Source organism: Euprymna scolopes, chromosome 40, assembly GCF_053919585.1.
Source record: "Euprymna scolopes isolate OS-2025 chromosome 40, ASM5391958v1, whole genome shotgun sequence".
In the NCBI taxonomy this organism is placed as follows: Eukaryota; Metazoa; Mollusca; class Cephalopoda; order Sepiida; family Sepiolidae; genus Euprymna; species Euprymna scolopes.
This window is the reverse complement of record NC_136521.1, coordinates 17,151,388-17,285,177: the sequence shown is the minus strand read 5'-3', so window position 1 is coordinate 17,285,177 and position 133,790 is coordinate 17,151,388. Positions and strand designations below refer to the sequence as shown.

The 133,790-nt window shown below is 34.0% G+C and overlaps 5 protein-coding genes across 5 annotated transcripts; all 5 read left to right on the top strand.

The window, feature by feature from the left end:
- The first annotated feature begins 26,371 nt into the window (after positions 1 to 26,371).
- On the top strand, positions 26,372 to 45,882 carry LOC145265330 (S-crystallin SL20-1-like). Its single transcript, XM_080121099.1, has 5 exons — positions 26,372 to 26,504; positions 35,114 to 35,209; positions 35,407 to 35,522; positions 44,314 to 44,367; positions 45,718 to 45,882. The coding sequence occupies exons 1-5, from the start codon at positions 26,372 to 26,374 to the stop codon at positions 45,880 to 45,882; spliced, it is 564 nt and encodes a 187-aa protein (XP_079977225.1).
- A 21,421-nt stretch (positions 45,883 to 67,303) lies between these two features.
- LOC145265329 (S-crystallin SL20-1-like) lies at positions 67,304 to 73,972 on the top strand. The gene is made up of 4 exons (XM_080121098.1): positions 67,304 to 67,436; positions 72,264 to 72,359; positions 72,571 to 72,686; positions 73,961 to 73,972. Exons 1-4 carry the CDS (start codon positions 67,304 to 67,306, stop codon positions 73,970 to 73,972), a joined length of 357 nt encoding a protein of 118 aa, XP_079977224.1.
- Positions 73,973 to 74,723: 751 nt separating this feature from the next.
- On the top strand, positions 74,724 to 81,094 carry LOC145265757 (S-crystallin 1-like). The gene is made up of 3 exons (XM_080121809.1): positions 74,724 to 74,772; positions 74,891 to 74,998; positions 80,811 to 81,094. Exons 1-3 carry the CDS (start codon positions 74,725 to 74,727, stop codon positions 80,973 to 80,975), a joined length of 321 nt encoding a protein of 106 aa, XP_079977935.1. The 5' UTR covers position 74,724; the 3' UTR covers positions 80,976 to 81,094.
- Positions 81,095 to 95,049: 13,955 nt separating this feature from the next.
- On the top strand, positions 95,050 to 101,831 carry LOC145265328 (S-crystallin SL20-1-like). Its single transcript, XM_080121097.1, has 6 exons — positions 95,050 to 95,182; positions 96,634 to 96,729; positions 96,933 to 97,048; positions 99,957 to 100,010; positions 100,137 to 100,244; positions 101,667 to 101,831. Exons 1-6 carry the CDS (start codon positions 95,050 to 95,052, stop codon positions 101,829 to 101,831), a joined length of 672 nt encoding a protein of 223 aa, XP_079977223.1.
- A 14,485-nt stretch (positions 101,832 to 116,316) lies between these two features.
- On the top strand, positions 116,317 to 130,901 carry LOC145265756 (S-crystallin SL20-1-like). Its single transcript, XM_080121808.1, has 6 exons — positions 116,317 to 116,935; positions 125,092 to 125,187; positions 125,422 to 125,537; positions 126,861 to 126,914; positions 127,024 to 127,131; positions 130,604 to 130,901. The coding sequence occupies exons 1-6, from the start codon at positions 116,806 to 116,808 to the stop codon at positions 130,766 to 130,768; spliced, it is 669 nt and encodes a 222-aa protein (XP_079977934.1). The 5' UTR covers positions 116,317 to 116,805; the 3' UTR covers positions 130,769 to 130,901.
- The last annotated feature ends 2,889 nt before the right edge of the window (positions 130,902 to 133,790 follow it).

Below are 133,790 nucleotides of genomic sequence, written 5' to 3'. Positions count from 1 at the left end.
GTGTGTGTATATATATATATATATATATATATATATATATATATATATATATATATATATATATATATATATATATTAAAAAGTTTGGCTCATGTTTAGGTAATTTACATCTAAAATATCAAATGTTTAGACCCAAAATTGGCAGAGGAGTTTGGTACAGTCTGGAAAGGTCAGCTCTTTCAAATTTATCCTCTTTGCAGCCAAAAATTCGCCCAAAAACTGATTAAAAAGCTTGCTGTATGTCTGAATAATCATTTATGTAAAATTTCAAATGTTTAAATCCAAAATTGGCTGAATAGTTTGCTAGATACCGCAAAGGTCAAATCTTTTGAACTTTGACCTCTTGGCAGCAAAAGCTTCGGTTAAAAACCGATTTAAACCTTGCCCTATCTCTGAATACACTTTGTGTAAAATTTCAAATGTTTAGACCAAAATTTAGCGGAGTAATTTTGTAGAGACCGCAGAGGTCAACCTTTTAAACTTTAACCCCAATTTTGACCCTTAACATTTATTGTTTTGTGCTCAAATTAAATGAAAAAGTTTGATCCATGCTCAAATAACCTACATCTAAAATTTCAAGTGTTTAGTTCCCAAATTGGCGGAGGAGTTTAGTAGAGTTTTCAAAGGTCAAATCGTGGAACTTTGACCTCTTGACAACCAAATTTCTGTCCGAGAACCGATTAGAAAGATATTCCACAATCTCAATATTGCTTATGTCAAACCTCGAGTCGTTTAATAGGGAAATCTACTCACACAGACACACACAGACATACCATTTCACTTTTATATATATATATATATATATATATATATATATATATATGATGAAAATAATGGAAATAGTATTCCGACAAAATAGAGAAAATAAAAAGGAACAAACCGTATTATGTGTTCATCAACGTTTCGTCTTTATTTCGAGACTTCATCTGGATGAATGAGATTAAGAAACCAAAAAATATACCAGTACAAAATATTTGAAAATGTTTTACGTGCACAGTGTGACGCAGTTCTATTTCAGAGAAACGGAAAAATGATGTTGAAAATTCAAAAAGGAGTGGGGGGGGGGGCTGGCGCTGTTAAAGAGAAGGAAATTTTAGTGACGTCATATAGTCGTTAATTTAATTTAAAACTATGAACGCAAGTTTATATTCTATTGGGAAAAAAGATATATCTGTTGAAATTCAAATATAAGTTTGTAACAGAAATGAAATGAGTGTTTTTTATGTAATTTATTGATTGAGATTATGTGTTAATTATTACAGGGGGTGTTTGAATGGTGTGAGAAAGTTAACCTGTGTCCACAGTTAAATAATGTTCTTTTAATAACAGTTTACTTATTAATGGCGCTATGTTATAGAAACCTCCACGTTGTTTAATAGTGCTTGAAATTGCGATAAGCGCAGATTCAAGAAGTCTCCGGCGCGGTTTATTTGAAATAAATTTAACTACTTTTGCTTGTTTAAAGTCAAAAGTGTGGTTAAACAAGCAAAAGTAGTTAAATTTATTTCAAATAAACCGCGCCGGAGACTTCTTGAATCTGCGCTTACCGCAAATAAACAACGTGGAGGTTTCTATAACATAGCGCCATTAATAAGTAAACTGTTATTAAAAGAACATTATTTAACTGTGGACACAGGTTAACTTTCTCACACCATTCAAACACCCCCTGTAATAATTAACACATAATCTCAATCAATAAATTACATAAAAAACACTCATTTCATTTCTGTTACAAACTTATATTTGAATTTCAACAGATATATCTTTTTCCCAATAAGAATATAAACTTGCGTTCATAGTTTTAAATTAAATTAACGACTATATGACGTCACTAAAATTTCCTTTTCTTTAACAGCGCCAGCCCCCCTCCTTTTTGAATTTCCAACATCATTTTTCCGTTTCTCTGAAATAGAACTGCGTCACACTGTGCACGTGAAACATTTTCAAATATTTTGTACTGGTATATTTTTTGGTTTCTTAATCTCATTCATCCAGAGGAAGTCTCGAAATAAAGACGAAACGTTGATGAACACATAATACGGTTTGTTCCTTTTTATTTTCTCTCTCTCTCTCTCTCTATATATATATATATACATATATATATATATTTTTATATATATTTATATATATATAAATATCAAATAACATCATTAAAGGAAAATTGACGATTGATGTTATAGAGAAAATGCATTCATGTAATCAAAATTAATAAAAGTAAGAATAAAGAGAGTGATAAAAGAGAAAGAGATAGAGGAGAAGAGAGGGGGATAGGAAGAGGGAGGAGGTGAAATAAGAAAGAGAGAAAGAAGCTCTATTATGACATCACAATGTCCTCTGACTTCATTTATTAAATCTCTTAAAATATTTGTTATTTTGCTTGCTTGCTTGTCAAAGCGTACCCTTCACTCGCGCGTGCGGGGTTTGCACTGAAAGATAAATTACGCAAATAAAAGACGAATGAAAAGAAGAGGAGTGGAATGATGTAAATTATTTTTTAAAAAGTTATAGAGATAAGATAGAAGGAAAAGAGTGTAAAATGTGAAAAAGCGACACAAATGAGGAATATAGATTATAGAGAAACAAATGGTTGATTATAACATCACAATGTATTCTGACTTTACGAAATCCTTGTATAAACAAGTAAAAACCAATGCAATAATTACATATTATGTTTCGCAGATTGCACACTGATATGAGGCTTCTCATGACAGTTTCCTGAGACATTATTTTTTATACTGGCTTATGACAAATTGCGAGCGGGTGTTTTGTTTGTCACAAAATTATTAGAAGATTTCCGTACAGTGCCTCATACAGCTTTGTTTTTTTTTCAAACAGAGTATCTCTTCCTTCATGTGTAAGGTCTTTTAACTGTGTCGTTACAGTTTAACGAACCCATCACGTTGTAGACTCAGTCGTAAGGAAATAGAGGAAACGAAGAAACTCGACCCACTTTCTCTTTTTAACAAAAACCGTCATTATATATTATTTTTTATTGGAATCCTTTTTGAGAAAAATGCTTTGTTGAAAATAAAGTTTTCTTTTCTTTATTTTTGCGGCCTGCTATCTTCATGATTATAGTTGTTTCACATAGGATGCAGTTAAGAGACTCAGCATTTCTATCCCGTCATGGTTAATAACCTGAAGTAAGCCAGAGGAATAGTTGGCCGAAACTATAAGATGAAGATAAAGAGTCCGTAAATTTTTGTGGACTTTTTTTAATTTTTAATTTTTTTTACTTGGTAGTCACCGCTTATCAAGTCCCGGAAGCCACTCGGGGATAAGGATTATTGCGTGTACAGTAATCAATCGGATAATATCGTAGTAATCGTTAGTAATGGAGATTTGTTAAAGTGTCTTACCTAAAGGGGTGGTTTATCAGGAATTTGTTTATGTTGGACTTGAAGACATCCAAGTTGTATTCAGGTGGGAAACAGACAAACGGAACAGAGTTCCAAAGGCGTGCTCTTCTAAGAAAGAAGCTTTTATCCTCATCTTTATAGTAGTTGTTTTTTTACCATGTTTCTGCCAACTATTCCTCTGGCCTTCTACAGGTGGTTAAATTATTTTTTTTCAGGTAATTGAATAAAAAGTCTTTATATCTGGTATATCCAACAACGCATTTTTTATAAACATTTTAACAATTCATTTCTTCTATTCCGGCTGCATGTGATTCTTTTTTTATCTCTGCTGTGACGTCACCCACACATCTCAAACACGTGCCTTTCTCGTCACCTCTCGAACATCTCTCCTCCGAAAACCAGTCAGGTGTGTCCTTTTATCTCCACTCGTACGTCATTTCGTGTAGTCGGCTTCGTTATGTGCATGTCTTCATGCGACTTCTGCGTCAACAACTCTATTACAGATGTATTACTTAGGTCATGGATGATAAACTCCATCTACTGCCTAACCTTCCAGAATATTAGAGGAAGACTAAAGGTGTTACATCTTAGCCAAGTGTGATTTGGAAATGTGCAATAATTTAATATTTAATAATATTTATCACAATAACAAACCGTATCACGTGTTGTTTTGTCAAAAATTAAAACACAGACATGTGTGATACAAGTAAAACCTCAGACATATTCCAAGAAACATATGATGTTTGAGAGGGGACAGATCTGAGAGACGAGACAGGAAGTATACACTTGCCAATTTATTTCAAATTGTGGTTTATAACTGGAACAATACAAAAAACAAAGTACATTGTATTTTCATCATTTGGAGGAAATTAAACGCAACGGACGGTTTCCGGTTGTCCAATTGAAATAGGATTTGTAGATTTTAGAAAATCATTATGTAACAGAGCGCGTGTGAAAATATCAGCAGAAGCTGTAGGATAGCTGGCTTGCGAAAATATTAGCAGCAGTAGCCGTTAAAGCACATATGCAAATTGAGAAGTAAGCGCGGGCTTGCCCCAGAATAAAAAAAAATAGAACAACATTGTCGAGGAGAAGCAAAGTGCGCGCTGCGAAAGATGGACGTGTAAAGTTGAAGGCAAGAAATGGCTGGCTATGGCCAGTGTAAGGTTGAGAGAAAGAAAAACGCTCACGGGGAGATTGACGTTCGGCCCTATAGTGGCGACAAGAGACTTTTGTCTTAAGGAGAATTGCTTCCCATCACCCTGGAAAATCTCATCAGTATGCCCTGTATTTAAGAATTCAGGTGATCGTTCATCCCCCTCTCAGTACAGGCCAATAAGTCTCCTATGTGTCATGAGTAAGTTGCTGGAATCTGTGTTAAATAGAGAAGTAATCAACCATCTCAGCAAAAATAACCTTCTTAGTGACACACAATATGGTTTCCGTTCTGCAAGATCTACAGCAGATGTACTTACAGTTATATCTCATAGGATTAGCGAATCTCTCGACAGAGGCAACCTTTCTAGGGCAATTGCTCTTGACATATCAAAGACCTTTGATAGGGTATGGCATAAAGGTTTACTTCATAAGATCTCCAGCTATGGTATAGTTGGAAATGTCTTCTCAATTATTAAATCATTTCTCTCTGATAGGTTCATAAGAGTAGTAGTTGATGGGCAAAAATCAGAGGCTCACAGTATTAATGCTGGAGTCCCTCAGGGGTCCATCCTGGGCCCAACTCTTTTCGTCATCTACATTGATGATCTTCCAAATCACATCCTTACATCATTCGTAGACATTTTTGCTGACGACACTACCATCTATGGTAGCACATCTAAGACAGTAAACGACCAAGTTCTCTCCGATTCTCTCTCATCTGATCTTGATCACGTTGTACAATGGGGAAAGGAGTGGCTGGTTACTTTTAATGCATCGAAAACCAAACTTCTATCTTTACATCATCAACGTTCTGATCCCCATCTGGCATCAATTAAAATGAATGGCTCTCGTCTTGGGGAGCTCTCAAGTTTTGACAGGCTTCTGGATTTGACCGTTACTCCTGATCTTAAATGGAATACATACATCAAATATGTTGCCAAGGCCGCTGGAAAAATGGTCGGATCCTATTATCAATCCAGTAGATATCTCACTGCTGATGCAATTCTCTATCTATATAAGAGCCAGGTACGTCCAATGATAGAATACTGTTGCCACATCTGGGAAGGAGCTGCTAGAAAGGACTTGTCCTGCCTTGATAGGGTTAAAAATAGACTTCGTCGCCTGATGGGAGATGTCCTTTTCTCTTCCCTGCAACATCTATCTCACAGAAGAGATGCTGCGAGTTTGTCTGTGCTTTATCGTTATTTTCATGGAAAGTGTTCGACCGAGCTTCAATCTATAGTTCCCCCTCGCCAAACTTTCACAAGAAACACTCGTCTAGCTGAAAACACTATCAATAATTCCCCCACGCTTTATCTGTGCTTAAACCTAAACGTAGATTCCATGACCAAAGCTTCTTTCTTAGAACTACACGCCTGTGGAATTGTCTTCCGTTTTCCTGCTTTCCAGCTGTCTATAATATGGTTGTCTTCAAGTCCAACGTGAACAAGTTTCTGATGAGCCGTTCCACTTAAGTTAACAAATTTACCGAACTTCCATTACTATCGATTACTATATTGTCCTTTTGACTACTGTACACTCTTTAACCCTTATCCTTGAGTGGCCTCTCGGCCTTGTTAAGTGGTGACGACTATGTAAAAAAAAAGCTGATGTTGAGACGGCGAAGTTTTGCTAATCTCATGGAAGACAAAATGAACAGTAAAAAAACAAGAAAAAAAAAACAAACAAGAACCAAACATTTTTTTTTGAAATTAACGGTTTGCTAAAACAGAAACAAGCCGTCAGAATTATTTATTTTTGAGTGTTTGTTCCTTTACGCCGGTAAAGAGGTTGGAACTGTAATAAATACGGTTCAAGCGTAGCGACTACAATTATAGATTATACACCTGGCAATGTGTTTTTAACTAGAAAAAAAATACAGATAAGTCCATCACTTGAATTATTTGGATTATTCTAACTACTTTTCTCATCTCGAGTGTTATTCTCACGACCTGCGGCGTAACGGACATAGTAATAAATGAAATTCAGTTGTAAGTTACGCTCTTTAATCATCAATGCGAGCGATACTACGAATACAATTGCGAATGTGATAGCATACAGAATTTTGTACGAATTCGATGAGTTCAACAGAGACATTCCTGAGTTCGGCAAGTTACACCTGACAAAGGTCGGAGGTTTAATCGGCCGAGAATAACACTTAAGATGAGAAGAATAGTTCGATTTACCCAAATAATAAAATTACCATTGTCGTATACAAATTCAGATAAAATAAATACATGGTTATTTTGAGTAAATATAAAGATAACCGATGACCCCGTGGAAAATAATAAGATGTGCTAAGGCATAAAGATTTAAGATGATCAGTGTATATTATACGTGATTGAGAAAATAGTTAAAATTTTTGAAAAGTAAATCATTATATTTGAAAAATTGTACTCATGGAATGTAATATGATTTATGGTAAAACCTTTATGCTTATTTAAAAATCCAATTTAAGATGAATATTTTATGTCAATGAAAAAAAAGGTTCAGAGAAGAACAATTGGCAATACAGAAACAAAACGAAGAGAAACAGTTAAGTTTAATAAAATATTTCGACGAAAAACGAGGAAGAGAAAAGAAAGAAATGAGCGAACAAATATTGAAAACAGATTTAATGAAATTCTTCGAGGAAAAACAGGAAAGAGAAAAGAAAGGAATGAATAAACAAATATTGGAATTGAAAAAAATACATTTGGAGCAACAAAACCAGTCAGATAAAAAAATGGATTTGATAACGCAAGTTTTAGTGAATAAGGACAGCAGAGAAGAAACCAGCATGGCTTTTCCCAAAATGCAATCTAGTCAGCTATTAATACATTTGATTATGCTCCTGAGGAAGACCTAACGTTTGAGGCATATTTCAGAAGATGTAAAGACCTATTTAAGATTGATTGCAGTGCATGGACTTATCAAAAGAAGGTTCGTTTATTGCTACGGAAGTTTGGTACATCCGAACATAGCAAATTCGTGGAATATATTTTACCAAGAAAAACCAACGAGTTGTCGTTTGACAAGGCAGTCAAACTATTAATGAAGTTATACTGTCCAAAAAGAAGCCTTCTTCATAAAAGATGAAAATGCATGAATCTTACACGTAAGGAGAGTCAGGACTATACGACATTTGCGTCTATAGTTAATAAGCACTGTGACGATTTCAAATTGCCGTCATTAACGGCGGACAATTTCAAATGCTTAATAGGCACACAAGGTTTGATAGCCACAAAAGACGCCAATATAAGACGTCGAGCTCGAAATAAATTGGAATTAGAACCTGAGCTGACGCTTCCGAAACTGGCTGAAGATTGTCAGCGGTTCGTGGCAATGAAGCAAGATTATCGAAACATAGAGGAAGCAGGTATCGCTCGCATTAAATAAATACGTTTCAAAAATAAAGGACACCCACCCGCCAGCAATTACCAACGAAAGGCAAAAAGAACCCCTCAAAAAATTATCAGGATAGACAAAATCCTTGGACCCCCTTGTAGCAAATGTGCAGAACCTCATGGGTACAATGCATGTCAGTACCAAAGGAAAATAACATGTGACATAAGCAAGCGAGCAGGGCACAAGGCCTCATACTCCAGAGCAAAAGTAGCAAAAAAGAGCTACGTAAAAACTGCAAAAATGGACCCTTCACCAACAGAGAACATAAGGAAGTATGTTACGGTGAGAATCAGAAATAAAGAAGCAAAACTGCAGCTCGATTCAGGGTCAGATTTATCAATTATAAATTTTCACACATGGAAGAGAATAGGAAAGCCCACAATGATAAAGACGAATAAAGTCGCAAGATCGGTACCTGGTGAAAAAAATAAATTAAGGGTGAGCTAGTTAATAATGTGTCACTAAAAAGAATGACAAAAAAGCTAAAAGTGTTCGTTCTAAGGAACGCAACGAACTTATTCGGGACCGATTGGATTCAGGAATTTGAATTATGGGACTCGCCAATGAGTGATTTTTATTACAAAGTCGAAAACCTAACAAAAGGATCTTAAAAAGGGTTTCCAAGTGTTTTCTCCGAAAAGCTTGGATGCTGCACAAAAATAACGACGAGATTCGAATTGCTGGACGAAGCAAAACCAATATTAAAAAAGCCACGGAGCGTACCGTTCGCTTCGAGGGGAAAAAATTGAAAAAGAATTGGAAAGACTAGTTAACACTGGTATTTTAATCCCTATTAACGTTTACGTGAAAAAAAATCTCAAGAGATTAGGGTATGCGTGGACTTTTCGACCGGATTGAATGCGGCGCTCAAGGACCATCACTACCCGCTACCAAACCCAGACGAAATATTCGCTAAGTTAAATGGCAGAAAATATTTTTCCAAAATAGACTTAAGCGAGGCGTACCTACAAATACCAGTAGAGGAAGATAGCTCGAAACTTTTGTGTATCTCAACGCACAAAGGACTTTATAAATTTAATAGATTAGCATTTGGTATAAAAGTAGCACCTGCAATTTTCCAACAAGTAATTGATACTTTGCTAAGCGGTTTGGATTTCGCAATAGGCTATCTGGATGATATTCTTATGCGTAGTCAAAATGTTGAACAACATAGAGATCATGTATTTCAAGTGTTTGACAGAATAAAATAATACGGCTTCACATTGAAGGAAGCGAAATGCGAATTTCTTTTGAACGAATTAAATACCTGGATCCAGACAGGTCCACAGCTATAAAAAACGTGCCATAACCTCATACTGTAATTACATTGCAGAGGTTTTTAGGCTCGCGAACTATTATGAAACGTTCATTAACAACATGCATGAATTGCGTGCGCCATTGAATGTACTATTAAAAAAGGACAAAAAAAAATGGGACTGGACGCCTGAGTGCATGGCAGCGTTTAAGAAATTAAAAGATGTATTAACATCAGATTTATTCCTGACTCATTTCAATCCGAAACAAGAGATTATTGTCGCAACTGGTCTTATGGGATCGGAGCATGCATTCTACAGAAGATGCCTGATGGGTCCACTAAGCCGATCGCCCATGCGTCAAGAACTTTACTTCCTGCCGAGAAGTATTACTCCCAAATCGAAAAGGAACCACTGGGGATCATATTCGGTGTTAGAAAATTCAACCGATTTTTATACAGTCGTAAGTTTAAATTGCAAACTGACCATAAGCCACTTATAACCATCTTTAGTTCTAAAAATATCTGACAACTTACACACCCAACAGACTGCAAAGATGGGGAACCATTCTACTGAATTACGATTTCAGTATGGAATTTCTTACATCTGCGAAGTTAAGCCTCGCAGACGGATTGTCGCGATTAAACCCGAAATCAAGGGAACTGCTAGAAGACACAGTAATAGCGTCACTACAAATACTATGTAATATAATCAAGGAACTACCAGTCACTTTGGAAGATATAATAAGGGAGGCTGAAGAAGATAGTTTCATCAAACAGATGAAACAAAAAATTAAATCGGATGAATTGGCGGCGAAAACTTATTCTATGTGTAATGAGGTGCTGTTGTACCGAGAAAGAGTAGTAATCACAGCTACACTACAAAAGAAAATCTAAAGGATTTCCATACGGGTCACCCAGGGGCTATGCCAATGAAGAGCCTAATGATGTCTTACGTTTACTGGAAGAATATGGACACTGATATAGAAGGTACTGTAAAGTCGTGTAAGGGATGCGTAATGACTGCAAAAGCGCCCCAATACTATTTAGCCCGTGGCCTAAAGCGGACCACCTATGGCAAAAATACACATAGATTACGCAGGCCCACTGAATGGAAACTATTATTTAATATTGGTAGACAGTTTTTTCAAAATGGCCTGACGTATTTCGATGTAAAAGTCCAACAAGATAAATAAGTCCAACAAAATAAAAATAAATTTAAAATGAATTAAAATAAAAATAAATTAAAAATGAAATATAAATAAAATAAAAACAAGCACAAAATAAAAGTATGAATGAAATTTACTCCAAGAAGAAAAAGTCAAAACAGAAAACACGCTCGATTAAAAAAAGTGAAAGAAATGTATTTCGGTTTTCGAATTGAAATAGCAAACTTGAAGATTAGTGTAGATTATATCTGAACATCGAATTGACAGAAAAATGTAAATTGTATTTAATACATAGTATATACTTTGCTTTAGGATAAACATATCATTATAAATAGTATGCGTAGAGCCAATGTCAACAGGATCATATAAAGTCATGCGTCTGGCTAATAAAATTATGAATTAAAAGGCAAAAATTGTATGAAAAGTAGACTTATATTTAGTTGTCTTTAAGAAGTAGTTTTTAGAAGCACATTTGAGACAGAAAACTTACAATGTTTATTTCATTCAGGTTATGTTTTAACAACATAAAGAATACCAAGAACACAGTCGAAAAGTAAATACCGAGGTTAACCAGTTCGTTTACTGTTATATCAACTATATTTTAAATATAAAAATAGAAAAATATGGTGAATCCCCTGTAAAAATATCTAATGAACAAGAAGAGAAAAGTTATACGGAAGACAATGAAAGACAATTTGCTTAATGTGAATCTATAGAAGTCAAACGTCTGAGTAAATAAATTGTAACTTTAAAACTAGAAAAGTCATGGAAAATATATTGAAATTTAGTGAACGTTAGTAAATTATTTATAACAAGCAGGGCCCGTGTACCGGCGTTGCGCGGTGGAAGTATGCACCGCCACCCCATCTGTAAAAAAACCTATTAAACTAAGGTTGTTAATGGGATCCACTGCCGCCCCAGAAAATTAGCGGGCACTAGCGCCCGTGGCCAAAATAAATGTACCGTGCAAGAGGTAACAAAACTGTTATCTATAAAACCATTCTTAACATGGAGATTTGATTATCTTTTTTTTTTTCACACAGAGATCACCACTTATCAAGGCCCGGAAGCCACTCAGGGATAAGGGTTATTGCAAGTACATTACGTTAGTGTGGCGATTTGATGAAGTGTTTACTTAAGGGGGCGGTTCATTAGGAATTTGTTAACATTGGACTTGAACACATCCAAGTTGTAGTCCGGTGGGAAGCAGGCAGACGGAACAGAGTTCCACAGGCGTGCAGTTCTAAGAAAGAAGCTTTGTTCATGGAATCCGCGTTTTGATTTAGGCAGAGATAAAGAGTGGGGGAAAATTTTCACAGTGGATTCGGCTAGACGGGTGTTTTTCGTGAAAGATTGGCGAGGGGGGACCAGAGATTGGAGTTCAGACGAGCACCTGCCATGGAAATAACGATAAAACAAGGATAGGCTCGCAACGTCTCTTCTGTGGGAGACGGGTTGCAGGGTAGAGAAAAGGGTATCCCCCACTAAGCCACGAAGTCTATTTTGTACTCTGTCAAGGCAAGATAGGCTGTTTTTAGCAGCTCCTGCCCAGATATGGCAACAGTATTCCATCCTTGGACGTACTTGGCTTTTATATAGAAAGAGAATTGCATCAGGAGTGAGATATCTTCTGGAGCGGTAGAAGGATCCTACCATCTTTCCAGCGACCTTGGCAACAGACTTGATGTACGTGTTCTATTTCAGATCAGGAGTAAAGGTCAAACCCAGAAGCTTGTCAAAACACGGGGCCTCACCCAGACGAGAGCCATCCATCACAATTGATGCCAGATGGGGATCAGAGCGTTGATGATGTAAGGATAGGAGTTTGGTTTTGGATGCATTAAAGGTAACCAGCCACATCTTCCCCCACTGAACCACGCGCTCGAGATCAGAGGAGAGAGAATCAGAGAGAACTTTGTCATTTACAGCCTTTGATGTGTTGCCGTAGATGGTCGTGTCATCAGCATAGATGTCAACGAATGATTTAAGTATGTGTTTAGGGAGGTCGTTGATGTAGATCAGGAAGAGAGTTGGGCCTAGGATTGATCCCTGAGGGACTCCAGCATTTATATTGTAGGCCTCCGATTTTTTCCATCTACCACTACTCTTATGAGCCTATCGGAGAGAAATGATTTAATGATTGAGAAAACATTTCCAGTTATACCGTAGCTGGAAATCTTGTGAAGTAGACCCTTATGCCATACCTTGTCGAAGGCCTTTGATATGTCAAGAGCAATTGCCCTAGAAAGGAAGCCTTTGTCAAGAGATTCACTAATCCTGTGGGATATAACCGTCAGCACATCTGCGGTAGATCTTGCAGAGCGGAAACCATATTGTGTGTTACTAAGAAGGTTATTCCTGCTGAGGTGGTTTACTATTTCTCTATTTAATATGGATTCCAGCAACTTACTCATAACACACAGGAGACTTATTGGTCTGTACTGAGAGGGAGATTACTTATCACCTGAATTCTTAAATACAGGGCAAACTGATGAGGTCTTCCAGGGAGTCGGAAAGCACTTCTCATTAAGGCAGCGCTTAAACAGTTTCGTAAGTATGGGAGCAAGTTCTGGTTGAAGCTTTTTTAACACTATAATTGGGATGCCATCAGGGCCAGTTGCTTTACTGGAATCTAGGTTCTTGATTAGCTTGGCGACCTCATGCACGGATATTTGTATGTAACCTAGCTTGTTCTGTGTTATAGGAGGAAATATTGAGAGTTGATGGCCTTCGTCGCATTGGGTAGAATTAGCTGTCTGACGTTGACGAGATGACCTCTGGTCCATTGATAATGGTGTGGATAGAACGCACACTTCTGTTCAGGATCATATTTGTTATTTGCCAAAAACTGGTGGGAACCAAGCCGCTGATCAGCTACCTTGGATTTAACAGACTGGGCATGTAGCTCTCTTGCATTTTTTATTACTCTTTTACAGTGGTTGCTGGCAGTCCTGAAAGCAGCTTTAGTCTCAGTGCATCTATTACGTTGGTAGCTATGGAAAAAGTGATTTCTGTGCGCGATAGCAGCAGCACATTCTGGGGAGAACCATGGCTGGCTGTTAGGTTTTTGTTGGAATTTTTTAGATGGTATGAATTTGTCTATGCCTACAATTAACCATTCGGTCAGATCTGATACTATAGAGGACACTTCCTTTTTAAATATGGAGTGCAGAGGTACATCAGATATGAATGTACGGAAGCTATCCCAGTCAGCCATAGAGTATCGGTATACAGTACGGTGGAGGGATACGTCTGGGGACTTCTTACATTTCGTTTTTATCTTAACTGATACGACGGAGTGGTCGGAGGATCCGAGAGGAGAATGAACGGAACATGAACATAGCTCAGGGGAAGTTGAGAGAAAAAGGTCTAGGAGGCTTGCATATTGACCGGGTGTATCGGGCACACGGGTGGGTTCACCTGATGTTATTATTCTGTGCTTTCATTTAACGTGTCAACATTTTGTCATGAGGAATAAAACAACAACCAAAAACACTCTGGCGGACCTGAACAATGATTCCCGTAGCCTTCAAAATTTTCCCTTAAACTTTGTCGTAATTTTTTTCAGCGATTATGATCCAGTACAGACTTAATTTTCAGATTAAAAAAGAAATTTAAGGTAGTATTTTAATGGGTGTATAGTCGGGGATCAATTTGTCATGATAACGTTATAATAAATGGAACACACTTTTTTTGACACGTCAGTTGTTAATGCTGTCCCTAGCCGTTAAATATTTCCCTTTTATGTTGATAAGGTATATACAATTTTTTCAAGTATTTTGGTAATGTGAAAGCTATGCGTGTAATCTATGATAAACGCCGCAAAAATTAGCGAAAAATTGAAAAAGGAAAATTCTAAATGCTAGTGGCAGCATTAACAAGGAGAGTGGCCAAAAAGTGGGTGTCCACTATAGTATAACATTTTACTTCCAAATTAAAGCCCGTAAGCGCTGATAATCGCCTAAATAATTTACGAATAATGAAAAATTCAAAGTAAATAGTAGGGCAGCATTGTTCAGGTTCACCAATTCTTATGCTTTTTTAAAAAATTATTTTGCAATATAAAAGTTATGTGTGTTTTAAAGATTATAAAAAGGTAAACATAGCAAAAAAACTGACCCTAATTGGATTGCCACACTAAATTTTTGAAGCCAAATTTTTCAGAAAAAAAATTTTGAAGCCAAATTTTTCAGAAAAAAAATTTTTGAAGCCAAATTTTTCAGAAAAAAAGGCTAAAAAACAAGAAAGACAAATTCTAAAAACAAAGAACGTGTACATAAATATATTAACATTTATGTCACGTCATTATTATTATTTTTATGTGCTTGTGTAGATTAGTGATGCTTTAAACCGACGCATTTCATACATATTTATATATTGAAGAGTTTAACTTCCAATTAATCGCGTCTTTTCTATTACGATTTGTTCCGAAAAAAATGTTCAGAATTTTTATTAAAAGGAATATGTTACGGAAATAAAATTGTTGGCAACAAATAAGTTTGTTTTATTTCATTCAATAAACTTCTGTCTTTTTTTCGGCATAATAAAAAACCCGCAAATATTTAGGAGCTAACCTTTTCAATTTAGTCCAGAGTTAACATCTTCAAAATAGCCATATTCTCTCTGAAGTATTAATACTGATAATGTTCAAGTTAAAAAAAATTGATTGTTTATCACCGCCTTTCACATTTATCTTAATTTGTCGATCGACATTTATAGGTTTTCGGATAATCTATAACATGTACACATGTAACATTTTCACTGAAAAATAATCTTGCTATAAGCAAAACAACGTGTGCACGTACGTTGTTTGGCTAGCCGTCGGAAAACATAACAATATTACATAAGAACTATTTTCCGGCGACAATTTTACACGCGATATCCATAATCATATTACGGGAAAACTGATAAATATTGTCCAATTGCATGGAAAATATCAAATAATTAACAAAAAAAATTTCCGATTATTTTAATTTATTTTTTATTTTTTTAGGAGAACTCCTTATATAAAAGACGCAAATATCTTGGAGCTAAACTTTTCAACATGTAAATATATACGAAATGCGCCGGTTCGATATACATGCCATAATAGTAGTATACACCTGGCAATATTTATCAACTAGATAAGGAGATTCTTATAGTTGACAGCATGTTTTAAACTTTGTAAAATAAAGAAACTAAACGGGTTATTTAACGTTCGTTTAATGATTTTCTCTTTCTTATATTTTTCGATCTTACATGACGGATATGACCTATGCATAAAATGAAGTTGACGCCAGGCGAGGTAATATGTCTCTTAGTGACACCATATTTTAATATAAGTAAGCGTTCATTTATAAAAACAACTAGATTCCGAAATATGAACTTTTCAGAAATCAGCCAATCAGAATAAACGGACTTTGCTGAGGGAGCCTTTATTATTTATGAACCAGAAATTAGAAAGATTATGTTATTTCCCTGTATGTCTGAGGCAGTTACGGCTGATGTAATCACAGTATCTTGAAAACGTGTAGAATTCGCCCCGTTTATAACCGGTAGTAGTGGAAGGACTAAATATCTAGAGAGAAGAATAGGGATTCCTTCTTCTAAAGATGTGAAAGTGATGATGTTGCTCGTAAGATGCAATGTAGTATTTTATTATCATCTATTGCATTTGTATGTCTCATCGGTTGTTGCATACCTACAATGCTTTGGTCCAGAGGGTAATTTCTACAGTAATTGTATTATATATGGAGATAATGGTCAAATAAAACAAGTAACTGAAACTATGCATCAAGTGGTAGAGAGGGTAGTGAAATGTGTAAATATTTTAAATTTAATAAGCAAAAACGCATTTAAAAATACTTCAGACAATGCGTGAAGCCACTTGATGAAGGAGCTGACAAGAACAAAAGATCGGAAATGCCTATTGATATTAATCCTGAAAAGACTACGGGAGAACACCCAGAAAGAGGAAAAGCTAGTGGAATAGGAAGCTGTATTATGATGAGGTATCAAAACAGCGAATGGCGAAGACCACTAGATCAACAAGTAAAACGAGCCGGAACAAAAGAAGCAAGGAATAAACCAGACATTTATGCGAAATAAATGCCATAATAGTATTTATAGAAAGGATTGACTACCAATATTACGTGTGTGTGTGTGTGGGTGTGTGTGTGTGAGTGAGAGAGAGACAGAAAGAGAGAAAGAGAGAAATAGAGAGATAGATAGATAGATAGAGAGAGAGAGAGAGAGAGAGAGAGAGAGAGAGGGGGGGGATTATACAAATGAACCTAAAAATATTAAAAACGCTGTAAGTAAGCTTAAATATTTTCGAAACTAATGTTTCTGCGTATTTCTTATCCATTGTTTATATTTGCCTCAACGTTATGTTTTCGGTATAGTTTCTTTGTTGGTTTGTCACGTTTTGTTTGTTTATATCCGAGCGTTCAATCGTATTTAATTAGTATAGCTTCGTAAATCCCTAATACCATATAAGGAAGTAAGTTCTAGATAAGATTCCGGCTTATCATTACGTTCTAAATAAAATCTGGGTCATTTAGATAATCTTTTATCTGTTAGTCTGAGACATTAGTGTTGAATAGTCTTATGAGACTCCCCTCTCGTACTCTGCCACTCTTCATTGGGACAGAGTAAGTTTATTACTTTCTGAAAGTTTATTACTTTGCCTGAAATTCATGACCAAGAAATACTGACAGCGATGCCATGTCAATTTTCAACAGCTCGTCCTATAAAGATGCTATCTTGAATTTCCACACATTTCGATCTTATGTCACACCTTCTTTTAGTATGAAGGAAGTAAGCGACACTTGGTGGCAGTTATAGCCCCAGAATTCTGAAGCACTAAGGAGACCCGACATTGCTTAGGATTGAATGATGATCAACTTATATTTCACGATCCTATATTTTTATGGTCATTGAAATCCATGAAATCGCCCAGGAGGAAGCTTCACATGTCTCCATGCAGTAACTTAGTCCAAAATATATGTTATTCTACATTGCATACGCTGCGAATTTTGAAGAAAATCTGTTCAGTCGTTTCGGAGTTTATAAAAAACGAATTCACACACACAGAAACAAAGTTGCATTTATATAATTGTTGAGATACTCCTTTTACATACTTTTGTTAATACACTTTTGTTAACTATACCAGTGTGTACGTCTTGATTTTTACCAGCGTGCAAGACCACAACACTGGCGACGAGTAATTCGAGACTTACATTGTCACAATACTGGCGATAAAGCATTACATATTATAACATTGATTTTGAGAATTTTTATATATATAGTTATATATATAAATATATATATATATATATAGTTATATATAAATATATATTATATATATAGTTATATATATATAAGTATATATTATATATAGTTATATATATAAATATATATTATATATATTGTTATATATATATATAAATATATATTATATATATAGTTATATATATAAATATATATATAAATATATATTATATATAAATATATATATATAAATATATATTATATATGAATATATATATAAATATATATTATATATAAATATATATATATATATAAATATCTATATATATATAAAAATGTAAATGTTGGTTCGTTCGGAGTTAATTGTCTAAAAAACCACTGGACAGATGGCTTCCACGTTTTGGTATAATATGTTTACTATATCCATGTGTGTTTTTATATATTTCTTTTTAATTATAACATTATACTTAATTTTTCCATGATAAATAGCTGGATTTCTTTGTACCGAGAGGCCATTTTTTTATTTAGGGACAATTATTTATTACCGCTTCCTGTCACGTGACCAGTGTTACAGTTTAGCGGTTTTCCTGCTAGATCCGGAGATTTCGTTTACAATCTAGCGGGAAATTCTAGAAAATCTGGAGGTATTTGGCACCCAGACACCCGCATTAGATTGCTTGAAAATACTTTAAAACATAAAATAAACTCATTCATGTAAGTAAAAAAAAGTAGCATTTATTGCCTTTGGTAACAATTATTTATTGATTATTTGTTTTGTTTTTCACCTTTTTTTCGACTAACCATTCTTAAATCTCACTATAAAATCGATTTTTCCAAGTACATTTTAGGTGGAGGGGGCATTCCAATCTCCCCAAAGGGGTTTGTATTACTGTACACGGGTTTGTATTACTGTACACATAGATTCGAAAAAGTTGTCAAAAAACAAATATATAACAAATAAATGAAAGGCAAGATAAGTTACTTTTCTGCCAAACTGGCTAGCGATTTTCTGGACATTTCTTTCTCCTGATCTCGCGGGTTTTTTTTTAAATCTCAGTTGACAACATTGCATCACTAAAAAAACACCACAGGCTTAATGTAAACAGAATGTGTTTACAATATCGGTAAATTTTCAATGGGTTTATTTATAATGTAACCATGTGATTGAACTTTAATTTAAATTAACCACACGTGGTCGAAAAATGAATGCCGACGCTCAAAGTGTATACACATTTTGATTCCTCCCTTTACTTAAAAATTCACCAAAAATCAGGAAATTAATGAATTTTAATGAAAATTGCAGTATTTTTTAAATAATGATCGTAGAATATAATGAACTAATTATTTTTACTTAAATCTTGGTGAAAATATTTTATTTTGTTTAAACAAAAAATACCTTTACTAAAGTTATGGTTTTCAGTAGTAAATAAAAAACGCAAGAATTTATTTTTGCTTTTTTTAAAGCATCGTAATTTGTAACAATAAAAAATAATTTTTACAGTAACATTACGAAAAAAGCCCCTAAAGTCCGTATTAATGTATTCGATATAGCTCGAAGAAAAATGAATTATCGGATACTATTCAGGAAATTAAAGATTCAATTAGATTCCTATTTCAGTCACCTAAATTATTTAGTGTGAAATGAGTTTAGGAATTTATAGCCAAACCTAAATATTTTTTTTGGTAAATATCCAGATACGCTACTACAGAACACCGACCACTCTAATTTGTTTTGGGGGGATGTGATGTTGGGGCGCGCGCGCGCCAACATCACATCCCCCCCCCCGATCGCGCCCCAATGTACAAAGTAAAATCTTCGGAAAATGTTAAATGGTGTTCTAATTGGTAAATGTCGGTGCGTTACTTACAGAAAATTTGAAAATTCGATGTTCCAGGTAAAAAAAAAACCCCCAGATAAATTACCGCCCCCTACTCCAACTTGGTATGCTTTCCTTTTCCTATTTTATTTCTTTTTCAGCTAATTTTAAATTTTCCACCCAAAAAGCGCTATAATGTATTTTTGAAAATTAGAAAATTCTATGTCCTGGAAAAAATAATCCCCTCACCCCAACATAGTTTGCTTGGTGAAGCCGTCGTTTATGCTACAGCGTGCATGCGCGTAGCATAAACGGATTCTGCAAAATGGTGGAAAGAAGTTCGTGGGTTCAGGGGTAAATACCATGCAAACGGTAAATTTGCCCCAAGTTTGACTATCAGATTCGTTGTCAGCGACCTCAATTACCTATAAAAAAACAAATTAGAGTGGTCGGTGTTCTGTAGTAGCGTATCTGGATATTTAACTTTTTTTTTCTTGCTTAGAAAAAATAGCACTAATACAGTAAATTAGGTAAACTGACTTTTTCGTTTAAAAATGGAATTATTTCCCTTTCGGTATTAACTTAAAAAAAAAAAAATTTTTTTTTTAATAAATATTTTGTGGGGTTTGTATTACTGTACACATAGATTCGAAAAAGTTGTCCAAAAAGAAATATATAACAAATAAATGTTATCAAAGGCAAGATAAGTTACTTTTCTACCAAACTGGATATATTTTTCGTGTTTTTATTCAATGTAACATATTTATTCAGCTCGAAAACCATACAGTGTTTACCGATGTATTGGAAAATTCAAGATGGCGTCTGATTCTCTATTTAACACGGTAAGTGTGGAAAAAGATGTTATAAATAAAAAACCGGATAAAATACTGTTAAAAACTCGCTCAATATATTTTACCGTGACATAGGTTAACATATATTCGGTGGATTTTTAATAGTATTTTGTATAGTTTTTTATTTATAACACCCTTTTCCATACTTACGGTGTTAAAGAGGGTGTGAGACGCCATCTTGAATTTTCGAATACATCGGTAAATACTGCATGTTTTTCGAGCTGAATAAATATGTTACATTGAATAAAAACACAAAAAATATATCCAGTTTGGCAGAAACGTAACTTATCTTGCCTTTGATAATATTTAAAATCCACCGAATATATGTTAACCTATGTCACGGTATATATTTGTTTTTTGACAACTTTTTCGAATCTCTGTGTACAGTAATACAAACACCCATTTTGTGTTTTATATACAAAAAGTACAATTGTTGAATGTTACTGTTTTGATTATATTCGTTTGGGGGTGGCACAATTAAAAAATTAAGAAAGATTAAAACGAAGCGAAATTTAAGTTTCCGTTCTATTTTTACAACAACCGTAAAACAGTGCATACTCAGCAAGTTTTATCGTAATTTATAAGCATATTGAAACACTAAATCAACATTTTATTAATTTTTTTGCATAATTAATGATGGAAGTATTTTTCTGTTTATTTTCTTAACATCTGTTAAAAAAATAATTTGTACATTCTCTTGAAAAAAAGAATAAAACTTTTCTCTACTTTCACATGTGTTCCATTTTAACAAACTGAGCCACAGCAACGCGTGGCCGGGTACAGCTAGTATATATATAAATATATATATATAAATATATATTATATATAAATATATATATATATATAAATATATATATATATATATATATATATATATATATATATATATATATATATATATAAATATAAGTATCGGCAACTCTCGGAGGACCAACGGAGTGCCCTCGAGGAAATCAAGCGTTCCCTTGTAAATGCTTACGGGACAGATTCGTTTACGGCGTTTGAACAGTTTACCGCCCGCTGCCTTCGGCCAGGGGAGACCGTGTATGAGTTTTTGATGGATTTGCAGCGGCTTGCATGTCTGCTAGGTGAAATGCCACCAGAGTGTTGGATAAAGGGAGCCTTCATGAATGGATTGCCATGCCATGCAAAGGGACTTTTGCAAGCCTCAACCCAAATGGAGAGCTGTCATTGAAAGAGCTGCTTTAGAAGGCTCGTGCCGTGCTGATGGATATCAGAGATGAGCAGGTCGTCGCTGCGGTGCAACCTCGAGAAGCCGCATGTGCACCTACACCACTGCTTACAGCTAGCGAGAACACCAGAAGTGTTAACTGCTTCAGATGCGGGGGGCCTAAACCAGTGGGCCCGTGAATAGCCTTTCGTCACGATCAACGACTCAGAAGCCTAGCGGACCGCGGTGTCACAAATGCAAAGACTGGGGACACCTGGCTCGCGCCTGTTCGAGAAACGCGCTAGGGAAGGAACTTATAGCGCCAGTCTTCACCCCAGATCGTCATTAAACAAGGCGTTACCTGCGGTGAACGTACGCGTTAAAGGGCGTGAGTGCCACGCGCTTGTTGACACGGGTTGCGTCTAGACACTTGTGCGCAAAGAACGTTGCGACACTTGGAAAACGACAAGAACTCCAGTGCTGACTGTAGATGGGAGTTCGTTGTCCTCTTGCGGAGAAGATGTCATCCAAATAAGCCCCGATAACCTGAAGTAGCCGTGCAAGCTCTGATTATGGACAGGGAGCTACTTGGGTACGATTTACTCTTAGGAATGCACGCAATTGTGCAGCTAGGCGGAGTCGTAGTAGATGGAGCCGGGAACGTGACGTTCTCCCAACGCGAAGAATGCGTTTGCACGGCACTCACCCTAGATAAGCTTGATTTTCGTGCGGAGTTCGACCAGTGCACAAAGTCCTAGACTGTGGCTTGAAAGTGGTCGGGCGAGCAATCGCCAGAGAATTTGTTGAATAGAGTGCCATAGTACAAGATTTCTCCCGGAGCTCGCATAGAGTATGATAGGTAACTACAGACCTGGATCGACAATGGATGGCTAGTTCCTTATCCTGAGAAGGCATTGGGGCCTCCAAAGTATTTAATCCCACTAGTGGCGGTCGTCCAGCAAAACAAACAAAAAGTGAATCCGGTGTTCGATTATAGGGAGTTAAACAAACACGTGGACCCCTTTACGGCCCGCGCAGACGTGTGCGCTGATAAATTATCGGAATAGTGATAAGCAGGGTCTAATGTGTACATGCTTGATCTTCGGAAGGCGTAACTTCAAGTGCGTGTACACAAGTCACTATGGCCTTATCAGCCAGTTCTGGTTAAAGGGAAAAGATACTGCTTAACCCGTATGGGATTCGAACTAAATGTGGCGCCGGGATGAGCGCATAAGGCAGACAACATCTGCATATATTGAAGGCGTGTACATGAATGAAGGGGTTGTATCAGCGACGCGTGTAGAGGAGCATCTCCGCAACATCGGACTTCTTAGTAAGGAGCCGGAGAGACTACAGGATGGCGCACAGGTGCTCGGTTTTAAGGTCCGGGGAGAAGACGACGTCCTGCATTGGAAACTGTACTCGACAAGACACGCAGAGGCGTGAATTTTTTTGCGGCAAGTAATTTTCACATGCATTACAATTTTCTCTACAAAAATATGGAGCAACACAAAGCGCACCGTATAAAGTTTTTCGAAGAATTCAAAATTACAGTTTAAAATGTGTGTTCTGCATGCAACAAATTAAATGTATGGGACGAATAATATACAAAAATGGTAAAAGACCCAACCCAGAGAAAGCAGGCGCAATAAAGAATATGCCAGACAATATATGGTTTTTGCAGAGTTTTCTTGGGTTAGCGAACGTGTTTATCCCACATATGTACAATCCATGAGTTGATTTAAACTAATTATTGAAGAATGATAAAAACTGGGTTTAGACCAGTCTTGCAATACTCTAAACAATTTAGAGGAACTCTTCTTCATCACTATCATGTAACGTGGTTAATACGTGTAAACACGAACCTCACTTTGTGTACGAAAGTCTCGCACAGAAACAGAGAAAAGAAATTCGACTAGAGGTTTTTCAGTTGAAAGAAAAGTCCATTTATTATCGATCGTTTCCATACTAAACCGCCTGACACGTATTTCGCAAGCAAGGAACAATATGGTCGCATTGATGTTCTGCTCGTTTAGTCAATTAACAATTTCTTTTAGCTATAACCAGATGTTATACTTATAATTCATTTAAAAGTTCATGGCCGCCTGATCTGGCAAGAGTTCAAAGGACTAGCGTGTCTTGCATCTTGTTTAAAAGTTCTTGGCGTGTCGCCACATGTTAAAGAATTTCTGCCGTGTAAAAGTCTCTCTTACGGCCACGTGCTTTTTTCCTCTACTCTTTTTACCTTTCTTGTTCTCCGCTGTGACGTCACCTCGCGCCACGGCTTGGTCATTGGCATACGTATAGATGCCGTTGCTGTTTCATACGTGTCAGTGGTTTCGTTATAATCGCAACAAACACTGAGTAATCTGAACTCCAATGTTCTATTTCAGCTGTACAATAATTGTTTTCTATTTTAGTCTTTCCATTTACTGTACTGCATATATGTTTATTAATTGCCGCTACAAAAGTTAACACTGCGAAGTGACATCCCATCCGACTCTGGCGGGTGGCCAATCCCAACATAAAATGCATCGCATTCTCTTCTTAGCCGAGGGGTGTTTGTCTTCAGTGTCAAGAGACATTTGAGGAAATAAAGAAAATTCTCATGCCAGAAGTATTTTAAACTTATTATCCAGAAGCTTATGATGCGAGTAAATACAGCATAGGAGCATGTATTTTCCACAGAACGGACGGCGATTTGCTCAATCTGACAGCACGTTATTTTCGTACTCGCCTCGAAGAGCTACTTGTAAATAAAAAAAGAAGCGCTGCGCATCATTTTTACGGCAGAATTTTTTCGCTGTTTCGTATAAAACCTCTTTAGTCTGCCCCGTGTTTAAAAAATTAGGCGATCAGTCATCACCCTCTCAGTACAGACCAATCAGTCTCCTATGCGTCATGAGTAAGTTACAGGAATCTGTGTAAAACAGAGAAAGTAATCAACCACCTCAACAAAAACATATGATATGAATTCGGCACTGCTAGATCTACAACTTATGTACTAATAGTAATATCTCACAGGGCACGGGCTTCGTTTCTAGGACAATTGCTAGACACATCAAAGGCTTTCAAAAGGGTGTGGCATAAAGGAATGCTACAAATATCTCCAGCTAGGAACAGCTGGAAATGTCTTCTTATTCCTCTCTTATACGTTTAAAAATCAGAAGCTCACAGTATTAATGCCGGCGCCCCTCAGGGTTCCATCCTGGGCGCAACTCTTCTTAATGTTCATCAATGATCCCCCAAGTCACATTCTTAGGGTATTCGTAGACATTTATGCAGACGATATTACCATCTATAACAACACTTCAAAGACCAGAAACGGCCAATATCTCTCTGATTCTCTCTTCTCTTATCCTATTGATATTAACAGCTCTCGCCTTGATGACGCACCATGTTTAAACAAGCTTCTTGATCTGACCTTCACTCCTGATCTGAAATGGAGCACATACGTCACATTCGTTGCCAAGGTCGCTGGAAAAATAGTTGGATTTTTCTAGCGCTCCAGTAGACATCTCACTGCTGATGCAATTGTCTACCGTATAACAGCAAAGTACGCCCTAGGATGGAGTACTGTTGACACATCTGGACAGGAGCTGCTCGGGGCACCTATCTTGCCGTAATCTATTCTCTGCAACCCCTTTTCAACGAAAGAGACATTGCGAGCTTGTCTCTGCTTTATCGCTATTTTCATTGGCAGATTTTCGAATGAGCTCCGATCCATGGCTCCCCTTCGCCAATTTTTCACAAAAAACACTCGTCTAGCCAAAATCACTACCAATGAATTCCTCCCCTCTCTATCGGTGCCTAAACCTAAACGTGGATTCCATGAACAAAGCTTCTTTCCTAGAACTACCCGCCTGTGGAACCCTGTTTCGCTGATCTGCTTTCCATCTTACAACAATATCGTTGTCTTCAATTCAAACGTAAAAAAGTTCTTATTGAACCTTCCTCGTAAATTATACATCACATTTCAACTACAAACGATCATTACGCAACTGTCTCAATGACTATAATGCACACATTAACTCCTGGCCTAGATATGTGTTTACTTCCTTTTGAAAAAAAAGCAAACTTTTATTAACAATTCATGCGGAGTGCTTTTCTAGATTGATGCCGAAATCTGATTGCATCGTAACAACTAATCTAAGAACAGAAATTGAGGTGAAAAGTATCGTAAGAGAAATTCCAATAACACTGTCATAGATAAAAAGCAAGACGATAAATGATAATTTTATATAAAAAAGTATTCTTTACGAGGTTATAAGATAAAAGAACTAAAGAATTTCGCATATTCCATTTGTGACGATGTAATAATGTTGAAATAATCATTTCTACTACATTGCAGAAACGTATCTTTGGAATGGTTCCATGTTGGTCATCCAGGCATATCACGGATGAAAAATCTTATGTTAAGTTATATCCGCTGGATGAAAACGGATCGAGATATCGAGAATTCTATTAAATCACGTAAAACAGTCGTGTAAGCAGCAAAACGTCTTCCATAAAATTCAAAACCCGCGTAAAACTAATTGAAAATCGTCTAGAATCTATATCGATTTGCTGGACTATTTGGCGAGCTCTATAATCTAATTCCATTTGAACTTCAAAACGTTTCTCTGAAGCTCCCTCTCATACGATCGGTCACCGAATAACTAACTAGCAGTAAAGTGCATTGAAATAAATAAAAGGTAAACTATAATTAGTCGAAAGAATTTGTACTCTTAGAGTTCTTAAAGTCGGAACAAAATTACATTCTGTCAGGTGAGGAATATTGAATAGGCGTCCTTGCACAAGTAAGCGCCTACTTGTTCATTATCGCTAACAACTTGATTAACTTGAGAGTATAAATACGAGTCTAGTTTGTCCACTCGTCCTCAGAGAAGACTTGCAGTCACATGAACTACATCAGCTCGTTCTCATTGTAGACACCAAGTTGCAAACCACTTCACCATGCCTAACTACACCCTCCATTACTTCAATGGCCGCGGCCGTGCCGAGTGCATGCGAATGATGTTCCATATGGCTGGCGTCAAATACATAGACAAGAGATACGAATTTTGCGACTGGGATCGTTGCAGGAATGGTAAGGAATTGTTTACTAATTTCGTGTTCATCTTTTTCACTACTTTATAAAATACATCAATTTAAAACATAGGTTTTTGTCAAACAATTATTTTATACTAGCAAAGATACCCGTGCTTCGCACGGAGCTTTGTTGCGCACTCGGGTACCAAAATCTGTGGGCACCTTTCCAGTAAGTTGATGTTGTAAGAGCAACGATTGCATAAGGTGATTAACATTTTAACTACCTCTTGTAGTGACTGAAATTCAATCAGGAACTTCACAAAACATTTTCATCAAAAAGGAAGGTTACTTGATGTTACATAGTAAATTTTTCATTGAAGTCATTTTCAACTCTTGCTTAAATTTTATCTTGCACATTCAATACTAAAAACTTACCACAATCAGATCATGTCAGTTTTTCCTCATATCCATTTCTCGAACTTTTCACTAAAGAGCCTCAGGGTAAACTACATTTCTGCTGCTTTGATTTGGAGCCAGAATGTAGAGTTTTTCTGAACTTCCTGTCCGGCTGATGGAGACGTAGAACATACCGTGACTGAAGCAGTCTGATGTCAAGTCTACGCCAATGGTGTTAAATGTCTGACCTTGACTTTTGTTTATGCTCATTGCAAAACACACCTTCACAGGAAATTGGAGTCTCCGGAATTTAAATGGAAGTACTGAGTCCGATGGAACTAAGGGGATCCTTGGCAGTAGAACGGTTTCGCCTTTGTAGGGACCACAGGAAATGGTGGCCTCAAGTACATTGGTGTGCAATCTGGTGATAACACATCTGGTTCCGTTTGTTATTTTTGGCGGTTCCAAGGATCGAAGAATCATGATTGGCGATCCAATTTTGAGATTTAAAATGTGTGGAGGCATTCCAGATATCTCCAAAGAGTTTAAAAACTCCACAGGGTAGTGAACAGCTTCATATTCATTAGTAGCTGAATCAACTGACTTGTATTGCTTTGTGTCTCCTGGAAATTCATCCATTATTGAATTGTTCAAATGATTCACATTGCTGTTTAATGGCGAAATAATAGCCCTCTCAGCAAGCCAATCCGGTGATTTTCCATTGTTTTGCAGGTCTGGGTACACTTTGTCTTTCAGTTGCTTCTGATTACCGACACATTTACCAAGCGCAGTTGGAATCTTAATTGTGTCAGGTGAAGAAGTGATAGGAAACTGACCATTACCGATTTGGAGAAGCAATTTTGAGAAGTCTGCTGCAGCTGTGTTATCAGAGATATAGGCTCTCATATTAGTAGTCAGTCTCTTCACTATAACGTGCCTCCAGAGATAGGATTGTTTCAAACTTGCATTGACAATGTTAGCCCTTGTGCCATTTTTAACCACTGGGAGGATTTGACGGAAATCACCGCAAAATAAGGTTGGAATGCCACCCATGGGATTCTTGTTTCCTGTGATGTCTTGCAGTGTTCGGTCAATTGCTTCATAAGCACTCTTGTGCGTCATTGGGGCTTCGTCTACAATGATTGCAGAGGTGTCTCTAATTACATTTGCCAAGGCTGAGTTACCAGTAATTTTGCAAACTGGCTGATCCATTCGATGAGTATCCAAGGGTACTTTAAAAGTGCTGTGAAGAGTGCGGCCACCTTGTAGTAGAGTAGCAGCAATGCCACTGAATGCTATTGCAAGCACAATCTTTCTCATGGATCTAATCTTTGCAAGGATCAAATTGATTACAAAAGTCTTGCCCGTACCACCTGGAGCATCAAGAAACATCATGTTTTTGTTCATTTCACCTTGTGCTTCCAACATTGCCATGAATGAATTGTAAACTTCTCTTTGAGAATCGGTCAGTTTTTCTTGCATATTTTCTGCTTGTAGGGAAGTTCTTCAAGATTATAAGTAACTTCACGTTGATACTCTCTCGCGAGTCTTTCATCTCTCCCTTGCATTGGTGCAGGTAATCCATAGCTTGCCAATGGTTGACCGCACATAAGGAGAACTTTTTCTTCAATTAGACAAAGAGTTTTATTGTAGATGTCCTCATTAAAATCTGCTTCTGGATTGTTAACTTCTTGCCTGTATCTGTGAAGAATGTCTTCAGATATTACATCACGAAAAGCCATCCAGATCTCAAGAGGATTTCTTGGCTCACAGGCTGTTAAAATTATCACAAATAGGCTTCGCAAATTTGAAGGTGATTGAGTGGCACTTGCCTCTCCTACTGCTTGATGCAAGTGATGGTCATTTTCTAGAAGGCCTCGAGCAAGGCACGCTGCTCTGTATGTTTCAAACACCTGACCATTGTATGCTCGCAAATTTTGAAATGAAGTTGGACCAGCAACCTCATTGAGCAACAGGCGTAAGAAATAACACTCCCCTGCTTTTGGACTAATCGTGTAGATTCTCCCAATGCATGGTGCCTTCCATACATCATCATTTTCAGTACCTTCAACTTGTACCCCACGCATTCTTCTCATCCATTTCTTTGTCGATTTGTTCCAAGTGTAAAACTCAGGGACTTCTACGTATTTGAGACCCCTTGCAAAGTCATCCTCATGGCAGAGTTGAAAAAATGCTGTCAAAGTTGTGGCAGGCGGTGGACCTTGGGCTCGTTCCAGAGCAGTATCAGCTGAGAACATGACACGCTGCCCATTTTCAAGATGAACAGAAAGTTGTACAATTGGGGGGAAATGTTCATGGATGGGATGTTCCAATATCCTCCAGGCTGCCTCTGAACTGCCGACATACCTTGCATTCTGGAACTGCTGGATCTCATCCACAATGTGACTTTGTACTTGGCCTTGTTGGTTAGCTGCTCCATCAGTTCTTTGTAGTTCAAACACTGCTTGATCACATCCTTTATTCACGTATTTGAGGACATATTTGATGCTTTGGATCGAGCTGCAAATTTCTACGTTAATGTGAGCGTTGAACTGCTGAAGGAGGACCTTGTTGTACGGAACAATCCACTGGTTTGTTATTTCTTGATTAACATACCGACCATTTCTCTTCATCCTTATTGTACCAGTCTGGCCTCCATCTTCTGGTTTTCTTCGCCTGTACTTGGGGTAAGAGTCTTGGCCTTGCTTGGTACACTGAAGAAATTCTTTTGGGTATTTTTTGGAACATTTGTTGTCAATCATACATGGACAATTTGGATTAAATGGTCCACAAGGTCCATGCCCCATATGTGCCATCACTTTAGCATGAAGATCAGGATCTTCCTCTTTGTCAGGGATCTCTGCAGATATGCAGAGATCCATTTTTTCTGGTAGAAGTTTGTCCTCTGGGGCCTGCCAGGTGAGGATGTGTGCATGCGGCAGTCCTCTTTTTTGATATTCAATACTGTACAGGAAAGCCCTCAACCTGCAAAATCCTCCCTTTTTAATAAATTCAAGTAACTTTTTTAGCTTCTGCCTGAAAACCCTGGCAACAATATCTGGACGATCCTGAGGGTCTTGCCCTTGAAGACAATTTTCTGTAATTTCTGTCCACTTTGGATTTGTTGTGAACATGATGAAGAGGTCGGCTCGGCCCATTCGCCGAACATATGCCATGGCATCACTTTGACGCTCAAACATGTATCGAGGGCCTCCTGTATAAGTTGCCGGAAGTACAACTCGTTGACCAAACTGTTCTGGATTCCCATCCTCCCTAAGAATTGAATCTCTCAAGTTGCTATAATTGTCAGCTCTCAGGGTCTGTTGCTCACGCCTCAGGAACTGTAAACGTTCTGTTTCAATCTTGCAGTACACATCCACCAGCCATTGTTGAAATAGCTCTCGGTACCAGAGAAAATAGTTTCCAGGCCGAGTCATTAAATGGTACGAATAAAATTGCTGTTGGGTAACTTTTCGCCCATTGGATGCCTTCATGTAGATGTTGTAAGATGGAGAACCATAGGGGTACATTAACGGGTACATTAAAGTATCGTAGAGGGGATGTAGTTCGGAGATCCATTTTAATGTATCATTTCTAAAACGCAAGACAATATCCCGGTTAGCTGTTGGTTCATTCTCCATTAATATTCCAATCTCATACGTTGTTGTTGGAGCATTGAATCGCCGTGGATGCTCTTCTTGCGGCCTTCGGTCTTCCCGTATGACAACTTTATGTTCTACCAAGTGTTCTTCTTCAATCCTCTCCTTTGTTGTTTTCAGCTGACAAATAAAGCTGTTGTTCTCATGTAAAAATTCAGTCAGACTTTGGAGAATGTCTCTATTGAGTCTACTGTCACGTCCCCGATTATGTAGTTCCTCTTCCAGACTATCCAAGAAGTAGACTTGAATAAACTTTGCTGTTTCATCTTCAGGTGGTAAAAGACTCCCAATCTGGTGGCAAACCTGGCCTCGAATTCTAAAAGAAGGATTCCACCCATGTACTGCCGCAATTTTGTGACCAAATGATGTCATTGCAAAACAATTGTTATAACTGCGTAGATTTTGCAGAAAATCTTTAGAGATGGGACCATTGCCGGAGAGCAAATCTTGAAGCAACTGAGGCAGTGGTGGAAAGCTATCAAGCACAACTTTGCCAGAAGAACAACAACAACCAGGGGTTTCTCCTTTAAATTTTACAGCTGAGCAATGTTGACATACTTTGTCCATTTTTCCTATATCAGCTGTAGTGAGAGAGTCATTTTTGTTGTAGAGCAATCCTTTTCTATTGCAGTGTTCTATTTCATGGTGTCTCAAAGCAGTCATTCGTTGTCTAGCTGCCTCGTTTTCTGTCAATTGCTGGGGCAAAGTCATACTCTCTCTCCATGCAGCCTCTCGTTGTTGCCCTTGGTATAGGCGAAAGCTTCGTTGGGTTTCCGATTCATTCTGATGTCGTTGAGCCACTCTCAACTGACCTTGTGTACGTCTACTTACCTCATATAATTCATTCGATCGTAATATTGCTTCTCTTTCCAGTGCATATCTTTGCCTTTCTTGAATTTCATCTTGTGATGAATTTAACCGCCTTACAGCATGTCTAGTTCTGTCAGCTTCACGTTGGGTTTCTCTTTCCAAATCTGACAGTCTTGCTCTCCTTTCTCTTTGACGTATCCTGTTAAGTTCTAGACGTCTTTCTCTATCTGAATTGTTTTCATTGGAGCGAATTGCAGCAACTCTGAGTCTATTAGCTTCCAATCTTTCCATTCTTTCTTCCTCACTTTCGTTTCTACTTCGTTTGGGTGGCATAATTTCGGTTTTAAACGGAATTGTTTAACGATATTAATGATTGTAAATTAATTAAGCGTAAAGGAAATGTATACTAACTGAAATGGACGAACTATAAATAACATTTCTGAATAGTACAATTATAAACAATTATGCCTCCCCACGGGACAGAGTTAGACACCAGGGTCGTTTTTTAACGTGGAGAAAAGGTACAAAAATAAAAATTGTCTCAGTCGTGAAGGATTTCTCCTCCACCGAAAGAGAACAAGAAAATGAAGTGCAGCATCTGAAGAACAGATACTACACTTTGATCTTGACCAAAAGGAATGAATAAAAGCGACCTACGTGTGACTCATTACTTCCGGGTGTAAACGTCACAGTCTAAAAGTAATAATTAAAAAAAAAGTAAATGTAAAATAAATGTAATACCAACTTAGGTTAACTAAGTAAACTTAAACAGTACAATTAAAACAGTTCTATTAAAACAAATAATTACTAAGATCTAGGTAATTGTTGGTCTCATTGTTATGGTTTTAAAGAAAAAATGTGTAAAAAAAAGTTCTGCTTTTGTGAGTACGTGTATTTCTTTTAAATTACATAACCTTTTTATTTTATTATTTATATCTCTTTTAAATTTATATATTTTGTTAGTAAACTGGAAGAAATTCAGTTGAATAAAACCTTGTTCGTGTTCTTTACGTTAAACTCATATTTTTATAAAAGGTTCATCCGGTTTAAAGAAAGCACTAAGTTTAAATAAGACTGGAAATAACTAATTCAATATATAAATAGAAAAATGAAATAAATATAAGCTTTAAGTCTTAAGATAGTAATAATCAAAATGTAATAAATTATTTGTAGTTCAAATCTATGATAAACAGGCTTTCGAAATAGGCTCGACCAGAAAGATTAAATTGGAACGAAATTATAATCTCCGTGCCATTTTCAAAACAACCCCACAAAAGTAACGGTATCCTGCAGTTGGTTAAAATGACAACGTTGGTTGTAAGAAAAATGTAAAAGAAAATGCGCTTATCTGTTTATTTTGACCTGTTTTAAAAAAATTGGCTATAACTGGAAGAGAGCGTTATGTTTTGGGGTTGTTTAAAAAATAGAATGGAAATAAAGTTAGTTCCGTTTTAATTGTCTTTAATTGCGGCAAGCGCTAACAAAATCGAAAAATCACTGTTTACATTCGAAATGTTAACTTTTATAGGTTTACAGGTTTGCTGACAAGGCTGGGGGTGTTTAATACAATTATTTTACTAAATTGATTTTTTTCATTTAAAAATAAAATTATTTCTTTTTTAATAAAGTTTTATTTTAAAATATTTGTTTTTGTTTATTTATATAAAATTACGATAGTTGAATTGTATTCTTTCAATTATATTGGCAAGTAAAATATAAAAGATTAAAACGGAACGAAATTGAAATTTCCATTACATTTTCAATACAATCCCAAAACATAAAGCTTTGCTCGCCAATGAATTGTTTTGATAATATACGTAAAGTGAAATAAATCGAATATAAAATTAAATGAAAATATATTAAATAATTAAATGTTAAATAGATTTTGTAAATAGTACAGTTGAAATGATTAGAATATTTCCAATACGTAATAAGGTCGAGGTAATTAGTTAAAGAGATTTAATATAATGTGATATGCAAATGAGCATAAGTCATTCGATATGGGGGTGGTTTGTAGACTAGTATATAAAGAAATTAGGCATAGATTCTTATGTCTCCTATAACAGAAACATCCTAAAATGGGTTCTAATGTTTCTCTACCAGAGGAGATCTACCCTCTTACCTCCTTTATTGATGATGGAGAGCTGTACACACACAGAAACACACGAACCCTATTACTTTATAAAAATATAGATTAGATCAATAATACAGAGACAACACTAGAAATGTTCAAGCCTTACTGCAGTCGTGTGAAGCATATTTACATAAAATAAATACATTTAAAAAAAAATTTAATTAACAATAGAAATTAAAAAAAATGATTCAATTTTAAAATAAATAAAATTATTTACTATTATTATCATTTATTTTATGAGCTAAATTTCGATATCTATAAATGGATTCTTCAGGGCAAAACTTTTCTTTTGCATGGATAAATATTTTAGCAATAAAGTAAAATTTAGACGTCTTTATTTGTAGGCTAAGAGAAGAAACGCCCTGATAGTATTTAGAGAGGTAACTCCCTTATAGTATTTAGGTGAATGCTTTTCTGTAGATGAGGTAAAGATCTCAGTTTGTTAGAGACTCCTGTTCAAATAGAAAATGTTCAGCCAGGTATGACTCAAATCTGATCGCTGTGTTTACCGGCACGTGTTTGAATAAAGGAACGTTCCTATCTTATGACGCATCATATATGTGTGGATTTTTATAATAAACATTGCAACCAAAACATAATGCAGTTTTTAAAATTATTATTATTATTATTATTATTATTATTATTGTTGTTGTTGTTGTTGTTGTTGTTGTTGTTATTATTATTATTATTATTATTATTATTATTATTATTATTATTATTTATAAGCTGAGTGTTTCGATATCTGTTTTTCTTTTCCGTTTTTTTTTATTTTGTAATCCCGATAGGGGAAACATAATTGATATAAAATTGTCTGTTTATTCAAGTTTGTTACTGTACGAAAACTATTTTACTGCAAAATGTTGTGTTAGGATCATGAACCCTGCTATGGACGAGTATTCGAAATAAATGTATTTAGATGCAAGAATCGCGAAATATACGACACGCACTTCTTATAAAAAAATTCTTGTTACTTATTGATACCATATGTTCCTCTATAGGCCGTACTGTATTTTATATACTAGCAGGTCGCTCGGCGTTGCCCAGTCGTAAAATACGCATAAATATTATATTTTAATTAATGCAGCTTTCTAATTTATTATAAACAGAAACACTGTAGATATTAAACGTAGCATCAATTCTTAAAAAAAAAATGAAGTAAAAAAATAAAAATATGTTTTTTTCTACTTGTAAATAAAAATAAATACTCGAGCTGAGATCGAAACCAAAACCTAAAGTCAAGTAAGATCACCATTTGGTCAGCTTGACACGATCTTTAAGAAGTGTTTTCAAATCTAATTATTCTTAACAAAGCTGGCATGTTTTACGACCGCGCATGCGCAGTCGTAAAACAGTTTGCAAGAAGATAACAATTCGATGACCCCAAGTACCAGTTTTTCAATTTTTAACTCTTAGTAGCCCTTTTTTCCGGATGAAAACAAATTAAAATGTTTTTACATATCTGAATGCCCTATATAGCAAATTTCATGTCTGTAGATCCAAAAATCGTTGAGTATATAGGTTGAGAAGTGTCCCCATACACACACAGCTTATAAATATACTATATATATATATTATATATAGACTTTACAGCTCTATGAGTGCTACTGTGATGAGTAAGATTTCAAAAGTCGAATATAGTTATATTAATTTCTGTTTCCTCTCTTCCAGATTTCCCTTGTAATTACCTGCCCTGTCTACAGATGGACAATGGCTACATGATGCCCGAGACAATGGCTATCTGTAGATACATGGCTCGTGAATTCAGTAAGTACCTCATATGAATAGAACATTTCCTCCTATTTAAAGATTTAAATATATTTTTACTGAGTGACGATCAAAATTCAATCTTGTTTTCTCTCACACAGCAATTAGAAAATAGTTTTAAGCTAAAATATGATTGTATTCTTAACTTATTATTTCATGAAATCATTACAATAACTATTCACTTTTGATCTTTATAGATTTCTACCCTAATAATCCCATGGACATGATGAGGTGTGACTACATCTGTGATTGCTTTTATGAAATCATGGACGATTACATGAGGTATTACCATTGGAAGAATGGAAACTTCAGGGTGAGTTATCATTTTTAGTAAATATCTCTTGTCTGTATTTTTGACATGTTATGAAAGGAAATCTATTAAGAAAATGTGAGAAAATACGTTTGACAACTATAATGTACATTTTATTAAGTTATAATATTTTCGTCTATAGTATATCAGCGTCACTGTACTTTTTGACGAGATTCAACAACGCGATCATAATTATTATAGGCGGTGCTCTTACTAATTAAGCTACGTAACATACTCAGAATTACTGTATATTTTTTTCGATCATAAATGCTTAAACATTAATTTTTTCTAAATGTTTCTGCCGATACATACAAGATTCAATTATCTAATATATATAGTTACGAGTGATGAAGGTCAGCGGGTCTGCTAGCGGTAATGAGAGGTTAGTATCATGGGGAACGGGTAAGTGTGTCAGTTCTAGGATCAGTGGCAGGAACGGGCCGGGTGTGAAGGGGGAGTTATTCGAGGTATTTAAGTGTGTTGGTACTATTTCGGAATACAACTATATTAAGGGTAGGTTTTTGCGTTTTTATGTAAATAGCTTCACGGATTTTTAGCTTCCTTACATTTGTTTCGTGGTGTAGTATTTTTGTGTTGTTGATTAAAATTTCTCTGAAATTCGAGGGGAGTAATGATATATCTATGTTAGTGTTGGAATATGACACTAGATCTAACATTATGTCAGGTAAGGCGACGGGATAATGTGGTAGTGGTATGTCTGACGTAATTATTAGCTGCATTGTTGTTATAGGAGTTACATTCTCCCAAGGGGCATTTAAATTGATAGATGACGTTGCTGCGTTCAAGTGGTTTTAAAGGAGAGACGGGTTTGCTTTTAATGACTATGTTTTGTATTTTAAATTTATAGTAAATAATGCGTCTAATGTTATCGTTGTCAATGGGGGTGTATCTATGGATGATGTTTTTTATAACTTAAAGCCCGGATGATTTTGATTGTTAGTAGAATAGTTTCATTGTATTAGTTATAATGTTATGGTCTATTACTGTTAGAGGGGGTGATGTTTAACTTCTTGAACGTGGAGTTCATGTGTTCGTCAAGTATATAATTTGTGAGTCCTTTGTTGATGATGACTTTTTTTTTTAGTTCGATGAGTAGTATTATTTGTTGGAAGAGATAAGTTTTGTTCGGTCGAGGTGGTTTTTGATAATGGCTATTTTGTAAACGTTGGGAGCATTCGGTTCTAAAATTTAGAAGGCAAGAATTATATCAGGAAGGTTTTCCTTTTGTAGTTCGAAGTGCTAAAAGTGTTATTTGAAGTGTCAATAAAGACGTAAAGGAAAGAAATATTGTTATTAACATTTAATTCTATAGTACATTTGAGTAGAGAGTTGTCTCGGAGAAGGTCCTTAAGTGTAAGAATTTGTTGGTTGTTGTTAGCAAGGAGGAAAATATCGTCTACATACGTTACATAAATGGAGGGTTTGTTGGTGTTGTTGAGTATCAGGTTTTTGAGGTGACTCATATACAACTTACTGAAAATAGGTCCGAGGACGGAACCCATCGATACGCCATCTATTTGGGTGTAAATATTCCCCTTGTGGTCGTAGAAGGGTACTCCGATGGTGCAGATTAGATGTAATTTTTAAAGTATTTTGTTGGTTAATTTTAGAGAAAGTGAAGGATAGATTGTTGTATGTGTTGTCAAGGATTATGTCAATAGTTATTTGACGGGAACGTTTATAAATAAGCTTTCAACATCAGGAGAGGCGATTATTTTGTTGTTGGGTTGTTTAGATTTAAGGATTTGTAGGAATTCTTGTGTGGATTTTATACTATATTTGTGGGTAGATATGGGTTTCTTTGATAACATATATGCTAAATAAAACTTTCCCTCCTTCCTGCTATTTCTCCCTTCGCTCATGTCTGCTACCAAATGACACATTTTGTCGCCCGCTCTCTCATTTCTATATCAGGCTAAAAGCAATCTTTTTAACTTTTGAGCTCAAATATAGTTACGGCTTTTATCTCAATATTATTTTCAAATCGGATCACATGACTCAGTATTTAATTTAAATGCTTTTCTTCTTCACTTTAAAATATAAACATTTACAGAAAAGACGAATTGTTTTCGCCTGATGATATCTTAGTTATTAATAACAAGAAATCGAAACAATGCCGTGCCAGTGTAGCGAAGCCTGTACATGTCTGTATAAATATATATATATATATATATATATATATATATATATAGAGAGAGAGAGAGACAGACAGACAGACAGACAGAGAAAGAGATAGATAGATAGTTAGCTATAAGGAGATAGATAGATACACATATCCAGAGAGATAGATGTATATATATATATATATATACATATATATATATATATGTGTGTGTGTGTGTGTGTGTGTGTGTGTGTGTATGTATTTATGCACATATATATATATACATATATATTATAATATATTTTCTGGGTAGGTATGATGATGTCATGTAAGACTTTTTTTAGTGAATAGATGGGGGTATAAACTTGTAAAATTATAGGCCGAAAAGAAGAGGTGAGATTATGGATTTTGACTACTCCATATAGGTTTGTAGTCACCGATGATTTTCGAAAGTTGGTCATTCCCGATTTGGGCATTATTGGCAGTGATAATTTTGTTGATTTGCGTTTTTATTGCGTTCGTTGGGTTGTTGTTATTTTTTTTTAATTTTATGCAGTCATCGAGGATGGTAGTCGGATTTATTTAATACCAAACTATAACTGTTTTGTCGACTTTTTAAATCGTGATGTTAGGATGGTTGCGAAGTTCTTGAGTAACTTTTTAAAGGCGGGATGTTAATGTTTAGTTGAAACTTTTGTTTGTTCATTCGGTTTTTAATGGATTAAGCTTTTAGAACAGCGCATAAACCGGGGTGGGTGGTGATTCTTTTTGTCCGTTTCGAGTTGAGAAATGTTTTCATGTAATATATATATATATATATATATATATATATATATATATATATATATATATATATATATATATATATATATACTATCCGGCAGTCCGGCATTTCCTGTCGTAAACTACGCTTAAAATGATATTTTAATTCATCCAAATTTCGTATTTACAGAACAAATTATCTAATTATTATTATATAGTATTTAACATATATAGTAATGATTAAAAAAAATGATTTCGGCACCATCAGTTGAAGTCAAAGATCAAACATTAATCGCTCCAGCCTTAGTAATTACTTAGCCCTTTATCTTTTGCTGTTATCGCCAGATAAATAAATAAAAAAAAAGACTAAAAATTAAGCGATTGGAAACTAAAAATGTTCACAAACTGTCTGATTTTTAATGATTCCTTTTTCTTGGCTTCCTAAAATAAATAAATATCCGCGTAAAATAAATACATATCCGCTTAAAATAAATAAATATCGGCGTAAAATAAATAAATATCCGCGTAAAGAAATATCCACGCGTTTGTTTGTTTGTTGTATTACGTAATTTGAAACGAAAAATATTCAGATATGCCTCGAAATGCTCGAAAAATCGACTTTGCAATAGAAAAATACGTTTTGATTTGTTTGCTTCACAGGCGTGTCAGATGTCTGCACAGATCTCACAAAAGTCGAGTCTCAATGGTGTTTGTTTCGTATGAAGTCATTTTTTATTGGTGATAGTTATTTGTTAACTTGGAGAAAAACGCTTATTGGTTGCATGCTAAATCGGGAAATGTTTTTCATAAAATAAATAAATGATGCAGAAGAAACAACGTTGAGTCTTTCACTTAATTGATTCGCGGTTTGACCAGGGGGATACGGATTCTGATAACGAATTTTACTGTATTTTCACCGGAAGTCTGTTAGCCTAATATCTCTTACACTATAAGGCAGCCTCCACCAATATCAAAGTTAAGGAGGGTTGGATTTTACGGGAGGGAATGTATTGATAAGATTTGAATGCGTGTGTAAAGGAGTGACGAACACACACACACACACACACACACACACACACACACACACACACACACACACACACACACACACACACACACACACATATCGTTTCTGAATTTTTGAGATGAGAATTGATTATTTGTATTATTTAAATTTACCGGATTACTGTTCTCATCGTGATTTCGTGATTGGCATTTTCACAACGTTACATTGACCGAAACGCTGAAAAATGACACTTAAGATGAGTACTCCGATAAAACCAAATAATACACACAGTCACACAGGCATATATATATATATATATATATATATATATATATATATATATATATATATATATATAAGAATACATCTATTATATAAATCTCACTTGTTTGTTTAAATGTATGTATCTATGTTTGTATATCTGCCTAAAACTTTCGATAGAAGCGACAAATTTTCACGAGATCAGTATCATATTGAAGCTCGGCCCTTCTGGCGACAAATGTCGAAAAACTGGCTAAAAACATTAATTCCTTCACCTTCAACTGGCCACTTTTCTACAGAAAGAGGTCGCTGTTTTCGCGGATATTTTCGAAAGTCATCCTCATCTTTTCGATTGACTAGCCTTAATTTAAACCTTCGTCACTTTCGGTTTGGCGATGGACGCAACAGCAAAGACACCACGTTATTCTTTTTTACGTTCTTTTCCTCCTACGTGGTACGGGTTCGAGCCTGCCTACTATCACTTTTTTATTTTTGTGCTCAACACACCTCCAAATACCCGGGGAACGCCTGGCATCTAGGTTAGTATATAATGTAAAATAATATATATATATATATATATATATATATATATATATATATATGTACATATAACACACACACATATGTATGTAGAGAACACATTCTTTTTTATTTGCGATATATTAGCAGGTTGGACCGTTACATTTTGTATTCCATTTTCGCTTTATAACAGCAGTGAAGTGGGAGAGTTACTTCCCCTTTATTTACGTTTTTAGCATCGCTATCGTTTCATGGGATTTATTATTTATTATTTTTTTTGTTATTTTTACTGGGTTTATCCTTCATTGTAAGTCTGATCCTCGTTGATGGTGCATTTATGCTGATGAAGTGTGAACCCAGAAACATGCATCCATGGATAAAATTTAATGCACATCAACATATTTAAAAATATATTTAATTAACAATATTTTAATATTTAATAAATAAATATAAAACACCATATATGTGTGTGTATGTGTCTGTGTGTATGCATATGCACACACACACACACACCCACACACACACACCCACCCACACACATATATATACTAGCATGGGTATCCGGCGTTGCCTGGTTTGATATGAAGTTCTGTTTGGAACACACCTGCTATACTAATAATTTTCATCATGGGTAACGTGGATACCCCCACAACAATTCCATGCCTAAATCAAAACGCGGATTTCATGAACAAAGCTTCTTTCTTAGAACTGCACGCCTGTGGAACTCTGTTCCGTCTGCCTGCTTCCCTCCGGACTACAACTTGGATGTCTTCAAGTCTAATGTTAACAAATTCCTAATGAACCGCCCCCTTAAGTAAACACTTCATCAAATCTCCTCACTAACGTAATGTACTTGCAATAACCCTTATCCCTGAGTGGCTTCCGGGCCTTGATAAGTGGTGATCTCTGTGTAAAAAAAAAATAAAATAAAATAAAATAAAAGAATGGATAAAAACATGTGAATGTAATTCCCCCCCCCAAAAAAAAATAAAGAAGTATGTGATACTCTCTCTACCAGATATTTCGGCAGAAGGGATACAATGAGAAGAAACTATTCTCCGGATATTGAGCACTACAAATAAATAATTAAAAATAAATCATTAAAACTTTTATTTCAATAAAAATAACAGCGAATGCCCGTGCGATCGCAAAAAAAAAAAAAAAATTAGCCAAGTAGGCAGAACTCCTAAAAAATTAAGATCTACCAAAAATTAATTCCAAAAACAATTAAATTAATTTTTTCGTCATTGTAATACTCCCCCCAATGTAATTTGTCATATTTTGGGGTTCGTTTTGTTTATGAAATTGTTAGGTGAAAGTACAGAGTGGTCTCATAAGAATTAATTAAATTTATCGTTATTTTATGTTTTACAAGGTAATTCCCGCCTCCCCCACCAGTAAACACACAAAAACAAAGTTTATTTGTCATGTTTTGTCCCCCCCATCGATCGACAAACTTGAAAAAATACTAGAGGTGACATGTTGAACGTTTGGTGGCCAAAAAGTGGGTGCTCATTTTACGTTAAATTAATATGGAAAAGTGATCCCCAACTCTAAAATGTTAATTTTCTTTCTTTTCAAAATTTCTTTCATATTATTTATAAAGGTTATTGAAAAGTAGATCTTTATTTTTTTTAGGTGGATCACATCGTAAAAAAATACCGATTTCTGTATAGCCGTTTTTAGAATAATAAAAACAAACACATGAAATCTTTTCTTCAGTTTTTCGTAAGTGTTTTTTTTTAATATTTAAAAAAACAATAAAAGTCGAAAATTTTTCTATCCATTCGAAATTATATTTTCAAGCTAGAAATTTGAGATTACCAAATTATTTTATTTGTTGATAGTTTATTTTGTTTATGTTCCGAAGGAGCAAATAACTCTAAACAAAGATTTTTTAAAAAATCGATGTTGCCATAATAATTCCAAATCAATATAATTAAATATGTTATCAACATAATTATTGTTTAAAATTTATTAAATAATAACAATATTAAATAGAACTCTTATAACAATTCTCTCGCTAAAAACATTAACTAAGATACCAGTATTTAATAAAATCGATTTTTCTTAATGTAATATGCAACTGAGATGATCTCTTTATTGTATGTAGTTTGCAAGAATCATACTATATATAGAAATAAATGAGAGAGTAAAGTAAGTGAACTTTTGTATATATTAATAAAATTGTGAACAAATGAACAAACAAACAGACAGGAATACGAATGTATATATATATATATATATATATATATATGTAGTGAGATACAGAAAGTTTATATGTGTTTGGTAAAAACGCGAAGTGATATATTTTAGTTTATTTACGAATTTAAAAAAAAAATCATATTCACAGATTGAATTTAATTAAAATTTTATTGGCTTTTCTATCGCTATAGATAACGTATCACCTTTTTTTTTCTTTGTCGAAAGAGTAGACAATTAACTTCGAAATATTTTGCTGCTTCTTTCCTACAGAAGAGATGGTACTGAAAATGAGAGAGAAAGAAAGGCAAATAAAAAGAACGAGAGAGAGAGAGAGAGAGAGAGAGAGAGAGAGAGAGAGAGAGAGAGAGAGAGAGAAAACCATAAAAAGAACGAGAGAGAGAGAAAGAGAGAGAGAAAACCATAAAAAGAACGAGAGAGAGAGAGAGGGAGAGAGAGAGAGGGATAAAGGGACATTCAGAGGTCGATCAGATAAAAATATTTTGACAACTTGTTTAGCTACAACCACTGTTAATATATTTCCTTTCCCTCTCTTTCTCTCCCTCTCTCTCTCTACCTCTCTTTACCTCAAACTAAATGAAATCTCCACATGGTGTTCTTAAGTACAACAAATTCTTATTGAACAACCCTAAAATTATCAAATTCTGCCCAGTAACCATCAACATTACCAATCATCACAGTGTTGTCTCATTGTCCGCTCGACACCTATTTAACTCTTATCCTCGAGTGGCTTTGAGACCTAAATAAATGGTGAAATCTTAGTAATGAAAATGTCAACCTAACTGTGTTAATTGATCTGTATTGAGAACGTGTGAAGACATTATATCAGTAGGCAGATAAATTTTAATGTTCTTATTTAAAAAAAAAATGTTTTACATGGATTTTTGACAAATTCGAATGTTCTCATTTTAAAAAAATGTTTTACATGGATTTTTGATAAATTCTAATGTTCTCATTTTAAAAAAATGTTTTACATGGATTTTTGATAAATTCTAATGTTCTTATTTAAAAATATGTTTTACATGGATTTTTGATAAATTCTAATGTTCTCATTTAAAAAAATGTTTTACATGGATTTTTGATAAATTCTAATGTTCTCATTTAAAAAAAATGTTTTACATGGAGTTTTGATAAATTCTAATGTTCTCATTTAAAAAAATGTTTTACATGGATTTTTGATAAATTCTTATGTTCTCATTTAAAAAAATGTTTTACATGGATTTTTGATAAATTCAAAATGTAAAGGGAGAAATATACTTCACAGATAAGACATTTGTATCGTCTGAACTAATTAGTTTGCTATCTTATTAATAATAAATAGATAAAAACAATCAACAGAGGGAGCATTTCGGTCTTGGCGGTTGTCAAAGTTTTTCTTTCAGTGATTACTCCAAAATAACTGATCTGTCTCGCGCAATATCCTCCTTTAAACCCCTTCATATCCCTAATGTTATGCGCTATATTCGACGTCGCTTTGATTTTCTTCTACTTGGACTTGTTTACAAGTCAAAGTAGAAGAAAATAAAAGCTTCGGATCTTCCGTCGTGTTATATCTTTCTTGGGAATTGGTTTATTTTCCAAACTTCGTGTCATTTCGATCTGTACTTATTTCGACCCTTGTCAAGATAGATGATGTAAGTAAACCACCTATTATATAACAATTAAAGAAGAGAAAGAAAGTCAGATAGAAAGGAAGACAAATACAGAGCAACACAGAAATAGACAATGCGACGGATAAAATGAAAGAGAAAGAGGTCATAAAAAATTGAGTTAATAAGATGAAAACGTTAATTACAACATCTTGAATTAAGAGATTGATTTTCACAAGCACCGTTTAGTCACTATATTATTATCATTATTATAAGCGTTTCTAAATGTTTCTTGTTTTGTTCCCACAGTACAACATGAACGATTGGGGATTCGGTGGTGAAAGCATGTGCGGTAATTACGATGTAAGTATGATTTTATTTTTTAAATATATTTAAATCAATTTGATGAAATTCTACAAATAATGGAATGATTTTGAATGATTGAATGATTATGAATTGAATATTGCCTTTAAGAAAATGTTCTCTTAAAGACAATATTCAATACGTACCGATTTGTTTGATTTCAGAACTACATGTACTGGAGATACATGAACACCTTCAACAGGATCATGCCCTTCATGGAGAGGACTCTGTGCATGCGCAATGGTGGAAATATGTGGTTCATGGGAGATAACGTTCGTATTGATTTTTATCTATTTTATAAGTAATTATCTAAGTTCAGACACACACACACACACACACTAACACACACACACACACACACACACACACACACACACACACACACACACACACACACACACACACACACACACACACACTCTCTCTCTCTCTCTCTCTCTCTCACACACACACACGTATATATATATATATATATATATATATATATATATATATATATAATTAAAATTACAATTAAATTTACCAAAAAATCCAAGATGGTAAAATTAAAGTATAAATATTGAAGAATTTATATTTATAAAGTTATCTCAACCAGATGTAAAAGCTCGATAAAACCAAATAGGAAATAGAGCTTATAATACGAGCAAACAGTTAATAAAACATGTTAAAAACGCTTTGAAATGAGTTAAAAACATTTAGTCTAAAAAGGAAACACTAGATAAGTGGATAGTCCTTAATCCGTGGAGTTTCGAAGAAATACCTTCCTTCTCATCAGAGGGTAGGAATTAGCTAAATGCAGGATCGGATTTTGCATTCAAAAGTAGTTGATGAAACAACAAGTAAGTCCAAGATCTTACTTGAAAACAAAAAAAGTGAAGCAGAGGGAATATGGTGAAGAAAAAGGTGATTACACATGAATGGATAGTCTGGTGGAAGATAAATAATAAGATTATATATATATATATATATATATATATATATATAAAGTGTATAAAAACAGTTAAATGTAAAAGCTCGTTTAATGTTGACATTTGGCAGAGCATATTAAAAGTAAATATTTTAAACTTAAAAGTCTTTAGTCACATGTTTATCAACCGAATTACAAAAAACTGTACCAGATTATTTACCATTTTGGAGATTATTATCTAGTCAAAAAAAATACCGCCACTTTCGTCCAAGAACAGGAATAATCTAACACGATTTCCCCTAACCGGGATATACATGCGACTGAAAATGCATATTCTCAGAATACCGATTCACTCGCCTAATGTGAATGCCGCTTCCATACCTTACGCGTATCATGCACATTCAACCTAGTTAACCATTATTTCCTTTTCTCTTTTCTTCCAGATGATGTGGTGTGACATGATGTTCTACTGTTGCATGGAGATGATGTACAATTCCTACCCCAACATGTTCAGCAACTACCCAAGAATGATGGGTCTCTACAACCGTTTCTATAACTACCCAAAGATGGCCGGTTACTTTAAGAGCCGTTGCAACTCCTGCTGGTAAAGAGGAGCCAGTATTTCAGATGACCACGCCTAAATGACAGAGTCAATTTTGATTATAACGGATTCATTGTTTGACAATTTTTAAAAATAAAAACAAAAATATTTATAAAAACATGTTTTTTTGTGTTATTTCAATTATTTATAACCAGCACCGTATATTTAATTGGAATTGCCCGGGAGTTTTATACTTTAGTTTTTTACTTCGATCTTTTTAAATATATCGATTTATTTTTACAATTTATTGTTTTTGAAAATGATTTTGAAATAAGGGGGTTGAACGCTAATTTGATAATTGCAACAAAGTTTGGTTTTTCAGTTATAATAGCGGTTTATTAAAAAAAAATGACTGGATAGTTCAAAAGTCGTTGCAACTCCTGCTTGTAAAGACGATTCAAATGTTTATTTTGATAAACAAATTTCATTTAGAAGACGTGTTTTAAACATGAGAATCGTTTGAGATGGACAAGTTTAAACAAATAAAAACAAAAATTCTTCATAAAAACAGTTGTTTTTATTTCTTTTTAAAACTGTGTTTATCTCTCCCCCCCTCTCTCTCTCTCTTTCTCCCTCCCCCTTAAAATATTGCACATTTTTGTGACTGTTTAATCAAATAATTCCTCATAAAAACGATTGTTTTTATCTCTGTGTAAAACTGTATTTCTCTCTCTCTCTCTCTATCTCTCTCTCTCTCTATCTCTCTCTCAAAATTGTGCACATTTTTGTGACTGTTTTAGTCAAATAACATAATTAATGGTAAAAAGAAGATGAAAGAATTTGTAAGGAAAGCATAATCATGCAAGTAATTAAAATAAATAAAAGAGTGAGCAGGGAATAAAAAAGAAAAAGAGAAAGAGAAAAGAAAAGAAAAAGAGAAAATAAAAGAAAAAAAGAGAAAAGAAACGAAAAAAAGAGAAAAGAAAAGAAAAAAATAGGAAAGAAAAGAAGAAAAGAGAAAAGAAAAGAAAAATAGAAAAGAAAAGAAAAAAAAGAGAAAAGAAAAAAGAGAAAATAAAAGAAAAAAAAAGAAAAAGAGGAAGTGAAATAATAAGAAAGAGATAATCTATTATGACATCACAATGTATTCTGACTCCATTTGGTACATCTCGTAAAATGTTGTTTATTATACTGTGTGTTTGCTTCGTTGAGTGCTTGAAACATTCCACTCTTCACCTACGCATTGTTATTTTGCAAGTAACTAAAAAGCGAATGCTATAAGAAGTTGTCAGAGGAATAAAATGGTATAAATAATTAAAAAAATTATAGAGATAAGATGCAACGAAATTGGAAGAAGTGATGGAGATGGGAACAAAAGAATGTGAAAAAAAGGGAGAGAAATGAGGAAGAAGGCGCTAAGAAAGAAAGAGGTTTATTCTGACATCACAATGTATTCGGACTTCATTTGGTAAATTAATGTTTGCTACTTGCTTGCTTGCTTGTCAAATTTCATCATTTACATGCGCGTGCGTATTTTGCACTTTAAGTTTAATTACGTCAATACAATACTGATGACAAGAGGAGCTAGAGTAATGGAATGATGTAAATAATTTTAAAAAGTTATTGAGATAATATAGAACGAAAAGGAGGAAAGCGTGAAGGAGATAGAAACCAGTGAAAATGAAAAAAAAAATTGGGAAGATAGATAAAAGTGAGGCAGAAGATTTATTATGACATCTCAATGTATTCTGACTTTGCGAAATTCTTGTAAAAGATAAATAACAGCCAATGTAATAGTTAAGAAATTGAATATTTAATGATTTATTTTGTTTCACTATCTCCGGTTAGACATGATTGCACACTGACACGAGAATGCCTACATGACATTATCCTCGAGTATCTAAGCTCTCTCTGTACAGAAGTTTGCCAGAAAAACCTGACATGAGGATACTCTTCCCTGGAAGTAAACCCTAACCGAATCTTCAAAATTACATAGTATTTACTGCCCAAATAAGATCTCCTAATTATGGCTAACCCACATTAGCTTTTACGAAGAATGGTGCACCTTCTCCAAATTATGTTACCTCAAGTAATAACACGAAGTCAGATATTCCACCATACTAGATAATTCCAGTCTTGGAATCCAGTAAGACCAAGAGACCAAAACAAAAGATATACTACAAATATGAAAACGGTTAATGGGGAGAGGAAAATTATGTTTTCAATTTCTTTACTAACTCATTGTTTGAGTTTCCTTTTGAGAGGCTAGTAGAGTCTAGCCTCTTATCACTGCTAGGTTCTACTTGCTTCCCAAACAAAAAATGTCAATCGAATCGTAATTCTCTATTATTTTTACGATTAGAAATAAGTGAAAATCGAATAACAGTTGAATCTTGTAAATTTCCGAAGCTTTCAATTTCCCAAGTTCGACGCGAATCATTTGATATTTCCATCTCTTGACGCTTTCAATATTAAAAAATTCGAAGCGAATCGTAAAATATTTCTATCTTTTGTACGCTTTCAATATTACAAAATTCGACGCAGATCGTTTAATATTTCCATTTATCGACGCTTTCAATTTTCAAAAGTTCAACGCGAATCTTTCGCTTCTTCGACACTTTCAAATTTCCAAATTCTACGCGACTCGTTTAATCTTTCCTTTTCTCGACGTATTCAAATTTGAAAGTTCGATGCGAATCGTTTAATATTTCTGTTTCTTGACGCTTTCAATTTTATCAAAGAAAGGATTCTTGTTAACGTTCGTACATGATAATTTCGACTTGTTCACTTCGGTTCTCAGAACTTGACTTTTTGTCATTTCAACTTTGGGTTTTTTTATTATTCCATTTGAGGGCGAAGCCTTATTTACATGCAAATCGATGAATATCAAACTATACTAAGCATTCGGCTCATACCTGGAGTGAAACTGCTAATCGCGCATACCTTTTTTGAGAGATAAACACGGTTTAGTTAATTGACTACTTCAGGCCATTTAATGCTATTAGTCGGAAGCAATCCTGTTGAACGTGGGGGAGGTTCAACCCGGTAAAAATAATTTAAAAAACTGTTGGCATGGCGGCGCGACGAATTGGTTTATTCATATAGTCTTATAAATCCTATTTAAAATCGTTAACCTATAAGACCATCTACATCGTAAAAAAAATCAAACAAAAAATTTCGATAATTTCTATAATTACCGAACCATATATTTAGCGAATAATAAAATATACTTGTTACATGAAAAGGGGACAGCCCTTTCCATGTAAATAAGAAAGAATATTATATAAATAAAAATGAGATTAGGATAAGCCTAGAATCGAACCCTGTATGCAAAGTTAAGAAATGGAATATGAGAAATTAAGTCTATTGTTAATTCTTATAGAAATCTGAAATTTAATATGCCAGGAAAACAATGAACAATGAAAATTAAAAATATATTGTTAAAAAATAAGTTAGGTTAAAAATAGGTTAGGAGAGGGTTCTTTTGTTTCCAGAAATGTGTTTTGGACAAACATATGCATAACCACGTGAATTTAGTCACGTTTGAAAAAATACACTTCTGACGTCATAGACAACGGACATTTCTTCATATTATGGGTTCGAATTTTAGTGAGTCAGAGAGAGTCAGATAGAGAGAGAGAGAGAGAGAGACAGACAGACAGAGAGAGAGAAAGAGAGAGAGAGAGAGAGAGAGAGAGTTGAGAGTCAGTCAGTTGGCAGTCAGTGGTCAGTTAATCCCTTGGCAGCGAAAGGGTAGAAGTTTTACGATGTAGATACAAGTGATTTCCTGACGTGTATTGACTGGTCGATCCGATAAATAAAGAAGTCATCATCACATTTTGTAAGTGTTGTCTCGTATACTATTCAATTACAACAAAAAAGGTAATGTGTTTATCACCCTTCCAAGATGTGTGTCTCATCTCCTCCATCACAAGAAATGTCTCCCCTTCTCCAAGATGTGTTATAAGAACTGATATATAAATGCCTTCTCTTGCTCATCATCACTATCGTTACCTCCATTATAAATGTACCCGTTAAATATAAACTCCTTAATATGTACCCCTATGCAACATACTGATAAATACTAAAATTTACGCTGTATGTTAATGTTTTTACAGGCAGTGTATATATATATATATATATATATATATATATATATATATATATATATATATATATATATAAGTAGAAGATTGGCTAAGCTATGAGTAAGGAATGAGTTAGAGATTGAAGGTAAATAGTGTTAACAGGCAAAAAAACAATTAGTTTTAACTTTAGTATTAAAATTTGGCGGTTGTGAAGAGTGTTAATTTTGCAAATAGACAATAACAATGCATGAAATTAAACAGCAGAAGCCTTACAAGAAGCTCATAAAGAGAATAGTGTTACAGGAAAGGCTGTCCCCTTTCCATGTGAATAAGAAGAACATTAGATAAGCGAAAATGAGATTTGGATAAGCGTAGACTCGAACCTTGTGAATGTTAGAATTTAGCTATTGTTAAATTCTATTATAAAACATAGTTAGATATTGTTTGTATTGTAAAAAAAGAATTAATTGTTAGTTCTTTTATGAAAACTGAATTAAAAATGTCAGCTAAAAAGAATGAACATACAAATTAAAAATATATTGTAAAAAATAGGTTAGGTTAAAAAGTAGGTTAATTAGGAATTCTTTATGTGCATAAGTGTGTTTTGGACAAACGTGTGCTTAGCCACGTGTGTTGGCCACGTTTTGAAACCACACATATGACGTCATAGCAAAAAAGGAATTCTCAATATAAGAGCTATAATTAGTCAGATTAGGCAATCGGGCAGTTGAGGCAGAACAGTTGAGTCTGCTAGTCAGCAGAGGTCAGAGGAGGGTCCCCTTAGAGGCGAAGGGGTAGAAGTTTAACCATGTAGAACAAATTTGAATTCCTGACGTCATCATCATTCGACCGGTTCAATGAAATAAAGAATCACCATCAATATTTGTAACTATTTGTCTTCGTGTCATCATTCCACAAATTGAAGGTAATGTGTTAATCATCTTAATATGTACTTTATGTAACCCTTACAAGAAATTTATCCCTCATCCTCTCTAATATATGTTATAAGAATCCGCAGAACTGTATAAAGGTCTCCCTTTCATTATCGTTATATTCGTGTATTATATTGGTCCAATATGAATGTCCCCATCATATCTCCTTTAATAGGAACTCAACGTCATCCTTTAATATGAAACCACCACTACACAACATTATACGTTGATTTGGTGCCCCGTGGCCATTTTATTCGGAAAGAATAAAAAAAACGAACCATACCACAGAAACACAAAAAGGGTCCATTGAAAACAAAAAAAAGATACAACGCGAACAAAACAACAAAAAAAAACAAAGAAAAATGTTAGACGAAATAAAACAATAATTAAGAAAAAAAGAGAAACACACACACATACGCACAGCGTCAAAGAAAAAAAGAATCGTATACTTAAACACGAAAAAATGTACTTAAAAAAAGAGATGATATGCCGGAAAAGAAAAACAGCAGTCGTAGATATGAATGAAAAAAAAAAAAGAAACAGTTGTAAAACGAGTAACCATGCGTAATTCATTGATAAATGGATTGTTGTTTTAAAAATATATACACGCATTAAAAATTTTTACACGCATTTAAAATTTTTACACACAAGTAGAGAAATTGTGGTCATTTATTGTTTTAAAATTTAGATTAATGTGTCACAGTTGGAGTTGTTGAAAACTGTTTTCATAACTGTAAATCAAACACGATTTTTTCACAAGCCTTGCACTTAAAAACAGCATGGACAAATCTCATTTTACAAAATCCTATTGTCTGTATCAATGCACTTTTATGAAAGGCATTTTGTGTTCATAGTTGAACTTTTCAGCTTTTAATGTTTTTTTTTAAAAGGGACAATTTTTTTTGACAGACTTTGGTTGTTATTGTTGTTGTTACAGAAATTCTTTTTCTTGAAATAAAGTTATAATTGCAATTTAAATGATAATCATAGTTAAATGATAATCATAGTTAAATGATAATCACAGTTAAATGTATAAATTGAATGTTATATGATGTTGAACAAATATTGTTAATTGTCTTAAACGTATGTATAATGTTATTGTATTTAACGTCAGGAATTCAAAGTCATAATTAAGTAGACAAATTAAAATGGGGGAAAATGAGCCATAAGAAAATATAATGAAACGATAATTGAGACAAATGGTTGGCCTAGAAATAAGCTCGAATTTTAGAGAGGAGACAATACAAAATTACGTAAACGGGTATTTTGATAGTTTTTCGGATGTGATAAACCAAAAAGGAGAATTTTTCTTTTTGATTTTTGCTTTTTTCTCTGATGATATTTTTCGCACGAAGTTTAGCTTGCCAGGGAACAGTATTAGATCTGCCCCTGTTAGGAAAATATAGATGAGAACCTGCGATATTGTGGCTTATAAAGCATGCTGCACTTGATGGCACCAAGCACAATTATAAGACTTTGAACAACAAATTAAAGAGCCAGGCGGTGAAGCATACGAGAATTCCTTAGAGTAAGGAATATAAGAGTCACATGTAACATTAAGAAGGGAGAAAAAGTAAAATATACCGTAAGTACGTAGGTAGAAAAGATATAACCGTATATTTTTAGAGGGGTATGAATGCGGGATATCTCTGCTGGAATCTTGGACGCTATGATGAAAAAAAAAGAGAAAAATCACAGAAATCCGGGCTATAGTTAGAATTCAGTGCGCAAATAGGAATTTTGGAGCAAGGGATGGTTGTTATTTAGTTAAGGGTGATGTTTTCTAAGTCTTTATCGAAGCTCAAAGGGTTCAAGCAAGGAAATTCGGGCGAATCAGTGTGATGAAAATGTATATCTTAATTAGAAGCCAACCACAAAGATTTAAGTAAATGGGCTTTGATCTATGTCCCAAAAGAAATAAGATAGTTAGAAAATTAAACAAAGCTCTAATTAGTAGAATCCCCATGCGAAAGAAAGGATGTCGATTTTTGGACGAAAGAAGACGTCGATTTCGAGAGACGTAGAATACGGCCACTGTTTACGGCATCAGGGTGGCTGCATGAAGCAGCTGATATGAATCAGAGGAGGTATACCCTACACCCAAAAAGTAAATGCGAGGAAGATCAGAGAGAGATTCTGATCTAAAGAAAATAATTATGAAGTTTTTTATGGGGTCTGATCTTTCTTAGCCAACTGGTTGTATAGATATAGAGAAAAAATGTACAAGAATTTAAAAATACGTACATTTTTTGAAAATGGGAAGCATAGGGATGTTAGAAGAAAAAGGGTTGTCCCCTTTCCATGTAAATAAGAAGAACATTAGATATTGAAAATGAGATTAGGATCAGCCGAGACTCTTAAGTATTCAACCACTTTTGACGAGGTTATTCCAGACAATTTACGATTGACACCTGATTCAACGGGTCAAAGGAATTATACGTGCCTCCGACTTAATCCGATATTAACATTATACAACAGTTATTACATTTTCACTTTTTCGTGTTACAATACAGTTTAACCTTATTATTAAGCATCGGCGGATCTGCTGTCTAATTCGTACACCGTTTATTCAATCACTACTCTCTAATTTTCTGATATCCTCTCAGCTTTTTTATTCGTAAACCGACTCCATAAAGTCTAGTCACTAACCTTTGATAGCTTGGTTAAGTGCAAATCCGAGAAATTTGATTCGTTGTCTGTTGAAAACTTTCGAACTGTCTACAGAGAAAAAAATTCGTCGTTATTTACATTCTCTATCTCTATAACCGAGAACTATGAGCACCTCAAATATTTAGTGGACATTTATCTTTCTACCACATTTCATTAAAAAAATCCTTCATATTAAGTGTTTTACTAGACCTCGACGTATTTCAAAACGACTTAAAATTTTAATATTTCTGTGCCCTTTATTTATCTGAATTCACGTAGTAAAATACGAGCAAAAAAAAGCACCGGCCACGGTGAAAAGCCTTCCAAATGATGCTAAATTATTTATAAGTTGCTCAGTATATCCCGTGCTAAAAATGAGCGTGTTTTTCTTTTTCAGTTTCTTATTTAAAAAAGTATAAAAATACAATACCTTCATATTTAATAATCCTTTTTACAATGGCAGGTTTAATTATAAGCGACCCAAAGCTTAAAACTGAATGATTACTATTTATAGAAATCAAGTAAGACTTATTTTAGTACTTACTTTAATAATTGTTTATATTGTCACATGTTATAATTGTTTAAGCATTTATTCTAGTCTCGCAAAACTGTCAGTCAAGTTTTTTTTAAATTTTCAAATTTTAGTAATAAAACTGAAGATACAGCTTAAACAGTTCAAACTTATAAAATATGTTCAAGTTAAAATGGTTTATTACAATTTTCTCTTTGCTACGTTAAAATAGGTATGAAACAATATAATTTATAATAATGTATAACCGATCTGTAAGACTAAAATGTTCGTATTTAAGACTAAAACAACCACGAGCACAATAAACAGAAAAAGTATGACTGACAAGACAGAATAAAATTCGAAAGTGATCAGAAAAAGAAGAGAAGCGAACAAATCTACTCCGCGAATGGTGTAATATCCCTTTTTTAAGTTCTGTGCTCTGGATCTTTTTTTTTAGTCCTTTCTTTTTTCGCTTGCATTGTTCCGTAGTAACGTTCATTTTCCTTCTTTTTTTCGTATTGCCCATTTTATTATAAAAGGTAACCGCGTCGAACAGAAACAAAAATATTTAACGTTGTCGTTACCATCGAATGAAAGGAAATAAACAAATAAAATTCATTTTATCTTTTTTTTTACAAAACTTTTTATTACACGTTTCTCTCCCGTCTCGACACAACTTAAAAAGTCTCTTGCTGCCACATGTCCATCTAGCCTGTAGAATTTCTCTGTTCTCCGACCGCATACTAGCAAAAGCCGGCATATTCTCATCCTCAACTTTACACATCCATTTTCTTCGACGCGCTCTTTCTTTTTCCTCGAGCACGTGGTTTCCTTTTTCTTGTCGTGCATACTCGCGCACACTTCCTAATTTTCATATGCGCATTTCGGCTACTGCTGCTACTATTTTCCTACAAGCCCATGTGCACTATATTACAGTAGGAGGAGAAGACATCTTGCTTGTCGAGGGTACATTTCGAATCACTACGTACTTTTCCTTTTCTTCTTTCTCATCTTTCCCTCGACCTAGATACATTTCCTTCAGTGACTTCACGCTCGCCCTTTAAGGCTGATGCGAGGTCAACTCGGCACGTAAGTCATCAATATGAATACGTACTTAAATGACATGTCTAGTTAGTCAATAACAGTACAGTGTTATTGTCAAATTTCTCCCTAATCGTACGATCACACAATTGACAATTGTTATTTTACTATAGTCATGATCCATAATGCGACACATATTTCTTTCTTTTCTAACTAAAACCTTAGAAGTACTTAGATCTGAATCGATAAAGGAAGAAGGCAGCTCAACTCAACTAAGTCCAGCCTCCTTCTGAGCCGAAGATGTGGAATTATTACTATTTGCATCAGAATCTAGTTCTCTTCATTCAGCACTGTCTGAATATATGCTCACGCTGTTGTCCATTACAGTGATATGATATGGCTTAAATTTCAATATGTAAAGTCCTTGTGGATTCTTCACTAAAACTGCTTCCCTCTTTATTATGGATGCCTACGTATGAATGAACTTTTTCACACCTCATGAATACTGCTACTAACTCGAAGCGAGAGGGCAATGGTCAGAGTGAGTGACTGAGTGAACCAGAGTGAGTGAGAGAGAAGGTATTATTAACGACTTGGTTATTCACGTAGTATGTTTTATCACGAATAGATTATTTGACCTGATATTTGCGTTGGTGTCATTTTTATCGGCCGTAACATGATGATTAGCGATTCTCTCGTGATGTGGATAGGGCACAAAATTGACTCTTTTCACTCTGATTTGCTATGTGCAGCAAATCGGCGGATGCAGAAGGGGTAGACATATCATTCTTGGACGTAACGTTATAGCAATCCTATATCACAGAGCAGTTCGTTCGTGCAGCAATCCTGTAACACGTTTCGATGATACTATTTCATAGCGACATGTTTGCGCACCTCATTCATGCCTTAATTACATGAATTGTTGACCACAGAAGTCAGTGTCATAATAAGCCAAAATCTGGAGCCACGATAAAAATAGTGATTCTATTGGCCGAATCACTTTTAGAATGCCTTGCCGATGTAGTGACCGCCAGATTGTAAAACGCATATGGTCACAATCAGCCACTGCCATAAATGTCAACTGTTGTATTTTGTGATGTTTATGCGCATTTCATTGACTTATGCGTCTTCCTTTTACCATCGCATCAGGAATGGGTATATCGTCGAACATGCCTCAATATTCTGAACAATTGCTCTCGATATAATGTTTGCCGGATTTAAGCTGAACCTTAGCATAGTAAGACAATATTTTTGTCTTTTAAAATATCACTGATGGAAAAATCAGAGGAGTCTTTACACATAAATACTTTATGCCTTCTTAAGATCAAGAAGGGATACATTGTTTCTGCATTATCTCTATTCTAACATTATTCTTTGCGTGGATATCTACAGTGACTGCATCAACAGGAGTGTTTAATTCACGATCATCCATTAGAAGACTTTTTTATTAGGCTGCAGTACGTCATTGGTGCTAATACTCCTTGGATGGGGTGAATTTCTCCTCATTGCATGGCAGCATCCAACCATATTAATGTAGGACTGTAACTCGCTTACACCGTCTTTCCTTTAGATGTTTAGAAATCCGAGTTTGGATGGGGCGAATTTCTTCAAAAATGTTTAACTTTGACCCCTATTATGGCCGCTAAACATTTATTGTTTTGGGCTCAAATAAAATTATTAAGTTAGATCCATCTCCAAGAAACCTATATCTAAAATTTCAATTGTTTATACCCAAAATTGGCGGAGGAGTTTGGTAGAGTTCTCAATAGTCAAATCGTTGAATTTAGTCCCTTAACAGCCAAATTTCTAACCGAAAATGAACCAGAAAGATCTTCCCAAATCTCAACACCCTGCATATAAAATTTCGTGTCTGTAGACTGAAAATTGACAGAGTTATTACTTAGGGAAATGTACACGGATAGACACACATAAAGATAGACAGACAGACAGACAGATACTTTCACTTTTATAGAAATACTAGCATTTCATCCTGGCGCTGCCCGGGTGTTTGGATGTGTATATTGAGCAAAAAAAAAAAAGTTGTAGTAGGAAAGCAGGCTCGAACCCGTACCGCGAAGGAGGAAAAGAACGGTGGGAAAACTGACGTCTTTGCTGTTACGGCCACCGCCAAACCGGAAATGACTTATGTTTAAATTAAGGCTAGACAATCGAAAGTAGAGAATGACTTTCAAAAATATCGGCGAAAAAAGCGACTCCGCTCTAGAAAAGTGCCCGGTTGAAGTGTAGATATTAATGTATTTAACCAATTTTTCGATATTTGTCGTCTGAAAGGTCGAACTTCAAAACGATACTGATCCGTCGCCACTGTCGAAAGTTTAAGGTAGACATGCAAACATACATACATAAATACATTTATATATTAATAACTATAAATTTTCGACCCATCCGATTTAAAAGTTTGCCCCATCTCTGAATACCCTTTATGTAAAATTTCAAATGTTTAGACCAGAATTTTTTTTTTACAAGGTAGTCACCACTTATCAAGGCCCAGAAACCTTTCGGTGATAAAAGTTATTGTGTCTACAGTACGTTAGTGTTGGAGATAATGTGTATTACTTTGGGGGGCAGTTCATCAGGAATTTGTTCACATTGGACTTGAAGACATCCAGGTTGTAGTCAGGTGGGAAACAGGCAACCGGAACAGAGTTCCACAGGCGTGCACTTCTAAGAAAGAAGCTTTGTTCATGGAATCTACGTTTTGGTTTTGGCACAGATAAGGAGTGGGGAATATTTTTGACAGTGGTTTCAGCTAGGCGGGTATTTATCGTGAAAGATTAGCGCGGGGGGACCAGAGATTGGAGTTCAGACGAGCACCTGCCATGGTAGTAACGATAAAACAAAGACAGGCTCGCAACGTCTCTCCTGCGGGAGAGAGGTTGCAGGGAAGAGAAAAGGGCATCACCCACTAGGCCTCGAAGCCTATTTTCTACTCTGTCAAGGTAGGATAGGCTGTTTTTAGCAGCTCCTGCCCAGATGTGGCAGCAGTACTCCATCCTTTGACGTACTTGGCTTTTATACAGATAGAGAATTGCATCAGGGGTGAGATATGTTCTGGAGCGGTAGAAAGATCCTACCATCTTTCCAGCGACCTTGGCAACTGACTTGATGTACGTGTTCCATTTCAGGTAAAGCCCAGAAGCTTATCAAAACATGGAGCATCCCCTAGACGAGATCAATCCATTTCACTTGATGTCATTTACGGCCTTAGATGTGTTGCCATAGATGGTCGTGTCATCAGCATAGATGTCAACGAATGATTTAAGTATGTGTTTAGGGAGGTCATTGATGTAGATCAGGAAGAGAGTTGGACCTAGGATGGACCCCTGAGAGACTCCAGCATTTATATTGAGGGCCTCTGATTTCTGCCCATCAACCACTACTCTTATGAGCCTATCGGAGAGAAATGCTTTAATGATCGAGAAAACATTTCCAGTTATACCGTAGCTGGAAATCTTGTGAAGTAGTCCCTTATGCCATACCTTATCGAAGGCCTTTGATATGTCAAGAGCAATTGCCCTAGAGAGGAAGCCTTTGTCAAGGGTTTCGCTAATCCTATAAAATATAACAGTTAACACATCTGCTGTACATCTGGCAGAACGGAAACCATATTGCATGTCACTAAAAATATTATTTCTTCTGAGGTGTTTTTTTTAATATGGATTCCAACAACTTACTCATGACACACAGAAGACTAAAATTCTTAAATACAGGGCATACTGATGAAGTTTTCCAGGGTGTTGGGAAGCACTTCTCTTTAAGACAACGCTTAAAGAGTGTAAGTATGGGTGCAAGTTCTGATTGAAGCTTTTCCAGCACAATTATTGGAATGCTGTCAGAGCCAGCTGCTTTACTGGAATCAAGGTTCTTGATTAGCTTGGCGACCTCGCGCACAGATATTTGTATGTGGCAGAACGTGTTGTCCGTTATAGGAGGAAATGCCGAGAGTTGATGGCCTTCGTCGCATAGGGTAGAATTAGCTGCAAAGTTCTTGGCAAATAGTTTGGCCTAATCTGATGCTGACGAGATGATCTCAGGTCCATTGATGATGGTTGGGATAGAACGCACGCTTCTGTTCAGAATTCTGTTTGCTATTTTCCAAAACTGGCGGGAACCAAGCCGCTGCTCAGCTACTTTTATTTAACGGACTGAGCATAAACCTCTCTTGCATTTTTTTTATTACTCTTTTGCAGTGGTTGCTGGCAGTCGTGAAAGCAGCTTGAGTCTCAGTGTATCTATTACGTTGGTAGCTATGGAAACAGTTATTTCTGTGCGCGATGGCAGCAGCACATTCTGAGGAGAACCATGGCTGGCTGTTAGGTTTTTGTTGGCGTTTTTTGGATGGTATGAATTTGTCTATCCCTACAATAAGCCATTCGGTCAGGTCTGATACTATGGAGGACACATCCTTTTTAAACATGGAATGCAGGGTTAGATCAGATATAAGTGTACGGAAGCTATCCCAGTCAGCGGTAGAGTATCGATATACAGTACGATGGAGAGGTACATCTGAAGATTTATTGCATTTCGTTTTTATCTTAACTGATACAACCGAGTGGTCGGAATATCCTAGAGGAGACAGAACGGAACTTGAACATAACTCAGGGGACGTTCTGATAAAAAGGTCTAGAAGGCTAGCATACTGACCGGAAGTATCTGGCACTCGGGTGGGTTAGTGATTAATCTGGGTGAGGTCATAGGCAATGGCAAAATTATGACAGAACCTCCCCTCATCATATGTCTTGTTAGAGTGGGTCCGCCATTCCACATTGTGGACATTGAAGTCACCACAAATGTGGATGTTAGCTGAAGGGTGAGCAGACAGGATGTGGTCAATTTTTTCAGATATGCTCTTAAAGATAGTAACTCCCCTATTGTGGGGGCGATAGAGAGCAAATGTAAGTGCAGTGGTGTAAGCAAGTGCAACTCGGAAGCACATATGAGGTAAATTAGGGTCTTCTCTGGAGATATCCCTACCAAACGGAAAGCCATCTTTAATGTAAGCACATATTCCATGTCCATGGCGATCTTGGGGGTCAAATTTAGATGTTAAGTTAAAATATCCTTTAATTATGAATTCATCAAGGGAAGTGGTCGGCCTTATGCCAGTTTCGCTTAAGAAGAATATGTCTGGTTTCGTCTCCTGTAATTGGGGTTCAACCTCTGAAAGGTTGGAACGTAGACCCCTGATGTTGGAGAAGAAGACATGGAAGTAGGAGTCTACGTTGGAGGGTGGGGTTTTAGTTTTACACGTGTAATTTTTCTGGAGGTATTTCATGTTGAGGATTGGGATTTGTGGAACAGATTGACAGACTTGGTTAGAGCAGGACAGAAAAGAAAAGTAACATACAAAAAGACAAGAATTTTTTTTGTAGCCATGATAAGGTAAACCGTAACAATTACCCACTAATACGGCATCGAGAGGCCCCACTAGAAACTACTCCATGGTCCAGAGTACATTCACCAAATGGCAATAAAGCAGCCCCAGTATTTTACACCTGCTGATAGGACGGCCTCCTTATTGGTTAATCCAAGGTTCGGGTCCCTGACTATCAGGCGGATAACGTCAGCCCAGATGAAACGTTTACCTCCAGCACCCTTACGAGGGACATAGCCATAATTTATCTGAGTAATTTGGTAGAGACCGCAGAAGTTAATTTTTTTAACTTTAACCCCTATTATGATCCCTTTACATTTATTGTTTGGGCTCAAATCAAGTTAATAAGTTAGATCCATGTCCAAGGAACCTATATCTAAAATTTCACGTATTTAGACCCAAAGTTGGCGGGGGAGTTTGGTAGAGTTCTCAAAGGTCAAATCGTTGAACTGTGACCCCTTAACAGCCAAATTACTGGCCGAAAACGGATTACGAAGATTTTGCCAAATCTCAGTACCCTGTATATCAAATTTCGAATCTGTAGACTGAAAATTAACAGAGTTATTGCGTTGGAAAATGTATACACACAGACACACACACACAGAAACACACTCACACGTTGGCTTATATATATATATATATATATAGATAGATATATCTATGAAAGTGAAAATGTGTGTGTGCGTGTGTGTCTGTGTAGATTTCCCTACCAAACAACTCTTTCAATTTTGAGTCTAGAGACTCAAGATTTGACATTAGAGGTATTGAAATTTGGAAAAATATTTTAATCGGGTTTTGACTTGAAATTTTGCTGTCAAGGGATCAAAGTCCAACGATTTGACCTTTGAAAACTCTACTAAACTCCTCCGCCAATTTCGGATCTAAACACTTGAAATTTTAAATGTAGGTTACGTAATAAATGTAAAGAGGTCAAAATCGGGGTCAAAGTTAAAAAAAAATTGATCTCTGCCGCCTCTACCAAATTACTCAGCCAATTTTTGGTCTAAACATTGGAAATTTTACATAAAGTGTATTCAGAAATGAGGGCAAGATTTTTAATCGGTTGCGGTCGAAAATTTGAGCTGCAAAGGCTCAGACATGCGGCAAGCATTTTAATCAGTTTTGGGGCGAGAATTTGGCTGCAATAAAGTCAAAGTTGAAAAAGTTGACCTTTGCGGATTCTACCAAATTCCTCCACCAATTTTGGTTCTAAAAACTTGAAATTCTAGATGTAGGTAACTCGGACATGAGTAAAACTTTGAATTTAGATTTGAGACCAAAATAATAAATGTTAAGGGGTCAAAATTGGGGTCAAAGTTTAAAAAATTACCTCTGCGGTCTCTACGAAATTACTCAGACAAATTTTGGTTCAAACATTTGAAATTTGACATGAAGTGTATTCACGCGTAGGGCAAGTTATGAACAGTACATAGGGCGCGAGGAAAGCCGGGCTTAACTGCTAGTAGATGATAAAATGATATTACGTTTTTATGTAGCGACGTGTTCAGTCTCTTAGGGGTATTGTTATGCCCTCTGTCAACATTTTAACCAACAGCTAAAGTTCAAATGTGAAGGTCAATATATTATAGGCTGTTGGATTTGATTGGCAATAATAGGGTCTAATATGGTCTAAGTAATTAATCTTATGATGGACAGAACCGTATTTATTACATAGTGTGAAATTTTCACCTCTTTTGTGACCGTGACCTTAATAATTGAACAAAGCTTCTTTCTTAGAAGTGCACGCCTGTGGAACTTTGTTCCGGTTACCTGTTTCCCACCCGGCTACAACCTGAATGTCTTCAAGTCCAATGTGAACAAATTCCTGATGAACAGCCTCCTTAAGTCAGACACTTTATCAGATTTCAAAAACTAACGTACTGTACACACAAAACCCCTTATCCCCGAGTGGCTTCCGGGCCTGGATAAGTGGTGACTACCTTGTAAAAAAAAGGTATTTCCGAATTAGTACACTTCTAAGTAAAGTCATGATCGATATTTTGACTAAGCTTAGTGACGATTAGTCAAGCGATGTGAAAACGATAATGTACACAAAAATCGAACGAAAACATTATTTCTTTTGTGGAGAAAGATATTTCTCTAACATTTGTTTAATTACAAATATTACAACAGAATGCTATTTAAATGTTGTTGAAATATTATTAAAATGTTATTAACATGTTAAAATGTTATTCAGACGTTATTAAAATGTTGCTGAAATGTTGTTAAAATGTTGTTTCAATATTGTTTCAATGTTGTTTCAATGTTATTCAAACGTTATTAAAATGTTATTAATATGTTGCTAAAATGTTGTTGAAATGTTGTTTCAATGTTATTCAAACGTTATTAAAATGTTGTTGAAATGTTGCTAAATGTTTTTGAAATGTTGTTAAAATGTTATTCAAACGTTATTAAAATGTTGTTGAAATGTTGTTGAAATGTTGTTAAAATGTTATTAACATGTTGTTAAAATGTTATTCAAACATTATTAAAATGTTGTTGAAATGTTGCTAAAATGTTTTTAAAATGTTGTTAAAATGTTATTGAATGACGATAATCACTCAAATTATTGGAAAAGAACAAAATTGATGAATGGTGGGAAATGTATTTCGTCCCCAAAAAGATTAATTTTCGTACAAATAAAAATAGGTAATTGCTGAAAATTGAATTGTGACCAACAGTTTCTGGAGAAAATGAAAACCAACCAAATACAGTATTCAACAATTTTACTTGAGCAAATAATAAACAATGTTATATAAAAAGAAACGGTGAAGTACAGAAATACATTTTTTACAAATACTTGACTTCGCGAAAACTTAGCTAAAAAGATTTTTTTTCGATAAAAAAAACAAACTATTTTTGGAAATGGAGAACACATAGAAAAAATTGCTTTATAACTTTTAGAAGTTATGTTTTCGGTCGATGACGTTGCTTTCTGAAAAGCCTAGTGTCAACATCCCTTGACCAATCGTCATAAAACTTGGTCAAACTATTGAGCATTGTCTAACTTACAACTGATTTAATCAGGATATATCCTAAACCATTTCCTTGGATATGGGGTGACTGTAAAATTAAAATAAAATCAATGTCAAAGGTCAAGATCACGAAAAAGATGAAAGTTACACTTTTGGCGATAACATTTTGCATCGATTTTGTTCTAATTTGATTTATAGAACTTAAACTTATTGATAATAGCTACTATATATTTAGCTTGTTTGGGTGAGTAGTTTTGGTGTTATCAATATTTCTTTTGCATAATGTCTCGGGAATACTTTATCTAACATGGAGAAGTAAGACTCATATAAGTTTGGACTTTAGACTTCAAATTTACTTTGTGACATAGACACACATCCACGTTATCTCACACACACTCTCTCTCTCTGTCCCTCTCTCTTTCTCTTTCTCTCTCTTTCTCTTTCTCTTTTTCTTTCTTTCAAGGTCATAATAGATCATATATTTCTTCCCACGCTAATTTCCTTTTATCTCATTCTTTTTCAATGTATGTAATGTTGTTCGAGAACAAACACGATGCATACAGTCTACGTCGCAAAGAACATGAGACAAATAATAACTCGACTTCTTTTTACAACAAAATTTATTTCATCATTGTTTCGCCACGTGTGACTTCTCGTTACGTTACCCACGTCTCTAACATGATCTTCTCCGCTAATGTCCTCTCACCTTTTTATAGTATTTCCTTTTCCTTACCGTGACGTCATTTCACACACGGCTCGGTATTTGCATATAGCCGCCATACACGCTCTGTTACATAGAGGGTCTACATGCTTCCACTTGTTTGGAATCAGGCTCATGGAGAGCCTACATGCTTTCACTGTCGTTTAGACTCAAGTTCATAGTGTCAAACCCATGTCCCGTCATATGTTTCTATCTTTTCCAGAAACTCATCACCATCCTTCTCATAGTAGGAGGAACACTGCTGAAACATCTCGACCCTTCTCTAACTTCAACTTCCATCTCTCTTGCGCTTTCCCATCTCTTTCCCTTTCATTTCCTTTACGTATTTAAATTATCCCATTCCTCTCCATGAATAACTTATTATTCGTCTTTCATATGAACTATTCGCCCTTATTTTCTATCATTTAAATATTTAAATAGACATATTAAATCTGCACGTTGAGAAGCAAACAATGGAAAACTTAGGAATATATCGATTCCCTTACATCTAAGTTGCCGACTATAATCGATGGCTCCCTTCTCATAGAGATGTAGAGGAAAGCGCCATTCCATTCCCAGAATTATCCCACTTGCTCTTGACTTGCCCTTATAATTTTGAATGTTTAGTAGGAGACATCGAGTACCATTTTTAGGTCTTTGGTGTGATACGACCGAGATTGAACCCCGTTTTCTCAGTCTATTAGCGAACGTTATGCCAAATTAAAATGCTTAAATAAAATTCAATATGCAGGTTGTTCGAGAAAAAATTGATATTTAAAATGTTTTTTCTTTCTCTGAGTATTTAATAACAAAAATCTGCAACTGTTAGGTGTTTTTGTGTTCTGTAGATTCAAAAGAAGGAGACTATCGAAAACGAGAACGAATCGAAATATCAGAAGAAAGAAACTTGCGTAATTATGATTCGCGACGAATTGAAAAAAAAATACAAGGAAATACAGCTCAGTACTACTTGAATACCTTGAAGGACGTGATGTGTTAGCTGGATATCGACGCAGTAGCCAGCGGAACCATTATGACAGGATGGAATACTGCTGCCATATCTGGACAGGAGCTGCTAAAAACAGCCTATCCTGCCTTGACAGAGTACAAAATAGTAGCTTAGTGGGGGATGCCCTTTTCTCTACCCTGCAACCTCTCTCCCACAGAAGAGACGTTGCGAGCCTATCCTTGTTTTATCGTTATTTTCATGGCAGGTGTTCGTCTGAACTCCAATCTCTGGTCCCCCCTCTCCAATCTTTCACGAAAAACACCCGTCTAGCTGAATCCACTGTGAAAAATTTCCCCCACACTTTATCTGTGCCTAAATCAAAACATGGATTCGCTGAACAAAGCTTCTTTCTTAGAACTGCACGCCTGTGGAACTCTGTTCCGTCTGCCTGCTTCCCACCTGACTACAACTTGGATGTCTTCAAGTTCAACGTTAACAGATTCCTAATGAACCGCCCCTTAAGTAAACACTTCATCAAATCTCCACACTTACGTACTGTACTTGCAATAACCCTTATCCCTGAGTGGCTTCCGGGCCTTGATAAGTGGTGACAACAGTGTAAAAAAAAGATGTTATTGCTATGTTTGAACAACAAAATCCGTTTGAAAGTGGCAACAATAGAAGAGCAAGCCCCAGTCCAGACAATAGAGAAGATGCAGGAAGAAGGAGACAGAAACCATCCAAACAGCGGATGTTATCAAGCGATGAGTATAGATATTAGCTGCGAGAAGGGTACAGTTTGGTAGCAGTACCCGGTTTCATGTGCCACCCCTGGAAAACACCTAAAAGTAACTGTGCAAAAACTACACCTTCAAAAATCTCAATAACTGTCTTCGCTTTCTCGCCAGATCGAATGGCTTATTATATGTGAGGCGCAGTCGGGAAAGGAACAGCGAAATGAATGACACCATAAAAGTCTTAAATGGTTATAGTTGAGGCTCAGGGTGGCATCTTCGAGTGAGATGTGCGCCTCAAATGTTCGTCCGAGTAAGGCACTTTGCATTTTGATTATTGATCATTTATTGATCAAAAGAATACGTTTTTTTTTCATATAATATAATCCTAATATAATATGAGATAAGTAAAAGCGAATACACACACACACACACACGCACACACACACACACACACACACACACACACACACACACACACACACACACACACATATATATGTATATATTCAAACACAAATTCAATTTATATATATAAATTGAATTTGTGTTTGAATCTATGTTTGTGTGAGTTCCTTCCGTATGAACTTCGAAACTGATGGACCAATTTTTATGAAATTTTATACAAACGTATTTTATGTGTCTGGTCATGTTCTTAGATAAGCTTTCTATGGGAATGCACCAGATTAGTATCGAAAATGGATAATAAAAAACAAACTCTGATTAATGAATAGACTGCCCGATGCTGATCCTTATACAGCCTAACATCACAAGTGCATCTGAAAAGTTTCATCACGATAAGAGCTGAACCACTCAACGTATAAAATCAACAGTATGTTCTTTGATAAAACAGAGGTGCGTCCGAAATGAATGTCTTTTTAGACCATAATTGAACCATGATATGTGACTTTTGTATTTTAAACTTTAATTCAAATCATTACATAAAAATAATTTCAGTATTGTGGACTAAGTCACTGCAGAGAGGTACTAGAGGTTTCCTCCCGGTGCACCGCGATGCGTCCCCAACTAGAGCAGGCAATCAATACATTTGATTAAAAAATAGGTGATTACATCGATTTCGATGAAAATAAAAGTATTGGAAGTGTAGAACGTGTGTCGATCCTCATTTAAACCGAGCTAGTGTAGCTTAAAGTAAAAAATGCAATTGCTGAAAATATACAATAGATAACAATCTATTTGGAAATTAGAATTATATAACTGGGATAAACTGTACTGAAACACATAATAGGCAATCTTTAATTATTTTGAAAAATTTGTACTCTTAGAGTTCGTAAGGTCGTGACGAAATTAAATTTTGTCAATTGGCGGAATATTGAATAGGCGTCCTTGGACAGTTAAGCGAATACCTGTTCATTAGCGCTAACAACTTGATTAACCCGATAGTATAAATACAAGGATTGTTTGTATAACGATCGTCAGAGAAGACTTACAGTCACTCGAACCATAACAGCTCGTTCTTCCGTTCGTAGTCAAGAAGTCTAAACCATTCCACCATGCCTAACTACACCCTCCATTACTTCAATGGCCGCGGCCGTGCCGAGTGCATGCGTATGATGTTCCATATGACCGGTGTTAAATATATGGACAAGAGGTACGAATTCTCCGACTGGGATCGTTGCAGGAATGGTAAGGAGTTGTTTCTATTTTAATTTGTGCTTATCGTTTTGATTTTTCTTATAAGATATACTACGTTGACACAGATGCTATGTTGACATATAGGTTATCGCTGAATAAGAGCCGATTCTGTATACAGTAAAACTATTTGAGAGAGATAACATAAGAAATGTTCAAGTTTTATAACTGCAGTAATGTTAAGTATACCTGCACGTATTTCTTATGAAATACATGTATTGTTATTAATTTATAATAAAAATTGAAACAAGAAATAGAATAATTTATTATTATAATTATTTTTATAAGCTTACTCCAAAGAAGTTATTTTAAATATTAATACGAAATAACAAACTTGAAGCAAGATTGTATTTATTTTCTTCACCCTCGGTTTTTTTTCCCAATGGGGAAGGCGAATTTTGCTTTGAATGAAAAAATGTTCGCCAAAGTATGACTTAAGTCTGGGCAATATACTTTGCTTGGTGGAACGTGTTTGATTAAAAAAAATGTAGATATTTTATGAAGCAGCAAATGTGAATATTTAAAATAGACATCAAAACCTAAACATGACGTAATTGTAAAATGGATAGCACTATTTCTTCCTCTTCATCTTCTTCATCTTCTTCCCCTTCTTCTTCCCCTTCTTCTTCTTCTTCTTATTATTATTATTATCAGCAGCATCGTTATCATTATTATTATTACTATTATTATTATGCATATATATATATTAACTAGCATGGGCGGCCGGCGTTGCCTGAATGTTTGGATGTGTATGTTGAGCAAAAAAAAAATCGTAGTAGGAAGGCAGGCTCGAACCCGTACCGCAAAGGAGGAAAAGAACGAGGTAAAACCTAACGTTGATGCTGTTAGGACCACCGCCAAACCCAAAGCGACATTTTTTAAAATTAAGTCTAGACAATCTAAAGGAGAGGATAACTTTAAAAAATATCGGCGAAAAAGTAACCCCCACTGTAGAAAAGTGCCTAGTTGAAGGGGAAGATATTAATGCTTTTAGCCGATTTTTCGATATTTGTCGTATGAAAAATCGAACTTTAAAACGATACTGATCTTGGTAAAATCCGTCGCCTCTATTGAAAGTTTAAGGCAGACATGCAAACAGACATACAAAAATACATTTATATATTGGTAACTAAAAATTTTCGACCCAAACTGATGAAAAAGCTTTCCCTATCTCTGAATACCCTTTTTGTAAAATTTCAAATATTTAAACCTGAAATTGTCTGAGTAATTTGGAAGAAACCGCAGAGGTTAATTTTTTAAAAACTTTGACTTCTATTATGACCCCTTAAAATTAATTGTTTGGAGCTCAAATCAAGTTATTAAGTTAGATCCATGTCCAAGAAACCTATACCTAAAATTTCAAGTGCGTAGACCCAAAATTGTCGGAGGAGTTTGGTAGAGTTCTCAAAGGTCAAATCGTTGAACTTTGACCCCTTAATCGCTAAATTTTTGACCAAAAACACATCATATTCATTTTCCAAAATCTCAGTAACCTGTATGTAAAATTTCGAGTCTGTAGACTAAAAATTGACAGAGTTATTGCTTAGGGAAATGTATACAGATACACAAACACTTTCACTTATACATATATATATATATATATATATATATATATATACTCTTGTTAGCTTCGATCGTTATCATCCTGATTTACCTTACAATGAATTCTGATAGTATTGTACTATACCTGTCCTAGAATAGGTAAAATTAATTCACACACACATATACATTATATATTATACTTAACAATACATATTATACTTAACAATACCCGTTCTAGGGTTGGTCAAATTAATTTATATATGAACTGTACCTAGTCTAATAAAACAATGATTCATGTATATATATATATATATATATATATATATATATATATATATATATATATATATATATATATATCACTATCCAATACACGTTCCTGGCTAGATAAAATTGATTCAGTTATATACTGTACAATATACCTTTTAGAGTAGAGTCGTGGCGAAATTACCTATAAATACCGGAAGACACGGCATTGAGGCAGGGTCTAGATACGGAGAACTAAGAGTGCATGTTCGTTGCTGAGACGAACACCTTTGTATGTTCTTGTTAATACATTTTTGTACTCTTCTTGTGTTTGCTTTGTAACCTTTTAACTAGGTTATAACACTGGCGAACGATAATTAGATAGTTCAAGGATATCCCATCTCAATAAGTTCAGTTAACTTTGCTACAACACTAGCAAACAAAGAATAAACATGCCTATAATATCTATAATATAACACTGAGCGAACGAAAAAACGATACAGTCCTCAACAACGTTATCTAAAAGAAAACCATGTTTCTTTCTTAACTATAACGTAAAAACCAACGAAATAACTTCTTTGTATTAACAAAAAATACTAACCAACTTGATAACATAATAACAAGTCGTGAATAAATCAATTTATCTCGTCTCTTGTTGAAACCTTCAGCAAGTTGTCACTAAAAAATAGAGAAAAAATTACTGTTTTCTTTTTTTCTCGTTCTGTTTGTCTACCACAAACAATAAATATAAAAAAGAAGACAACAGCTACTTTGGAGGAAAAAGTATTGCTTCCAAAGTGAAGCGAAACTTTAAATTCATTTTTGTTAATGGGAAACAAATTAGCGTCACCCCATCAACTGTTCTAATCTATAACAAACTTTTTCAAACCGAACACGATTATTTGAAATAAAATGTATACATTCTTTATTATTACTAATTATCAAAAATGGATCAATTTTTAGTATCCATGGTACAATTGATAAAACTACAGATTCAACAACAGCAAAATCAAAACAAAAAACAAACAGAATAAAAAACAATAATTACACGACGACCGCAATGCACAGAAGAACAATTATTCAATCGTCAACAGCTGAAGAACGACAGACTCATACTGAGGAGGTACTTTTCCAAATTGTAAAAACCAATACTTACGTTGACAATAGTACCGTATTTTTAAAGGATTCAATATGGAAAACAATTTACAATTTCTGCTACGTACCGGAAGAAGCATATTATAGAAGGATACGAACACAACATTAGTCCAACCAGGAAAACGTTCGTTTACTATTACGCAAATTGACATTTTTGTTACCTACTGGAAGAAGATAAGGTATATTATAGAAAGATACGAACACAGCATTAGTCCGTTCGTGTATTATTAAGCAAATTGGGGACTGCTGACCCTAATAAATTTTTTTGGGTTTATTTTACCACGTGAAACTTCTAAGCTATTTTTCGCTGGTACGGTGGAACTTAAGTAAGACACTTTATCAAATCTCTAATACCAACGATTACTACGATACTGTCCCATTGATTACTGTACATGCAATAATCCTTATCCCCGAGTGGCTTCCTGGCCTTGATAAGTGGTGACTTCCGTGTAAAAAAAACTCCTTAAAGAACATTTCATCAGAAAAGTCTCTATTTCAGAAAACTTGGAAATTTGGTTTAAAATGAGGAAGATAATTTCGCAACTGATGCGGATGTGATCGATAAACACTGCGATTGATTTAAAATCAGATCCCAGTGAGGATAGGGATGGATTATAACTCATAATTAAATTACATTTTGTTTTATGTGGACATTTTTATCAATTAAACATTAAGGAATTGTTTCTATTTTATTGAATTCTGTTTCAGAAAATCACGGAGAAATGATTATTTTTCATAGATATCGAAAGCATATTTTTTAATTAGGAAATAATTCTTAGATATAGTATAGTTGTAACTTATGAAAAAAAGTAAATAAGCTATATTCTTTCTTACAATTTATAAGTTTGAATTGTTTTTATTCAAAAAGATAGATGAATTATTGGTTGTGTTCAAGCAATGCATTTAAAAAGTCAATGTACCAGATCTTTAAAAACCGACTCTTTGCATTCTATTCATAGTTTTTGTCATTCTTACAGCCATGCGATGGCTTATATGCTCGAGAATTGCAAAAAACATATATCGAATATAGTAATATTTATATTTATTTTTTCTATTCCATATTTCCCCTGTAACTATGTATGTATGTATGTATGTATGTATGTAGGTAGGTAAGCCGTGGTGAAGGCAACCTTTATAGGAGAAGAAAATCTCTGATTTAAAACACCATAAAGCGGAAGACCATTACCCGTTTTAAGCTGGTCTGCAGTTTAATTTGTTGCTGGCTATCATGCTATTGCTTGTTGCTGGATCTCAACATTTTGAACCGAGAGAGAGACTTAGCTGTCGTACAAAGCTAAGACTCTGTAACATCATATTTGTATAGATACTCCCTCAGGCATTTGGGCTCATGAATTTTAAATGTCTGAGGGAGTGGCACCCGTCTGACAAGACGTTGCAATCATCATCATCATCATCATGTATGTATGTATGTATATATATATATATATATATGTGTGTGTGTGTGTGTGTGCGTGCGTGAATTTATTTGCTTACTGATATTTATATTATTGTCTACACCTTCTCATCATACGTATTATCACGATTTTTTTTTAGAATTCTTATCCTGTTTGGGAGTTATGTCAACACAGGGCGCTAATTAATGTGTGTTTCTTGCCAAACATCTATCATTCATTACTGGAATATTTACACTAGATTTATATATATGTATATATATATATATATATATATATATATATATATATATTTCCTAGTTGAAAGTTATGTCATATAAGGGCGATAGACCTGAAAATAATTCGTACAAATTAAACTATGCTACTAGTTTCTGATGAATGAGTTTAAAATATATGAAACCTCAAATTTATATTTCTTTCCAGATTTTCTATAGTAATATTTATTTCTGTTTTTTTTTTCTTCCAGATTTTCCTTGTAATTACCTCCCCTGTTTGCAGATGGACAATGGTTACATGATGCCCGAGACAATGGCTATTTGCAGGTACATGGCTCGTGAATTCAGTAAGTATATTATACAACATAATTCAGTTAAACATTTTTTTATTTAAAGATTTCATTATATTATCATTGATTAGTGATAAAAATTCAATTTATTTGTTTTCTCGCTCGTATAACAAATATTTAAACATTATTTCAAAATGAGATTTTCATGATTATCACATTATTATTTGACAATATTATTATAGGAAGTATTTACATTTGATATTTATAGATTTCTACCCTAATAACGCCATGGATATGTTCAGGTGTGACTATATCTGCGATTGCTTCTATGAAATCATGGACGATTACATGAGGTATTACCATTGGAAGAACGGAAACTTCAGGGTGAGTCACTCAATTTTAGTATATATATATATATATATATATATATATATATATATATATATATATATATATATAGATGTATATATATATATATATATATGTTCGAAAAGAAAAAAACAACAACATAATATATATTTCTTTATTTACGAATTAAAGTAAATTCCAATAACCAGATAAAATGTAATTCAAATCTTATTGGCTTTTCTATCGATATAGATAACACAGCATCTTTCCTGTCGCGACAGAGTAAAAGCCGACTTTGAAATCTAATGGGCGATGCATTTTTCCTCTGCCTGCTACCTATTGTTCATAGAGGAGATGTTGCTGGTCTTTTTCTGCTCAATAATTATCATAGTGCTCAACTGAACTTAAATCTATGCCCTCATTTACAGGGAAAACTCGGTTAGCTAGAACCAATGTCAATAGTTTCCTTTACTATTTCTCTACCTTAAATAAAACAAACTTTCCATAAGCAAAGTCTCTTTCCTAGAACTGCTGTTTTTAGAACACGGTACCGCGTAGCTGATTCCAGCTAACTGCAGCATAATCATTTTCAAATGCACTGTAAACAAATTTTTGGCGGACCGTTGTTTTAAATTTTCCATTTTTGCGCCAAACAAGGCACAGTGCCACTTTGATGTTGGGGGCTACTATCGGGGAATAAGTTGCAGCAAGATGTCTGTTCATATTACATTGGAACTTTAGTACAGTTGGGAAAACGGATCCCGTAAGGGAGTTCCAGAATCTTACATCTAGGAATCTCTACTGTATTGGGGTGGGATCTTGCTAATTGTCGGGGTTTGCGGAGGTATTTACATCAGTACAAAGGCCTGTAGTTCGTCAGAGCATCCACCATTGAAAAACTTGTAAAACAGGCAGAGGGATGCAATATTTCGTCGATGGGACAGAGGTTGAAGCTTGGATGACAGTTCAGAACCTATCAGGTTCGCGACTCACTTTTGAACCCTGTCCAGGAGCAAGAGACTAGTAACAGATGCACCAGTCTTTGGCAAGGAAATCAGATCATACGGAATCAAATTCTGTCTAATTATAACCACCATTATTAATTATCACGTTGTTTTCTTACCGGCCATATGGCTCTGATTAAACCTTTAGCCCCAAGTGATCTTAGGGCATTGTAAAATGGTTATCTCTTAATATAAAAAAAAAAATGAAAGCATAATTTTGTTAATCGATCCATATTAAGAGCGCGCGAAAGTTGACAGATTGAGAGATTGTGATGTTTTATATTTTTCCTCCATATTCGTTTGAAGTGGGTTATCTAGCAAACTAAGACGTTGGTTAGGAATATTCTGTTTATTCCGAAGAGAAATAACCAACAAATTAATGAGAGAGTGAATAGTATTTTATAAGTTAATTTCTTAATTATCTTGTAAAGGACAGATGAGTGGCACACAAAAGCGTTTCTTTCAATTGTTACAGCATTTCTATCGATTTGTCTCGCACTACGTCCAATAAAAGGACTAATCTGAAACCATCACTGCGTTGCGCTCTCGATATCCCTAATCTCATACATCATGTGGAATGATGTGGTTTGCATTCTATTTTGATATATTGAGCTTTTTACCTAACCTTCAGGTCTTTGCTTTTGTTATGTTATATTTCGTATGAACTGGGTAATTTTCCAAACTTCGCGTCACTTCGAACTGAACTTAGTTCAACCCTAGTAAAACCTGACACTTAATGATGTAATCACTATTCGAAGTAAGAAAATCCAATATATAACAAGATAAAGATTAAGAAAGAGAGAGAGAGAGAGAGAGAGAGAGAAAGAGAGAGAGAGAACGAAAAACAAGTTGAAAGTAGCATATACTTTGACGAAAAGAGAGAGACAGCGAAATTGAGAGGGATTCATGTGCCATAAAATACTGAACCGCTAGGATAAAATAAAACTAAACAATTTTCCTTGAATTGATCGTGAAATTTACACTAACCCCACTCGTTAATCTGAATATATTTTTTACTCATTATTTACAAATGTTTCTAAATATTTTCTTTTTCTTTTCCACAGTACAACATGAACGACTGGGGATTCGGTGGCGATAGCATGTGCAGCAACTACGATGTAAGTCTCATGTCACCTTTTAAAAGTATTTAAATTGAGTTAATGCAATAAATAATAATCTAATACATTTTTAATCAAAAAACAAATTTTTAATGCTTGCTTATTTTTGTCTTTCCAGAACTACATGTACTGGAGATATATGAACACTTTCAACAGAATCATGCCTTTCATGGAGAGGACTCTGTGCATGCGCAATGGCGGAAACCAATGGTTCATGGGAGATCAGGTTCGTATCTATTTATATCTATTTTTTAGTAATTATATTAGTCAGGGCATGTAAACATATATATTATATATATTCTATGTATATATATATATATATATATATATATATATATATATAATTGTGTATATATATAATTGTGTGTATATATATATATATATAATTGTGTGTATATATAATTGTGTATATATATATAATTGTGTATATATATATATAATTGTGTGTATATATATATATATATATATATATATATATATATATATATATATATATTAAAATAAATGTACTAGAACAGTTACGTTTGAAAGTAAATGAATGTTAAAATATGAAAACAGAGCATATATAGGTAAATAATTGTATTTTAAATTCAAATGACCAAGTCTTTCTTAATATTTTATTTGCCGAGTTTACAATTCTTTTACTTGGAATCAACACATTTTTGCCAACAAGAAACTAGTTTATTTATCCCATTGGCATAGAAATCCAGAGTTCTGGAAGCGATGAAGTCATTGAAGGCTGATTCGGCATCATCTCGGCTTTTGAAGCATTTTTCACGCAGGATATTGTCGAGATGATTGAAAAAGTAATAACTGGTGGGCGAGAGATCCGGTGAATATGGTGGCCCGATTCGTTCAACTGCTGCAGCGTCAGTGTAGCAACATGCAGGCGAGCGTTGTCATAGAAGAGTATTGGTCCCTTCATATTGATCAATCTCGGGCACATACGTTGGAGCTTCTGGTGCATTTCGTCAATTTGTCAGCCGTATTCGTTTCGCCCGGATGCAAGAAGCTGTAATGGATGAGACCGGTCGCAGACTACCAAACAGTCACCATAACCTTTTTTTTTGGTGCAATTTCGGCGTCGGGAATGTTGTGGAGCTTCCCCGGCATTCAACCACTGTGCCGAACGTCGCCAGTTGTCATAGAGAACCCACTTCTCATCACACGTTACAATCCCCTCGAGAAATGGGTCGTTTTTGTAACGCAGAAGGAGGTAGAAGACATCTCAAAACGACGAATTTGTTTATTATCGTTAATTCATGCGGCACACATTTATCCAACTTTTTAAATTTCCATATTAGCTGTAAATTCCGAACGACTGTTGAGTGGTCGACCTCGAGTCCAACAGCAATTTATCGTGTGGTTTTGCGAAGATCCGCTTTAATTAATGCTTTCAAATGTTCTTTATCAACCGCAGTCGACCGTCCACATCTTCGAGGCTCTCGTTAACATTGCGAAATTTCTTAAACCACCGTTGTGCCAAAAGTTCGTTAGTGGTTCCTGGGCCAAACGTATTATTGATATCATGAGGTGTCTTGGCAGCTTTTTCAGCCTTGTTTGAACTGAAAAAAAAATCTTGCGGATTTGAATTTTGTCCAAAAAACAAATGAAGAGATGGAGAACAGGTAACGAATAACATGATTCGATAGAGAAAAAACCGTAAAAATATATAAATTAATTCAGAAATCATATATAAAAGAAACCTGTGTGAGAAAACGTAATTGTTCTGTTCTTTATAGAATTATAACCTCTCCTCTCTATCTCTCTCTCTCTATATATATATATATATAGATGTGTGTGTGTGTGTGCATGTGTATGTGCGTGTAGCTTATATATATATATATATATATATATATATATATATAAACTGACATTACACCGTTTATTTATACTTATATAGGTCCTGGATATGACCTTAAACTATATCCAATGGTGAAGCTCCAGTTTGTGGGTTTTGGGGAGTGTGGAGCCACCTCTTAATTACCATTACTCCCAGGTCCACTCTGACCCGGAGTGGTAGTACCTGTTAGGCCCCCAATTATGGGTTAAATAGAAACCGACTTAGAAAAAAAAAATTCTATAAAAATTTTTTCCTTATATATATGAGATAGGGAAACCGAATATAATTTTATGAACGACAGAACAATTTCTTAGTGCTTATCCGAGGACACATGAATGTTATAAAAACAAAAAGCAACACAAATTATTATTAGTTTATTTCAACCTGAAAAGGGCCTAATCAAATGAGAAGAGCTAGTCATATTTAACGCTTTACTGAGATAATGGAAGGGTTTTGAGCGGTCTTAGTATTTATTTAAAAAAAAGTGTCAAAAATGAAAAAAAAATGTGGAAGAAGATGAGGTATAATTTATAGTTAACAGAAAAAGAGATATAAAGCACAAAAAAAAATCCTGTTTTAAATTCCAAGTTTTTGTTTGTTTTTATTTTACCGAAATTGAAATTAACTTTTCACGCAACCGCCGAAAATAAACATGTAATTACCCGGACCTTTCATTCCTGCAGTATTTCTGAAGACCAAGGATCCGTGACGGAAAATAAAGCACGAGTAAAATTGTTTAAGTAACATACATAGTTTTTGTTGTTTTGTTTTTGTAATGTACTCAGCATAATCACGTTGACACACCAGTTCCCGTTAGAGGACCGGAGTTAAGCAACGTTGATCCTTGTCAGTATTAAAATAGGTGACCATTTAGGAATTCAAGGTGCTGTATGTGTTATCTGTTTATCTCGGCAGTTTTTACAGCCATTTTGGACTTCTATTTGCCACTAAATTCAATTTAGAATAGATATGGTTGGTGATTGTGGAACACTTGCATTACAATTATACGCGGAGCTACATTTACAGGGGGTATCAATTAAACGGAGGCGATGATTGGGGAGTTGGAGATAGAATGACATAAAGAAATTGATAGATTAGTGTGGGTGAGAAATATAGAGATAGTTTATGAGATAGATGAAAATATAGAACGTTAGATAGCTTTATAAATAGGCAGGTATGAATAGAATATATATATATGTATATATATATATATTTATATATGTATGTATTTGTATATGTATGCGTGATTATGTATATGTATGTATCTGTATACAGATGGTTGTGCGTGTGTATCTAAATTCGTATATATGTATATACATATATGCATATACATATATGTATGTATACGTATATAAGTGTATATATATATATATATATATATATATATATATATATATATATACTAGCAAAAGTACCCGTCGTTAACTGGGTTCAAAAACAGTTGTACAGAAAATGGACTCTTGATTTATGAAAGTATGATAGGTTATGAAAAGGAAGGGTTGTAAAGAGATAACTTCGAATTTGGGGGTATCAAAACCAAAGCAAAATATGATGAAAGTAAAAATAAAATAGATAAACCCCATAATTTATTATACCATACCTGTTCACTCTGAAACACAATATTCCGTGGATCTATATTCAAAAACCTTTTTAAACTTTGTGACATATTTCCACTCTATGGAGGTTAGGCGTGAACGAACGCCCTATAATTTTCTTATACCATATTTCTTCAAACTGAAACATAATTATCAAAGTATACTTACGCAGATAGTTATGAAAAGTCTTTATTAAAGTTTGTGCCTATTTCCATTCTATGGAGGCCAGGCGCGAACGCAGACCCCACAATTTTATTATATCATCCCTATTTAAGTTAAAACATACTTATCAAAGTATTCTTATGTACATCTATATCAAAAACACTTGTAAACGTTATTTTTTAAAAAAAATTTTAAATTTTTAATTTCCATACTTTGTGGACCAGGCGCGAACGCAGACCTCACAGTTTTAAGGAACGACGGTTCTGTCAGATCAAACATACCCATTCCTGTGTCTCGATACATCTTCTATCATTATAGTTAATCAGTTTTTTAAAATAGTCAATCATATAGGAGACTATTCGTGACCAGACACACACACATATACACACAGACATTCAGCTTTATATATATATATATATATATATATATATATGTGTGTGTGTGTGTGTGTGTGTGTGTGTATATGTGTGTGTGTGTGTCCGTATGCATACATTTATGCATGTAAGATTTAAAATATAATTTTATTTCATATTCGTTCTGTTCTTATATTTACTACTAAGATGAATTTCGCAGTATATTAGTTTTGACTTATTAAGTAAATAATTAGATGTAAAAAAAAGACAGATTTATTTCAAAGTTATGCATGTTAGATGAGAGTCATGGTTCGCTTTTTCCAGGTTTGACTCCTGACATGTTTGCTAAAAGACTAAAAAACTAAAACATGAACCAATAGCTGCTACGTTTGCTTGCATAATCGTAATGCCGGGGTTCGACCTTCACCTGGCAAATTTCATTTAAAATTTTTTTTTTTTACTCTTTTGTACCGATCTTCCCGGGCTCATACTCAAATATAAAGTTTTGAATAGGTTCAAATACCTTATGCATGAAATTTCATGTATGTAGACCAACAACTGACGGAGGAGTTTGGTAGACAAATATTTTAAAACACACACACACACACACACACACACACACATATATATATATATATATATATATATATATATATATATAAAGAGGTTTGCGTTTGCTATAACGTTTTTACGCAAATATTACACAGGTAAAAATCATGCAGAATATCTACATTATATAATTACACGGAATAATAAACTAAAGATGATCACCCCATGAGAAAACCGACCCCCCCCCAAAACTAATAGGGTGTTAATTAAAATGAATGTTGAAAAGAATATAAAAATTAGCTAGCTCTTTTGCTAGTGAATACAATTCCACGGCCCATTAACATAGTTGTATTTTTGTTTAAATTAATGTGGAAAAAGGCTAGATGCGGAGACAATTATTATTTTTGGTCTCTACCAAAGTGATCAGTTTGCCCTTCTTTTGGAGAACCGGTTTTCACCCACATTAAAAACGACCTTTTGTCACATTTTCCTTTCGTGGGGAAGCAAATAAATACGAATAGAAAAATGAGGGTATTCATATGAATATCAATACACAAAAAACAACAAATGTATTAGAGAATATATATATATATATATATGTATGTATATATATATATATATATATATATATATATATATATATATATATATATATTTCTTCAGTGGTGAAAAAACCGGACGAGAGTGCTCAATGCGTAGCCAGAGCAGTATATAGGAAATTTATTGCTGTGATTCCAGAATTAATTTACATTTGTTCCGCTAGGAAGATATCCTCTGAAGAAGATATCAGAGGATATCTATAGATTCTGATGAAGCTGGTCGGATCTCTCCTCATCTTCAGAGGATATCTTCCTAGCGAAAACAAAATGTAAAGTGAGATATATGGATTGCCCACGTTGTATGAAATTCTTTTTCCTATAATCTTATTCACTATTCAAATAACATTTTCAATATATGTAATGAAAAGCAAAATACATGTTTATTCAAAGCTGAACATTTTGCTAACTGCATTTCATTTCCTCTGATGATATGAGCCATTATTGAAAATCCATGGATTAAAGAAATAAACATAATTTCTCTATATATTCCTTGTTTCAAACAATAAATTCTTAACTTAAATATATGTGTTTATATTTTGATTTACAGAATTTAACTTTAACCAATGTTTGTGTCCACACATACACACACACACACACACGCATATATATATATATATATTGAATGTTTTATTGACACCTAGTATCTTGTTTGATGACTGAAGTTAAACAACATTGAACCTAGTCCTGATCAGATTCCTCATCCTAAGGGGATAGCAAGCGCTGTTTGTAAGTGGATGTCACCTTATCTTATCAAGAACTTCCTCTCTCTTGGCGGGAATATATATGTATCTTCTCTCTTGGCGGGAATATATATGTTAATCGATTGGGAGTTTAAGATTTCACGAAAGCTAAGGAGAATGTCGTTTCGATACCGTACTAATATCATGCGCATTTAACATCGTTAACGATATTTCTTTTTCGTTTTCTCTCCTTTCAGATGATGTGGTGTGACATGATGTTCTACTGTTGCATGGAGATGATGTACAATTCCTACCCCAACATGTTCAGCAGCTACCCAAGAATGATGGGTCTGTACAACCGTTTCTACAACTACCCAAAGATGGCCGGTTACTTTAAGAGTCGTTGCAACTCCTGCTGGTAAAGACGACGTATAGAGGGCGTAAGGACCGCGCCGAAATAACGTAGATTATTTGGATTAACACATATTTTTTTTTTAAATATCAATCATTGGAGTTTACCATTTAAAAAAATAAAAATAAAAACAAAAATCATTTATAAAAAAAGATCGTTTTTCTTTCTTTCTAAAATTGTTTTGTTCTTCGTTCTGAAAGTATTGCGTGCTGGTTATCATAAACATTTTAGCGGTATATAATTGCTTTGATTAAATAAAAGTCGAATAACATAATTAAAAAAAGACTGGCAAGAGAAATTGTAAGAAAAATGCGATCCTATGCTGCACTTTCATTTCTTGTTCGCTTTCGGTGGAGGAGAAATCCTTCACGACTGAGACAATTTTTATTTTTGTACCTTTTCTCCACCTTAAAAAACGACCCTGGTGTCTAACTCTGTCCCGTGGGGAGGCATAGTAAATAGGTACAATAGAAATAAAGAAGAGATAAAAAGGAAGAAGAGGAAAAGACACGAAGTGACATAAGAAAAAAAGGAAAATGTCTACTATGACATCACAATGTATTTCGATTTAATTTGCTAAATAACATGTGTTTTATATTGTTGCTTGCTTGATTTTTACAATGCTGTCATCTGCACAACACAAGATACAACTTAAAATTTTGGAGGTTACATCGGCCAAAACGTTGTTAGAATATGACTCAATATTACGAAAAATCCAAATAATAAACATTAGCAATACTCATCTAAAAATTCAGAAACATCAGTTCATCGCTATCTAAGTACGCAAAGGGAATTTAATAAAAATTGATGATCACCGGTAATCGATTATAAAACAGTGGATTGATTAGGATATGTAGATTTTAGGCGGTTGCGAGTTTGTCTCTGCTTTATCGTTATTTTCATGGAAAGTGTTCAACTGAGCTTCAATCTATGCCCCCCCTCGCCAAACTTTCACAAGAAACACTAGACTAGCTGAAAACATTATCAATAATTTTCCCCACTCTTTATCTGTACCTAAACCTAAACATAGATTCCATGATCAAAGCTTCTTTCTTAGAACTGCACGCCTGTGGAATTGTCTTCCGTTTTCCTGCTTTCTAGCTGTCTATAATATGATTGTCTTCAAGTCCAACGTGAACAAGTTTCTGATGAGCCGTTCCACTTAAGTTAACAAATTTACCGAAGTTCCATTACTATCGATTACTATATTGTCCTTTTGACTACTGTACACTCTTTAACCCTTATCCTTGAGTGACCTATCGGCCTTGATAAGTGGTGACGTCTATGTAAAAAAAAAGAAAAAGATTTGAGAAATAAGATATTTAAAACCTCCGAACACAAAGCATCTAAATTGAGATATTACACCAAAGATATGAAATTTGGGTTTAGTTAAAACATCATTATAAAAAATGTCAATTGTCTGAGTGAAATGGCAGCGTGAAATAGACTCAATTCTTGATGCGGATTTTGTTAAGGGAATAATCACTATAAAATACAAACTAGTGTGTCTTTGCTTATCTCAGCATTAATTTTACCTGTCATGGATGTATTATTGCCATTGCCCTTATGTACTGTAAAAAATACGGTTTCCGGTTCTGAAATAATTACTTCATTCTAAATTACTTAATTCCAAATTACAAGTGGCCAATTTAGTTGATGTCAACTGTTTGATTAACCTTAGATAATTAGAATTCAACATTACAATTGACAATTAGAATTCAACAATTTCATGAAAAGTGGACAAGACTTAATCTACTATATAATAAACTGACAGCAGAAATTCCCCTTCATTAACAAACGGTTACCAAAAAGTACAATATAGCGTCCCTAACAGACATATTACTTCGCACACCCTCAAGTTCGTTTCATGTTTATGTCATTACTGTCTTGCGTATGTGTTTTGCAATTCCCAATAACGCAATTAGTGTCTGTAAGTATAAAAAATAATTGTTAATATTATAAGCTATTTTTAGATTGTTAAAGTTGAGTCATGCCTTGGGAATTAAAAAAATTATAAACTAGTGCTATATGATGTCCCGACTTCCGCTTGTTTGGATACTATTGACTGCTTATTGTTGTGTCCATATTTAGCTTTTATATGAGTAAAATTACCCTTAATTCTCGCGGTCATTGATACTGCCCGATGGAATGACAGTTTACACACACACACACACACACACACACACACACACACACACACACACACACACACACACACACACACACACAAGTTAAAGTGTCCCCGTGTGTGTGTCTGTGTCTGTGTACATTTCCCTACGCAATAACTCTGTCAATTTTCAGTCTACAGACTCGAAATTTTATATTCAGGGTGTTGAGATTTGGAAAAATCTTTGTAATCCGTTTTCGGCCAAAAATTTGGCTGTTAAGGGGAAAAAGTTTAAGGATTTGACGCTTGAGAATTCTACCGAACTCCTCCGAAAATTTTGGGTCTAAACAGTTGGAATTTTAGATATAGGTTCCTTGGACAGGAATCTAACTTAATAACTTGATTTGTGTTCAAAACAATATGTGTTAAGGAGTCATAATAGGGGTCAAAGTTAAAAAATTGACCGCTCTTTTTTGCTCAACATACACCTCCAAACACCTGCCCAACGCTAAAATGCTAGTATATCTATAAAAGTGAAAGTGTTTGTCTGTCTGTATACATTTCCCTACACAATAAGTCCGTCAACTTTCAGTCTACAGACTCGAAATTTGACATACAGGGTACTGAGATTTCGGGAAATCTTTGTGGTCGGATTTCGGCCAGAAATTTGGTTGTTAAAGGGCCAAAATCAAACGATTTGACCTTTGAGAACTCTCCCAAACTCCTCCGCCAATTTTGGGTCTAAACACTTGAAATTTTAGATATAGTTTCCTTGAACATGGATCTAACTTAATAACTTGATTTGCGGTCCCTACCAAACTGCTCAGACAATTTCTGGTCTAAACATTTGAAATTTTACATAAAGGGTAATCAGAGATAAGGCAAGGTTTTTAATCGGTTTGGGTCGAACATTTGAGCTACAAATATATATATCTATGTATATATGTTTGCATGTCTGCCTAAAACTTTCGACAGACACGACGGATTTTCACAAGATTAGAATCGTTTTGAAGCCCGACCCTTCAGAAAACAAATACCGAAAAATTGGCTAAAAACATTAATTTCTTCACACTCAACTGGGCACTTTTCTACAGGAAGGGGTTGTTTTTTTTCCGATATCTCACCTTAAAACAAGATATCTGGAGTCATGCCGAGTAGGGAAAACAAATAAATAAATTTTTAAATTTGAGGGAGAAGTAAAAAAGAAGTAAAAAAAGCCGTTGATAAAAACGATTAAAGAGTAAATTGATGAATTAACAGTTTAAAAAAAGAAAGAAAAAACTATTAAAATAAACCTCGTGACATCTTTCGACGGATACATTATAAAGAGAAACCATCCGCGAATACGATTAAAAACGAAAATATTAGTAACTAGTGGGGTGGTACCCGGCGTTGCCCGGGTTTTTAGAGACGTGTGTGGTTGGGGGGTCGTAAAATGAAAAAAAAAGCGAAGTAATAACCCTGCTTAAATATAAAAACAAACAATGTTTAAACTATGAAAAAATTTAATAAAAGTTGTAGGGGGAGGGGGACTCAAATTCGAAGCCTTGAGGCGAAAGCGCAAAAAAAAGTGATGAATTAAGTAAAAAGTGAATTAGGTCAAATATTAATTCCGCAGTGAAGTTTGTTTTGGTTTAGTTTCAGTAGTCCCACATCACACTCGAATTCTAAAGATATTGCAACTTCCATTGAATCTAACCGATTTGGGCAGTGGACTCTCACCGGAAAAAATACCATTGTCGAGGAACTATAGGGGTAATAGGCCTATATCACGCCTTAGATAATGTGCTACAGTTTGTACGCATTACATTTGCATGTAATGTGATGATCTTTAATCCTATCAAGGTCAAAGTCGGAGGGGAAAAATGAGTTCATTTTATTTATATAGAGAATAGAGAAGAGAAGAAAAGATTATCGTTTAAAATCAATTTTTCAAGCTTGTTGTGGGGAAATGGAAAGATCCCCCCCAAAAAAACCAAACAAACAAACAAACAAAAAACAATTGTCACTAATATTAGAGTATAAAAAAACGCATAATATCGACAGATAATTCATATATATATATATATATATATATATATATATATATATATATATATATATATATATATATATATATAAGTAAATTTTTGGTACAACAAAATGGAAGGAGAAATTTCAGAGGAAACAATTTAATTTAAATACCAAAAAACAAGAAATGGGCAGGTGAAATTAAAATTTCCTTAAGGCCTTATCGTCTGACCCTCTAAGAGGAAACGTCAGAATGATAAATTAAAAACTAAGAAAACGAATGAGGGAAGAGGGGGATTTTGGTTTCAGTTGGAAGAACAGTGAAAAAAAAAAATTATTTTTGATTTAAGCCATGATGATACTTTTCGTATGGAAATAAAAATCCAGAAAAGATTTCTCCAACTTCATAAAAGCGGATTTATTTCTAAGGAGATTTATGATAGAATCCGACCCATCGGTTCTCAAAGGCCTAGAATGTACGGTTTACCCAAGGTCCATAAACCCAACATTCCTTTGCGACCCATTTTATCTATGCTGGGTTCTGCACAACATGAACTTGGTAAATGGCTGGTTGATCTTCTTAAACCTGTGCTTTCTTTTTATTCGGTCCATTGTATCTCTGATTCTTTTCAATTCGTATCTCAGATACAAAAATTACCTTTATCTAAAAATACCGAGTTCTTGGCTTCCTTTGACATTAATAGTCTTTTTACTAATATACCTTTGGATGAAACCATTGGTATTTGTGCTGACTATTTATACCGTGGCCCCTTAAAATCTCCACAATTTCCTGAACGAATTTTCGTTGAACTGATGGAACTTGCTACTAAATCAGTCTCCTTTAGTTTCAACAACATTATGTACCGTCAAATTGATGGGATATCTATGGGTAGCCCTCTTGGTCCTTCGTTAGCCAACATTTTCGTTGGATTTTTGGAAAACGAATTATTTTCCAAAATTACTAAGCCAGCATTCTACACACGCTACGTTGATGATACTTTTGCATGCTTTCCCTCTCGGAGCGAAGCTGAACAGTTTCTTCGTCTTCTTTGTAACCTGCATCCATCTTTACAATTTACTATGGAGGTTGGAGACTGTAGCTCTCTCCCATTCCTCGACGTTCGTGTTTCTAAAGTTGGTACTACGTTTGAGACCTCTGTTTATAGAAAACCTACATTTACAGGGCTCTATCTTAATTGGTTTTCTTTTGCCCCTCAGTCTAGAAAAATAAACCTCATTAGCGCTATTACGCATCGTGCACTTATGATTTGTTCACCGAACCGTCTTGATACGGAACTTGGTGAAATCATAAATATTTTTCTTAATAATGGATATCCCATTAATATAATAAAATCTATTATTGAACGTAAAATTACTACATTTAATAGTGGTAAACATATTGGTCCATCACGTTGTCCCATTTATCTAAAATTACCATGGTTGGGTCCTGATGGCCTTCATATTGTTAAAAGGATTTCTTCTGCTACTCAACGTTGTTTTCCAGCTACTATGCTTAGAGTAGTTTACACAACTCGAACCTTTTTCTCTTCTTTTCGTAAAGATGTTTTGCTAACCATTCAAAAGAACTCTGTTGTTTATAAATTCGTTTGTCAGTGTGGAGCTGACTACGTTGGCAAAACATCCCAAAGATTAGAAATGAGAATATCCCAACATATCCCTCGGGATATTCGACTACACCAGGTTTCGAGAACATCCGGGCACTCCCAAGCTCATGAGTCCGCCATTGGCAATCACCTGTTGAGTATAAATAGGTGTGCCGATCAATATTCCGATGGGTGGTTTTCTGTTTTATACAGTGCTAGGTCGAACTATCATCTCAATATCATTGAGGCGTTAGTTATTAACAACTCTCGACCTAGCCTGTGTAGACAAAAGATTCTGAAACATCAGTTGGAGATATTCATTGATTTAAAACCACCAGAACAGTGAGATTTTTTTTTTCACTGTTCTTCCAACTGAAACCAAAATTCCCCTCTTCCCTCATTCGTTTTCTTAGTTTTTAATTTATCATTCTGACGTTTCCTCTTAGAGGGTCAGACGATAAGGCCTTAAGGAAATTTTAATTTCACCTGCCCATTTCTTGTTTTTTGGTATTTAAATTAAATTATGTTTCCTCTGAAATATATATATATATATATATATATAAATTTATTAAAGTAAAAAAAGATATGTATATAAGAGCTCTTTAAATAACTCTAATTTTTGGGACACTTCAAAATATTTAATTAGTGTTTAGAGCGAGCCCTGTGCACGGTACGAAAGCAACTATCCGAATGGGCATCTTCACACAATTTATTGTCGAGCAGATGACGACCGATCGCCAAATCGTGGATTCGTGAGTACCCGAATGTTCAAAGTAAACGAATGTGCTCATCGATATATTCTTGTTGGACATGCACGTTTTCCGAATTCATGCAGGTACATTCTTCCCAGTTAGGCTCCAAGGCACTGGAGCACATTAACATCTGAATTCAGAAATAACTAAACTTTTGTCAAGTATGGGTAGAATATCTTTCTGAAAAGCCAGGAAAGCCGTCCTGATACCAAATACCACACGGGTTTGCACCACATAGTAACAGCGGGACACCACATATCTAATCCTATCAGAGAAACCTTTACTAGTGGAACCAATAAAGGGAAGCTTCATATATATATATATATATATACACTTGTGCCCGATATTATTCATACCCCTCGGATCTTTGAGATTTCTATAAGAATATTGCTCAAACCAGAAGGTAGACAATATTAAAGGGATTTCAAACAATAAATCAAGCATAAGCATTTAATTTAAACTCAACAAATAAATAAATTATGCAAGTTTGAAACATTATACAAAGAAAAACAATAATGGCACTAGTTCAAAATTATTCATACCTCTCTTACTAATAGTCAATAGCATGCCCTTTATTCTTAATAACTGCCTGTAACCGTTTGGGATATTTATCAACAAGGTTTTTACAAGCATCAACACTGATTTTTGACCATTCTTCAATGCAGTAGTTCTCCAAATCCCTCAAATTTCTAGGTTTCCGCTTTTTAACCTCAGTTTTCAATATGTGCCAGAGGTTTTCGATAGGGTTCAGGTCGGGACTCTGGCTAGGCCATTCCAAAACATTAATTTGATTATCCTCAAACCATTTCTTGACTATTTTGGCAGTATGTTTTGGATCATTATCCTGTTGAAGGACCCAGTTTGGTCCTAAATGGAGCTTCTCCGCATCCTGTCTAATGTTTTTCTGGAGTATCTCCAAATATTGCTCCTTCTTCATGGTTCCATCTATCTTGACCAAACTACCTGGACCACTAGCCGAAAAGGAGACCCAAAACATTAAGCTACCACCACCATGTTTCACCGTGGGTATGGTGTTCTTTGGGTTGTAAGCTTCTCCTTTCTTCCTTCAAACGTAAGAAGCATCCATATGGCCAAACAATTCAATTTTTGTTTCGTCAGTCCACAAAATACTTGAGAAAACGGACTCTGGAGAATTCACATGGGTCCTAGCAAACTTTAGACGTGCTGCAAGGTGTTTTCCGGTGTGCAATGGAGTCCTTCTTGGTCTTCTTCCTTTCAGACCATTTTCATGCAGAGTCCTTTGCAATGTTTGCCTTGATATTTTTATGCCAGAAGACTCCAGATTTTCTAAAATGTCCTTATTAGTGGTGGTTGGATTTGCATTAACACTTCTTACAATATTCCTGGTGGCTCTAGCAGACAGTTTCCTTTTCCTTCTTCTACCAATCAAGTTGTTTGTTGTGTGGTGGCTCTGGAATTTTTTGATGATGCTCTGTACTGTTGCTGTAGGGACCTCAAATTTCTTGGAAATTGACTTGTAACCTAAACCATCCTTATGTGAATTCACAATTTTAGTCCTAAGATCATTACTAAGCTCTTTTTTCTTCCTCATTCTAATAATTTTTATTCTTTTATTGGTTTTCAGTTGATATCATTTTAATTTCTGAAAAATGCAAAAAACGAAATGAAATTAATCAAAGGTTGTATAAAAGCATTCAAAATAAGAATCAAACAGAAAACAAACAGTCAGAAACTCGATTAATACTGAAAAAATAAGGGGGTATGATTATTTTTGAACATTGCAGATTTTATAAATAGCTGTATATTTCTTTTATTACAAGTATCCCGAGATTTTAAAATGACGAAAATGCTCAGAAGAGGTTTATTAAGAATATGTATCAATATGGACGTAAACAATAAATTCTTACAAAAGTTACACCTAATAAACTCAATTTTCAAGGGGGGTATGAATAATATCGGGCACAAGTGTATATATATATATATATATATATATATATATATATATATATATATATGTGTGTGTGTGTGTGTGTGTATCAACGTTGTTAGATGCAATTTTAATGAGATATTTTGTTATTTCCACACTATTCTTGTCTGTAAATATAAATAAACATATATTAATCTTAAGAAAAATATTCATCTTAGTGTCTATTCTTTTTTTTTTTTCATGTCTGTGTATATTGCCATTGTATATAGTAACCCAGCTTGTGAAGATACTGATTCTAGAACTGATACCAATTTGTGTAAAAATGTCAGAGGCTTTGCACCGAGGATCCTCTTCAACATCTTCTTACACACGACGTAAGGTTCTTTCAGAAAGCCCGGGGCGACCTGGATGAGGTTTTGTACAATCTTTGTCCTCTCTTGTAAATCGAATGATTACTCTATTAACAGTAGAAAAGGATATTGAAATATTTCCTTCTGTTTTGCGTTGAATAAGATCTCTATGTTGGCCCACAATTCCTCCTCGCAGAAATTCTGATTCTCCTTTAGATCGTGGCATGCTTCAATGTTGTTCAATGCAATTTTAATGACATATTCTAAGTTACTTCAACACTATTCTGATCTGTAAACAAAAATAAGCATATATTAACCTTAGGAAAATATTTATCCTAGCATCTATTCTTTTCTCTGTGTGTATTGCAGCTGTATTTGCTTCAACGGATGGATCTGATTGACTTGACAAATACTGCTTTTTTATGAATGGAAAATATGGAAACTGCGGAAGTGTTGCATTTTTATACCAAGGATCTCATTTGTTGCTGGGAAAATTGTTTCTTTTTCTCTATGAAAAATTGTATGTTGTTTTATTCGTTAGTCAAAAAAGATAGACACAATCAGTAAGAAATAAGAGACTTATGTTGTTTTTCTTTTGATTTTATTGTCTTGATTAATATGTTGCTAGAATATTATTTGCTATTACAAAGAGCTCATGTTTCATATTTATCTGTATAAAATTGTGTAAGTTGTTTTTATTTTTTATCAAAAACTGATTGAATGGTAGACGAATTGAGGTTTATGGAAAGTCCTTTTCGTGGGTGAAAAAATCTTCCTTATCTCTTGGAGGTGGCGAGAAAATAAAAGAACGGAAAGCCTAGTAAAATGAAACGTGATTTTGAAGCCCTCTTGGTAGAATGTGCGAAAAGTCCTTCTCTGGCGATAAGTTAAAAGTCGTCGTGTTTTTTTCTACCTCGACGGAGGAATGAGAATGGTTTTCTCTCTTGTATGGAAGCATATAGCAGTAAAAAGAATTGTTTTGTTGGAGGTTTTTTAACGAGTATTAAAATGCTCGTTGGCTGGCAAGAGTTAAATATACACTTGTGGTTTCGGTTAGGAATTACTCGGCCGGTTATTTGGTTGTTTTTGTTTTACGGCATATCAACCCTTTCCGGGTTATTTAATGCCAAATCCAAAGATTTTGAAGAACATTTTTTTTAATAGAATATGTTTGTTGTTTTCAAGTCGGTTTCTATTCAACCCATAGTTGGGACCCTAACAGGTACTACCACTCCGGGTCAGAGTGGACCTGGGAGCAATGGTAATTAAAGGGTGGCTCCACACTCCCCAAAGCCCGCAAGCAGGGGCCTCCCCACCGGATATAGTTTAAGTTCATATCCAGGACCCACTCGCCCGGTAGAGTTTGTTTTGTTGTTCTTGCTTTTGGTTGATTGTCAAATCTCCGTTGTTTCAAAACTTATGTGTTGTGAATAGATGAATTGTATATACTTTATGTAATATCAGTGTACGATTATTTCTTTGTAATTCACGTAATAAATGACGAGTTGGCCATAGAAAGTGTGTAATACAATAGACGCCCCCCCCTCAAAATGTTAGGGAAGGATAAAAAAAAACGAAGGAAATCCGTTAAAAATTACATACGACTGAATTATTAAACATCAACCAGTGTGAAATTAGTAACTTACGTGTGAAATGTAGTTCGATGAATCCAAATAAGAATAATACAAATATTTCGCATGAATAGATTCGGGAATATTCCATACAATATGAAGAAGTAAGGCTGTTGTTCGTTGCTTTGGCTGGGCGTCAAGTTTACAGCGTGACGTTATCTTGGACGTAGCGTGCTTGTTGTCTCATGTTCTCTATTTGTTCCAATATGATAATCCATCTTCTATTTCTCTCAACTCTCTACATCATTATCTGTTTATCTCTCACTCCTTATTTTTTACTCTCTTCCTTAGCTTAATCTGCCGCTCCCCTTTAACTTGACAAGTTGCAACCATTAATGTATGTAAGACCCATTTAAGAAAGACACCAGTTGGACTTAAAGGCATCATGAAAATGGAGGTCTTCAATGAGGCTCAGACAGTCGTTTTCGAGTGCGGTGTATTCCCCAAAATGGTCCCCAAAGTGACTCAATTAAGATTTTGAGCATAAATCACTTATTGGCCAAGAGAATACGCTTTTTAAATATAACGGAATGAACTGAAACTAAGATACAGAATATAGTAATAAAGTGAAAATGAAAGTATTCAAGAGATCGTAGTTAGTTCGTGAATTAGAATTTAAAACAGCATCGCGATGGGCATGGAATATGTGCCTAAATTAGAGATAGTTTTTCATGTGATAGAGACATCTCCATGGAAGACCCTAAATTGCCCTATATGTTCATCCTGGTGACACTTGTTCACACCACAGCGTTTATATTTGCCCTCTATCCCCCCCACAACAGTAGAGTTGTTATTTTTAAGAGCATATCTTAGAAAATTTACCACTTTTTTTATTATACATCACCACTTATCAAGGCCAAGAGGCCACTCGAAGATAAGGGTTAAAGAGTGTACAGTAGAAATTGGACAATAGAGTAATCGTTAGTAAATGGAAATTCGGTAAATTTGTTAACAAGTGGAACGGCTAATCAAGAACTTGTTTACGTTAGACTTGAAGGCAACCATACTGTAGTCAGCTGGAAAGCAGAAAAACGAAAGACAATTCCACAGGCGTGCAATTTAAGGAAAGAATCTTCTCGGCGGTATATTCTGTCATATTAATTATTTCTGAGGAGGGGGTTTATGTTACTCCTCTCCGCCACTCTTTTCCGTTCTGTCGATTTTTGCCCGATTCGTGCCTCTTATATGTAAGTGGTTGGGGTAGGACAAATTCCGAAAAATTCCCTCATCATAAACCAATCAAAGAGTTTCATCTTATCTCCAACTCGCAACCTAATCAACAGATGCATTCATATTTCAATATGCGATTCCCAGATTTTCACGGAACAGAACTCACGTCAACTCGAGGGTCATTCTTGACTCCACGCTTTTATCAGCTTCACAGTCAGATTGGGTTTTAATTATAATTCTTTCTGCGCATAGATTTAAAAAGCAATTGCAAGTTTTCACACATAGAACATGTGAACTTTAACCGACCAAGAAAACAGAAAAAGTAAATAGAGATGGCTCAAGGTTATATCCCACTGAATCAAGAACATCCCTCCTTAGGTTCTATCCCTGATCAAATAGAATTTATTCGCCGTCATTTTTTACTCCAGATCGCGAATTCTTGGTATTTTGACTCTAGATAAGTGATTAATTTACATTATCCCTATCCACATTCGCAAGTTTATTTCACACATGCAATACACCCAGGAATAACTATGTGGGGACTATGTAGGAACTTCCAAACTTCCACAACTTCATCAAATCGAGCAACTCCGACTATCCCCTTAATTCGTCAAATTGCAATCTCGATTACGAATAAGACCTAGTTTGGAAAGACACTGACCAGAGTAATAGACACTACTAAAGTCCAAAGTGGAAGCCATGGTTTCCGGTCAGGACGTCATCTCTGAGTTATGTGTATTTCTTAAAGTGAGGCATTTTGAATTTTGAGTATAGATCCAACACCGACCAAGGGAATACTTTTTTTTCGTAGAATATAAACATAATTTTGGAATATATAGAAAATAGATATAGAATGTAGTAAACAGTGAAAATGACTGAAAGCACAAACATCTCCACTATTTGGATTATTCAAGCTACTTATCTCATCTTGGGTTTACAACGTTTCGGTCGGTGCAGGTTCCGACCTTCTTCAGGTGTATCTTATCCGTGGCGTAAAGGATGAAATACTAAATAAAAATTCAATTTTTAGTCATACTCGTCTGGAGATTCAAGACGGGCGATACTCTGAATACAATTGCGAATTATTTAAGTCTCCTACTCTGTTATGTATGGTGGATCGAGATGATGCTATACTCGTGGATTAAATAAATGTTTACATTCGAAATTCCTTGCAAATTCCAGAATTCGGCAGAAAGATTTGAGTTCGATAGGATACACTTACAGAATGTCGGAGGTTACAACTGAAACACCGTGTGCGAGTCAGCTATTTTTACTAAATATCTCCGATCAAAATCCTTCAATACGTTTTTAAAAGAAATCTATTAAAATCATGTTAGGAAAAATTGTACTTTTAATAGCAATTTCTAAGATGTAAATTTTATTAATTACCTAGCAGGACCCGTTAACTTGCGTTGCCCGGTGGAAGTCCCCCCTCGCAAAAAGTTAACTACTGTTGTTTATAATCTGCAGATACTGTTTGAATCTGAAAAAAGCAAATAAGGGAATGCGTAAATCCGTATACAATAATAAAATTAGGAATAATCGTCCATTAGAATAAGAATAGAAAGTATAAACAATTTCTTTTAGAAATTAAGGATTCTCACTGCATATGAACTGTTTAGATTGATAGAAACTCTTTATGTTAAGAATGGCTTTCGGAATAGACACCACTAACCTCCACTCAGAATAGTCATCCCCAACATCCCCATCTAAATAACGTATATCGGAGTAGAGCAACACGTTTTCATTTGGGGGAGGTAGATAAAAAAAAAAAACAAATTTATTCGTGAAAATCGTAGGCAGCATTCCCACCCGCAAATGACTCTTAAGGTGAGCGCAGTAGTCGAAATAATACAAATAATAAAAATTAGAAATACTTAAATAAAAGATTCATAAACAGGTAGAAGTCTCTTTGGAAACTTGAATTCAATGCAATAGAGTTATTAAAACAAACAACAAAAAAAAAAAAAAACCAAACCAAAACAAAACAAAAACAACAGATAATCACACATTGCTTTAGAGCTATTTGGGAGGAAAACCTACATTTCATGTTTTTTAATATAATCCATAGCTGAATGGATATATTCTTTAATTAAAAAAAATAACGTTTCTCCAAAGATAGAATGAAACGACCTTATGTAAGAAGATAAAAGCTGACTTCAAAACAAGCAAAACCTCGAAGACAGGAAACAGTGCTTAATTGTCAAAACTTCAGTTTATGTCACAATCTCTGCGGTCGGTCACCGATTAAATAACCAGAGATAAAGTACATCGAAACAGATAAAAGTCAATCCATAATTAGTGTGAAGAATTTGTACTTTTAAAGTTCGTAAATTCGGCACAGAATAAAAGTTCATCAAGTGGCAATATTGAATAGGCGTCCTTGGTAAGCGCCCGCCTGTTCATTAGCGTTAACAACTTGATTAACCCGGGAGTATATATATATATATACGCGGTTAGTTTGTATCTCGGTCATCTGAGAAGACTTGCAGTCGCTCAAACCACAACAGCTCGTTCTTCTCTTTTTGGTAGATCCAAAAACCACTCCACCATGCCTAACTACACCCTCCATTACTTTAATGGCCGCGGCCGTGCCGAGTGCATGCGTATGATGTTCCATATGGCCGGCGTCAAATACATGGACAAGAGATACGAATTCTCCGACTGGGATCGTTGCAGGAATGGTAAGAAACTGATTTCTTTATTATTTTTTTTGTTTATCTTTTTGACTACTTTATAAAATACTAGACTACCCCTGACCCGTTGGGTCAGTATGTTATATTAGCTATGGAATTCATGTATGAGCGTGACACTTGTGACGTAAAGAAAATAGTTTTTTTTTGACATAACATAAACATTTGTATGAAAGTATATTAAAATGAAAAAAGAATATAGATAGATTTCTATGAGTCGTTCTGTTTATTATAATTGATTATTTTTGGAAAAAAAATTATAGTTACTGAATTATAAGTAGTTCGCCATACTTATAGATAAATGTGCACTGAACAGATACCATAATACATATTATAGTTAAATACAAATTTTGATCTTCTGTTTTTTTTGTTTCTTTTACATCGTTCATTTCTGTATTACGTTTAAGTTATTTTAAACCCCACTCTTCCCATGTTAAATAATAATTTCGAAATAATAACGTTAATATTTCAGTGCACACGTTATGCGCGCATGCGCAACCGGATGTCGTAAACTAGAAACAAGGTCATTTGAGTTTTATAATTATATAGATACATTCAATTGATAACAGAGTAGAAGGACAATAGAATAGAAAGTCGTTTTAAAAGACAGCATAAAAAATCACCAAGTCATATAAAATATTATTAAACAAACTTTCTATAAAATGCATTTTTATTTACAACAAAAAATGAAACAAAAAATGATTGAATTGTAAAATGAATTGGATCATTTATAATTATATTTTAAGAGGAGAGAAGTTATCTATCCACAAATATCTTCTTCAGGGTAAGAACTGGTTTTTCATTTTCATTATTTTAGAGTATTAACCACAGGGATTGGGCGAGACCTCGTTGAAGTAGAAAATAAAAATAATAACATTAATAATAGTAGCATTAATAATAATAATAATAATAATAATAATAATAATAATAATAATAATAATAGCATTAATAATAATAAGAAGAAGAAGAAGAAGAAGAAGAAGAAGAAGTAGAAGAAGAAGGAGAAGAAGAAGAAGAAGAAGACGCTTATACTTTCTATATCCAAAACATCTTCGGAGCAAAACTTGTTATTTTAATTTTAATTTTATTTTTCCGTCACCTCATTCAGTTGTCATCAATTCTAGGGATGGGGTAAAAAATATCCGTTTATTTACTAAAGTCGATTACTGTTGAAACACCTAAAAACGCAAGGGTGTGTCAGGATTATTCATCCTTCTATCGACGGTTGTACAAAATTAATTTGTACGAAACATTTTAATTAACTAAGATTTTGGTAGGAAATGCTGTCCTGTACGACACTAATTATGATATCCAAAGTTCTCATTAGTTATTGGCGATTTGCATTAATATTTAGATTTAACTAAGTAAATTCGATTGACGTTAATATGCATCCTCAAGATTTAATTGCCAAAATTTATATTCATTTGTTTTCTCTCTTGTAGATTTCCCTTGTAATTACCTCCCTTGTCTTCAGATGGATAATGGCTACATGATGCCCGAGACAATGGCTATTTGCAGATACATGGCCCGTGAATTCAGTAAGTACATTTTACAATACAATTCGGATATTTTTAATATTTAACGATATAAATATATTTTCATTGAGTCATGAAAAAAATCAATCTTTTGTTTGCTCACATGACAAATATTTCAAAAATATGTTTCTATTAATAATTTTTAAAATGAGATTTTCATTTGTATCACATTATTTGACAAAACTATTCACGTTTGATATTTATAGATTTCTATCCCAATAACTCTATGGACATGTTCAGGTGTGACTATATCTGTGATTGCTTCTATGAAATCATGGACGATTACATGAGATACTACCACTGGAAAAACGGAAACTTCAGGGTGAGTTCGTTATTTTTAGTAAATATTTGAAAAGAAATCTTTTAAAAAACATGTTAGGAAAAATTGTAATTTTAATAGCAATTTTTAAGATGTAGATTTTATTAATTTATAAAATAGCATATAGAGACATGAATTCGCTGTCTGCGGCCCTGCAGGTTGGCTGTACTTTTGACAAGATTCGAAACCGCGATAATAATTACTGTAATTTAGTGCCCTTTCCAATTAGGCTACGTAATATCGTCAGGGTTACTAGATGTTTTATCGCTCATAAATGCATACACATTAATTTTGTTTGTTATTGCTTAGACTACGGGGACAATGTATGGTCTTATTGACGTTCTTCCCAAGAGTAATGAATGAAAAAAGAGAATATAATAGAAAGAGGAAATAAGTTTATCAACATAACAAAAGTGTAGAAAGTCGTTCACCAAAGGAAACTAAAATAGGATTGTTAATCAAGATGTGACCGTCGACGAGAACAAAAGGAGCAAATAATTGAAGTCAATATATTTGCAGTTAGTTTACGAGCAGTTTTAAGAGTGACAATGAGTTTTACAATAGTGTACGACGATTATGGACCTTTTACAGTAAGTTTTAAGTTTGCGAGAGTTCAAGACAGTGGCTAGTCTGGCACAGTTAAATGTAAACTGTGGCTCGAAGCAGATCGAGGAGAACTGACGGTTACAAATAAACAAAAAGTGTAAATGTGGATTTTTGCATTCATTTACAATATCTCTACATAAGCATTGAGTAATTTTGGAAAAAATATTGTGTTTTAATTCAATACATTGAACTGATTATATATATATATATATATATATATATATATATATATATATATACTGTTGTGGCCCTTTGATAGGGTAATAAAGGAAAATTCGAGCAATAGGTTTAGGCAGAAAAGAATATATTGTACAAGAAAGTGAATACACAAAGTTATCGGAACTTTTTGTCCGTTCAGTTAGTCTGTAGTTTCGCTTTGAATTGTAATAATTCCCAACGACAATATTAGACTCCGAGTTTTTCGTAATTAGATCAGTCCATTACGAGTGATTGATTAAGTCCCAATAATACATACAAGCATATCTTTGTCTGATTATATATATATATATATATATATATATATATATATATATATATATATATATATATATATATATATATATATATATGTTTACTGTTTTTGGGGGAAAGAATTCCAACAAAGTGCTCGATTATAAAGAAAAACTTTTTAGATATAAGGGCTTAATATTTATTTATTTAATTGTACAGAAGTTCAGAAAAAAATTGGTACCGTCGGTTTCAAGCCCAACATAAAGGGGACCAGTTAATGGTAAAACGTAAATGATGTTAGGCTCTCGTCAGCCATGTTTTTGTCTGAGGAAAAAATTTTCAGGCCCATATTTTATTTAACTATAGTTTATTCATTATATATATATATATATATATATATATATATATATATATATATATATATTATATATAAAGTTTTGGAGTCGAAATTATTGATATAGGTCCACTAAGTATTACTCGTAACGTACCCACCGGTTCGGACCGGCATCCTCAGCGAGGGTAAGTGGAACACTTGTTGGAGATAGATGGGGAGTGGAAAGTTTTAGTAGTAACAGATAGGTGTTAGCGGCTGCGATATTCGGTATTGGGCCATGTGCGAGCAAAGTGCTGAGGTCAGTAACTGAGATCATGGGTGGTTGTGTGGTTATGAGGTTTTGGGACACGGTGTCGAAGGGGCTGCTTCCAAGATGACTACAACATAGTCGCTTTCAAATGCAATGTAAATAACTTCTTGATGAACCGCCCTTTTGAATTTAACAGTTGTTTTCAAGAAAATATCAGCATTAAAATCATCAGAGTGTTGTGTCACCGTCCACCTGACACTCATTTAATGCGTAATCTTTGACCCTTCGTAAGTGGTTGTATGTTAGTAATAAAGGGAAACCTAATTTTGTTAATTAATCCTTTTTTGAGATTGTGTGAAACGTGTGTGAGATCAGTTGACAGAGTTAGAGATTGTGGTGCTTTCGTGTTTCTCGATATTCGTTTGACGTGAGTTTTCCACAACTGTGAGGAGAAAAATGATAGGCAAACGAAGACGTTAATAATAAGTTAATTCTAGAGAGAAATGTCTCACATACGAGAGAGAGAGAGAGAGAGAGAGAGAGAGAGAGAGAGAGAGAGAGAGAGAGAGAGAGAGAGAACAGTATTTTATTTTCAGCTAATTCGTTAAATATCTTATTAGGAATAAATCAGTGGACAGGGCACCCAGAGATCTTTGTGGGTTTTTCTATCTTAGCTATTATCAAAGTTTTCCTTTCGATTAATACATATTTACCTAGTTGTCATGAACAACTTTCAATAGACAGTCTGACCTGAAAGCTTGATTTCCTTGTTTTATCAATTTTTCTGACATGATAGGGAATAACATATTTTGTTTTGTATTCTATTTTGATATGTTGAAGCTTAAACATAACTTCCAGGTCTCAGTTATATTTTGTGTGAATTGGTTTCTTTCCCGAACGCAGTGTCACTTCGATTTGCACTTTGTTCAACCCTAGTAAAGATTAATATTAGCTAATGTAATCGCTATCCGACATATGAACACCAATTGTGTATGAATATAACGCAAGAGAGAGAGAGAGGGAGAGAGAGAGAGAGAGAGAGAGAACATACCTTGACAGAATGAGGGACATGCGAAGAGGAGAGACAGACAGAGAGAGGGTATCAATACGTAAAGAGGAAGAGGCAAAGCTATATTAGTTTGCCATAGGACATTGAGTCGATTAGATAAAAAAAAAACGAAACGTATTTTCATTAATTAATCACTTTTGTCAATATTAATATATTCTAATCGTTATCACAAACGTTTCTAAATCTCTCTCTTTTCCCACAGTACAACATGAACGATTGGGGATTCGGTGGTGACAGCATGTGCGGCAATTACGATGTAAGTTTTATTTCACGTTTTTATCAAACATTTAAATCGAATTGAGGAAATTCTAATTATGGTGGAATGATATAATCCAAGTTTCACCAAAAACAACGTTTAATGCGGATCTATATTTCATTTCAGAACTACATGTACTGGAGATACATGAACAGCTTCAACAGGATCATGCCTTTCATGGAGAGGACTCTGTGCATGCGCAATGGCGGAAACATGTGGTTTATGGGAGATCAGGTACGTTTTTAGAAGATTTGATATATGTCAGTGGAGTTAGGTAAAGGCCACACAAATACACACACACATATATATGCATGCCTAATGGTTATATCGTTGATGTTTCCACATGTATATATATATATATATATGCGTGTATGTGTGTGTGTGTGTGTGCGTGTGTGTGGTTATGTAGTGTATTTATGTATATGGAAATATGACAAAGCGCGCTCCGGACGCCAATGTACAGCCATGTTTCATTGCTGGTAAAACAGTATTAAGAATAATAAAAAATACAATTCTGGAGCACAAATTGTCGGCTGAACGCTATCACTCCCGTTTTTGTAGTTATTAAACTTTAAGAGTAAAAAATAGGTTTGTAAGTGAAAAGAGATTAAAACTAAGTTGAACTTTACCATCAAAATTTATTGTTCGACTGAATACTCCGAAAACAATTTACAAAGTCTTTATTCCACGGAGTTTCAAAGAATGCTATTCTTGTTATTCCTTTCATCAGAGGACAGAAACAAATCAGCAAATTATATTTGTAGCAATGCTAGAATTTGCTGGTCACGGCATTAAATGAAATTGCAATTTATTATAATGATAAATTGCAAAATTGCACATGTCATAAAAAAACAAAAAACAAAAAAACAACGAGTGAATAGAGGTAGGAGATGAAAAATAATAAAAAACGAACCGGGCATAAAATTGCAGCTTGCAGACTCTATATGCGATCTTAATGCATATTTGCGTTTGTCGAATAAAACAAAATCCATGTAACACATGATTCTTGTTTTACTTATATATATATATATATATATATATATATATATATATATATATATATATGTATATATATATATATGTATGTATATATATATATATATACTAGCTGGCTTGCTACATTGGTATCGCGTCACTAAGTCTGCTATATAAAAGTTATGTATTCATCAACGTTTCGTCTTTATTTCGAGACTTCCTCTGAATAAAGACGAAATAAAGACGAAACATTGATAGACACATACCTCGGTTTATTCCTTTTTTCTTATATTTCGTCAGTATACTGTCTCTATTATTCTCATCATATATATATATATATATATATATATATATATGTAAAAAAATTCGACACAGCGGTTCTCGCAAGATGACTGAATTCAAACATTGTTGAGCCTAGTTAGACTCTTCATAATTTGGGTAATTTGGGAAGACAAGGCGCTGTATGTAAGAGGGAATGACATACCTGTAATAACGGTTAAAATCTAACACATTCTTTTCCCCTGACACCGATATACAAGCTATAAGTGAACTGATTATGAGTTTAGTTTTCGGATGAAGTCGCTTCGACTTATCTTGTATAAATTCCGCTTTGGCAGCTTACGCGTATCATGCACATTTAACAGAGTTAACCTATAAATCCTCGTCTCTCTTTTCTTCCAGATGATGTGGTGTGACATGATGTTCTACTGTTGCATGGAGATGATGTACAATTCCTACCCCAACATGTTCAGCAACTACCCAAGAATGATGGGTCTTTACAACCGTTTCTACAACTACCCAAAGATGGCCGGTTACTTTAAGAGTCGTTGCAACTCTTGCTGGTAAAGACAACAAAAATTGCAGATATTATTTTGATAAACAAATTTATTTAATTAGAGCAATAATTTGAGTTTGACATTTTTAATAAAAGCAAAAAATCCTAAAAAAGAACAGTTGTTTTTTTTAATTCTAAAATGTTTTTGTATCTTTCTTTAATGATATTATTTGCTTGCTTGTTATCGTGCACATTTCAAATTGTACGTGACTGTGTTAGTGAGATAAACGTCGAATAACATAATAAAAGAACACCTGACAAGAGAAGTATGAAAAACGCAATCATGTAAGTAATTAAAATAAGTAAAGTAACGACTAAGGATGAAGAAAATGAGAGAGAGAGAGAGAGAGAGAGTGAAAAGAGAAAGAGATAGAAGAGAAAAAGATAGAGACGAAGAAACAGAATGAAATGAGAAAAAGGAGACCATCTATTATGACATCACAATGTATTCTGACTATTTGCTGAATCTCTTAAAATAGATGTTACATTGCTTTCTTGTTTTCTTGCTTAATTGTCACCGTGCACCTGTCACCTGAACAAAATTACCAAGTTCTAAAGCTGCAACTTAAGCATTTTGCAGGTTACATAAGTCAAAACGCAGTGATAATATCGCTTGAAATAAGAACAGCAATTCGAATAATCCAAATAATAAAAATTAGCAATAAAACGATTTGGAAACATAAATATATTGTTATCTAAGCATTTAGAGAGAATTTAAGGATAACGGAATATTAGATAAAAAATATTAAATTGTTTTGTATGTGTGAATTTTAATCTATAAATATTAGTTATATCCGATTGGGAAAGAAGATGTTTAAATTTTGCAACTACAAAACTATCTAAGGAATGTGTACTGAACAAGTTTGGTAAGCATAAAAACATCATTATAAAATTGTATTTCTTAAAAAATCAACTTAAGAGCAGAAAATGACCTCAACTGTCTGACTAACAAAATTGGTATTTAGAAGCCTAGAATTTCATGGAAACTAGACAACTTTAATGACCTTTGAAAAGTGGATTATATAAACATTTTTGATACGCTAGACAGAAGGTATATGATGTTTAATTCCGATTGTTTTCTCATAATATTCATTCAGATTGTATTTTCTAACATCGAAAAGAATACAAAGAACAAACATATTGGAACTAGAAAATAATAAGGTTAGTTAGGATGTGGGTATTCTTGCATCGACCATATTTTTAACATTTGAATAAGAATATCTAATTCCTAGAAAAAGAAAAATTGTATGCTAGACATTAAATAAAACTTGCTTTAAAATAAAATAACTTATGAAAATTATACTTGGAAAACGATAAATCCTTTAAGAAAAGCTGATGTGAAACTTATTCTGACTTAGCATCTAGGAATGTAATTATCATAGTAAGTTATCGAGTGAAAATAGGTGGGAGGCAAAACTGAACAATTAACTTAAAAACTAAGCAACGATTAAGTTTATAGTCGAAAGGAAAATATTAAGATTTGCTAAGATTTGGAGATTTTCTGTAGATTACAGAAAAAGAGAGATTTACGGACACTGGTTTGTCTATCGTCACCTTGCAACCTTGTGTCACATCTTCATCTTTCTGGGGTGGAATCTTTGTTTGATGATCACAAACATTATTATAACGACCATGCTTTGAACAAAGGGTACCGAGTGAAGATATATATTTATTTGGCTAACAAGACAGCACGAAGTTTAAAGAATATTGAATTTATCAAGTGTTAATTCTGCAAAAAAAAAAAAAGAAAATAGTAATTAACCAAGTGTTAATTCTAAAAAAGTAATAATTTACCAAGTGTTAATTCTGCAAAAAAAAAAGTAATTTACCAAGTGTTAATTCTAAAAAAGTAATAATTTACCAAGTGTTAATTCTGCAAAAAAAAAAATAGTAATTTACCAAGTGTTAATTCTAAAAAAGTAATAATTTACCAAGTCTTAATTCTGCAAAAAAAAGAAATAGTAATTTACCAAGTGTTAATTCTAAAAAAGTAATAATTTACCAAGTGTTAATTCTGCAAAAAAAAAAAAAATAGTAATTTACCAAGTGTTAATTCTAAAAAAGTAATAATTTACCAAGTGTTAATTCTGCAAAAAAAATAGTAATTTACCAAGTGTTAATTCTAAAAAAGTAGTAATTTACCAAGTGTTAATTCTGCAAAAAAATAGTAATTTACCAAGTGTTAATTCTAAAAAAGTAATAATTTACCAAGTGTTAATTCTGCAAAAAAAATAGTAATTTACCAAGTGTTAATTCTAAAAAAGTAATAATTTACCAAGTGTTAATTCTGCAAAAAAAAAAGAAATAGTAATTTACCAAGTGTTAATTCTAAAAAAGTAATAATTTACCAAGTGTTAATTCTGCAAAAAAATAGTAATTTACCAAGTGTTAATTCTAAAAAAGTAATAATTTACCAAGTGTTAATTCTGCAAAACAAAAAAATAGTAATTTACCAAGTGTTAATTCTAAAAAAGTAATAATTTACCAAGTGTTAATTCTGCAAAAAAAATAGTAATTTACCAAGTGTTAATTCTAAAAAAGTAATAATTTACCAAGTGTTAATTCTGCAAAAAAAAAAGAAATAGTAATTTACCAAGTGTTAATTCTAAAAAAGTAATAATTTACCAAGTGTTAATTCTGCAAAAAAAAAAAATAGTAATTTACCAAGTGTTAATTCTAAAAAAGTAATAATTTACCAAGTCTTAATTCTGCAAAAAAAAATAGTAATTTACCAAGTGTTAATTCTAAAAAAGTAATAATTTACCAAGTGTTAATTCTGCAAAAAAAATAGTAATTTACCAAGTGTTAATTCTAAAAAAGTAATAATTTACCAAGTGTTAATTCTGCAAAAAAAATAGTAATTTACCAAGTGTTAATTCTAAAAAAGTAATAATTTACCAAGTGTTAATTCTGCAAAAAAAAAAAGAAACGAAAATAACGGATGAGCTGTTTTAAGTCAAGAGGATTAAAATAAAAGGACAAAGAATGGTGTGTCGATTTACTTTCGATAATTCAGAAAAAAATAGGGTACGAATTATTTTATTTATTTTTTCTTTTCATCAATAAGTTATGAAATTATCTCACAATAAGTAAAAACAACGAATGTGTGAATATAAATGTACATATGTACAATGAGAATCAATTATTTCAATGATGCGATTAAAATAGAGGATTTCAAAAACGTAAACATGGAGCTTTTCAATCATCAGAAAAATTAACAAAAGCATTTACATGCAGAACATCGAAAAAAATTTAAACAGAAAGATTAGAAATACAGAAGGAACATTTTACACAAAAAAGAAAAGTTATTTGTTTAAACTTAACGGTACTCATGCAGACAGTGATCCGTGCTGAAATTATAACATTATTTAAAAAGCCATTCTTAACATGGGGAGGGGAGGGTGTTTTGTACCTATTCTGTACTTTAACCTTACAATTGAATAAAAAACATATAAAACTTTAATTAAACGTGGAAATACGATTTAAAAATAGCGCGGATCACTCTCTGCATTACCACCAACTTAACAATAACAAAAAAAAAACTTGATTAAAATTGTTAAATATGTGGCAAATGACACAGATGGTGTGCTATCTTACAAAACGAACTGGCTCGAATACACAATCGACTTTTAACTACAACTCGAACAATGAGGTTACTTTTGTAACAGAATACGGCACCTATGATAAGGATCAAGTAGGGTCAACTAGAAAATATGCAATTCGAGAACAAATAAAATTCGAGGGCAAATAAAATTCGAGAACAAATAAAATTCGAAGGCAAATAAAATTCGAGAACAAATAAAATTCGAGAACAAATAAAATTCGAAGGCAAATAAAATTCGAGGGCAAATAAATTCGAGAACAAATAAAATTTGAGACCAAATAAAATTCGAAGGCAAATAAAATTCGAGAACAAATAAAATTCGAAGGCAAATAAAATTCGAGAACAAATAAAATTCGAGAACAAATAAAATTCGAAGGCAAATAAAATTCGAGAACAAATAAAATTCGAAGGCAAATAAAATTCGAGAACAAATAAAATTCGAGAACAAATAAAATTCGAAGGCAAATAAAATTCTAAGGCAAATAAAATTCGAGGACAAATAAAATTCGAGAACAAATAACATTTGAGAACAAATAAAATTCGAGAACAAATAAAATTCGAGAACAAATAAAATTCGAAGGCAAATAAAATTCGAGAACAAATAAAATTGGAGACCAAATAAAATTCGAGAACAAATAAAATTCGAAGGCAAATAAAATTCTAAGGCAAATAAAATTCGAGGACAAATAAAATTCGAGAACAAATAAAATTCGAAGGCAAATAAAATTCGAGAACAAATAAAATTCGAAGGCAAATAAAATTCGAGAACAAATAAAATTCGAGAACAAATAAAATTCGAGGACAAATAAAATTCGAGAACAAATAAAATTCGAGAACAAATAAAATTCGAGGACAAATAAAATTTGAGAACAAATAAAATTCTAAGGCAAATAAAATTCGAGGACAAATAAAATTCGAGAACAAATAAAATTCGAAGGCAAATAAAATTCGAGAACAAATAAAATTCGAAGGCAAATAAAATTCGAGAACAAATAAAATTCGAGAACAAATAAAATTCGAGGACAAATAAAATTCGAGGACAAATAAAATTCGAGAACAAATAAAATTCGAGGACAAATAAAATTCGAGAACAAATAAAATTCGAAGGCAAATAAAATTCTAAGGCAAATAAAATTCGAGAACAAATAAAATTCGAGACCAAATAAAATTCGAGAACAAATAAAATTCGAAGGCAAATAAAATTCTAAGGCAAATAAAATTCGAGGACAAATAAAATTCGAGAACAAATAAAATTTGAGAACAAATAAAATTCGAGACCAAATAAAATTCGAGAACAAATAAAATTCGAAGGCAAATAAAATTCGAGAACAAATAAAATTCGAGAACAAATAAAATTTGAGAACAAATAAAATTCGAGGGCAAATAAAATTCGAGGGCAAATAAATTCGAGAACAAATAAAATTTGAGACCAAATAAAATTCGAAGGCAAATAAAATTCGAGAACAAATAAAATTCGAAGGCAAATAAAATTCGAGAACAAATAAAATTCGAGAACAAATAAAATTCGAAGGCAAATAAAATTCGAGAACAAATAAAATTCGAAGGCAAATAAAATTCGAAGGCAAATAAAATTCGAGAACAAATAAAATTCGAGAACAAATAAAATTTGAGAACAAATAAAATTCGAGGGCAAATAAAATTCGAGGGCAAATAAATTCGGGAACAAATAAAATTTGAGACCAAATAAAATTCGAAGGCAAATAAAATTCGAGAACAAATAAAATTCGAAGGCAAATAAAATTCGAGAACAAATAAAATTCGAGAACAAATAAAATTCGAAGGCAAATAAAATTCGAGAACAAATAAAATTCGAGAACAAATAAAATTCGAAGGCAAATAAAATTCTAAGGCAAATAAAATTCGAGGACAAATAAAATTCGAGAACAAATAAAATTCGAAGGCAAATAAAATTCGAGAACAAATAAAATTCGAGAACAAATAAAATTTGAGAACAAATAAAATTCGAGGGCAAATAAAATTCGAGGGCAAATAAATTCGAGAACAAATAAAATTTGAGACCAAATAAAATTCGAAGGCAAATAAAATTCGAGAACAAATAAAATTCGAAGGCAAATAAAATTCGAGAACAAATAAAATTCGAGAACAAATAAAATTCGAAGGCAAATAAAATTCGAGAACAAATAAAATTCGAAGGCAAATAAAATTCGAAGGCAAATAAAATTCGAGAACAAATAAAATTCGAGAACAAATAAAATTTGAGAACAAATAAAATTCGAGGGCAAATAAAATTCGAGGGCAAATAAATTCGAGAACAAATAAAATTTGAGACCAAATAAAATTCGAAGGCAAATAAAATTCGAGAACAAATAAAATTCGAAGGCAAATAAAATTCGAGAACAAATAAAATTCGAGAACAAATAAAATTCGAAGGCAAATAAAATTCGAGAACAAATAAAATTCGAGAACAAATAAAATTCGAAGGCAAATAAAATTCTAAGGCAAATAAAATTCGAGGACAAATAAAATTCGAGAACAAATAAAATTCGAAGGCAAATAAAATTCGAGAACAAATAAAATTCGAGAACAAATAAAATTTGAGAACAAATAAAATTCGAGAACAAATAAAATTCGAGAACAAATAAAATTCGAAGGCAAATAAAATTCGAAGGCAAATAAAATTCGAGCGCAAACTGATAATGGCATTCACGCTTGAGGTAAAAACGCTATAAATCATAAAATTATTTGAGTAATTAATTAGCACTGATTTGATGGAAAATTTCCAACGGTTGGATTTATTGATTTTTTTTTCAGAATATCAATCTAAAGATTCCACAAATAACTTTAAAAATGAATTGAAGATTTTGCATACTTTTTTTTTCTGGTAGATTTTGTTGATGCAACAACGTGATTACGAAACTGAGGAAACCTCCAAATTTCAAATAAAAGTGAAATGTTCCGTTCGTTCCAGATGAAAACACTCTACTTAGAATTGGAAAAAAACTTAAGAAAATCGAAGCGTCATCAATAGATTAATATAAAGTATGATATTCACCGACAATAAAGAAAAAACTTCGGGTGTTTGCAAATTTTCAACGGAATTGAACCAGGCATAAAAAAGATTACTATTATTTGCTGCTTAAGCCAGGAAAACTATAAGCAAATCAAAATGGAGAACAGACTTTTACTTGAACGTGGATCTAAGCGACGCATATTTTCAGATCTCTGTGAACGAAGAATGATTAAGTTATTGTGCATAAATGCGCATTAAAGGTTATACAAATTTGAGGGACAACGGTTTGGAGTAAAGGTAATGCTGGCTATATCCCAGTAGGTAATATAGCGGTAGAAAGTTTTGGACAACCTACGAATATCTGGACTATGTCTTAATAATATAGTAAGACTACAGACCTACAGTAAACGCTCATACATGGAATCCTCCCCAAATCAAACTAAAACTTGCGGAGAACGCTCTGTTTTACGGTTGTTTTAAAGATGGAACGGAAATTAAAATTTCGTTTTACGTCCAACTCAACGTTCACATTCGACATGCCAATTATTCTTGGTTTTCGGGTATACTGACAATGTTTTGGGGTGCTTTTTTTTACACAGTGGTCACCACTTATCAAGGCCCGGAAGCCACTCAGAGATAAGGGCTATTGCAAGTAGATTACGTTAGTGTGGAGATTTGATGAAATGTTTACTTAAGGGGGCGGTTCATTAGGAATTTGTTAACGTTGGACTTGAAGCCATCCAAGTTGTAGTCAGGTGGGAAGCAGGCAGACGGAACAGAGTTCCACTGGCGTGCTGTTCTAAGAAAGAAGCTGTGTTCATGGAATCTACGGTTTGATTTAGGCACAGATCGAGAGTGGGGAAAATTTTTGACAGTGGCTTCAGCTAGACGGAAGTTTTTCGTAAAAGATTGGCGAGGGGGGACCAGAGATTGGAGCTCAGACGAGCACTTGCCATGGAAATACCGGTAAAACAAAGACAGGGTCGTAACGTCTCTTCTGTTAGAGAGAGGTTGATAGGGAAGAGAAAAGGGCATCCCCCACTAACCCACGAAGTCTATTTTGTACTCTGTCAAGGCAGAATAGGCTATTTTTAGCAGCTCCTGCCCAGATATGGCAACAGTATTCCATCCTTGGACGTACTTGGCTTTTTTATAGATAGAGAATTGCATCAGTAGTGAGATATCTTCTGGAGCGGTAGAAGGATCCCACCATCTTTCCAGCGACCTTGGCAACAGACTTGATGTACGTGTTCCATTTAATATCAGGAGTGAAGGTCAAGCCCAGAAGCTTGTCAAAACACGGGGCCTCCCCCAGACGAGATCAATCCATCACAATTGATGCCAGATGGGGATCAGAGCGTTGATGATGTAAGGATAGGAGTTTGGTTTTAGATGCATTAACGGTAACCAGCCACGTCTTCCCCCACTGAACCACGCGCTTGAGATCAGAGGAGAGCGAATCAGAGAGAACTTTGTCATTTACAGCCTTTGATGTGTTGCCGTAGATGGTCGTGTCATCAGCATAGATGTCAACGAATGATTTAAATATGTGTTTAGGGAAGTCATTGATGTAGATCAGGAAGAGAGTTGGGCCCAGGATTGACCCCTGAGGGACTCTAGCATTTATATTGCAGGCCTCCGATTTTTGTCCATCTACCACTACTCTTATGAGTCTATCAGAGAGAAATGATTTAATGATTGAGAAAACATTTCCAGTTATACCGTAGCTGGAAGTCTTGTGAAGTAGACCCTTATGCCATACCTTGTCGAAGGCCTTTGATACGTCAAGAGCAATTGCCCTAGAAAGGAAGCCTTTGTCAAGAGATTCACTAATCCTGTGGGATATAACCGTCAGCACATCTGCGGTAGATCTTGCAGAGCGGAAACCATATTGTGTGTCACTGAAAAGATTGTTCCTGCTGAGGTAGTTTACTATTTCTCTATTTAATATGGATTCCAGCAACTTACTCATAACACACAGGAGACTTATTGGTCTGTACTAAGAGGGAGATGACTTATCACCTGAATTCTTAAATACAAGGCAAACTGATGAGGTCTTCCAGGGAGTCGGAAAGCACTTCTCCTTAAGGCAGCGCTTAAATAGTTTCGTAAGTATGGGAGCAAGTTCGTGTTGAAGCTTTTTTAACACTATAATTGGGATGCCATTAGGGCCAGTTGCTTCACTGGAATCTAGGTTCTTGATAAGCTTGGCGACCTCATGCACGGATATTTGTATGTTACCTAGCTTGTTCTGTGTTATAAGAGGAAATATGGGGAGTTGATGGCCTTCGTCGCATAGGGTAGAATTAGCTGCAAAGTTCTTAGCAAATAGTTTGGACTTGTCTGACGCTGACGAGATGACCTCTGGTCCATTGATAATGGTTGGGATAGAACGCACACTTCTGTTCAGGATCCTATTTGTTATTTGCCAAAACTGGTGGGAACCAAGCCGCTGATCAGCTACCTTGGATTTAACAGATTGGGCATAAAGCTCTCTTGCATTTTTTATTACTCTTTTACAGTGGTTGCTGGCAGTCCTGAAAGCAGCTTTAGTCTCAGTGCATCTATTACGTTGGTAGCTATGGAAAAAGTGATTTCTGCGCGCGATAGCAGCAGCACATTCTGGGGAGAACCATGGCTGGCTGTTAGGTTTTTGTTGGAATTTTTTAGATGGTATGAATTGGTCTATGCCTACAATTAACCATTCGGTCAGATCCGATACTATAGAGGACACATCTTTTTTAAACATGGAGTGCAGAGGTAAATCAGATATGAATGTACGGAAGCTATCCCAGTCAGTTATACCGTAGCTGGAAATCTTGTGAAGTAGGCCTTTATGCCATACCTTGTCGAAGCCCTTTGATATGTCAAGAGCAATTGCCCTAGAAAGGTAGCCTTTGTCAAGAGACAAATTTGTTGCGAGAGCGCTGGACAAATGGTGGGTCCTTCTACCGCTTCATTAGATATCTCACTGCTGATGGATTTCTCTACATATATGAAAGCAAGGTACATCCAAAGATGGAGTACTGTTGCCACATCTGGGCAGGAGCTGCTAGAAATAGCTTATCCTGCCTTGACAGAGTTCAAAATAAACTTCGAAAAACACCAGTCTAGCTTAAACCACTGTAAATAATTTCCCAAATCTTTATCTGTGCCTAAACCTAAAAGTAGATTCCATGTACAAAACTTCTTTCTTAGACTGCACATCTAAGGAACTCTCTTCCGTTTGACTGCTTTCCAGCTGACTACCATTTAGTCGTCTTCAGATCCAACGTAAACGAATTCTAGTTGAACCGTCTCCTTAAATAATCCAATCTACCAAATTTCCACTACTAAGGATTGCTACAATATTATACCATTGACTACTGTACACTCATTAACCCTTATCCTCGATTGGTAACCTGGCCTTGATAAGTGATGGCTCCTTTGTAAAAGAAAACTGCTCTCAGTCATACATATATTATCGATATACGCCGACTTTGCTTTCTTTATTTCATCTTGGACTAACTTAACCTCAAGCACAGGTCAGATTGTCCAAAGCGACACATTAAAACCTAACCTGGTGAGACGATATATTTCACTTTAAATAGTACAAATACGGCCAGAGATAGAGTTCGACATAGGTATGGATATATTAATTCCTCGCCTCACCCATTCTCTCCGTTTATCTGTACATGTGTCTGCATCGCCAGTTAATATATCCCTTTTTTTTTCATTTTTCTTAAACTTTTTCTTCTAGGGGATGGGACATCCAACCAGATGTCTGACATTTACCCCTATTTTAGTGAGTCCAACCAAGAAATCTTTTCAGAATTCTAGCCGTCCCTTTCAGTGCAATCGTTTGTATTTCACTTGCACTTGGTTCACCGGGTATGCTTGCTATGTATTTTTTAAAGTTCTTTTTCATAAGCTCAGTTGCTCCTATGATGACTGGTATAATTGAAACGTCTTTTAATTTCCAATTTCGTTTCATATCATACATAAGTATCAGTATAGATGTTAATATATCACATGAGTCCAAAACATTTTAAGGGTTCTGCGGTATGTCATTATCCTTCTGATATTATCGCTTGTGCCCAACCCGCTGATTAACATAATATAACATTTCACATACCTTCCACTCGTCAAATTTTGATACAAAATAAACATTTTAATACATATTTGCAGCACAGGTGAGTTATGTTTCCCTAAACTCCACAAATTTAGACTGATTTATGCAAACATTATTGGATGCCTTAATGGCGGTAATGCCAACTAGCAGATCAAAATCCAGAGGTTTCCCTTGCATTGTGCCGATGACCCATGTTCTATTTTAAACGAAAGAACACTCTTGACTATCCAAAATTGCTGTGACAGCCCCGACGGCATTCATAATTGTAGCATCTTAGGCAACAAGCAATGAACTTACCTCTCCCGAAAACGGTTACAACCCAGGTTGAATACATCAATGGGACAGATAAAAGGTCCGTATATTAGCTCAGAAACTGTCAGGCTGATTATCGACGACGAATTCTCGACTACTATTAGTAATCAAGTCTCCGCATCACCAACCTTATAACAGAACCATAGCGCAAAGATTTGACTGATAATATTTATAACAAAGCGACGATGAGAATGAAATAATAAAAGCAATAATCGCTTCATGAAATATCCTGAATCTCTTTTGAATTCGTATAATTTGGAATCTTCGGACTACTGTTCACATCTTGAATTGCATATTCACAACGTTTCGGTCGATGTAACCTCCGACCTTCTTCATGTGTATCTTGTTGAACTCGGGAATTTGAACCGAATTTCGTACGTAACTTTTTATTTCCTGACAATCTGATTAGATGATGATGTAGATATTACTTCTGTTAGTGACAGTTGTGACTCACAAACTCAAATAATATCGGACTAAGACTGATAGATGGAATTTGTATCATTTTATGTGGTGCTGTATTGTAAATAAAATGTTCACATAAATTAACTGTATTGTAAATAAAATGTTCACATACATTAACTGTGAGTATTCTCATTTCTTCCACTACTTTCTGTCATTCATGCTACACACACCAACACATATTTGTCTTTGATCTTCTGCAACGTAATAATAGTTACGATATGTCAACACCCCAATTCAAGTCTTCTTGTGTGAACGTGTCAATAACCCTCGTCACAGCCGCTTTCATTTCCTCAATTATTTCATAACGAAAGCCTTTAAGGTTTCCCTGAACTTAGGGATGACCAAAAGTCACAGGGAGCAAAGTCTGGACAATAGAAAGTGTGCCAAACTGTTCTACTGCACATCTAAGTTAAATAGTCTGTGAAAAGGATGGCGATGTTGAGTGCACCTTTCAGGAAAACTTCGCGCAAATCTTCCGTTCTTCAGTTCCTCGCGAATAATCAAACTGTGAAAGTATTCTCTGTATAGAAACACAACGGTCCTTATCCATGAAATTCTTTATTAGGCGAATAACCTCTGGCGTTCTGACTTTCTTACTCCTCCTACACCTCTCATTCATTACAGACTCCCTAGTATCCTTGAATCTCGTATACCACTCAAAACATGATGCTCGATTCATGCAAAATGGGTCAAAATCAGTCTGAAGCGTTCCATACGTTTTTGTGGCATTTTAAAAGTTTAAAACAATTTTATTTCATATCGTTATTCTTAATTGTTCTCACATCCAAATTGCATTTTGAAAATTCACCAACTGTGATAATCAGGCTTTAGTAGCGTGTATTCCAATACTTGCTGTAGCTGTTTATATGAACCTGAAATCAAGAAATTGGTCAGTCATCTCATAAGAGGTATAGCAATAACATTTAGAATTTTCAAGAGTTTGCGAAAATTTTAAATTCCTGTACAAACAAGTCCGGAAACTTATTAAAGGCACTTCGTATGTATGTATGTATGCATGTATGTATGTATGTATGTATGTATATATATATATATATATATATATATATATATTTGTGTGTGTTTTAGGTAGACATATATACATACATTTAAACAGACAGGTGAGATCTATATCTTCTTCTCTTCTCTATCTATCTTCTTCTATTCTTCTATATAAATAAAATGAACTCATTTTTTCCCGTCTGATTTTGACATTAATAGGATTAAAAATCAAGATATTTCATGCATGGGGGTGAGGCCCCGTGTTTTGACAAGCTTCTGGGTTTGACCTTTACTCCTGATCTGAAATGAAACATGTACATCAAGTCTGTTGCCAAGGTCGCTGGAAAGATGGTGGGATCCTTCTACCGCTCCAGAAGATATCTCACTACTGATGCAATTCTCTATCTATATAAAAGCCAAGTACGTCCAAGGATGGAATACTGTTGCCATATCTGGGCAGGAGCTGCTAAAAATAGCCTATCCTGCCTTGACAGAGTACAAAATAGACTTCGTTGCTTAGTGGGGGATGCCCTTTTCTCTACCCTGCAACCTCTCTCCCACAGAAGAGACGTTGCGAGCCTGTCCTTGTTTTATCGTTATTTCCATGGCAGATGCTCGTCTGAACTCCAATCTCTGGTCTCCCTCGCCAATCTTTCACGAAAAACACCCGTCTAGCTGAAGCCACTGTCAAAAATTTCCGCCACTCTATATCTGTGCCTAAATCAAAACGCAGATTCCATGAACAAAGCTTCTTTCTTAGAACTGCACGCCTGTGGAACTCTGTTCCGTCTGCCTGCTTCCCTCCGGACTACAACTTGGATGTCTTCAAGTCCAATGTTAACAAATTCCTAATGAACCGCCCCCTTAAGTAAACATTTCAGCAAATCTCCTCACTAGCGTAATGTACTTGCAATAACCCTTATCCCTGAGTGGCTTCCGGGCCTTGATAAGTGGTGATCACTGTGTAAAAAAAAAAAATATAATATGCAAAAACGGCAGAACAATATCTGAGGTGTGTTATAGGCTTATTATTTCTCAAATTCCTCGATAATCTTAGATTTCTATACTTTTTCTGCTGAGAAGTCACGGCCAAAATCGGTTAAGATCAATGGAAGTGGTAAAATATTTTCTCTCTAATAAATTCCTCCTCTCCCTGCCACCACTTAACACCGTTTGGGGATCGTTCACAAGGAACAGTTGAGAAGAGAACACCGGTTTGGCTTCGTAGTTCTTTCATGTGAAGTTATTTAAAATCACTAAACTTAGCTGCAGTGCTCTGTGGCGTAGTGGTTAGCGTGCTGGACAATTCACATTATATTTTCACGTTCGCGCCGACCTACCGTAGTCGTTTTTTTTTTTTTTTTTTTTTTCCTAAACAACTGGAATGGACTTTTCTTGGTGGCCGAACTGTTAACGTTGCAGATGTTTTTTTTTTTTGTTTTTTTTTTCACACTTTATTTTCCTACTTTTACTAATGACTCCGGGTTTGATCCTTCCTACTTACCCACCATAACATTTTTTAAAACTCCCCCCCCCCGTCCCGGAAACAAACACTCGGGCAACGCCGGGTACCCCCGCTAGTTATAGATAAAACGATTGAATTCAGATTAGTGTTGTCGAATTAATCATAAAATCCAAGCTAATAACTTCATGGCCTGTTCAAATGGTTGAAATTATTTACAGTGTTTTCTTCTTTATCAAATAGTTATAAACATTTTCGTCACAATTGTTAGTCGTTAAAATTTCCAAACATTAATAAACACGGGACGTCTATATAAATATCCACGAAAACTCTAAACATTTAAGACAGCAGTTTTAAAGCCATTGTTTCGTAATTAACCGATTTAAACTAAAAATCGGATCCTTGTAATTAATTTCCTAAAATAATTTGAAGAGTAGAGCATGTGCTTGTTTCTTTTCGAGGGCAAAAGAGCAGAAGGAACTTTGATAATTAATGTGACCTATAACGCTTAATGAGGACTGCGAACATGTTGAAAACAGACGCCTTCTCACAAAGTAGGTGTATTACAGATAAAATAAACACATAGATTAGGCCAAGCATTAATATTAAAACAACATATCAATGGTTTCAGAAGTTTTTATTCTCCAGCTTGAACTACTATTAGTGTTTTCACTCAGATTGGTTGAATAGTTTTTTCTAATTTCATAGGTTAATCAGAACATTTATATCACGTTTGTTTGATAGATAGAAAATCCATTAACTAAACCAGTATAAAGGGCATTGGAACAAATAAGAGCCCAACTATAATTATTCAGAAGAATTTGTACTCTTAGAGTTCGTTAGTTCTGTCAGGTACGGAATATTGAATAGGCGTCCTTGAACAGGTAAACGTCTACCTGTTCATTAGCGCTGATAACTTGACTGACCTGAGAGTATAAATATAAGTCTAGTTTTTTCTGTTCGTCCTCAAAGAACACTTGCAGTCGTTCAAATCACAAGAAGTTCTTTCTTTTGGTAGGCACCAAGTCGAAAACCACTCCACCATGCCTTACACCCTCCATTACTTCAATGGCCGCGGACGTGCCGAGTGCATGCGTATGATGTTCCATATGGCCGGCGTCAAATACATGGACAAGAGATATGAATTCTGCGACTGGGATCGTTGCAGGAATGGTAAGTAACTGTTACCAACTTTATACTTCTTTAAAACTCTTTTTATTTGTCTGTAATATCTATGAGGTTGAAGCATAGGCTCTTGTTGAATAGCCGGTTAAATCTTTTTGAACTAAGGACTTATATGAGTGTACACCAAATGTTATATCTAATGAAGTTGGATACATTTTATGCAACGGAAATCATTTTAACCAGTGTTTTCACCAGCCAATAGCCAGATATTAAAAAAAATTGAATCTCCATTCATTTATAAAAAGGGGAAAACAGGGTAACAATGAATCTGATTAATTTGCTAACAAACTGAATACTATATATATATATATATATATATATATATATATATATATATATATATATGTGTGTGTGTGTGTGTGTGTGTGTGTGTGTGTGTCTGTGTCTGTGTCTGTGTCTGTGTGTGTGTTTATTAATTCAACCCAGAGTTTTTTCTTTTGCATAAATCATTATAAACTGTTTCAATCGACGGAAAAATAATACTATCCTGCCAATCCCTTCAGATAATTCAAGTCAAAACTTATCTGAATTATCTGAAGAGATAGCCAGGGTAATATTATTGTCCTGTCGATTGAAATAATTTGTAATGGTTTAAGCAAAAAAAAAGAAAACGAGGTTGAAATAATAAAAACATATTTAGCTCTACTAAAGTAGTGAACACCTTTTCTTGTTCTTTTACCAAATATACCTCCTAATATATATATATATATATATATATATATATATATATATATATATATATATATATATAAGGCACTTTGTCTGTGTGTGTGAGAGAGTTCATTCGCTATGGACTTAGAAAAAAGGTTTGGCTGACTTTCTTAAAAACTTCACACAAATATATTTAGTTCTTTAAATAGGTTTTGTATCTGAATGTTATTTATAAGTGAAAAAAAATCGATAACCGAATAATTCTGATCAAAAAAGGAACAGTCAGATTTTGAAAAAGAACAATTGGATACACCCTCAGATCTCAAATGCAACAGTAGGTGCTATAATATAACAGTGAGAAGAATTGGATCATGATATGTAACATTTGAATTTTAACAGTTTTATTCAAACGATTATGTAAAAATAATTTTAAAAACATCAATAGTATTGGAAGTGTGGAACATTTGTTGATTTTCATTTAATCCCGGGCATCGTAGAGTCTCCATGCTTGATAAAAATACACGTATGAATTTTTATACACACGCGTTGTTTCTCTAAGAGGTTTGTATGTTCTAATCCCACAAAATGCATGTGAATATTTTCCTTGATTTTGGGATTTCATAAATAAATCCATTTTAATCATTTTAATAATCTACAAACTAGAACAATGGAATAGTTTCGTTATTTATTATGTCATCAGTTATATTTATTACGTCAGCAGTTATATTTATTACGTCATCAGCTATATTTATTATGTCAGCAGTTATATATATTACGTCATCAGTTATATTTATTACACCAGCAGTTATATTTATTACGTCAGCAGTTATATTTATTACGTCAGCAGTCATATTTATTACACCAGTAGTTATATTTATTACGTCAGCAGTTATATTTATTACGTCAGCAGTTATATTTATTACACCAGCAGTTATATTTATTACGTCAGCAGTTATATTTATTACGTCATCAGTTATATTTATTACGTCATCAGTTATATTTATTACACCAGCAGTTATATTTATTACGTCAGCAGTTATATTTATTACACCAGCAGTTATATTTATTACGTCAGCAGTTATATTTATTACACCAGCAGTTATATTTATTACGTCAGCAGGCATATTTATTACGTCATCAGCTATATTTATTACGTCAGCAGTTATATATTACGTCATCAGTTATATTTATTACACCAGCAGTTATATTTATTACGTCAGCAGGTATATTTATTACATCAGCAGTTATATTTATTACGTCATCAGTTATATTTATTACGTCAGCAGTTATATTTATTACGTCAGCAGGTATATTTATTACATCAGCAGTTATATTTATTACGTCATCAGTTATATTTATTACGTCAGCAGTTATATTTATTACGTCAGCAGTTATATTTATTACACCAGCAGTTATATTTATTACGTCAGCAGTTATATTTATTACGTCAGTAGTTATATTTATTACATCAGCAGTTATATTTATTACGTCATCAGTTATAGTGTGACTTATTCATGTAAACTATTTAAATTTTCCTTTTCACTGTACCTGAAATCTACATCTTTTTGAAACTTTTCATTTTGAAACTTGATTGGATTAAACCTATGACCACAAATTACATGACATGTTGTATGATGAGCTGTAATAGGAAAGACACTCGTCTAGCTGAGAACACTATCAATAATTTCCCCCACTCTTTATCTGTGCCTAAACCTAAACGTAGATTCCATGAACAAAGCTTCTTTCTTAGAACTGCACGTCTGTGGAACTCTCTTCCGTCTCCCTGCTTTCCAGCTGACTGCAATATGGTCACTTTCAACTCTAACGTAAACAAGTTTTCGACGAGCCATCCCCTTAAATAATCTATTTTACCAAATTTCTACCATTAACGATTACTACGATATTATCTCATTTACTACTGTAAACTCATTTACCATTTATCCTCGAGTGAACCCCGGGCCTTGATAAGTTGGTTACTCCTAAAAGAAAAATCATAATAGAAAGACATTAAAATCTAAAAATCTAAAAATCAAAACAGAATAAAAACATTCCTCTAAATAAGAAAATCTAGACAAGGTTTACTAAAACTATAAAACAGAACACACATTCTTCAAACCAATACAAGAAAACACACACACACACACACACACGCAATCACCCTCCTCACACACGAACGCACACACACGCGCAATTATTTGACCAAGTACAAACGTGCCCTACACTTCCACTCAAGTAAGAAGAAAAAAGAAAGAAAGAAAAAGAGAAAAAGGAGAAGCGTAAGGAAAGGGAGGGAAAAGCAAATAACAGCTACACCTAATGACTATGGTCTGACCCCCAATAAGCAAGGGTAGGGGCGAAACACACGCATGAAGATTTTCATAATAGTTTACAGATATTTCCACCTCTTGGAACATGTCACCAAAATGGACCGCAAAAACGCTTTCATAAATTTTAAACATATTTTAAATATTTTACATCTTGAATACTTTCTGAGATGACGCTTCACAGAACCTCCGAAACGCGTTAAAAACTATGATTTAAAAATTTTTTTATAATGATCTCAATAATTAAAAAAATAAAAATAAAACTACGAAATAATAAAGTAAATTTAAGAAATGCGTACTAATTGTTGGTGATCCCCACTCATATATATATATATATATATATATATATATATATATATATATATATATATATATATATATACATATATAATACTTGTTTATTGTTATATAAACATGCTCACATCCCGCTGCTACAAATAGCCACTTGTTTCAATCAAACAACAGATATCATCAGGCAGCGACTTGACTATTCAAAAGTTCAATGAATAATGGATTTTTATTTTAGGTAGGAACTCTTTAAAAGTTGGAGTTAAAAAACTTAAAACACAGAACTTTAATTAAAAAATGTAAAAAGGGAGGGGCAATTTAAATAAAGTTAAAAGATAACAATGGGGAGAGAGTGATTGAGAAGAGAAAAAAAAGAAATAGAGAAAGAAATAGAGAAAGAAAATAGAGAGAAAAAATATAGAGAGAAAAAGAAGAGAGAGAAAAAAAAAGCGTCAGAAATGAACATGTCAAAAAAGGCAGTGAATGTATCCAGCCAGCATATTTATCATCTCACATACGTCCACGAGTAATATCAACGCAATTCAAACATACGTCTACAATTAATTAGGCCCTTTATGCTAAATGATATAAGTTTTAAGTTTTCGCGTTTTTATTAGATAAATATATAAATAAAAGAAAAAAATAATGATAAAACAATATTAAAATTATTATTAATAATAATAAACATAATAGTAATAATAATAATAATAATAATAATAATAATAATAATAATAATAATAATAATAATAATAATAAAAACAGAATAAAATTAATATTTATTATCTTTTTAATATAACATATTTAGCCAAAAGAGGGGATTAAATAAATTAAATAGGGCCAATAATTATAAATAAAAAACTACTAATATTTATGTATATAAAAAGAATACAATACATATATGTATATATACACACACACACACACATATATATATATATATATATATATATATATATATATATACATACACACATTTGGGCTAAATATGTTATATTAAATATAAATATGTTATATTAAAAAGATAATAAATATTAATTTTATTCTGTTTTTATTATTTTTTATTATTGGTTTACACGCAGATCTTTTTCTTTTTCTTTTTCTATATACTGTCAAATTCTTACTTTCTCTCTTTCTCTTTTTCTCTATTTAACTAGATCTCATTATTCTTTCCTTTTCCTTCTAGTTCTTATTCTCTTTATAATAACCATTTATATCTTTTTTCTTTTTTTTTCTTTTCTTCTCCATATTATATATATATATATTTTTTTCTCTCTTCTTTTTCTCTCTATATTTTTTTTCCTCTATTTTCTTTCTCTATTTCTTTCTCTATTCCTTTTTTTTCTCTTCTCAATCACTCTCTCCCCATTGTTATCTTTTAACTTTATTTAAATTGCCCCTCCCTTTTTACATTTTTTAATTAAAGTTCTGTGTTTTAAGTTTTTTAACTCCAACTTTTAAAGAGTTCCTACCTAAAATAAAAATCCATTATTCATTGAACTTTTGAATAGTCAAGTCGCTGCCTGATGATATCTGTTGTTTGATTGAAACAAGTGGCTATTTGTAGCAGCGGGATGTGAGCATGTTTATATAACAATAAACAAGTATTATCAGCTCTTTTTATTGAGCACTATCTAACAACCTCGTAGAATTCATTAGTCCATTACTTTTGAATATAAAAAACCCGAGTATATATATACATATATATATATAAAAGAAAATTAAACCACTCGTCTGACAAGATGTTGCAATCATATATATATATATATATATATATATATATATATATATATGTATATACATATGCGTATGTATATATATACATATATATATATATATATATATATATATATATATATATATATATATATATATATATATATATATATATATATATACAAAGACGCGCTTTACCACTTTAATATAAAATGACTTTTTGGAAGTGAGCGTACTTTAATATTTCTTTTTTGTCATAAAGTTTAAAGATTGAAATTTAATTTTATTTTCGTATAAAAATAATGTCCAGTAAATCTCTCTCATGAAAATAAGCTCTTCGTTTTTTTTTTGTTTTTTTTTTCTTTGTAAGGTAAGACGACATATTTTCGCCACCTGTATATTTTAGATAGATAATTCAAATGATTTCTGTCAAGCACAAACGAAAAATTATTGAATTAAAGCCATTTTGCCTTTTATTTTTAATTATTGAATCGATTTTTTTTCTGGTAAATTTAAAAAATATATTTTATGAACTTTTTGTTCGTCTCCATTTTATTATATATAAGTATAATATATATAAGCACCCCCCCATATATATATATATATATATATATATATATATATAGGAAATTTATTACTGTGAGTCCACATTGAGCACTTTAGTCCGGTTTTTTTTACCACTGGTAAATAAATATATATATATATATATATATATATATATATATATATATTGCTTCTTTGTACTCTTTCTGACGGCATTGGTGTCAACAAGGGATGAATTACATGTACTATGTTTGTAATTATCGAAGGAAGAAGCAACGTGTATAAAGTCATCATACGAATACCAAATCTAGAAGTCTCCGAGTTCTTATCCGTTCGCTTTGTAACAGAAGTTGCAGCGCAATCATAGTATATCTCAACCCTATGAAGGCGGAAATTATTTAAAGACACACACACACACGCAACACACACACACACACACACACACATATATATATATAATTATAAAACTCAAATGACCTTGTCACGATGTATGTAACCCACTTTCCAGTTTACAACATCCGGTTGCGCATGCGTGCATGACCTGCGCACTGAAAGTAACGTTATTATTTCGAAATTATTATTTAACATGGGAAGAGTGGGGTTTAAAATAACTTAAACGTAATACAGAAATAAACGATGTAAAAAAAGCAGATATATCAAATTTTGAATTATGGTATCTGCTCAGTGCACATTTACCTATAAGTATGGCCAAGCACTTATAATTAAGTAACTGTAAATTTTTTTCCCAAAATAATCAATTATAATAAACAGAATGACTCATAGAAATCTATCTATATTCTTTTTTCATTTTAATATACTTTCGTAGAAATGTTTCTGTTACGTCACAAAAAACTATTTTCTTTACGTCACAAGTGTCACGCTCATACATGAATTCTATAGCTAATATAACATACTGACCCAACGGGTCACGGGTAGTCTAGTATTTATATATATTCAACCCAATATTATTAAATGCAACGGAGCCACTTTGCTTTATGTCTCTTTTTTTAATTTTTCGATTTTCCGTATACTCTTTTTTATATCAAAATCAAAAATATTGATAAAGGTTGCTGTCACGGGCGTTTTCGATTCGTCTACGACTCATCTTCAGGAGTTAAAGTAAAAGTGCGAAAGGGGCGAAAATGAGAATTAAAAATGAAAACTAAAATATACAGTAAACGGCGTAAGGTGATAATAAGTTAAAATATATAGAGTCGATGAAAAGTCGATGAAAAATCGATTAAAAATTCTTGCTTATTTTAATAAATAAGCAAGATCGTGGACACTGTTAAACAAAGTCTGTCCACTACAAACTACGCAAGGCATTGTAGAACGTTACGGCTTTTATCGAATGGAATATCATTTATAGTGGGTTGAAGGGTTCTAATATATAACGCTTCAAGAATTTTTAACTTTTTGAATGTTATATTCATGTTGTACAATTTTTATGTTGTCAACGAGGACCTTCCTAAGATTGGAGGAGGACAGTTATGTTCTTTTATCAAATGTATATATGCACTAGCATTATTTAGATGCATGGTTGTTCGCCGGGACAACATTGTCATTGTATGCCCAATGTATGTATTATTTTCGGAGTTACATTCTCCCATAAAACATTAGAATTTATACACTACATTGGTTTGTTCCAACGTTTTTATAGCCGGTGATCAGTTGTTCCTAACCACAAGGTTTTGTGTTCTAAACTTCTTTTAGTATATATATATATATATATATATATATATATATATATATATATATATATATACATATATATATATATACTAGCAAAAGTACCTGTCGTTGACTGCGTTCAAAAACAACCTACATAAAATGGACTCTGATTTATGAAAGTATGATCGGTTATGAAAAGGAAGGGTTGTAAAGAGATACCTCAGATTTTGGGGGTATAAAAACAAAAGCAAACAAAAGCAAAATATGATGAAAGTAAAAATAAAATAGATAAACCCCATAATTTATTATACAATACCTGTTCACACCGAAACACTTATCAGAATATTCTGTGGATCTATATTCAAAAACCTTTTTAAACTTTGTGACATATTTCCACTCTATGGAGGTTAGGCGTGAACGAACGCCCTATAATTTTCTTATACCATATTTCTTCAAACTGAAACATAATTATCAAAGTATACTTACGCAGATAGATATAAAAAGTCTTTATTAAAGTTTGTGCCTATGTCTATTCTATGGAGGCCAGGCGCGAACGCAGACCCCACAATGTTATTATACCATCCCTATTTAAGTTAAAACATACTTATCAAAGTATTCTTATGTACATCTATATCAAAAACACTTGTAAATCTTTTCTAAATTTTAAATTTTTTTATTTCTCATACTTTGTGGACCAGGTGCGAACGCAGACCCCACAATTTTAAGGAACCACCGTTCTACATGATCAAACATACCCACTCCTGTGTCTCGATACATCTTCTATCATTATATGTAATCAGTTTATTAAAATAGTCAACCATAAAGGAGCCTATTTGTGAACAGACACACACAGACATTCAGCTTTATATTATAAATATATATATATATATATATATATATATATATATATATATATATATATATATATCCTAATTGTTTTTTTTCTTTTTCCAGATTTCCCCTGTAACTATCTGCCTTGTCTGCAGATGGACAATGGCTACATGATGCCCGAGACAATGGCCATTTGCAGGTATATGGCCCGTGAATACAGTAAGTACTTAGCACAACTCTATGATATGCTTCTGTTTAAACTGTTTTTTTTATTTTATAGGACTGAAATATATTTTTGAATATTTTTAATGAAATTCAATCTTTGCACATCACAAAACAAACATTTAAAAAATAATTTTATTTAGTAACTTTAAAGGTGAGATTAGGTTGTCACTTATTATCAAATTATTATTTGACGGAATTAGCTTAACATTTTATATTTGATATTTCTAGATTTTTATCCAAACAACTCCATGGACATGATGAGGTGTGACTACATCAGTGATTGCTTTTATGAAATCATGCACGATTACATGAGGTACTACCACTGGAAGAACGGAAACTTCAGGGTGAGTGAATCATATCGAATTTTTAACAACGTTATAAAAATCAATAAAAAACATGTGAAGAAATAATTTTAATCTCCAGCTCTATTCGATAATTAAATGAACTTTATTAAGAATAAAGTTAAGATTTGAAATTAAATATACAGATAACACTTCATTCAATATGTGTCTGACATAGAGATGAAGTCAGTAAAAAAGAACATATTTGATTTTTCTAATTTGAATAACCTCCAAATCGAACGTTTTTAAAATGTAATAACCTCCAAATCGAACGTTTTTAAAATGTAATATACCTCCAAATCGAACGTTATTAAAATGTAATAACCCAAATTCCAAAATTTTATCAAAATTACTAGGTAATATACCTGGAGTTTACCGGGAATATTTACTTTCATTTCTGACCTCTCCTCCTATTTAATCCCGTTTTTTTTTTTGCTATGACGTATGATGATTTTTTTTGTTGCTATAACATGTATGATAATATCATATGATGTAATATATATATGTATATATATATATATATATATATACATATGACTTATGATGCACATATATTATCATCTGCTATGATCTCAAATATGACGTGTACTGTGAACAAAGACATCAATATGACTTTAATATAAAATATGTTTACATGCTGTTGTTATTTAAGTGGAACTAATTCTGCAAATTTCGCAAACAATGAGCAAATCTGATTTTTATTTTTTGCTGAACTATTGATAAATACATCATGCCTGTTATGACATATGGGAGCAAAGCATATGTACCTAATAATGCAGCAATAGAAAAGCTAATACGGTCACAATACAAATTAAAACACTCGGAGTACGTTTATGCGAAAAAAAAAACACCTGGATCAGAGAGAAAAGTGGAGTAAATGAACTCATCATCGCCATAGGAACGACAAAACATAGATGTGCAGGTCGTTTTCGAGATATATAGAAAACAAGTGCACATATAAAGTGATAGAATGGCCATCTGACCCCATAAAAAAGGCCTAGTAGAAGGCAAAAAAAGGGCGCAGAAATGACCTGAACAACAGCATGGTGCCATTTGACCATGCCTCCCCAGGGATAAAACTAGTTGTAAAAAACAGAAGAACCGTTTCTCCTCTTAGTGTGATAAAACCTATGATGATGATGATGATAATGATGATGATGATGATGAAATGCTTTCTATTGGGGGAAATAGCTATCTACATAGATAACATAGCACCTATATTTAGGTGCCCGACCTCTAAGTGAATTTCTAGACACGCCATCTTAATATATTCTTTATTCGTTATCTAAGAATATTTTCTAAATGTTTCTCTTTCTTTTCCCACAGTACAACATGAACGACTGGGGATTCGGTGGTGACAGCATGTGTGGCAATTACGACGTAAGTCACATTTCATTTTTTTAATGTTTAAATTGAATTGAGAATACAATTTTGTAATACAATTTTGGCTAAGAGAATATTTAATACTTGTTTATTTTTGTCTTTCCAGAACTATATGTACTGGAGATACATGAATACCTTCAACAGGATCATGCCTTTCATGGAGAGGACTCTGTGCATGCGCAATGGTGGAAACATGTGGTTCATGGGTGACCAGGTAAATATCAACTCATACCAATGCTAAAAATAATTATTTTCTTTTCTTTTAGGAATATTATAATATATATATATATATATATATATATATATATATATATATATATATGTATATGTATATATATGAAAATTAAATAAGGCACGTGTTGAATTAAACACTTTGAAACCAAATAACTGTAACGCGATTTTTTTCCTTTATAAAATAAACGAGTGTTTATTTTTAAAAAGAGAGATTTATTTCGGAGATAGACTCCTTTTTCAATCTATATATATATATATATATTTTCTCTTATTTTTCGCCATGGTGTTGAGTGGAAGAATGTGAATTGAATCCACGTGATGTTAGCTGCGGATTTATATGTAGTCGGATAACGCGTGATCGCGCGTGGTTTGAAAATCTGAGTAGCTTATTCATTAAAAGCGTTGAGTAAAATTTGAAAATTAAATAAGATACGTGTTGAATTGAACACTTTGAAGTCAAATAACTGCAATATATATATATATATATATATATATATATATATATATATATATATATATATATATATATATATATATATACTAGAATGGAGATTCGATATTATCCGGAATTGAATAAGGATCAACAAACGTAATATAGTCACCCATACTTTTACTGTCATCGAAACCGGTGAAATCACTCATTTTTCAATAAAATCGATTGATTGATCGCTCTAGATAGAGAACCCCCTCAGAGAGTACTCAGAGGAAGTTTTAAATACCTCCCCGCAGTGACCTAGTCCACAATACATTGTAGTCTACATTGCACTGTAGAGAATGTACTGTTAATTTTATAAAATTATCTGTAAATAATGGCTTGACTTAAAGTTTAAACTGCAAAACCCAAGTGTCATGTTTCAATTCTGCTCTAAACAAAAACATATATTTCGAACGCGCCTTTGTTATATATAATAACCTACTGTTGAATTTATACACAGGAACTTTATTCTTGTGCGGCGATAAAACTTCTCAAATGCATTTGTGATGTAAGGTTATATAAAAGTGTTAAGTTTGATCAAGATCGGTGTTCCTTCTTCAATCGGATTTTTTCGAATGTCGATTTTTAATAGTCACCAGAAGCATTCCGATACAAAACCTACGTAAGAACACTCCCAGACACATCATGTACCTTTGTGTAAAAGTTAAAAAAATAGGTCCTATCGTTTACGAGTCCATAGGGAACGAACTCACACTCAAATTTCCATATATATATATATATATATATATATATATATATATAGTATGATAACTATATTTTTAATTCTTATCCACATGCCCATGTGTTTCATCATTTCTTGTGAATCATCCGTATGGATGATGATTGTTCTGCCTCAGATTGAAATAAAAAATATTTTTTCTGAACGTCTAGAACCAAGCAGCCAATACAATAACAAAGGTTCAAAGGGGGGGGGAGTATTGCAAGCGAAAATATCTAAAACTTTTTATAAACAGTATTCCAGGACCCTTTAAAGTAAAACTTAGCATTACATATTAAATTTGACAGCATAATTATAATTCTCTTAAAGTGTCGGTCTTTGCAGTAAAAGTGCTATGTACAATATTACGATAAATAAGATTAATACGAGCAAATTCTTATCAACATACGCACGTGTTACATTCTTTTTCAGGAATCATCAGTATGGAAGATGAATCGTTCTGCTGGTCACATGATTCGTAACCCTCAGACACAAGTGAACATTTTTGTTTTGTTAAAACGTTTCTGAATTTCTAAGCGTATTCCCTTAAGCAGCTATGATAGCATAACTTAAAGCTGTAAATACAATATACAATTTAATTTTTTCGCAAAAAAACTACAGATGTGGTCCCGAATCTCTTAATATCCGCCTAAACAAAGACGGAACTTTATTAAAAACTTCAAATATATCCCATTTTTATAGAATCAATGCATTATGCGAAAATTATCCTGCAAAACTAATGGCAATTGTCCAAATCATTATGTTCCCCTCTATGCGTTGATACATCGGCACCTCTAAATGACTCATGAAGAAAGAATGTTCTTAACACTTCCAGAATATATAAGGGTCATTTTAAAAGTAATGCCTCCTATTTTTTTTACCCAAATCGATGCATTGTTATAATTACTGGACTTGTGCATTCATGACGTAAAACTTTCATCTCCGTGTTGTAGATATTGATGGTGTGAGACTCTAAGAAAGGAACCCCTGTAATAGACATGCATCAGAAGCAGAGATGTGTCATTTAATCCCATGGCAAAAGTGTATTGACAATGGTGATAACTATGTAAAAAAAATACTTGATCAGAAAAGGTCGCTCGTTTTAATGGTACCACTCCCGTCTTCGTAGCTCGCAAACTTTTTAAGTAAAAATAAGAGGAACACTCGTATAATCAATTGAAGCTTAATTTAAACAATACTTATACTTAAAATAGGAATAACACTCGATTGAGGTTTAATTATAACAATACTTATGAGGCACTAGTTTAGAGTTTTCTAATATTTCAGTTTCTTCCAATTATATTCGGGGACGAAATGGAAAGAGGGGAGGCAGTAAAAACAAAATGGTGTATGATGATGCAATTGGCACCATGCAATGTACATCGTAGCAATCCTCATCCAATCCAGAACAACGTTGTATATCGTAGTAATTATATAGGCTTCCAGTTTGAACTGGCAGCTACATGGTGCCCTGGGTGAACTATGCAGACTTCCTCTTACATAGGAAGTACATTTATTTTACATAGAGGTCACCACTTATCAAGGCCCAGGGACCACTCGAGAATAAGGGTTACTGAGTGTACAGTAGTCAATGTGATAATATAGTAATCGTTAGTAGTGGAAATTTGGTAAATTGGATTACTTAAGGGGACGGTTCATCAAGAATTTGTTTACGTTGGACTTGACGACAACCAAATTGTCGTCAGATGGAAAACAGGCAAAATGAAGAGTGTTCCACAGCCGTGCAGTTCTAAGAAAGAAGCTTTGTTCATGGAATCTACGTTTTGGTTTAGGAACAGATAAAGAGTTGAGAAAATTATTGACAGTGGTTTCAGGTAGACGAGTGTTTTTCGTGAAAGTTTGGCGAGGAGGAACATAGATTAGAGCTCAGACGAGCACTTGCCATGGAAATAACGGTAAAGCAGAGGCAAGCTTGCTATGTCTCTTCTGAGGGAAAGATATTACTGGGAATGTCAGCCGTATCTTTATTCCAGTCATTCGAATATGATATACAACGCTTAACATTACCCAATAGCATTCTCTGGTAATGGACGCTGAGCATTCTCCAATACAAATTCGTTTGGTAATGGACAGGATTCACATCACTTAACTTCGTTGATCTAATAAGAACGGTTTTGCCAATCAGACTATACCGTTGTTTATGTTTATTGGTAATTTTTTGTGTATTTTCTTTTATCTTTATTGTCTATTATTCGAAAAGCGATCTATAGTTAAGGCATTCGTTTCTCTTTTTTTCAGATGATGTGGTGTGACATGATGTTCTACTGTTGCATGGAGATGATGTACAATTCCTACCCCAACATGTTCAGCAACTACCCCAGAATGATGGGTCTTTACAACCGCTTCTACAACTATCCAAGGATGGCCGGTTACTTTAAGAACCGTTGCAACTCTATGTGGTAAAGAAAACCGAAAGATTTAAAACACCACCGTCAAATGTCAAAGAATATTTCAATAAAAAAACAGTTGTATTATTTTACAAGATAAATAACAGTCATTTGAGTTCGACATTTTTTTAAATAAAACAAATTTTTTATTAAAAAAAACGCTTCCGTGTCTTTCTTTCTAAAATTACATCATAGACAATTAAACGCGGACACTAAAGAGTAAGTGGAGCATAGAAAGTTGTTATTAGTTACTTAAAATCACATGATATAGAGAAGATATACATGAGACGGGTGGCAGCAACGTGCACGTGACCATTTCTTTCTGAATGTACGTTATTCACAATTTGAAGAATACACTTCCCTCGACTAGGACCAACTGCACTTTGTATTTTGTTTTCAAAGTTTTAAGCCTACAACTATAAAATCTTGTTATTATTATGTGAAAATAGTCGAATTTTAAAATTAATATGAAATTATGTTCTAGAAGCTAATCTTAGTATGAAATGAAAGACAAATCTGTGTAATATTTATTAATAATGCCAATTAATTAACAAAAATTACGAACAGCATAATGATATATATTTATTTAATATTTTTAGTCGCGTGCAAGCGACTCTATAAGTCACTCCGTCGGTTAGGCGGTCGGTCGGTCGTTCGGTCGTTCGGTCTGTCCGTAACACTTTTGTGCTTGGCCTTTTTGGTTAAGATCAAAGGTCTATTGTTAATATATGCTGTTCTTAGCTTTTTAAGCTTTTCTTTGCCTTTTGGCCAATATCAAAGTGTAGTATCTGTTCTTACTACATGCTGTTCTTATTGTGATATAATGTGGGGGAATCACTTTTCTGTATTAATTTAATGTAAAATGATCACCCACTTTACAACCAGTCAGTCTCAAAGCCATTCAAGTAATTCTCCAGATCATTCAAGTTGTTTTTGAAGGATTCCAGTTATTTTTTTTAAGCATTGAAGTCATTCTTAAGGTCATTCAATTCATCCTTAAGTTCATTAAAGCCATTCTAAGTCATTTACTTTTTATTTATTTAAGTCATTTCAGCCCACTTTTCAGTCATTTTAGTTTTATCTTTAAGAATTTCATGTCAATTCTACATTCACGCATTCATTCATTACACGAGAGCGCGCGACTAATGACTATCGGCCTTGTTTATTGGCCTACAAGTGTAGTGTAAAACGGCATGGGAGGATAACAACAGTAAATACCCAAGGTCCCAATACACCACTGCTATGGACAAAGATCTTTTGATAAATAACCAAATTCTAATATAAGATCGAGTCGATCGTCGGAGTATTTGAAGCAGTATATCTTCTAGAAAGTAATAGCAATGCGAGCAGTGAAGTAGATCAGGGGGAGATAATTCTTTGTGTGATCTTTTGGATCTAAACGGATAGAAAGTAGGTCTTTAAAGTTCCTATTGAAATTATGATTTGTCTACGTATGAGCGAATCACATCGCAGTAGCTGTTCTTCGCATCACAACAGAAACCTTAAAGTATATGACTGCTATAGTAGAATTCATAAATGAAAGATAACTGACTCAATCTATTATAATAAAACTGTATTTCTGTCTGTTTGTTCACAATTTGCTTAATGCGTACAAAAGATACATTGTTCCGCAAATTAATTTTTTTTACTGAAAACTTTTATTCCATCATGACTTCTATATAAACTATTTTTTCTAAGGAAATTTACAATCAAGAAAGTATTTAATTTACATGTTACATTAAAGAAAACCGTTTTTAATAATTAGCTTCATGTTATTAATTGTTGGTTGAAATAGAATTGTTTTAACTGTTATATTTAGAATTTTATATGAAGTTGATTTATTTAATTTACTTTTAATTAATATTTAAGTAGCAAATCAGCCCGGCTTTGCTCGGGCCTTATATACTGTTCATAACAAGCACTATGTGTGAATACACTTTATGTAAGATTTCAAATGTTTACACCAAAATTTGTCTGAGTAATTTCGTAGACATCACAGAGGTCAATGTCTTTTAGAACTTTGACCCCAATTTTGACCCCTTAACATTTATTATCAAATCAAAACACAAAGTTTTACCGATGTTCAAGTTACCTTCAACTGAAATTTCAAGTCTTTATAACCTAAAATTGGCGGAGGAATTTGGTAGAGTCTGCAAAGGTCAACTCTTTAAACTTTGACCTGTTGGCAGCCAAATTTTCGCCCTAAAACTGATTAAAATGCTTGCTGCATGTCTAAATACCCGTTGTGTATGAATTTCAAGAGTTTAGACCAAAGATTGGCTGAGTAGTTTGTTAGACAACGCAAAGGTCAAATCTTTTGAACTTTGACCCCTTGGCAGCTCAAACTTTCGACCCAAACCGATTAAAAAGCTTGCCCTATGTCTGAATACACTTTATGTAAAATTTTAAACGTTTAGACCAGAAATTGGCGGAGTAATTTGGTAGAGACCGCAGAGATCAATTTTTTAAAACTTTGACTTAGAATTTATTCTTTTGGATCAAATCAAATTAAAACGTTTGACAGCCAAATTTTTCGCGGAATACCGATTAAGAAAGTTTTTCCAAATCTCAATACTCGTTATGTCAAATTTGGAGTCTCTAGACCGAAAATTGACAGAGTTATTTGGTAGAAAAATGTACGCACACACACACACACATACAAGCAGACAGATATTTTCACTTTTATGGTTTTATAGATTTTATGTATTTTCAATTATTAATAGCGACATGAATTGCGTTTAAAAAGAGAAGCTATGGGAGTTATTTCCTCTTTATATTATGAGAGTTATTTTACGGTTGATTGTTTTGCGTTTTGTTCTCCCATAAATTAAAAGTGATGTCTAATTTGGGAAAAATCGTTAGAATATGAGGCGTATCTTATATAGTATTTGACCTCCGCCCGGCAATATGTTTTAACCTGGAAACGACATATACGTGGAAGAATAAAGGTTAAGAGGTAGAATGTCATTTTATTTGTTTTATTTGTTTTCATTTACTAAAAATATGACATTAAACTACCTTATTAATGAATGATCGCA

What these genes read in the sequence shown, in the direction of transcription:
- LOC145265330 (XM_080121099.1), top strand. Translation starts at nt 26,372, where the DNA reads ATGCCTAACTACACCCTCCATTACTTCAATGGCCGCGGCCGTGCCGAG. An exon ending in CTGGGATCGTTGCAGGAATG is followed by an intron (nt 26,505 to 35,113) that starts GTAAGGAATTGT and finishes CCTCTCTTCCAG; the next exon opens with ATTTCCCTTGTAATTACCTG. An exon ending in GGAAGAATGGAAACTTCAGG is followed by an intron (nt 35,523 to 44,313) that starts GTGAGTTATCAT and finishes TTGTTCCCACAG; the next exon opens with TACAACATGAACGATTGGGG.
- LOC145265329 (XM_080121098.1), top strand. Translation starts at nt 67,304, where the DNA reads ATGCCTAACTACACCCTCCATTACTTCAATGGCCGCGGCCGTGCCGAG. An exon ending in CTGGGATCGTTGCAGGAATG is followed by an intron (nt 67,437 to 72,263) that starts GTAAGGAGTTGT and finishes TTTTTCTTCCAG; the next exon opens with ATTTTCCTTGTAATTACCTC. An exon ending in GTACATGGCTCGTGAATTCA is followed by an intron (nt 72,360 to 72,570) that starts GTAAGTATATTA and finishes TGATATTTATAG; the next exon opens with ATTTCTACCCTAATAACGCC.
- LOC145265757 (XM_080121809.1), top strand. Translation starts at nt 74,725, where the DNA reads ATGAACGACTGGGGATTCGGTGGCGATAGCATGTGCAGCAACTACGAT. An exon ending in GCATGTGCAGCAACTACGAT is followed by an intron (nt 74,773 to 74,890) that starts GTAAGTCTCATG and finishes TTGTCTTTCCAG; the next exon opens with AACTACATGTACTGGAGATA. An exon ending in AATGGTTCATGGGAGATCAG is followed by an intron (nt 74,999 to 80,810) that starts GTTCGTATCTAT and finishes CTCTCCTTTCAG; the next exon opens with ATGATGTGGTGTGACATGAT.
- LOC145265328 (XM_080121097.1), top strand. Translation starts at nt 95,050, where the DNA reads ATGCCTAACTACACCCTCCATTACTTTAATGGCCGCGGCCGTGCCGAG. An exon ending in ATACATGGCCCGTGAATTCA is followed by an intron (nt 96,730 to 96,932) that starts GTAAGTACATTT and finishes TGATATTTATAG; the next exon opens with ATTTCTATCCCAATAACTCT. An exon ending in GGAAAAACGGAAACTTCAGG is followed by an intron (nt 97,049 to 99,956) that starts GTGAGTTCGTTA and finishes CTTTTCCCACAG; the next exon opens with TACAACATGAACGATTGGGG.
- LOC145265756 (XM_080121808.1), top strand. Translation starts at nt 116,806, where the DNA reads ATGCCTTACACCCTCCATTACTTCAATGGCCGCGGACGTGCCGAGTGC. An exon ending in GTATATGGCCCGTGAATACA is followed by an intron (nt 125,188 to 125,421) that starts GTAAGTACTTAG and finishes TGATATTTCTAG; the next exon opens with ATTTTTATCCAAACAACTCC. An exon ending in TGTGGTTCATGGGTGACCAG is followed by an intron (nt 127,132 to 130,603) that starts GTAAATATCAAC and finishes TCTTTTTTTCAG; the next exon opens with ATGATGTGGTGTGACATGAT.